The sequence below is a fragment of the Palaemon carinicauda genome, chromosome 1 (genome assembly GCF_036898095.1).
Source record: "Palaemon carinicauda isolate YSFRI2023 chromosome 1, ASM3689809v2, whole genome shotgun sequence".
NCBI lineage: Eukaryota > Metazoa > Arthropoda > Malacostraca > Decapoda > Palaemonidae > Palaemon > Palaemon carinicauda.
The window spans coordinates 156,044,249-156,188,427 of record NC_090725.1 but is presented as its reverse complement, the minus strand read 5'-3'; the positions used below and the strand labels follow the sequence as shown (position 1 = coordinate 156,188,427).

At 42.6% G+C, this 144,179-nt stretch overlaps 3 protein-coding genes across 3 annotated transcripts in view; 1 reads left to right on the top strand and 2 right to left on the bottom strand.

Moving 5' to 3' along the window:
- The window catches only part of SerRS-m (Seryl-tRNA synthetase, mitochondrial), a 227,140-nt gene extending 214,311 nt beyond the window's left edge, over positions 1–12,829 (bottom strand). The window contains exon 1 of the mRNA XM_068386022.1: positions 12,693–12,829. The gene's annotated coding sequence lies outside the window, so the exon portion shown is untranslated. The remainder of the gene's footprint in view (positions 1–12,692) is intronic.
- A 30,642-nt stretch (positions 12,830–43,471) lies between these two features.
- On the bottom strand, positions 43,472–43,906 carry LOC137619836 (protein FAM200C-like). Its single transcript, XM_068350151.1, has one exon. The coding sequence runs from the start codon at positions 43,904–43,906 to the stop codon at positions 43,472–43,474; it is 435 nt and encodes a 144-aa protein (XP_068206252.1).
- Positions 43,907–65,510: 21,604 nt separating this feature from the next.
- Positions 65,511–121,183, top strand: LOC137652535 (26S proteasome non-ATPase regulatory subunit 8-like). Its single transcript, XM_068386006.1, has 6 exons — positions 65,511–65,725; positions 87,517–87,589; positions 103,286–103,388; positions 103,867–104,059; positions 116,685–116,870; positions 120,699–121,183. The coding sequence occupies exons 1-6, from the start codon at positions 65,609–65,611 to the stop codon at positions 120,831–120,833; spliced, it is 807 nt and encodes a 268-aa protein (XP_068242107.1). The 5' UTR covers positions 65,511–65,608; the 3' UTR covers positions 120,834–121,183.
- Positions 121,184–144,179: the final 22,996 nt, after the last annotated feature.

The following is a 144,179-nucleotide window of genomic DNA, read 5'->3' as shown; positions in this document are numbered from 1 at the left end:
AGTATATTCAAAAATTTATTTTAATATGAAAATATCATTTTTAAATATTTAACTTAGCCGGTGTATATATATATAGCTGATTCACACCCTTGGTGAAGGGTAAGAGACCAGCATTAAACATTGTAGGAATATAGCTCAAGAGTTTTGATATAAAACAAACTTAAAGATTAGTATCTGATAAGGAAGCTGACTTTGACGATACTCTGCCTCATTAGTCCGCTATCCTTATGAAGCCCAGCGATCCACTCAGGGGGCTGAAAGACCTCTAGGAGCTGTCATATCTGGGGTGAACACCCCTATGACAGGACCTCAACAATACCATTGATCTGGGGGCTCTCAAGAAACAAGTTTGACCACCCGCTAAATAAAAAGATTGCGGAAGACTGTCTCAGTCTCAACATACAACCTAAAAAACAATACTGTAGTTTCAAGAGAAGAAAAAAGGTATTGGGATTAAGGGAATGTAGTGGTAGAACCTTCACCCACTACTGCACTCGCTGCTACGAATGGTCCCAACTTGTAGCAGTCATCATAAAGAGTCTGGACATTCCTTAAATAATGTGAAGCGAACACAGATTTACTCCTCCAAAAGGTTGCGTCCATAATACTTCTAAGGGATCTATTTTGCTTGAAAGCCACTGCCGTTGCCACTGCTCTGACTTCATGAGTCTTAACTTTCAATAATCTAAGGTCAGTCTCACTGCAGTGAATGTGAGCCTCTTTAATTAAAAATCTGACAAAATATGATAAGGCATTTTTCGACATTGATAAGGAGGGCTTCTTGACCGAACACCATAAAGCCTCTGATTTACTTCGTAAAGTTTTGGTTCTGTCCAGATAAAATTTTAGAGCTCTTACAGGGCACAAGACTCTTTCAATTTCATCACCAACTACATCCGACAGGTTGGGAATCTCAAAAGATTTTGGCCATGGATGAGATGGACGCTCATTTTTGGCCAAGAAACCAAGTTGCAAGGAGCATACTGCCTTATTAGAGCAGAAGCCGATATTCTTGCTGAAGGCATGCACTTCACTAACTCTTTGCGGTAGCTAGACTCACTAAAAAGAGAGTCTTGAAAGTAAGGTTTTTGAGAGAGGCTGAGTGCAGAGGTTCATATCTCTCAGACATGAGAAACTTAAGGACAACATCCAAGTTCCAAGCTGGAGTAGTAATTTGACGCTCCTTGGAAATCTCGAAAGACTTGAGAAGGTCTTGAAGATCTCTATTGTTAGACAGTTCCATCTTCCTGTGCCTAAACACTGCAGCTAACATGCTCCTGTAGCCTTTAATAGTAGAGGCAGAAAGGTTACGGTTAATTCTAACATGAAGCAGGAAGTCAGCGATCTGTGCTACAGTGGTACCGGATGAGGAAACAGAGGTGGACTTGTACCAATCACGAAATACCTCCCATTTGGATTGGTAGATCCTGATGGTAGAGGATCTCCTTGCCCTGGCAATAGCTCTAGCTACCTCCTTCGAAAACCCTCGAGCTCTAAAGAGTCTTTCAATAGTCTGAAGGCAATTAGACGAAGCGCGGGGAGGCTTTGATGGAATCTTTTTATGTGAGGTTGTCGGAGAAGATCCAACCGCAATGGCAAACTTCTTGGAATGTCCACCAGCCATTGATGTACCTCGGTGAACCATTCCCTTGAGGGCCCAGAGGAGAGCAACCAACGTCAACCTGGTCCCTTCTTGAGAGGCAAACTTCTGTAGAACCTTGCGAAGGATCTTGAAGGGAGGAAATGCATAAATTTCCAGGTGAGACCAGTCCAGTAAGAATGCGTCTATGTGGACTGCCTCTGGATTTGGGACTGGAGAGCAGTGAGTTGGGAGTCTCTTTGTTAACGAAGTCGCGAACAGGTCTATGGTAGGACGACCCCATATCCTCCATAGTTTTTCGCACACCTCCTGATGAAGCGTCCATTCCGTGAAGATGACTTGTCCTCTTCTGCTGAGGCAGTCTGCTATCACATTCTTTTCTCCCTGAACGAATCTCGTAAGAAGGGAGATGTTTCTTTCCTTTGATCAAACTAGGATATCCCTTGCGGTTAAGTAAAGGGACTGCGAGTGGGTCCCGCCTTGCTTTGAGATGTAGGCTAACGCTGTGGTATTGTCCACGTTTACCTGCACCACCTTGTTCCGAATCAGACTTTCGAAACTTTTCAAGGCCAAATGAACCGCCAGTAGCTCCTTGTGGTTTATATGAAGCTTCCCCTGATCTTTGGACCAAAGACCCAAGCATTCTAGTTTGCCTAGAGTCGCTCCCTATCCCAAGTCCGAGGCGTTTGAGTACAACACATGGTCTGGGTTCTTGGGGGCAAGCGAGAGACCCTCCCGACGTCTGAGGTTGACGTCCCACCAATTCAGGCAAGTCTTGACAGAGTTCGTGAGTGGAATGGAAATTGCTTCCAAGCCCTTCTCCTTGTTCCAATGTTGGTTGAGATGAAACTGGAGAGGGCGAAGGTTGAGCCTTCCCAGGGAGACAAACTGATCCAGTGATGATAGAGTTCCCAAGAGGCTCATCCATAATCTTACAGAACAACTGCTCTTCTTCTGATATTGATGAATTTTTAAGAGAGCTTGCTCTAGCCTTGTGGGCGATGGAAAAGCCCGAAAAACTCGACTCTGTATCTCCATCCCCAAATAAAGAATAGTCTGGGAGGGAGTCAGTTGTGACTTCTCCTTGTTCACTAGGAGACCTAATTCTTTGGCTAGGTCCAACGTCCATATGAGATCCTTCAGACAGCGGTTTAATGAAGACGCCCTGATTAACCAGTCGTCTAAGTAAAGGGAGGCTCTGATCCCTGATGAATGTAGGAAGCTCGCTACATTCCGCATGAGCCTTGTAAATATTAGAGGAGCAGGGCTAAGGCCGCTGCACAGAGCTCGAAACTGGTACACTTCTTTCCCGTACATGAACCTTAGATAACGTTGGAAGGTTGGATGGATAGGGAAATGAAAGTAAGCGTCCTGGAGATCGAGAGAGACCATCCAGTCGCCTTCCCTTACTGCTGCTAGAACAGATTTGGATGTTTCCATCGTGAACTTTGTTTTCAACATGAACACGTTGAGCGCACTCACATCTAGCACTGGTCTCCAACCTCCTGTGTTCTTTGGAACCAGGAAGAGACGGTTGTAAAAACCTGGGGATTGATGGTCCAAGACCTTCACCACCGCCCCCTTTTCTAACAAAAGAGACACCTGAAGTTGTAAGGCCTGTCTCTTTGCTTCCTCTCGATACCTGGGAGAGAGGTCTATTGGGTTTCGAACAAGAGGAGGTTTCCTTACAAAAGGAATTTTGTAACCCTCCTTCAATAAGAGGACAGACCATTGGTCCGCTCCCCTTCTCTCCCACGCCTACCAGAAGTTCGTCAATCTGGCCCCTACTGCTGTCTGAGGCTGTGGGCAGTCAGACTCTGCCACGGCTGGATCTGGCCCCCCTTCTCTTACCTCGTCTTCCGTCAGAACGAGAGGTGCCTCTGTTGGAGGCTCTGCCACGAAAGGGAGGAACGAATCTGGAAGCATGTGTATCTAACTTGGGTTTGCTGCTTGAAAAAGATAATGGCAAAACTTTGCAAGCTGTTTTAGCAACTAAATCATGAGTATCCTTCAAGGCAAGAGATGACGCTATATCCTTGATAAGATCTTGGGGAAACAGTGCACACGATAAAGGAGCAAGAAGGAGCTCCGACTTCTGGCACGGAGTAACTCCCAAAGAAAGAAATGAGCACAATGACTCCCTCTTCTTTAGCTCCTGCAGTAAAAATCGCCACAAGTTCGTTAGAACCGTCCCTTATAGCCTTGTCCATACAGGACATAATCTGTATGACAGCATCATTGTTAGAAGGAGACACCTTCTTACTCAAGGCCCCCAACGACCAATCCAAAAAGTTGAATACTTCAAATGCACGAAAGACTCCTTTAAGCAGATGGTCAAGCTCTGAAGAAGTCCACAACACCTTGGAGCGTCTCATGGCTAGACGACGAGGAGAGTCTACCAGGCTTGAGAAGTCTCCCTGGGCAGAGGCAGGTACTCCCGAGCCGAGAACTTCTCCCGTGTCATACCAGACGCTCGAATGAGAAGCCAGTTTAGAAGGAGGGAAGTCAAAGGAAGACTTTCCAAGACTTCTTTTGGTCTCCAACCAGTCTCCCAGCAGACGCATGGCCCTCTTAGAAGATCGAGAGAGCACTAACTTCGTATAAGAGGGAGCTGTAGCAGTCACGCCTAAAGTAAATTCTGAAGGAGGCGAACGTGGAGCAGCAGTCACAAAATGAGCCGGAAAAACTTCTTTAAAAACATTCATAATTTTCTTAAAATCTAGAGATTGTTGGGCAACTCTAGGCTCTTCTTCTTCAGACAGGTTCCCCAACGGTACATTAGTTGAAAGAGGATCGTCAGCTTCCTCTTCAGAGTAAACTTCATCCGACAAAACGATATTCTTGTGAGAAGGTGAAGTCAAAGAAGGTCGAGAAGCATCAACCTGCAACTGAGCAGCAGTCAAGGCAGGAGGGTCGACGTCACGTCGTGACTGCAGTGACTGACGTTTGACGTCACGTTGTGACTGCGGTGTCTGAAGTTCAACATCACGTCGCGACTGCGGTGACTGACACTCAACGTCACATCGAGACTGCAGTGACTGCAGTGACTGCAGCTCGAAGTCACGGTTGGACTGTAAGGACTGACGTTCGACGTCACGTCGAGATTTACGATAAGCATCTCGCTTGACAGCAAGGTTAACACTAGGGTTCACGTCAGCATGACGTAAAGCCTCACGCTTAGATGATTGATGAACTGAGTCACGCTTAACGGAACCGTGACGCACTGCAAGTAAGGGTTCCTGTCGAACAGGAGCAGGACCATAGGCCTGCATTAAGGTGGACAGCTTAGACTGCATGTCCTGCAAAACACTAAAGTTAGGATCTTGAACACAAGGAACAGACTGTGACGTCGAGAACGTTAGTTCATAAACGTGAGCACTAATAACAGGAGTAGCAGCACTCAAGTCACGTCTGGAACGACCAGATAAAACAATGGCACCGTGACTCTTAGCAGGGGCCTCCGGAGCCACAAAATCTGACGTTAAAAAAGAGCGTTTAGCCGGCGAACCTTCCTCTGATGAAGGTATACGTTCCGGGCTGCTCCAGTGACTGCAGCCAGGACGTTGACTTTGTTCTGAAGGAACCAATTTTCTTTCAAGAGGTCGTGAAACCTGACGCCAGGATTTCTTGCTAACATGAACGTCACCGGAGGACGAGGAGAACTTAGTCTCACCTCTCTTATAATAAGGACGAACGTGAGGAGCAACGTCTGCAACTCGTGAGGGAACGTCGGTTCGTGGTTTAATACCTATCGCTCCCTTTGGTCTTGTGACAATCCTTCTCCCAGGGGTTGGAGAGCTTGAAAGAGGTCTCGGACTGGGTGAGCGGCAAGTACGAACAGACAAACCCTCCGCAACACTGAACACATTTTTTAACACTTTTTGCATTAACACTTTCACTTTTTAAAAACTTCACATCAGACATAAGCTGGTTTCTATCCGTAGCCAGCGATTCGACCTTTGCACCAAGAGCATGAATAGCCTTCATCATGTCTTTAAGTGAAGGTTCGTTAGTGCTAGCAGGGGGTTCTGAAACTACCACTACAGGGGGAGGAAAAGGTTCAGGGACATGGGAAGAGGAAAATTCTTGAGAACGAGAAGAGCTTCTTCTTACCCTATCTCTCTCGAGTTTACGAGTACTGTATATTTATCATGCTCTAACCACTCAAATTCTGACAAAATAACACATTCATCGCATCGATCCCCTAAATGACAAATTTTACCTCTACAATTAGCACAAATAGAGTGGGGATCGATGGAAGCCTTTGGAAGGCGCATGTTACAATCTTTGGCACATTTTCTATACAGTATACAAAAGAAGGGTCAGCCATATTGGAATGTTCAAAGAGAGATAAAAAACAAAGCAAGGTTCAGCAACAGTCAAATCAAAAAAGGGTTCAAGAACAGTCGAAAGAATATCCAACACAGCGAAAGCCATAAAGCATAAACAAGTACTTCACCAAATGTAGAAACCTTGAGGTTAGCGCGAGCAAGGAATCAATGTTTACACCTAACTCGGCAGAGAAGAACTGGAGAACTTTGGAATAGTGATGGTATCCTGGCGAGTGGTGGCGCTAGTGTACACCCAGCAACCCAACCCCTCGATCGCCCGCGAGTTTTGAATCGGCTGCAGGACCGTCGGAGATGTTAGCTATATACAGTATATATCCACCGGCTAAGTTAAATATTTAAAAATAAAATATCTTAAAAACATCAACAACATTAAAATACTGTACTTCATATATAAACTATAAAAAGACTTATGTCAGCCTGTTCAACATAAAAACATGTGCTGCAAGTTTGAACTTTTAAAGTTCTACTGATTCAACTAACCAATTAGGAAGATCATTCCACAAGTTGGTCATAGCTGGAATAAAACTTCTAGAGTACTGTGTAGTATTGAGCCTCATGATGGCAGGAACTTCGGCAGGATGGACAGCAGATGACACCTCTGACATCACGCTAGCACCACGGCAAAGAAGCTGCAGCAGGGCCTTCTTGGAGGGTGGACCCAGCAACCCCAAGGATGACCAAACCTGTAAAACGGGAGAAAGAGTCATGGACCCACCCCGGGGAGGGGGAGAGGTGGGGTCGCTTCGCTAGGGGAAGTGGCATCGTCTCTCGAGGACTAAGGTTGTTCAGGTGTTAATTGGCCTGCGTTACTACTTCACGGTCCCTCAGAGGAGACCGAACGAGCAGGAGCTACGAGGGAAGGTCGGGAAGCAGGAGAAGCAGCCTTGGGTTTCTTCTGTTTTGAAGAAACCTTCGAAGGAGAAGAGTCCCGCTTAGACTTCTTCTTTCGCCGTCGCCCAAACCTTTCCCACTGGGAGGCAGACCACTCCCGACAATCAGTAAACTTGTTATCCACATCACACCATTGACCTCTGCAAGTAGGCCTAAGGGTGTGAGGATCGGTGTCCTCAGCGAACATGAAAGTACCACAGGTGCGGCCCTCAGGTCCAGGGTAAGTACGCATGGCCGGCACACACAAACACTGAAAAGAGAGAAAGAAAAAATAGCAATAATGGCAGTCCAAATATTTGCAAGGATGAAGAGCGGAAACGATTGTTCACCATCCGAGCCAAAAGTAAAGGGAGCTCAATCACAGGTATGTGAGTGGGAGGAGTGGCTAGCTACCCCCCTATCCCCCACTAACTAGCGGGATGGATAGTTAACCCTAGCTAAATTTTAATGGCTTGTCCATTCAGAGTCACCGAAAGTAATACCCTTAATAAATAGCATGGATTTGTATTCCAGTTACAGCACAAATGGAATTTAAGGCTGGTACAGTGAACCCTCGTTTATCGCGGTAGATAGGTTCCAGTCGCGGCCGCGATAGGTGAAAATCCGCGAAGTAGTGACACCCTATTTACCTACTTATTCAACATGTATATTCAGACTTTTAAAACCTTCCCTTGTAAGTAGTACTGTTAACAAATTACCCTTTAATGTACAGAACACTTAATGCATGTACTACAGTACCCTAAACTAAAACAGGCACAAATATTAAAGGTGATTTTATATCATGCATTTCCTAAACACGCTAAAAAGCACGATAAAAAATGGCAACCAATGTTTTGTTTACATTTATCTCTGATCATAATGAAGAAACAAACTGGAGGTAGAGTTTTGCTTATTACCCAGACATATTTCCCATACTTTTCCCTTAGAACTACATCACATCTTCCTACTTTAGATATATATATATATATATATATATATATATATATATATATATATATATATATATATGTGTGTGTGTGTGTGTGTGTATATATATATATTTATATGTATACACATATACATACCTACATATATACATAAATACATGCATACATATATATATATATATATATTACTGTATATATATGGGTTATGTAAAAAATACGCGAAGTGGTGAATCCGCGATGGTCGAACCGCGAAGTAGCGAGGGTTCACTGTATAGACAAATCATACCTGAAGATTACAATTGCTTGTTGGGACCTCTTTCCCAGAACTTAAAAAAAGGGGTGGTATCCTGTGTTCATTATTGCCTACATTGATTTCTTGTGTCATCAAATATATTCAAATGTATGGTAACGGAATGAGGTTAGCATTCCAAAAGACCACCTGCAAGTTGTCGCCGGCAGCAGTCAGCTAACCACTACAGCGCAACCTCCATGAGCTTGCTGATGCAATTGCCCATGAGAAAGACTCGCTGCTGCTAAGTCTATCAGCATACCCAAGTACTTCAACCTCTGATTGGCTATGAGAGAATCATTGAGATACATATCCCTCACGAGCGGGCCAAGTGCCTATCACAGTGAACACCCAAGCAAACTTCTGGGAAGCTGTTCATAGATCAATGTACAGTCTTGCAGTGGTACCCTATACTGTACTGTAGAAGGAGTAGAGGAGGTACTTTCTAGAGGTCTGATAAAAAGCCATTTGAAAGTACTCATCCTTCAGTTCTATTGAAGCATGAAGTCTCCCCTTTACAATGGAAGTCAGCACACACTTCAATGTTTCCATCTTGAATTTCGATTAGTGTATAAACTTGTTCAGAAGAGATAAGTCGATGACCAGTCCTCAACCGCCTGTCACCTTTTCAACCAGGAAGAGTTGACTGAAGAAGTCTAGCGAACCGTCTAGAACAACTTCGAGTGCAATCTTTTCTAACATCGCTCTCCACTCTTCCAAAGAGGCCAGATATTCCCTCAATGTTGGTTGTCGCATTGGGAACTCGATTGGAACAGGAGATAGAGGAGACAGAAGTTCAGAAACAATAGCAAGTAGCCGTCCAAAGGACATTCGTCACGAGGTTCAACCTCGCATCTCCACCATGCAGCCCTATGCCAAGTCCAACAACCCCCTACTCTCAATAGTGGGAGAGAGGAAATGCTTGTCTCCTCGTTTCCCTCACACTCTCCTGTTCCCATAACCATCATTCCTAGAAGCTGCAGGCTGTGGTGATAGAAAAGGCTGTGCTCACACAAGCTCTTTCTTGAAGAGGTAGCGCAAGTTGTAAATCGGGGTCTCGAAGCAGGCGCAGCTCCCTTTCCCAATCTCGAACCTGCAGGTTTGGCTGCTGATCCCTTCGAAGAGCCAGAGCCCTTAAAGGCAACAGCTCATTGGATCAAGAAACAGTCACCCACAAACCCACTGCCATCTGCATCTGACTCTCTTGCAGGAGAGACGTGGAACCCCGCCGACAGGTTTCTCAACACCAACGCCACCTTCAGGCTAACCTGCTTTGAAAAGTGAGCCACCACAGCGTCTCCCTTCAAAACTCAGCTAGCCCATACGTTTGCTGTCTGGTGGGCTAAGACTGCCTATAGAGTGGGGATGGCATGAACTTGGTTGACCTACCAGAATGGAGAGAATTCTCAGAACAACACAACTGATCATTCACTCGGTCCAAAGCCAAGACTACAAGATTCAACCAGGGCAGCTTCTATTAGGACTTCAATACTTGAGGGGCACCGCATTGCTGATCAATTATCGAAACCCCCCGCCCCAAAGATAGAGCCACAGGAGTCTACCCCAAGACATTGCACACATGAATGAGAGCAAGGACCTTCACAAAAGAACTCTTCGACTCAGGGTAGATAGCCTTCGCTGGCCAAGACTAAGGCCTTGAGTTCTCGAGACACCCTGACACTGAGCAAAGTCGTCTGTAGCCACAAGCGAGGCTGAGTACGCACGCTCTGGAGAATCTACTAACCCCCGAAGTACGACCATTCCATCCCCAGGACAGAATGAGGCACATAATCAGAGCTTACTAAGGCCCACCAAGCCTACGGAAACGACAGAAGAACTCCTAGTACTTGACCCACTAGCACACGGAAAGGCAAACTATGCCTCTGGCACCACGGGTTGGGGTAGATGTTCAACCATGGCTACGTGCCAAGAGGCACAGAGAGCAAAGCTTACCATCCCACAATCTTCATCTACTAAAGCATGCATGCACAAAAGGACTACGTTAAAAGGTACAATTCTCTCGTCCGAGAGCCATTCTATGAAAGAGGGAGGAGCAATCACCCCTCTCCAGGAAGATTGGGAGATGGTTGTTGCTGCGGCTCCTCCATCCACCTTGGAACAAACTGTGTATGGGATCTTACACATCTGTTCTGACCAGCTACCAGGGTAACCAGGACAAGACTGGACAGGTTGGACCTGGGCCATAATATGGGGCTGGTACACAATGTCCTAGGTCACCCAGGGCCGCGATCGGAACCTTGTGTCTCGGCTGCATGGGAGGTGGGCCACATGAGGTTAGGACACAAGGTTCCGACCAGAGCCCCGTGCACTGGCCCTGAAGGGGTAGAAGCACATGACTTAGAACACATCCCATGGGGCCGAAAAATGTGGTTGGGATACAAGGTTCCGGCCGCAGCACCATGCACTGACCCCAGTGGTCCTCAACATGAGACCTGGGTCATGGTTCTTGTGACATGGGGCTAGGACCCTGTCAAGCCCAGGAAAGTCACCATTCATCGATCCAGGCCAAAGCCCAAAGGGATCACAACACGTGATCAGGACACAAGGTCTCGGCTGCATCCCCGTGCACAGGCCCTATCGTCTACTCCTCTCAAAAGAAAGGTAGTGTCGCAGACAGCCCTATCCTTCCTATTACAGCTGGCCTTCCTGGATTTCTTCGACCTCCTCTTCCTCTTCTTTCTCCTCTTCACCTGAGATGAAGAGTCAGAATCATAGAAGGAGGACAAAGAAGAGGCTGACTAGGAGAACGAAGAAGAGGATAACAAGGAGGAAGAAAAATTAGCACACTTCCTCCGCTCCCCAGCTTTTGCTCCTGGCTCTGCAAGCAAAGTGGTCAAGGACTGAGCGATTGCCGCCGACGACACTCCACAAGAGGGAGAAACCACATGGATTGTTCCAACAGGAGTCACAAAAATGGAAGTACACTGTCATAGGTGAAGGGGAAGGCAGTCTCAAAAGGTTCCATGACCCCACTATGGCAATGGCCGAAGTCACACCACTGACACTAAAGGAGTACAACCAGTCCCTGGACTCCCTGGCACAATGGTCTGGGTGAAGGGCACAGGGAAAGGGGTGGGGATTCCCTGACATCGGGGAACCAGCACACCCTTTGCCACTGATGCTACAGGAAACACAAAAACACATATCTGCCCAGGAGCTACATGGGGGAGAATTAGCTTTGGCTACCACCACCCTCAAAATAATCAATGAGGGCCTACCTGAAAGACGTAAGTAAGCATAAACCTTCCTTAGCTTAAATTCATCGTCAACAGCTCGTACGGACACAGCAGAAGGTCCATCAGCTATCAAAGTAGAGTATCGTAGTAACGTCCCTGACTGGTGAACGCCAGACTGGGGTTCAAGTCCCGCTCAAACTCGTTAGTTTCTTTGCTCACTGCAACCTCACCAATCTTGTGAGCTAAGGATGGTGGGCTTGGGGGAACCTATAGGTCTATCTGCTAAGTCATCAGCAGCCATAGCCTGGCCCTCCTTGATCCTAACTTAGGTGGTGGGGGGCCTTTATCGCTGATCATATGTGTATATGGTTAGTCTCTGGGGCACTGTCCTGTTTGATAGGGCAATGTCACTGTCCCTTGCCCGTGCCATTCATGAGTGGCCTTTAAAAAAGGATCCGATGTCGATACAAACTCCTCTACGGCTTACTCCCCGGGAATCAATCCCGGGATGTAAACAAAAGGGTGGAAGCAGCACACCACCCCCTAGGAAGCAGCAGAGGTAAAGCTCACTAGCATCTTCTTGAGCGTTACCCAGGCCATCAATGATGTATGCTTAGAGCACTTCTTCAGGCCATACACATGCCACTGCACCGGAGAACACGATCAACAATCAGAGCAGGGAAATGCCTGCAAACAGACATGCCCCCGAATGAAGCACAGGAGTGCGGCTCCACAGCCAGATTCACCTTGAGAAGGTGCAGCAAATGCACGGCCCCCAACAACACTAAGTTCTTGTTTCCATCCCATTATTCAACAACCGCACATTGCTAGGTAAAAAGAAACAACAGTTTTGGCAACCGCTACAAAGTCCGTCTGAACACCACAGCAGTCGAAGTAAAAAGTGAGTCATGAGCCGACTAGAAGGGGGGAGAACTCCACACCTCACACTTTCTCCAGTCAGATAACTGCTCGTTATCCATTTCAATGACCGATTCCAGTTCAGGCAGAAGCAGCCTCTCTATTCAAAGGATGAGGGTTTGTAAGTCACACAGTAACTACTATATTGGAGACTTTGTATAATGACGGACAGGACCTCGATCATACATAGAACACCACCTATCTTAAATCTTCCCATCTAACACAACCTAACCTATAAGCCATGTAGAATGTCCCTTATGACCCATTTAGACTGTCGAATTCTTACCCTCATAGCGATAGGGTAGAAAAATACAAGTTATTAGACATGGCCATTATCATGCATACAAACCCTGTTCCCTTTTCGTGCGAATCCTTCAACAACAAACAGAATGAACAATAAAAGCTATTTGCAAAGATGTTTCACCAAATAAATAAGACAATGTCCTCTACTATTAAAACTACCATATTCAAGTTCAAATACCGGATAATAAGCCAAAACAAATAATACATTCGACCAACCTGTCAGATTTTCCTGGTTCCAGGTTTCTCGTTGCTCTCTCCACAACACAGTGATTGTGGGCACACTACTAAAAGCGTAGAAGGTACAACGTTCTGCAATCTGTAGAAAATTCATTGTCATCAGTAACATCCTACACAGACAGCACAGCTTGCATACTTTTACTTTTAACTTCCAGGACCTATCTAATATATCAGGCAACATCTTTAGTTGGTGTTTCTAACTTCCCTAATTATATGTTATTGCTTCCAAATTTTCTTAATTCCTTTCAGCTAATCATTCATGTGTTCAATTGTATCATCTGCCTCAATATACAACACACAACCTATCCTTTTTATTCCTGTTTTCATAATTTTCTTTAAATTTTATAATATTCGCCCTTGTTTTCATAATTATTACTACTTCCTTGGTGGTAAGTTCGCCTGTGTAATCTCTTCTCCCATTATTTACAAATCTCAATTTGGTCATTTCTGCTTTCTTTTCTTCGAATTTTCTTTTAACTTCATTTTCCACTTTACTTTGTGTTTCTTTTTTTAGTTCTTACTTTTTATACTTTTTTACCTCTTCCATTTTAATATCATATATTTTTCACATTTATAAAAGACTTTTTTCCCAACATTCCCCAAATGGTTCCTTCATTTGGTCTTCCACTATCTCCTTAACTAATCGTTTATCATCTGATGTTACGATGATATGAAACAGCATCACCTTTTAATACTCTATTCTATTTTCAACTCACTATATTTCTGTTTCCACTGTTATCTCCCAATAAGGTGTGGTTGCAACCTGTTCAAAAATTCCTCTTAAAATCTTGTACCGTATCCCCTCTACTTCTTTCATTTCGTTCTCTTTTATTACACCCCGGGTCCGGCCATGTCGCAGTATTTGCAAACATTGTAGGTAATAATACTGTCTCACCAATCTTTATTCTCACAAGCAATGACAAATCTCCTACTCTGGTACAGTTCTATACCTCCTAACTTCTTGAACCATGTAGGCCTACTCTAATTTTGGCTCCCTTTTAGCCCTACTTATGCTAATACTATGGTTCCCCTTTTCTGGGTACCATTTTCCTAAGTAGTTATATTCTTTGACTGTTTGTATCCTTCCATTTCTAACCACTCCATTAACCATTCTAACCGTTTTGTGTACCATTACTAATACCGCTGGCGCTGACTTCTGTGGATTGGTACCAAAGGTAAATTTCTTTAGTTTTTTTCCACACTACGGCAGTTACTTGTATCTATTTCTACTTTGTATTCCTTGTTGCTCGTAAACATATCATCTACATGAATCAGGGCTTCTATTCTAATATTTCTAATCAGGATCATGGTCTTCTCACTTATAGAATTAACTTTGTCCGTAAAAACTTGATATATTTTTGGTCCAAAATATTTCCTTGTCGTAATTCTTATGCATTCATTACTCACTCTATCCTCCTTCGCCACTCCACACATTCAGGGTAACATCATCATCTCTGCTGCATTCAATCTACTTTCATCTGTCTTCTTGGTTTAAAGGCCGCCCATGAATGGCAAAGGCAAGGGACACTGACATTGCTCTAGCAAGCAGGACAATGCCCTAGATGTTGCCCTTATATATTTACATATGACCAGCGCCCAAGCCCCCTCTCCACCTAAGCTAGGACAAGGGAGCGCCAGGCAATGGCTGCTGATGACTCAGCAGGTAGACTAATAGTCTCTCCCCCAAACGCCCCATCCTTAGCTCACAAAGATGGCGAGGTTGCAAACACTAAAGGAACCAACTGCATAAGTTTCTTGGCTAGTACAGTGATAACGTGTTTGCCTAGTATTCGCATAGCAGCAGATTGATTCCAGCCCGGGACAACGAGTTTAAGCTGTTTATTTGGGGAGCCCACTATTATGGTAGGGTACCACAGTGGAAGGTTGGGCTTGCCCGGCTGACATTCTTGTGAGTATCTATTCTTATGGAACTGGAACCATACACCTTTACCTTGACCTTTAACAAGTTTAAGCGTTACTCAAACCCCAGTCTGGCAATCACCAGGCAGAGCAGTTACCAATAGACCACAACAACTTTCCTGTCACACAATAAATTCGACACATCTCTAATTTTCCTAACCAGATTTTATCCTACATTTAAACTCTCCTTCCCCACTTCCAGTTTCATCTACCAAAGATTCAAAATTTTTGAATTTATCAACTCTCTTGATAGATTTTTTTATACAGCACCATGCCCTTCCTATTATTTAATTGTGTATCAAGTTGCAATTATTCTGTTTTCTTCTACTTATTTTCATTCTTCTATACTACAAGGCCTTCCTCCATGCCTACAACTCCTTTGTCTCAGCACATAGCACCACATTATCTGCATACATCATCGACCATGGTGGTCTCTCCCTCACGTTCTCTTTCATCAATTCCATTACAATAATAAAGAGGAATAGTATAGATCCGAGGTGTGATCCTGCCTCAACTTCTAGACTTTCGGTGTCTCAAACAGAACTTATCACTGTCGCTTCCACGTTCCTACACATTTCTTGTATGAATCGATTGTATTTTCCAGTGCCAGTATTTCCCTTGGACATCTACAAATCTCCTGCCTTGGCACTCTTCCATATGCCTTTTCTAGATCTATGAAAACGAAATGCAGAGTCTTCAGACCTTCTCTATACTGTTCCATCAATTGTCTAAATGCATAAACTGCATCAGTGGTGCTTCGATTTTACATAACACCTAGATGTTCTGATAATATTTCTACGTCTCCTATCAACTTTTGATATCAAATTGTTTCCCATATTTTCATTCTATGAGACATTAGCTTGATTCCCCTATAACTTTTACAACCTTGAATATCTTCTTTCTCTTTGAATATTGAAACAATAAAGATTTTCCTCCAATCATCTGAGATCTCCTGATCATACATCTCATATAAATCCCCAGTAAATCTTCCTGTACCAATCTCTCATTTTCTCCATTCAATAGTGTCTCTCTCTCTCTCAAAAAAAAAAAATCCACCTTATCTGTATATCTTCATGTGTCTTATAACTGTTCCATCCACTCTTTTTTTATTTGTTTTGCTTTAGTGATATCTTTCGATACTCTAATTGGGATTTTGCCAAGCTATACATCCTCTTCTGACCTTCTCGTGTGTCTAAGGTATCATAAATTTTTTTGTGCTGGAGCTCTTTTTGTTTCCTTATTTCTTTCCCTAGAAAGCCTCCTATCCTCCTCTCATTGCATTCTTTCCCATGTCTTGTTAGATTCTTTCTTGATTTGCACACTTTCCTGTACATTCCTATTCCACTACCAAGTTTCCTTATTCTGTAGTATTTTTCCCCATGTCTCTCCTAATATCCATTTTCCCAATTTCGAAACACTTTGGCATTATTGTTCCACCATTCCCGTACTTCCCTTTTATCAGTAGTTACATCTGCAGCACATTTTCCATAAATATTCTCTTACACTCACTATCCTTCATTAACTTGAACTTCTTAGTCCTTGGAACCATACTTTCTTTAATCTTGGGCTGCTCTTTAACCTTCATATCCACACATAGTAATCTATGTTGTGGCGCAACATGTTCTCCTGGGATGACTTTACTGTCTCTCACTTCGTCGAGGTGTATCCTCCTACATTGTAGGCTATATAGTTGATCTTAGACATCCTGGCCCCCACTCCCATATGTGACTTGATGATCTAACTTCTTAATGAAATAAAAGAATTCACTATTGCCATATCAAAAGATATGGCAAAATCTAGTACATGTTCTCCCTCAGCATTTTTCTCTCCCAGCCCCTGTCCTTCATTTACCCTATCAATGATATTATCACTTCCTATGTGCCCGTTCAGGTCACCTCCAATAATCAGTCGTCCACTCTTCTCCACTTCATGTAACTCCCCTCCAGCAACCTTAAAAAAGAAAAAGAAAAAGAAAACTCCTTTTCCTCTTCCGTACTTTCAACTTGTGGGCATATGCACTAAACCATTGATGATACTTTCTCCAAAGCTGAGCTTAATGGTAATAAATATGTCTGCCCTACATCTCACTTCCCCAAGAGAGTCCTTTGTCTCCATAGATAGTACAGTAGGCGCCAATAATAATGCTACAAATTGCAAAATTCATCGTAGGTACTTCATCAGAAACTCTCGTTGGGCTTCCAATTAGTATATTTTATTCCAATTATTGTCATCCTCTTTACAGGATAATAAGTATCAGTGATTAACTATAGAGTTAGCGAACATTAAACGTTAATTCAATAACTGTTTATTAAAAAAAAAAAAAAAAGAGCTCCCCATAGATAAATCTGCGGATCTACATGCGTTAACGAGTGTTGAACAGTGAATGGCTGCCTTCCCAACGGAGGGGTGTGCAGGATGTCCTACATGCTTGATACTCTGGATCCTGTCGTTGGGCTTCAGCCAGGGCGTTGTAATCCAATCCCAGTTGAATGGCAGCCAACGTGTTTCTTGACAGGGAATCAGCAACGGGATTCATTTTCCCAGGGACGTATTGAAGGGTGCAATTGTATTCAGCCACGGCGGAGAGATGTTGGTGTTGCCGGGCGGACCAGGCGTCAGACTGTCGAGTGAAGGCGTGCACCAGAGGCATGTGGTCTGTGCGAATGACGAAGGGCGTACTTTCTAAGAAATGGCGAAAGTGACGGACAGCCAAGTGCACCGCCAGCAATTCGCGATTGAAGGTAGAATAACCCGATTCTGCCTTGGACAGTTTTCTGCTGAAAAAGGCCAATGGGCGGGGCGAGCCGTTGACCACCTGTTTGAGTACTGCACCAAGACGCTGGCATCGGTGGAGAGAAGGAGAGGGGCATGTGGGATAGGAAAAGTGAGAGCCGCAGCAGTTGATAGGGCCTTCTTTGCATTGCAGAAGGCCGCTTCTCGAAGGGGACCCCACTTCAGGTCCTTTGGCTTGCCCTTGAGGGAGGCGTAGAGGGAAGCAAGAGTGGTGGCAATGACTAGCAGAAAACGGTGATAATAGTTGATCATGCCCAAGAATTCCTGCAGAGCTTTGACGGTCGAGAGCGCGGGGAAGTCCTGAACGGCTACTACCTTTTCAGGGAGGGGATGGACTCCTTCAGGAGTGATGCGGTGCCCTAAGAACGACACTTCGTTGGCGCCAAAGGTACACTTGTCGTACCGGACTACAAGGCCGTTTTGTTGCAGGCGGTCGAGCACGATGCGCAGGTGACGGAGGTTTTCCTCTTTTGAGGAGGAGAACACAAGTATTTCGTCCACATAACATACACAGAAAGGGAGGTCCCATAAAATGCCATCCATGAGACGTTGAAACGTGGCCCCAGCATTACGAAGGCCAAAACAGGAGTAATTGAAGGGGTATGTACCAAACGGAGTGGTGATGGCAGTCTTGGGGATGTCTTCTGGGTTCATAAGCACCTGATAACACCCCTTCAGGAGGTCGAGCGTAGAGAAAACCTTCGCTTTGTGCAGGTAGGTGGCAGTCACGTCGGCAATGTTTGGGAGGGGATAGTGATTCGGTTCTGTTTGCATGTTCAGGCGCCTGTAATCCCCGCACGGACGGAGGGAGCCGTCTTTCTTCAGAACAATGTGTAAGGGTGACGACCATGGGCTGGAGGACTTTTGGCAAAGGCCCATTTCCTCCATTTCGGCAAACGACTGTTTGGGGGCTGCCAATCATTCCGGTGGCAGACGTCTGAATTTTGCGAAGACTGGGGGTCCCGTCATCTTGATATGGTGATAAATACCTTGCTTAGAAGGAACCGTGGGCGTTTGGCGAAGTTCTGGATGGAAAACTTCCGGGTACGACGTGAGGAGGTGGGCATAGGCATCCGTGGGTGCACTGATGTGGAGAGCGAGGTTAGAGGGGGCTGGTTGAAGAGGTGTCGACAAGTACGAGTCTGCGTTGACCAATCGTCGGTGGGCGACATCGACCAGAAGGTAGAAATGAGAGAGGAAATCTTCACCGAGGATTGGCAATGTGACGTCAGCAACGAGAAACTTTCAATTAAATTTATCATTTCCGAACGATAATGTGAGGTTCTCGTAACCGTAGGTGGGTATCGCAGATCCGTTGGCAGCTACCAAGCGGACGTCGGCAGACGTAGACAGACTACATCGTGTCCTGAAGAGTTCCCTTGGCAAAAGAGAACGACAAGCACCCATGTCTACCAAAAATTGCACGCCCATTCCTGCATCATGTAAAAAGAAAAGATTAGAAACACGGGAGGCCACCGCCACGAGCGATGGCCTACTTACACGTTTTTTGGCCACTGACAATCCTTGGCACATTTCTTCGCGGTTGCCCCGAATCTGAAGTGGTAGTAGCAAAACTGCGGCGGATGGGAGGTAGTAAGTGGCTGTAGAAGTCGTTTGTTGGGGCGCGAGCGATTGGTGGGTGGTGGGTGGCTTTGTCGCCACTTCGGCACATCACGGGGTAGGCGTGTATGTCCTACGGCATTCACGTCAGCTTCGGTTGATGTTGAATAGGCATCATCTTTGTCAGGGGTGGAGGCGTTGATGGAGGTCTTGAAGTGTTGTCCATAAGGGCTTCGGCCTTGGTCATCAAGTCCTTTATGGGTAAACTATCGACATCGGGTATGGCAGTGCGTATAGGTCTGGGTAAACGGCGTATCCAAAGGGCACGAAGTAGGTTCACCTCACAAGGAGAGCCGTCTGCGTCAGGTTGCAGGCGAGCGATACTGGTCATTTCCCTGAGGGCAAGCGAAGCCCTTTGGTCCCCCAACGGTTGTTGCGAGAGCTGGAAAAGCTTTGTTATACGGGCGGCTGGCGACGGCGAGTACTGCTGCAGAAGGTGTGTTTTGAGGGCGTCATACGCTATTGGGGTGTCTCCTTCTTCACAAAGCCAGTCGGATATTTCCGAGAAGGTCTCCTCGGGTATCGCCGCGAGAACATAATCTGCTTTGGTGGTTGAGCGAGTCACGCCCTTGATACGAAACTGGACTTCTGCGCGCTGAAACCAAGCAAACGCCTCTCCGCTGGCGAACGATGAAAGTTTCAATGGGGCAGCCGCAGCGCCAACTTCCGTAGAGTCCGCCATAGTACCAACGATGGAGGGGCGAGGGCGGGGTGCGGAAGGCGGTGGGAGCGAGTCGACTTCCGGGGTCACCAATGTGACAAGCTGAGAGAAGGTTGTGACTCAAAGACAATATGAAAGCAACTGAGTAAATTTATTATAGAACACTCTACTTTATATACAAAAGCTCAAAGCAACAAGAAATTTCATGTTCAAAAACAGACACTCTTACAGAGGAGAAAAGCAGACATGTTTATTCTGGTTCTTTTAAGTGTGAGGGAAGAGCGAAGATACAAGCATAATATATACACAAAATGAACTATGTACGATCGTGTGACACACGGTTGGTACAGTAGCCTACATGGGATGTTGATAAATATAGCAGCAGCAGGAGTCATTCCAAATTATATCAACACTCGGGGAGGTTACAAGGACCCCTAGTTTTTTACAGTTCATTTACTTGCAGGTCAGTGGCATCACCTTCTAGGGCATTTTTCGGCATTGCAGAAATTTGCTTCCCACAGGTGCCTCCGGCAGTGATAGCTACAGGGGTCCTGAAGCATCACTGGTCAGTCATCTCTGACCCTCCCATCTCGTGGGTTCCAATGGATACAGCGGTGAGGGAGGATCTAAAGGGGTGGTTGAGCAATGAAAACCTGACCAGGGTAGTCTCTTGATTCCCTCTTTCAAAGATGCTGCTGTTCACGGATGCTCAATGGAGGAGTGGGGCCACACACCTGAGGGATGATACCACCTCAGGACTGTGGTCCAAAAAAGAGAAGGTTTACACATCAACCTGCTCACTTAACTGCACTTTAGCCCTGGGAGTTTTCAAGTAGCTAGAGTTTGATAGAGTATTTGGCAGTGTTGATAAGAGACATTACAACTATAGTGTTCTTTATTGACAAGCAAGGAGGGACTTTTTCACAGGACCTTTGTGAGTTGGCAAGGCAGATACACTCTTTGGCCTTTGTCAAGATGCTGAGTCTGTATCCAGATAATAGGAATGTATTAGCCAACATAATCAACCGCCCAGGGTAGGTAGTAATAGTAGATGGTACTATCCACCAACCATAGTGAAAAGTTTCTTTCCTTTGGAGATCCCCAGTAATTGACTTATTCACAACACACCTGAACAAAAAGCTTCCAGTGTACTGTCCTCTAATCCACTGTTTCTCAACCTTTTTCTGGTGGTGGCCCCCTTCAATCCAGTGCAAGTTGTTGTGGCCCCTCCATGCCAACTCTGAGTTCTTACCCCCCCCCCCCCCCCCCACACACACACACACCCGCCTTCCGTCCATCACCTTAATACGCCTAGGGAAGGTATATTAATGGTTCTAGTTTGAGTAGTACCATGTACTCAAAACACTAATTTCAGGCATGAATCAAATACCAATATTAATTGGAAAAATATTTTATTTGAACACTTATCTATTTACAAAAGGAATAAAAAAACAAGGAATACATGTAGGTACAATTGGCTTTATCTTGAAAGGTTTCAGTGGGATCCCTGTGACTGATGCAAGGCTGCCAACTTGTCAATGTTTGGCTTGAAAGCTGTCAAAGAGAGACGTAAATCGCCTCTTTTTTCTATGTCAAGGCGATTTCGTGTCTTTGACAGCAGGTACATCACCCGACTGAAACCAGTCTCAACCAAGTAAGACGTGGGAAAGGCAAGTAAGAGCAACTTCACATCTTTCCAGAGTATTGGGTACTTCTTATACACATCTTGATTCATCCACAGCTTCTGGTGTCCTCCACGCTTGAACCTTGCTTGAGCTGTTGTGTTATTCTGAAGTTCAATGAGACTTTCTTGTAGGGTGACATCAACTTCAGATACATCAGCAATGAAGGGATCCACAAACCAGTGTGGCACAGTCATTTGGAGTAGGTCAGAGAAGCGAGTGTCCATATCATTATGCAACTGCTTCAGATGGTCAACATACACTGCTAGGTCATCATCAAGCAGATCGGTGGATATAACTGCTAAGGAAGGAAACTGTGCAAACTCTCGTCTTCCAAGGTTCAACCAGAACAGCTTGAGTTTCCCTTTAAATGTAGTAATTGCCTCCTTGCAGGAAAACATGGTGGAGCTATTTCCTTGAAGCTCTTTGTTCAGAACATTTAGCTTTTCAAATATGTCAGACAGGTAGAAGATGTCACTCTTTGCATCAAGAAGTTTCTGCCCAAGTTCTGTCCCACTAAAGAAAGAGATAACACTGTCCCAAAGTGCAACAAAACGGTTCAGGCAATTACCTTTAGAAAGCCACCTGACTTCTGTGTGCAACACAAGTTTTTCAAATTCTTCATTGTTCTTTTCACATAATTGCTGAAAGAGGCGATCTTTCAGTGCACTACTTTTTATCAAGTTGACAGCCTTGATAACATGCCCAAGTGCTTCATGAAGACGTCCTGCTAGGTTTTTGGCAACCAGGTGCTGCCGGTGAACAACACAGTGCACACAAACGACATTAGGAACAGCTTTTTTTAAGTAAGCACTGAATCCCCGATACCTTCCTATCATAGCAGCAGCGCCATCTGTTGCACAAGCCACAATGTTCTTGAGTGGAATGTTGTTCTCCTCAAAATAGACCTCAAGTTTTTTGAAGATGGATTCTCCTTTAGTGTCAGTCGTTAATTTCAATGCGAAAAGCATTTCTTGACATATTTCATCTACATCAAGAAACCTCACAAATGCCATCAAAAGAGCAGAATTATCAGGTAAAGTTGATTCGTCGAGTTGAAGTGAGAAATCATTCACCTGCAGTTTTGAGATTAATTGGTTTTCAACATCAGCTGCCATCTCATCAATACGGCGTGATACTGAGGAGTTGCTCAGAGGAATAACACTAGTTACCTCTTGTGGACTCTGATTCATGACTGTTGAAAGCACTACAGCCACTGCCGGCATGATCAGAGATTCACCGATAGTATGAGGCTTACCTGCTTTTGCAATCAAATTTGCTATCTTGTAAGAAGCCAACATCCCTCTGTCTACTTTTGCCCCTTTTTGGTAAACATATGATTCACTGTCATCCTTCCTTGGAACTCATCACGTAATTTCTTGAAGAAATCTAGCAGCTTGTCTTTCTTGTCTTTATGTGCAGTCTCCAGATGCTTTTTCAGTTTGCTGGGACGCATACTTTCATTTGAGAGTGAGGTCATACACAGCAGGCACATAGGCATTGTAGTATTTTGTGGAGATTCAATGAATCCAAAAGCAAGATATTCGACAGAATACTGTCTGCATTTTTTCTTAGCTGGACTGGTCATGCTTATCTAAAATAAAAAACAAACAAAACTCATTAAAACTCAGTACCGCTATTATTGTCTGGGAAATCATTGCCCTCCACATATTCAAACAAGCAAATAAAAAAGCAAAAGTTATTAGCCATAAAAGATACTCTTACCCCTCCCTCAATAACAAATAAAGTGAATAGATAAATAAAATTCATGACAAGTATGTGTGTGTGTGTACTGAGTGTACATGAAAGAGACTGTGTATGTAAGTATAAATGTATGTTTGTACACTGTATGTAAGTATAAATGTATGTTTGTATGTACATACGTATGTGGATATAAAGTTATCTTTCACAAACCTCTTTGGTAGAACTTAAATCAAGTCTCTTCCTCGCAAGTCTATGTTAAACTGAAAGACGGATCTATTATTGAAGAAGAAACAATATAACGGATATATTATAACCCATATACCGTTGCTGTTAAAATTGTTTATAAACATCTTAATGGTTGTCGTTCGGAAGTTTACCAGTCAGCATAATCTTTGATAGTTCAGTCTTTTACCACTCTGCCTGCTAGAGAGAGAGAGAGAGAGAGAGAGAGAGAGAGAGAGAGAGAGAGAGAGAGAGAGAGAGAGAGAGAGAGAGAGAGAGAGAGTTAATGGTTTTTGTCAAGGGTCATAGTTCAGCCTTTTACCACTCTGCCAGCTAGAGAGAGAGAGAGAGAGAGAGTGAAGAGATTATTGAATATTTCACTGTCTGCAAAAATTACCTGGTATATTGAATTGAATGATGTTCAAACTAAACTCAAGCATATTAATGATTTATTTCAAAATATTACACATTTATATATTTTGTGGGTCCTAAATTTTCTGTGGCCCCCATGGCCCCCCATTTTTCAAATTTTGCCTTGTGGCCCCTGAAAAAATCTCATGGCCCCCAAGGGGGCCATATGGCCCACGTTGAGAAACACTGCTCCAATCCATACTAGACTACAGCAATGGAGGATGCATTCCAAAATCCTTGGAGCATTTTGGATGCTTACACTTTTCCGCCATTCTGTCCATTTCATTGGGTCATCAGCAGTGTTATAGACCCTCAATGTCAGGATAATCATAGTAGCTTTCAAATGTTCACAAGCTGAATGGTTCACTAAAATGTTGAACCTCCTAGTGGTGGGTACAGTGATAACTTCTCCAATGGTCCAACTTTCTCTGTCAGCCCCACTTGCAGGGAAACCACAACTCTGAGGTGTCCCTTACACCAAGTATGGCTGTTATCCAGCATCTCCTATGAATGAAAAGTTTTCCTTAGGCACTGCAAAAGAGATGTCTTAATACATGCACAGATTCTCAGCAACAGTCTACCAGGAGGAGTGGGCCATCTTTTGCAATTAAAGTTGTAGACAGGATTTTCTCCAGTCGGAGCCTCACTGCAAGAAATTGCTGAGTTCTTTGCCTTTTTTTGTCGAGAAAAGCACCTCTCAGTCACCACGGGAAAGGGCTATCACTCAGCCCCGAACAGGTACTCAGACTGGAAGGCTTAGACATTTTCACCACGTGGAAACTGTCTATACTTTAAGGAGCTTCGAACAGTCTTCTCCTCCAAAAGAGCTTTGGCCTCTTGAATGGGACATCACACACGTCTTTGAATCTCTCAAAAGAGCCACATGTTCCTTCTTGCCCCAGCTTTGGCAATGAGAGTCAGAGTTAAAATGTATTTCATATGACAATGGTAATACAGAGGGGCGAGAAGGCTGCCTTTTCGTTTATCCCCACTTTGGGGCGAGAAAAGAGAACCCAGTGATTCAAGACCCTAGCTTTGAGACCTTCTCCATCTCCTCCCTTAATGAAGCAACTATCAATTGAGATGATCTGCTGCTTCGTTAGACACTAACTCAAAGATCTCAGAGCTTCAAACATAAGCACCAGAGAATTTTTCTAAGCTCTTGGAAAGTTAAAACTCTGATCTCTACATAGTTTCGGGAAAACTATCAGACACTCCTGGGCACTGGATGATACGCAAGTAGGTGGATCCTTGAGAAGGAGGGCACATGAAGTTGGACGTATCAGATCAGCCTAAGCTTTCACAAAGAATCCGTCTGTAATACAAGTCACAAAGCCAGACAACCTTCATGGCCCACTACCTCTAGGAATATATCCACCGGCCCTTGGGTTAGGTGGTAGCTGCTCAACAGGTGGTGTAACGAACCCAGCTCCCTCAGGGAACAAGTAGCATCTCATCTTAGATAATGGTTGCAATGTAAGTCTAGAGTGAAATATAAAAATGTCTGGCTGTTCTTCCTTTCTTGGGGGTTGCAAGATGCTGGTAAGCTATACACCAAAGTGATTTTTTTTTTTAATTTTTTAATCATAAAGTAGTAATTCCTCCATTATTCAAGGAAGGGAGATGATTGACCTCTTGTAAACTTATCCTATATATTGTACAGCATATCCTATAGCATATAGATTCTTCTTCAACTTACCATTTATGGTAATGGACTACCCTGAATCCTGTTGGATCTCTAAGCAAAAGAAGTATGAGGGTTGACAGGAGATATGGCTTTTAATCTTCCTTAGGAAGAAAATTCATTGACATTTCCTGGGTTAGTTTACCAAAACAGTTTTGGCCATATGGACTTTCTCCATACTGAGGATAGGTCCTTTATTAAATGTCAATGACTTGTATAATGTGTATGAACAAATCACAAATTTAAAGTGATTTATATTTTTCCTAACTATAGAAACCTGAGATCTTTACAGGCGCCTTGCGGTAATATCAGCAATCAGGTTTTATCCTATGTCAAAATGTTGTGTTTGGTATGTGATTCAAGACCCACCCATTGCCTCTGTTGCTGCCCTCGTCGGAATTTTCCTCATTTTCTTCTGAAGATGAGCGCTCTGGTCAAATCTATAAGGCTGAATACTGCCCGGACATTCAGCTGTCATAATTTCTAATTATGGGTCATTTTCGTCAGCTGTATCGGTGAAATCAAAGCAAATTTCTTCAGTATCGCTCATAGTTTCCAATGTATCCACCATTGCCAATGATATCAGGTGTTCCTGGTATGACGTCACATGGGTGTTCAATTGGCCTATAGGCGGCGCTGCGAATGCGGGAAATTTCAAGGGCTGGGCATAACCAAATAAGGACCGATTATAGCCGCGACAAGCTTTTGAAAAATCTATGGTCAATTTATTTAGATACCTCCAAGCATTTTAATGTAAAATAACACGGGTTTTATTGCCACTGCGTGATGCCTTTAAGTCTCACAGAAAGGAACTTATGTGAAAAAAAGTTGTAAACTAGGGAACCATGACTTACGAACGTCACCTGTGTGTGACACTGTGAGCGCTGTAGAGCACACCCCTCGTTTGTAGCTCGTTTGTACATAAATAGGACTAATTTGAAAGAGTTGAGTATAACACAAGGTTGTATTATAAAAGGTTCATGAGTAGTATTTCCCAGTTCACTTAAGAATAAGGTTTTATCTGAAATACATGCTGATCCCCCAGGGATAGTCAGGTCAAAGTCCATTGCCAGGACTTTTGTATTGTGCCCATGCATAGACAGGGATATTGAAGTGTTACTTAGAATTGTATTAACTGTGTTATGCAACAAAATAACCACAAAGAAACAAGAATGCCCCCGTGGGAGCTACCCAGGTATACATAGCAATGATTGCATGTAGATTTTGCAAATACATTTTATTATTATTATTATTATTATTATTATTATTATTATTATTATTATCATTACTAGCCAAGCTACAACCCTAGTTGAAAAAGCAAGAGGCTATAGGCCCATGGGCTCCAATAGGGAAAAATAGCCCAGTGAGGAAAGGAAATAAGGAAATAAATAAATGATGAGACCAAATTAACAATAAATCGATCTAAAAACTGTAACAACGTCAAAACAGATATGTCATATATAAACTATAAAAAGACTTATATCAGCCTGTTCAACATAAAAACATTTGCTGCAACTTTGAACTTTTGAAGTTCTAGTGATTCAACTACCCGATTAGGAAGATCATTCCACAACTTGGTTACAGCTGGAATAAAACTTCTAGAATACTGTGTAGCATTGAGCCTCATGATGGAGAAGGCCTGGCTATTAGAATTAACTGCCTGCCTAGTATTACGAACAGGATGAAATTATCTAGGAAGATCTTAATATAAAGGATGGTAAGAATTATGAAAAATCTTATGCAACACGCATAATGAACGACAGTGTCGAAGATTAATATCTAGATCAGGAATAAGAAATGTAATAGACCGTAAGTTTCTGTCCAACAAATTAAGATGAGAATCAGCAGCTGAAGACTAGACAGGAGAACAATACTCAAAACAAGGAAGAATGAAAGAATTAAAACACTTCTTCAGAATAGGTCATTTGTACTTGATAGTAGTGGACGCATACAGTAAGTGCCCAGAAGTAATTATTAAGCAGACAACAACATCAAAATCAACTATACTAGTACCCGTGCTAAATTTTCAACACATGGTCGGTTAGAGAGGATCATGACAGATAATGGTCCTCATTTCACTTCATAATAGTTTAAAAAGTTTTGTAATGTGAATGGTATATAACATACATTTTCTGTAATGCATCATCCATTTATAGATTGAGAAGCAGAAAGATTTGTTCAAACCTTCAAGCATGATATGAAATATAGGCAAGTAAATTATATTTCCTTATATATCAAAGCTCCTGTTAACCTATAGAACAATTAGGCTATACACAGAAGTACAGGTGTGACACAATTATATTTGGGGAAGGACTAGGAGTAAGTTAGATATGGTGTATCCCAATTTGCAAACTCAATTAGAACAGAAAGGTTATAAAAACATGAAAAATCTTCCAAAAGTAAAGCATTTCATACCTTCGTCTCATGTCATGAGAAGTTCTTACAAGGCCTCAGAAAAATGGGTATCAGACATAGCCTTTTAAAAAGACTGTCCACTGCACCACTTGTGGTTTGGAACTTGTGTGCTAGAATTACCCCGGGTGCATCTCTAAAATTGGTCCTAGATTGCTTAGAAGACTGATCCCGGTATCTAAATGGGTGTTTTTGATGATGAGGGATGCAATAATGCTAACGTGAATTTATTAGAAGGTAATTTTGAAGGTCAATAGGTCAAAGAGCATAATTTTGATAAAGAATAGCCTAAAATGGCCTCAGCATGGGCTAAAAGAGTTTTTGGCGTCTCTTTGGCGGATTTAGGATATGGTAAGTTCAATGGCTTCATCACTAGTGACTGTAAAGGTCCTATTTAAGTTAAAAAGGTGAAACATTCAAGGTCAAGTAGCATAAATTGGCTTAAAATTAGAATGAATAGGTGGACTAAAAGAGTGATTTCAGTGCCTATTTGTGAGCTAAAATGACTTCTAGATTAAATATAAATGACCAATAAAATAAAGATCTCTACCACCATGATTACTTCATCAACTTACAAAAGCTTATGGAAATATTTATATGAATAACAAGAAGTACTTGATTTGACAACTTTTCTCGCCTTCTTAAACACCCAACTTGCTTATCTTGTTGCTATGGCAATAATACAAAAAGCGTGTGTAACAGTATCTAATATCTTATTAAAGGTATCTGTACTTAATATAAGTAACAAAAAGAAGCAACTTTGTTATCTAGGGATGCCTATGCTTCTGCAGAGAGATTAATCACAATTTTCGGATACCAAATGGCCTCTCAATTAAAGGTAGGCTCGGAAGTCCCCCGATCATCGACTTCATCTTTCTGAATTTAGGACATATGAACTATCACCCAGCTGAAACAGCCCTATTTGAGTTTCAACAATCATGCCTAACAGTGGGACACAATCTCGCTTTCGGGAACCTTATGGTCTGTCCTCAGTAAACAACCACCCCCTTGCCAATCTGGAGATGAAGAAGTCACTTGAACCAGTAGCAGCAGAAAGGCTCTTTTCTTCCTTTCTTCAACAAGGTATAGACCCAGTCCCGGGGATGAGTACCACGATTAAAGGCTTTGTCCTTCAAAACTATAAGGGATAAGCCATACCCAGATCTGGAAGAAATCAGAAACATGCCAGTTGTCTTGGTGTCTGTGGCCAGGTTTCCCCCAAAGCTAATCAATATCTAGGGGATTTTTATCTAAGTAGTATAAATCAGTTTCACCTGGCTATGAAGTTTCGGGTATGCATGTGGAATATTTTTTTGTAACATTAGGTGTTATGTTTCATTACTTTATTGAAGATTGTTTTGTTCATTTCTTATATTATTAATGAACGTCTGGTACCTAAAAGTTAGGTTTTTATTTTATTTTACTTATTTATTTATTTATTCATTCATTTATTTTCTGGACTAATTGTCATTTCATATTTCGACTAACCCTTTTTATTTACGGGAAAACAAACTTTAACTTTTTGTAAGTTACCGTCATATTTCATTCTACCATTTGTCATAATTTTTGTAACTTTCAAATATTTTTCATTTCAAGATGGTCGCACAGAGACATGTAAACTTTGTGAATAAATGCTAGGATAAGTTAAAGTGAACATTGATTTTCAGTAAACCCAATTTTTTTATTTAATTTGTTTTTACAAAATGGTATTAAGACTAAATTAAATTATCAGGTAAATCTCTAATGTTAATTATATAGGTTAATTTGGATACCTCCCTCAGAGGACCTTAAAATATTCCCATGTCTCAAACTATTTCGTCCAGATGATATTTGAGATAAAGAACCACTTGACTTTGTAAACACAACAGAAGTGACCCTTATAATCTCATTTTCTGTGAGGCTGAAGTGAACAATCCTCATTCTAAGATGAGGCCCTCTGGTAAATTTTAGAATGTCTAAACCACCATAGCACTGCCCCATTACACTTTTGCACTATTGTCTTTACATTTAATTACAATAGGTGAAGTGCCTGTTGGTGCTGACAAATCCAATTTAGAAGATGTCCGCTGCCGGGAAATCTTCACAAAAGTCATTTCCCACCCTTAATATGTCTCTTATACAGAAATCACCACCATTGTTGACCTGAAGTTAGCTAACCTGAAGCTCTGCGCATCCAAAAAGCTGAGAAAGTAACCTACTGGTGAGGTACAAGGGTAAACCCTATTTTCGACTGATATTGGAATTCGGGTTAAACTCAGCACCACCTATCATGGCAGTAGTCCTCATGATGATCCTAGTGAAGAGTGGCAAAGTGAAATCTGATATCAAATCATATACTTATGATATTCTGGTTGATAAAATAGCTGTAACAGGGAAAGAAGACTTTGAAAGTCTTTAGAGTTTTGGGTTAACTGCAAAACCACCAGAGTGTATGGATAGTGAAGCTCCTCTGGGACTGAGATTGGGCAAGTTCAATGCTGGAAAACCCATCTTTGAGAGAGTGAATTAAGTCCTGAAAGTCCATGACCGCCTAATCAGGAGTGATTTGTTATTGATATGAGATATGATGGGCCATAACCCCGTTGCTGGGTGGCTTACAAAAGCATGTAGCTAAAGAGGAGAGTGGATGGATCGACCATTGAATAGGAAGGGAGAGAGGTCTCTGGCAATAATCAGGGAGGTAATGGGAATGATTATGATTGAGGATCCAGAGAGAGGGAATTGGTAAGTGCAAAAGGGGGAAACAGGGTTAGTGTGGTGTGACAAAAAGTTTGGCAACAGGGATAATGCTGAAGATAGGAGGTTAAATTTTGTAGGTTGTTCCATGGTTAAGAGAGAATGGTGAATGTGGTCAAATCAATGTGGCAGAGTTGGAGTATGTCAACCTACCACTAAAACAAGGCCTACCCAACTTTGAGCTTTGAACTGATTCAGCGAGTGATTACAGCCAAAATGACAGTACTTGACAAAGGGGACATCAGAGGTGAATATAAAGTCCCAACTGGGAATCCTTGAAGATTTAGTTAAGGAATTCCAACTGAAGATAAGCATCTCAATTGTACCCTTTGAAAATAACAAACCAGATGCATTATCCAGAGGAAAGAGGGGCTTGTTGGGAGAGCCAGAGGGTAAATACAACAGCTAGGATATGTTGTGCTGCAGAACCAGGTCTACTGAAGATGCAACGTCCTGGTATAACCTGTCCCCAAGATATGGAAAGGGTGAGAGATCTATGCCTCAACAATCGATGTTCTAGTACTAATGGTAACACCCCAATTAGGAATTGGTGGACAGAGAGACAGATGGACACACAACCATTAAAATCTGGATGAAACCACCCCATGCCCAATGTGCAACCAAATGGGGACAAAGTATGATGATGAATGCCCACTCCCAGAACAGTATCTTGGTGGGTGATGTACTGCGAGAGAAAATACGGACTGGTCAGATGATGACACGAGTGAGCAATAGTATGAAGAAGGGGAAGCTGTGGTGTGGTGATTGCACAAGGAGTACCAAAAGCCTGCTTGGGTAGATGACCATATGAGATGGACCATGAAGAATGTAGTTATGTTTGAGCATATGAGGTGATCATGAGATCAAGGGATCATGTGGTGTGAGCCAAGGGAGGGCTGGTGTAAAGAGTGAACGAACGGGAGAAATGTTGAGGGAAAAGAAAGAAGGAATAGGAAACTGGTCTTCCTCTGGATCTGACCCATGAACTGAAAAGACTTACTTAGATTTTAGCATGAGAGCACAATATTGAGATTGTAAGGTGAGTGTGCAATGTAAGTGGGTGGGCACGTTTGGGTAGACAATAGAGTGATTGTTAGGTTATAAATCAAACAATCTAAGTCTACCTGACATAAGAGCAGGTTTGGGGGGTCATGCAAAGGTACCTCGATCACCACGTGGTTTATGATCTCACACAATAATGCTGAGCAACTAAGAGTTTAAGTACACCTCTGTGAGCAGTGCATGCTCTGGGTAGACCAATTATAGGATATTGAATTGAGAATAACTGTTTGCAAAACCCCACCACACACTGGCAAGGTTAATACAGGCCTACCAGAAACAATGGTACCTGTAGATCATGTATAATCACAATCCTTGTCGTGCTGATCTGAACTGACAGTGTTGTTGTGACCTTAAACGACAACATAAACATTGTTCTTGTATGGTTGTTTGGCAAAAACGATGTTGCTTTTTATCATTCTTGGGTGCTGACCTGCTGTTCATGTCAAAGAGTTTATTCTATCCAGACTTTGTAAACTTTTTCCCCATTACTGGCCAGTTAGAAGTATGTGTAAAGTGACCTCTACCCTCACAGTTGTGCCCTTCCTTTTTAAATGTGGCATTTGACAGTGGCACTTGTAGAGAGCCAGGTGTGTGGACCTGAATTTTGAACGAGCCTGTATAGCATTGACCTCCTGCAGCTTCCTACCAGCAACCATCTTAATGGCCTGTGTCTGCACATTTGCCATTTCCAGCAACCTTCCATATTATAGCAGCAAATATAGTGCCCAGTTAGCTTTGCTAATCCTTATTACCCCAGTTTCTGAGAGGTACAATCACTGATAAGCTGCGACTTCACCTCAACATGGGTATGATAGACCTGGCATCCATCTGACAGATCTTTCAACCTTGTTGAACACTTTTCCAGTGATTCAACATGGTCTGTATTACATGCTGAAGTTGGTATTTATGAAACTTGATGTTCTGTTATGGTGTGAAATGTGTTGTGAGTGTTGGCACTCCTCAGATAAGCATGTCCTGCAGCTTGCTACTGATCATCAGATATGTGACAAGAACATTATACAGTGCATACCCAGCAGTCACACAGTTATTAATTTTGCAGTGTAGACTATCTCCTTCTTACTGCAGCATCCGGTGCAGGGCATTCAAATGGGAGGGTAATACAAGAGCTAATTATAGCTGCTCTTTTTAGAATTACACTGAGTCCCACTTAAGTCTTAAAATCCCCCTGGTTACATAGACACGGCAGGAATCCAGATAAGCGGTTAACCCATTTCTTTTAGCAGGTACACAAACTAGACCTGGTTAGGATAACGTGAGAAGGGCAAGTGATGTCTGTAATGGGTAACAGGGAAAACCGAATGGTTAATGTGTTTAGGCAAAAGAGTAATATTAGTAGAGAATACTTCTTAAAAGTTTTAGAAAACATACTTTATAAAAAATCCTAAATTGGAAAGCAGAAATGCGGTTTTATTAGAAGGGGGGATACTGATTATGCTATATTCATAATAAGACAGTTGCAGGAAAACTGACAGGAAGGTAATCGGAAGAATTACTGAGGAATCTTAGATTTAGGAAATTCATTAGATAGAATACAAAGAGTTCTCGTTTTCGGTGTTTAAGATAAAGGGAAATATATATCCATTTCTGAGTACAGATACCTTAACAAGAATGATCAGCAAAGTTATATTAGCCAGAGCCACCCATACTACGTTGTTTTTTTGTGAGCGATCAGACGAAAATCCCCTTCTATCAATTCGCAGTGGCTAGCGTTGTGATAAAAACTGGCCAAAACCCAAACATATATATCACCACCCCATCTCAGTCCCTAATCCCCAGCGGCAGTGGAACAACTGCCCAAGTTGTGGGCAGCTATATTCCACTTCAGGAAGTGCTTAAAATCTCTGGACTGAAAAAGGCCACCTTTGGAAACTGAGCCTTACAACAGACAACGTCAGGACCCTGTCTAGGGAAGATCTTGTTGTGTTACACTAGAATAGCTGAAAGAGATAATTTGCGATGCAATAGGGTCGAGAGAAATTTGAAGAACTGGAGAATCTTATAAAGAATTAATAGAGGGCCACATATTTTGCTTCAGAGGATAGGAAAGGAACAAAGAAAGTGAAGTGGGTTTTCTTATTAATAGAAATCTTGCAGGTAACATAGAAGAATAATTTAGCACTAGTGATACAATTTCTCAGGTTAATCTTCAAACTGAATAAGGAATAAAAACTGAAGATCATCCAAACATATGCACCAACATCTCATATGGAGGAAGAAATAGAAACTTTTTATGAAGATCTGGAGATATCTATGAAAAAAAAAAAAAACATGACTTGATTTACATTTGTGTTGGGTAATTTCAATGCTAAATTAGTCAAACGAAGAAAGGAGAATCAGCAGTAAGTAAATTTAGAGTAGGCACAAGGAATAACAGAGGAGACATTCTTGTAGAATTTGCTGAAAGAAACAATCTTAAAATCATGAACACCTACTTTTATAAAAAAAAGGAGCATAGAAAATGGACATAGAAACCCCCAAACGTAGAAACCAAAAATGAAATAGATTCTATTCTTAGTGAAAATGCCAATTTAGTTTATGATGTAACAGTGTTGATGAAGTTGAAGTCAAACTAGCATAGAATGGTTAGATCTAAGGAGAGGGAAAATTGATTAAGAGAAAGAAAATGAACACTCCTGCAATAAGAGAAAAATTTGATTAATCTAGTTCAGCAATACAAAATAGGTACTCCTATAGCTACATGATGAAATGGAAGCATATGAAGAAGAAATAAACCGTCATTTAACAAAATTTGTATTAGAATCAGCACAAGAGATAGATGGAAGATTTCCTAAACAAGATCAGGGAAAACTGTCAAAAAAGACCAAAAACACAATAAAGAAAAATTGGAAATGTGGGATAAACCCCAGAGATATAAAATAGAATTAGCAGAACTATCCAAAAGAATAAATAAATAAAAAAAAATAAGATATTCGTAAACATAACCAGACCAAAATTGAGAAAACACTAAAGAAAGTGTGGAGAAATGTGTTTTTGTTATTTAACTGTTGAGTGTGAACTTGTTGTTTCGGGAAAGTCTCCTTGCGTCATGTACGCAAAGATCAGCAGGAGAGGAAAAGGAGCGCTATCACTCAAGGTGCAAACACCATGTTAATAACTTTGATGGCGTAATTCACGAACCTTGACTCTGATAATAGAGTCTTCTCTGCCCAGAAACCTAAAAAATCCACACGTGTCTAAGTAATTAATTGTTGGTCTACCTTTGCTTTGTCAATCTAAGGTCATCTACACTCTTAGGCACTGTTTCAGCTGGACAGGCATTTACATTAACATAGACAAAGGCAATGGAGGGAGCAGTGATATATTGTTATAAAGTAAAAATTAAAGATAAGGATCTTTACCTTCGAAGCATATGGATTCAATGCTAAGTCACACGCTAACATACTATTACTCTTAAAAGTATTTAGACTTACTTACTCACTCCAATATATTGGGTATACTGTCCCGAGATTAAATATTCATAATAGGCATGATCAAATAAATAAAGGAGTAATAATACGAAGAGGTGTAATTAACCTAATATTATTTTATTACACGAAATTTACATTGAAAGAAACGGACATCTTAACAGCAGCAAAAGTAAACAAGCACAAAACGAAATAAAGGAAATGCTACTTAGTAAAATCAGAAGGCAATCAAAACATGCGCAACTCGAGGTCTCTTGTAATGATTAATGATTGAAATGGGGTCGGACACGCGGCCCTGTGACCCAAGACTGTACTAGTCTCCAAAGCAAGAGTTAGAAACAATTTTTTACATAAAATCCCACGCACTCAGTATAATATATGGATGCTTAGGTAGGAAGTTCTATTAACCATAATAATTACCTGGAACAGAGATGAATAATCGTTAGTAATTATTTCTCAGCTGATCCCATCTGACGTCGTCGAAAGTGGCTTGATGGGTAATAATACGTTGGTATTATAAAATATACCTTTAATGTATAAAAGACTACATTATGAACTTCACTTTGTGACAGCTGACTCTCAAGTGCATATGGAGCGTCTTACACAATCTCATAAACCAAAACATTGCTAAACAAAAGAGCATCGCTCTGAAAAGACTTAAATCCTACTCCAGTACAAATCATAAAGAATCACATTCTATCTTTGAGGTAATCAACAAATGTTTGAATCCTAATACCAAAACAAATCATTACTCTTATGATCAAAGCATAACATGTCTTATTCATGCAATATGATGCAATGTTGTGCAATACCTGAAACACTTGAATACAGTACATTGTCACAATAATACATAACACTCAGACCGAAATTTGTAAAAGCCAGTTAAACGGAAAACTAATCTAGACTAAAAGGGGAAAACTATATGGCCCAGTTGTTTTACCTGCACTCTTTACTTGAAAGACAGCCCTTGTCCTCAAATGGCTGTTACAGCTTTTTGCTGGTAATTTGCCATTAAATGGATAGTTGCAGCCTTGACTGGCCCACCCCTGGAATCCTCGCTTTTGGTAGATAGGGTCTCCCAGGCCCGTCTTCTTCCTTATCTCCAGCCGACAGGACCTAATCACTCCTTTCCTGTTTGGTGGGAGTTGAGTTAGGGGGTGAGCCAGAGGTGCACAGATTGGCTGACCAGGTCGGTCAGCGGTTACTACCACGGCTCTTTCACGAATGGACCGACCCTTGGGTCGCGTGGGTTCATGTCAGTTCAGCGTCCAAACAAGTGAGGTCACGGTGCATAGAATAACACAGTTGAGGTGCCATATAAGGAGTTTAGGGCAGGGCAATGCAACGTTGTAAGGAGTGAGAAGGAGGCAGGATTTTGTGCAAAATACGAAGAAAAATCTTGCAGCTCTAAGGGAATATACATGCTTGATATTCCTACCCATTCTGGCTTACTAGAATTTAATAATTTACATGAGCAATTAGCAATGGGCTGGTGCGAGGGGCATACATCTTAAAATTAACAGACCAGAATTGGTACCGAGAGATAAAATAAGCTGCTTACAAGTCAGCCGTATTAAAATCATATTCAAAACCAGTGTGATGATTCATCTCGACACATGTAGTTTAAGGAAAGAACCATCGTACGCCGGAGTGAAGCTTTTGTTTTGTGTTTCTACGCTGTGACGTCACGAACATGGCGTATGCTATTGTCACAGAGTTCAGTGGTTTTAGAGCAGTTCTCCCAAAGATTTTGGTAAAGAAAACTTAGTGTGGGAGAGAAGGTTTAAGGGATAACTATAATATTAGGAGCAAAACCAAAATACAAAACGAGGAAGAAGAGTGAAAAAAAAACTCTTCGCAGAAAGGAAGAAGCATTGAAAATGTGGCGAAATTTCACCGGTTTACTAAATTGCCCGATGTGCTGGGCGGGTCACAAGGCCTTAAGGGCTAGCCTCTCAAAACCATTCGGGAATTAAGTAGAATACGGCTATATTTTAACACATTTATTATAAAAATAATCATCTAATACGAGAGAAATATAAAAAATAAACCTTTACTTGACATACAAAGAGACACTTGACTTAATGAACATGTGCGTTACTGAAAAAAAACTATGTCCGCACCGGACTCAAAATTTAGCAAAAATAATTAAACATTTAGTAAGTTTCCTCGATAAACGCCTTACCGAGACCTTTTTACGTATTTAACAAAACAACTCTGATCCCCTGGCACAAGGATCGATGAAATATTCACAGATACAAATTTTACATAACTCTAGCAAAACCTATATGGAAACCGACCTGGGTACACTAGGGGGGGAGAGAGAACAATTGAGAACTTACTGTGGTTGGGGACGTCGGATCAAAGAGGCAGAGCTGGCCTCTGCAACCCCCGACGTCACCTTTTTCCAGCATTTTTTCCTGAACCTAAATTTCTAAATTGGATTTTCTTATCATGTTACAATAAAATGACATTATATTTCTTAATCTTAAATTACAAGTGGTCGATTTCTTTAGTCTCAGCGCCTCCCCTACCAGGCGGTTTCTCTTTTGGTTCTAAAACATTCTCGTCTTGAACCACATTCATTCGCCCGCGAGTTCTCTCCTCTCCCTCCAATTTGACGCAACGTAGGTGGAGTCAAATGGCGGGAATTTCGATTGATCAGTTCGAAATTCCCGACAGAAAATATGAAAAGAAGATTTTAAACAGTATGTCAACAGATGTTTGCTTTTAAGGATAAAGATAGGAATATCCACAATAGAGATGGAGTAATAGGAATTGCAGAGAATTTCTATATAGTGCAATACGATAGTGATATAAGAATTACTTCACCAATAGAAATAATGAAACACCTGAGCCGGTACCATACATAACATTATAAGTAAAGAAATCACTAAAAAGGTATGATGTGAAGAATTTTCTTCACTACTCTTCTTCATAGTTTATACTAGACTTTGTTAGTGTTCGTGACGTCACGGCAGGGAAAAGTGAGAGTAATGATTCTTTCTTAAGCGAGTGTCTCAAGATTAATACTTTTGTGTTTTGTATTCATTATTTTACCTTAAGTATTTAGGTATTTTAAATCTCTTAATTACAACTCAAGTCTGCTAGTCTACGAGGTATGGTTGTCCACACACATAAGCCCGACTTGCTAAATTACATTTTAGTTTCATTTTTGTTTGTATGCCAGATGTTTAGAGTTAGGATTATTTTTGTCCCCTGGAGTTGCAAGATTTCTCCTTGTATTCTGAATAAGTGTATTGCTTAAAACGCACAAGTCACAAGTATTTCAAGCCTGTCCTAAATTAGAGTTGGCACCTCAAGACCATAGACCTACGCATCAAGATACGCTTTTTTGGGGGAAAGGAAGGAGGACACAGCTGACCTGAACTCGACCTCACAAACTTACAGGCCACGGTACAAAGCGGAGCTGCCAAGCCAGGCTCCAAAGTCAACCTCTTGCTCCCACTCTCCATCACTAGCCTGTCCCCTTACACAATAACTAACCAAGATTACGAAGGAGGAGGTCAAGCAGATAACCAGTGCTAGTGAAAAGCAGCTAATTCCACAGAACGTCTGTTCCAGTCTGGGGCTACAGTAGTTGGAGGGGGCCATTGACTCCGCAAAAGAAGTGTTGTAGGCCTAGTGAAGCAAAACTGAAGACCGTCACTTTCAGGACACGGGCGCCCACAACATATAAAATCTTGTGAGTTCAACTAATGGCCATTCCCCCTTTAGATAAGTTTCTATTTGTCTCATAAGTTAAGTTTAGGTATTATTCTGGCATTACATCTTTCGGGCTGCGTGCATGGAAATTAATGTACTTATAATTTTTGGTCATGGTAATTGCTTGAGGTCACTGACCACATGTTGGGACCTCACAGCAGCTTACCGCACATTGTTTATCAGAACATTTTGATTCTATTTATTCTGTTTGAGAGTTAATCCAAGAGTCAATTCCGTTTAATATTTTCAATATTTTTTGTTGTAAACTGATTCTCTTTTCACTTATTTTGCCATGTGAATAAATCATAATTGAGTTACTGATATTCTTTCTAATTTTTAATTTTGCTATGTGGATAAATCATTGAGTTACTCCCATTCCTTTTTGCTGTAATAAATAATTTAGAATAGATTACAAACTTTGGTATCTTTAACCCCATTATATGAATTTTGCCAATTTATACTATGGGACGGGTCAGAAGTACCTGAGATGTTGAGAGTAACCCACTGTAGATATAAGTAAGTTGGTATCAGCGAGTATACGCTCTTTAACTTAGTGTTCTGAAAGTGAAGAACCCCATTTAACTTTATACTTTTATACTCCACTGCTCCCATTTCTTTTATTGTCTCTGATTGCATTAACGTAAGATACCTGTCCAGCATCTCACTGGAGTCACTGGGACGGAGTCGAAACAGAGCCAAGAGTGAGATGACTATAGACCTGACAAAGCTAGAGTAGGCCAATAAATTACTTTTATTTTCTCGTGTGGAGTTCTCCGGCCTCTGGACAGTAAATATTCCCCCTTTTGTATTTAAGAGTGAAGGTTAGTAAACTATGGCAGTAAAGATATTAGCAGGGTGTAAGCGCTCATTATCCTCCACTGTTGATCTTTGTGTAACTGTTGTAGAGAGACTTTCCCGACTAAGTTCCCACTTAAACATTTAGATAAAAACTCTCCACATATGAAAAGAGGCAAAGCAGCAGAAGAAAATGGCCTAACAATTACTTTGATAATAGATGGAAGAGATATTATAGTGTAAGGACAGTGAGACAAGCGTCACCAAGATCAACTGATACTTTATTCGAATGTGCACGGGAGTATATTACAAGGTGCGGACGGAAAGGTAGGATGACGCTGGCGCCAAATCAGATTGAAGTGCCCGCCAAAATATATGTGTTTTCTTACACTTACAAATATATGAATTATGGGTTAACAGAAACATGTTATGAAATGATACATATGTTAAAATGTAGCTCTGGTAGAGCGGAATATATATACATGGGAAACCACAGTGTGGCGAAAAGAGAATTCAAATAAATAAGTAGTTTGTCGATTTTCTGGACGACGAAGGGATCAGTGTCCTTACAATAGAGGTAAAACTGGCTGAACTCTACACCAAATGTCTACAAGAATTCTATATACCTACAGGTTGGAAATAACTTTCACAAAAAGGGAAACATAAAAGACCCGAAAAATTACCGCCCAATAAGTTTACTCTCTGTAAAATATAAAATATTCACTAAGATCCTATTAGGCCGAATAGAAAGAAAGCCAGTCGTTAATCAACCAAGCGAGGAGACAGGCTTTAGAAGTGGATATTTAACAACTGACCATATCCCTGTAATTAACCAATTAATGGAAAGATCATCAAAGTATGACAAACCACTATATAGCATACTCGTCTATCAATACATAGGATCCAAGAAGAAAGCATGATAATTCACTTGCTTTATTGTGGTATCTCCATTCTAGCTATGCAGATCCATGCTGCTGCTAGCGTTACGCCAAGTGGATGGTGGCAGGTGGCTGGTGAGTGGTGAGTAGTGGTGGCCGACATACAACAAGTTAACGGTTAACAAAAACTCCCAGAAGGTTCAACACAGTTGAATAAGATCAACACAGTAGGATGAGAGAGTATTGTTTCTCAACACATTACACCACTCCCCCTTAGGTTAACAAAAAAAGAAAAAAAAAAGAAAACTTGTTCAATTTGTCTCCTAGGTTTCTTACTTGGGTAGATTTCCTTACAATGGCACCAGTATCATAATTACTGTTCTCTGATCCTACTAATACATTGGCATCATAAGTGATACCTGACTTCTCAATAAGGTTATTTGTCTTTTCTAATCCTTGTACATTATGAAGAGAAGAAACTACCGGAACATAAGAAATCATTGTATCTTTTAATGGTGACTGTTCACCAATTACTCTAGTATTATACATTTTTTCTCTCAAATAATTGTTACAGGTGACGCTTCCAAGTCAAAATACCACTAACATCTACAGATACTATTTTTTTTTTTCACCAAGAACTATGATAATCGTAGCTTCTACCCATTTTGGTCCTTTACCAAAATTTCTGGTATAAACTGCATCACCAACTCTGAATTTAGACTCATGAAGAGAGATCTCACCTCTTTGTTTAGGAACTTTAAAGGTCCATTAGATGAATGGACCTTTAAAGTTCCTTCCAAATAATAACTCAGCTGGGGAGCAGCTAGTTGAAGAATTTACTTTAGGTCTATATGTATACAAAATTTAGCAATTCTTATTTTTACAGACAATTTACAATCAAACTTTTTAAAATTAGTTTTGAATTTTCGTACAGCCCGTTCTCCAAGCCCATTTGCGCTTGGATTTTACGGTGCTCCTGTACAATGTCTAACACCATTTTTCTGAAAGAAATTCTGTCTCTCTAGACATTAAACAAGTTGCAGTATCAGACACAAATGTGTCAGGAATGCCATAATTAGCAAAACATGACCCTAAACATTGTATGATATCCTCTGATGTTATATCCTTGCAAGCATAGACATCAATAAATTTAGAAAAGGAATCAATAATAATTAAATATTGAGTGTTATCGATGGGTCCTCAATAATCTACATGTAATTGGGACCAAGGTGTATCTACTGACCCCCAAGATAAAAGGTGAAATGGCCTTATACTTGAGATTTGCCATACATAATGCACACAGCTAGAAGTTATTAATCGTGGTCTATGTTGGACCATTATACAAAAGACCTTACTTCAGCTATCATGGCAACATTACCCTTGTGGCCCTCATAAAACATTTCCATAACACGCTTTCTCAACATCTCAGGAACCAAAATGCGATTTCTAAACAGTAATACGTTTTCATGCAAAGAAAGATCATTTCTCAATTTATAGCTCAACACAGAAGAATGAGATCAACACAATAGAATGAGAGAGTAGTGTTTCTCAATACAGTACACACTATGTATGAGATTTATAGATTATGAGAAAGCTTTTGATTCTGTCAAAACTTCAGCAGTAATGAAAGCCTTTCAAAAACAAGTAATAAATGAGTCCTAAGTTAGAACACTTGAAGATATTTATACAGGAAGTACAACAATCCTAAAATTACATAAAGATAGTGAGAAAATTCCTATTAAGAAAGTAGCTGGACAATGAGACCCCATCTCTCTCAAATTATTCACAGCATGCCTAGAAGAAGTTTTTAAGAATTTAGATTGGGAAAATGTAGAAATTTATATCCACAGGGAATACCTTAACAACTTACGATTTGCAGGCGACATAGATGAAGCAGAAATGTAGGACTGAAAATTTATATGAGTGAAACTAAGATAATATTCAATGAAAATACAGAGAAGTAACAAATAAGAGTCATGGACCAGGCTCTAGAGCAGCTTAATCTTTTTTGAGACACGGTCCCAATTGAGAATCTGGTAAGTTATAGGCTCCTTTCCTAGAGAAACACAAATAAACATAACATTACATGCAACTAATGTACTTTATTTATAGAAAATTCATTGTCTTATAGAGTGTATGATATGCACAAAGTATGACTAAAGTAAACAATCTGAGACCGGAAATACGATCACCTTCTCCAGATTAAACAAGAAAAAAAAACTTTAATTTTGCTCAAAAGTTTATTTCAGTGAGATTGTTGTTGTTGTTTAGGTTGAAGATGAAAAAAACCATGGAGTGGTGTTTGAAGAATGTAACACGTGTCATTGATTTCGATTCTTGGTTTTTGATACAAGCAAGTGTTAAAAATCCTAACTCACATAGGTATGTAGTAGCAAATGGAATCAGAGTACACACATAGCTCACTTTACCAGACAAGAGTAGGCTTGCGTTAACGCACACCAGAATTCTCCCCAACTCTTTCTCTTGAACTCATTTTGTAACATTTTTTATGTCCTCAGACCAATGAGGTTATCTTTTGGCAATGTCCTCATCACTGATATAGTCCATGTCGGCAAGGAAAGGGTTACGAATTCTTTTGTCAATTGTAAGGTCACCTGAGCAAAATTAACCATTGAGAGAGCTCTGCGGAGTTACCAGATGTCTGCAAAATTGTCCCAAGAGAGAAATTGACAGAGCTCTGACACTCTCAGTTCCATGCTGTGAAAGCACTTCCTCTAACATCGGAAAGTTTGCATCGGTGCCTACCTCCAACCTCCTCTTCCCCAGTGGCAGCTTGGCCAGAAAGGCTTGGAGTCTCTCTGAAGCATCCATAATGGTAACTACAGTTCCTTGAATTGCAAAAGTCACCTCATTAAAAAACCAAAAATGTCTTCCAAGTCAAGCCATGGATGAACTCTTCACTATCAAACTGTTCTTGAAGTGGATTTTTTTTTCTCCCAAATATAATGAAACTTTTGCTCGAAGCTCTGTCAAACTCTTCAAGATTTATCTTCTGAAAAGCCAGTGAACTTCTGCATGGTAGAGAAGAACTTTATATTGCGATCCCATTTCATAACAAAACCTCTTGAAAACACAATGGTTCACGGTCCTGGCCCAGATGAAATTGACAACTTTCACTCCAGTAGAGAAGATTTCTTTCAGAATGGGTGGCAGAATCTTTGATGCTAATGCATGGCGATGTAAGAAGCGATGGGTCACAATGACCTGCGGAGCTCCTTTCTGTACCAAAGCAGCAAAACCAAATATGCCGCCAAGCATTGCAGGTGCCCTGTCTATTCTCAGAGTCCTAAGATTTTTCTTACAGTCAATGTTTTGCTTAGCAAAGAAACTATTCATTAGTTCTAAAATGTTCATGGCATTTGTAGTTTCCAAAAGGTGCTCACAAAATAGGATTTCCTCGTTGACTGTGTCAATATGCATATGACGGAAAAATAAACAGGAGCTGGCCGTATTGGGAGACATCAGTAGTGAATATGTTAATTTCTAATTTGACCTCCACAGATCACCTGAGCCCGATCCATGAACCCTCAGGGGTCCATTGACCCCAGGCTAAGAACCCCTGCTCTTGAGATTATTAATGAATATACCTAGATAGAACAGACAGTAAGTGTTTCCCCAGGACATGAGACTGTAAGTAAAAGAAGGATAAGCAAGGGATGGGGAGCATGTGGTAAACAAAATGAGACTATGAAAAGTGAAATGCAACTTTCTCTAAAAAGAAAAGCATTTATTGAGATGGTCCTTACAGTATTAACTTATGCATGAAAAAATTTAGATCCTTACTAAAGCCTTAGAACATAAGCTAGTTACAACTCAAAGAGCTTTGGAAAGAATAATGATGGGAATAACACTAACAGACAGAAAATAAGCAACATGGATACAAGGGCAAATTAAAGTAAAAGATATTCTAATAACACTTAAGAAAAAGAAATTGACATAAGCAGGACATATAATGAGAGTGAAAGACAATAGATGGACATTAAAAAAAAACCGAATGGGTCCCTAGAGATTGTAAACGAAGCAGGGAAGGAAGAGAAGACAATGGATTTGCAAATTACAAGGAAGTTTGCGGGCGTGGACTGCCATAGAAAGACCATAAACAGAGGTAAGTGGAAGGACATGTCTGAGACCTTTGTTCTGCAGTGGACTAATAACAGCTGATGATATATACATATAATATATATATATATATATATATATATATATATATATATATATATATATATATATATATATATTTATATATGTATATATGTATATATATATATATATATATATATATATATATATATATATATATATATATATATATATGTATAATACGATAATAGCTCCCAGGTCTGGGCACCAAAATATATTACACTATGGCTTGTGCCTGGGAACCAAACGTATAATAGAATATATATATATTACGACTTGCAAGCTATACAACCTCTCAAATTCCAAACACACCTGTTTGCCTCTACATTAAATCTGTTACACTTGAAAAAATATTAATAACTGAACTGAGACAATTATACAACTCCCAGACAGCAATATATAAAACACTGAATATCCAAAGGTCTCTTAAGTACACTCAAAACAAAACTGAGTAATTATTATTACGAATATTCAAACAACTCTAACTTCGGTTCATAGCAGGATATGAGCGAATATGAATTAAACACAGGTGATTGAAATAGTACTCTTTAATACAAATAAATATATTCTATATAAATTACAATGCTTTGAACAGAATTTACATAAAACAAATAAATCACTCGAAATATTAAGTCTGAACAAAGACATAAGTGTTACAATCTGAAAATTATATAATAACCTAACTTGAATTATTATATATGAATAAACCTTACTCTAAGACAAAATAAATAATACTTAAGAAAATTATACAATCACTTGTTTCACTTGAAATTAAATCTAAATACAATATTTAAGTTTGACACTTAATAAAAATAGATAACCAGATCACGATACAAAATATTTTCTCGTTATTACAGGGCCATTTACAAATTTATAGCAACGTTTGAACTCACTACACACGATATGTGGGGGGGGGGGGGCACAAAATCACTTTGGAGAGGACACACTATAGGTACTGAACACTTTTAAAATAATACTCTGAGCTGAGAAAGAGGGGAGATGGTGATGACTTAAGGCTGGAATTCTCTATCTATCTATGTAACCCTGGGGTTTCCTTAAATATGAAACTTAGCTACTTCCAGAAGCTTTCAGGAGAGCAAGTTCTAGAAGCGTGGGGCTGGGCTAAGACGTCAGAGTTACCAAGTATTGCTCTCTCAATCACATATTATAATCACACAAAGCGAGACGGTTCCCTCAGTCAGCTAGCTCCGCCCACCCTTTGTCCCTGAAAAAAAAAAAAAGATAACATCTATCACTAGGTTTTACGAGAATTTACCAAAGTACATGGCATATTGTGTATTCTCTCACAAACATGACGCAATACCTCATAAAAATATAAAAGAACATTACATAAGCCCTTGTTCCTATTTTGTATGGTCACATACTTCTCTCAAACAGATTATGTAAGACTTCGTAACAAACATACGTGAAATAAAAAGTTAATTCTTAAAAATAACGTAAATTCACACACACACACACACACACACACACACACACACACATATATATATATATATATATATATATATATATATATATATATATATATATATATATATATATATATATATGTATATATATATATATATATATATATATATATATATATATATATATATATGTGTGTGTGTGTGTGTGTGTGTGTGTGTGTGTGTGACTGTGTAAAGTAAGGGAAGCACTAATAAAAGCCTCTGGCAAGAAACAAATGTTTGAAGAAGTACTTGGTTATGATGGTTTACATCAAATATTGTTACTCAACCCATTCTGTTTGTGCTGAATATGTGGCTATACTAAGCGAAGGAAGGAGGATGTAAACTTTCTGTGAATTATTATATGCAAATGATTGGATGATTATCACAGAAACTTGGGATGAATGGAAGAAAGGGGAAGGGAATGCTGAGAAACTTTTGAATGGAGGGATATTAATGTAAATGGGGGTTGAACTGATGTAGGGTGTTCAGCAGGAAAGGGGGAGTATAGGACTTTTATACAGGATAAAAGAACCCTTTATTTAAAAGAGGTATATGGTTTATCAGATGAAATTGAACCTAAAATCACACATCTCCAACTTTTAAATGTTTAGGAGCAACATTAGGCAAGGAAAAGGATAGCCTACGTGCGAAGCTGAGGCTTTAAAAAAAAAAAAAAAAAAAAAAAAAAATAGTTAAAACCAAAATGGAGGACTGGATGTAGATGGCAGGGGTAATGTGTGAAAAAGAAAGCAGAAGAATTGAAAGTAACGATGGATGAAGTTTATTACAGTTATAATTCCAAATGATATTTATATGTTTTTTACTACTAGGCCTATATCATCTTTTGCATAAGGAGGTTTACTGCAGATAACGAATGTTCAATTACAATACCCAGCATTGATAGTATACATGTAATTTAAGTTCAGGCTAAGAAGAATGACACTCTTTTCTGGGTGAAATTAAAACTATTAAACGATTACTAGTAAAGTTTCAGGCTTAACGTCCAATGCCCAAACTCAATCTGCGAAGCCAGTTATTTTTTTAATTATGTTCATTGAGCTTTAATAGTATCATATTTTGATATACAACAAATGTATTTATGATTAATTTGAGTCGGCTGATAAGAAGGAAATTTAGTAAATCATAGTTACTTTAAAAGTCCGCAAAGGCTAATACTCTTGTTGATTTATATCTTCCTAACTAAAGTTTTTAATCACAGTTTTAATTTTCACCTTTATTGCCATATCAAAACATTTCTAAAATTTACCCTAATTAAACTCCATACTTACTTTAACGGCTGCTTTTCTGCTCCTATACTGCAAGGGAACCCTACTCTCTACGGACCTTCACATTTATTTTGTCGTATACATTCCCAGGTATTCAGCATTTCCCATCACAAATTGAGGTTTATTGTCTAATTCACATCATCGAAGTAGTTAGAAAACAAAATAAGTCTTCAATTTTTCTTGAAAGCCGAGATATCTTCAGTCTTTCAGATGTCTGGTGGGAGCTTATTGTATAACCTTTGGGGCCGCATATTTGACAGTTCTATATTCTTCAGTAGTCTAGACATATATCTTGGTTCCAGTAATTAGAAATTATCTGTAATCATTCTCGTGTCAACACGATTTGTTGGCAGCATATATAGCAAGTTTCATATTATATTTAGGACGTCAGGTTCTGATAAATTGATGGGTTATTGTAGGCTTATATATTTTAAACCCATTTCTCGCTTTAATAGGCAGCCGGTGTGATTTAATTAGCATAGGAGTGATCCTTTCCCAGGGTTGGACACCTTTTTTCAGTCTTGATCATGTTCTACATTATGTTTTGTAATTTCTTAAGTTGCACTTTTGGTAAACAGTGGTAAAGAGGGTTGCAGTAGTCAATCCCAATAATAACAGTTTATCAAAAGTTTCTTTACAGAATGTTCATCCAGGTACTTCTTTATAAAAGCAATTTTTCTAAGATAATATCCAGCATTTTTTTTTTTTTTTTTGTACATTATTTATTTGAGCATTGGGAGACAAATTACAGTCAAGAGATACTCCTAGATCACGAACTTTACCAGATATCGGGAGATTGGTTATCTATGTTTATCTGAATATCTCCCATGTTTCTTACGCTGTTTTTCTTTCCAACAACTTTGAATTCCGTTTTACCTTCATTTAGATTTAGCAGTTTAATTGTCATCCAACACTAGTAAGAATTTGGCTTAGAGTCTCAGCAGTATCGTCTATTCCATTTATGAAGCAAAATTGTGTGTCGTCTGCAAATAACTTAAACTTCCTTCCATGCCTTTGTAGTGTCACAGACCAACAAAATATAGACGTAAACGGCAACGGGTGGAGTGTAATTGCAATACTAGTGCTGCCACCAAGTGTCAAAGTATAACCACATAACAAAAATGGCTGGAAGGTCGCACGTAAGCCATGGGTGCACATGCAATTGCACATATTCACATAGGAACAGCCCCGAAATGTCATTTTTCACATTTCCCAATAAAGAAGAAGATCTAGAACAGTATGCTTTTGTAGTTCTCATGATGGAGTCATTTTGATTTAATAAATAATCACGACAATGGCGGTAATGTTAGACTTGATTGAAGGTCGTGGGCACTGACAGTAGTCAGAGTGGTGAATCTAACTGTTAGCTTATGATAATGAGATATTGAATTTGAAATAATGCTGAATATTGTACATTTACAATATTAATCAAAGGGTTGCAATTATTGAGAAAATAATAATCAATATCATATATCAACAATAGCCGACTGGTTAAAACCATACCACAAGTTTATGTGTATGTACAATACAGTCTAATCCGTAATCGTTGTAGATATCTACGTGATTGTTATTTGATGTGTGAAGTGGTGCTACTAGATCTATTGAAAACACTACATGATGACGGTGGTAAAAACCTGTTAAGGTTGATGGACTCCACAGAGGAAAAATGTTTTTACAAGAAAAAGTCACTGGGGGGAATAAGTCTATGCGAGATAAATTCTGTAGATGGAAAAAGTTTTTTGCAAGATAGACTCTGCAGAGGGAAGAAGTCTCTACAGGATGAACTCAGCAGAGGGAAAAAGTCTCTATAAGATGGACGCAGCGGAAAGATGACATCTCTACAAGACTGAACTCAGCAGAGGAAAGACGTTTTTACAAGATAAAGTCACCAGAGGGAAGAAATCTCTACAAGATAGATTCAGTAGAAGGAAGACGTTTTTACAAGATAAAGTCACCAGAGGGAAGAAATCTCTACAAGATAGATTCAGTAGAAGGAAGACGTTTTTACAAGATAAAGTCACCAGAGGGAAGAAATCTCTACAAGATAGATTCAGTAGAAGGAAGACGTTTTTATAAGATAGGCTCCACAGAGGGAAGTCTGTACAAGATGGACTCAGCAGATGGGAAGAAGCTTTTACAAAATAGACTATGCAGAGGAAAGAAGTCTCTACAATATGGACTCAGCAGAGGGAAAAAGTCTCTATAAGATGGACTTAGCAGAGGGACGACATCTCTACAAGATGGACCCAGTAGAGGGAAGAATTTTTTACAAGATACACTCTGCAGAGGGAAGAAGTCTCTACAAGATGGATTCAATAGAGGGAAGAAGTGTTGAAAATATACGCACTGCAGAAGGAAGAAGTCTCTACAAGATAGTTTAACTAAAGGGAAGAAGTTTTCATAAGATAGAATCCACAGAGGGAAGAAGTCTCTACAATATGGACTCAGCAGAGGGAAAAAGTCTCTATAAGATGGACTCAGTAGAGGGAAGATTTTTTTTTACAAGATACACTCTGCAGAGGGAAGAAGTCTCTGCAAGATGGATTCAATAGAGGGAAGAAGTGTTGAAAATATAGGCACTGCAGAGGGAAGAAGTCTCTACAAGATAGTTTAAGTAAAAGGAAGAAGTTTTTACAAGATAGACTCTGTGAGGGAAGAAGCATCTATAAGACAGACTCAGCAGAGGGAAAAAGTCTCTATAAGATACACTCTGATGAGGGATGACATCTCTAAAAGATAGACTCAATAAAAGGAAGAAGTTTTTAAAAGATAGACTCAACAGAGGAAAGGTGTCTCTACAAGAGGGTTTAAGTAATAGGAAGAAGTTTTTACAAGATAGACTCCATAGAGGGAAGAAGTCTCTAGAAGATGGACTCAGCCGAGGGAAAAGTCTCAATAAGATGGACTCAGCAGAGGGATGAAATCTCTACAAGATGGATTCAGTACAGGGAAGATTTTCTTACAAGATAGACTCCACCGGGGGAAGACATCTCTACAAGATGGATTCAATAGAGGGAAGAAGTTTTTACAAGATTCATTGCGCAGAGGCAAGAAGTCTCTACAAAATTGATTAAGTAAAGGGAAGAAGTTTTTACAAGTTGGGCTCTGCAAAGGGGAGAAGTCTCTTCAAGATGGACTCAGCAGAGGGAAAAAGTCTCTATAAGTGGACTCAGCAAAGGGATGACATCTATACCAGATGGACTAAGTAGATTGAAGAAGGTTTTACAAGATAGACTCTGCAGAGGGAAGTGGTCTCTACAAGATGGATTCAGCAGAGGGAAGAAGTTTTCACAAGATAGACTCTACCACTCTGAAGAGGGAAGAAGTCTACAAGATGGATTCAGTAGAGGGAAGAAGTCTACAAGATGGATTCAGTAGAGGGAAGCAGTTTTTTTCAAGATAGACTCCGCAGAGGGAAAAAGTCTCTACAAGATGGGTTAACTAAAAGGAAGAATTTTTTACAAGATAAACACCGCAGACGGAAATAGTCTCTATGAGATGGACTCAGCAGAGGGATGACATCTCTACAAGATGGATTCAGTATAGAGAGGAAATTTTTACAAGATACACTTTGCTGAAGGAAGAAGTCTACAAGATGAATTAAGTAAAGGGAAGAAGTTTTTACAAGATAAACTCTGCAGAGGGAAAAGTTTCTATAAGATGGACGCAGCAGAGGGAGGATATCTTTACAAGATGGACTCAGTAGTGATGATGTTTTTACAAGATAGACTCCACAGAGGGAAGAAGTCTCTACAAGATGGAATCAGCAGAGGGAAGAAGCTTTCACAAGATAGACAATGCAGTGGGAAGAAGTCTCCAAAAGATGGATGAACTAAAAGGAAGAAGTATTTACAAGATAGACTACGCAGAGCAAAGAAGTCTCTACAAGATGGACTCAGTAGAGGGAAATAGTCTCTATAAGATGGAATCAGCAGAGGGATGACATCTCTACAAGATGGACTCAGTAGAGTGAAAAAATTTTCAAGATACAATTCGCTGAGGGAAGAAGTCTACAAGATAGATTAAGTAAAGGGAAGAAGTTTTCACAAGATAGACTCCACAGAGGGAAGAAGTCTCTACACGATGGGTTAAGTAGAGGGAAGAAGTCTTTACAAGATAAACTCCGCAGAGGGAAGAAGTCTCTACAAGATAGACTTGGCAGAGGAAAAAAAGTCTCTAAAAGGTAGACTCAGCAGAAGGAAAAAGTCTTTATAAAATGGACTCAGCAGAGTGATGACATCTCTACAAAATGGACTCAGTAATGGGAAGACGTTTATTACAAGATAGACTCCACAGAGGGAAGAAGTCAGTACAAGATGCATTCAGTAGAGAGAGGAAGTTTTCACAAGATACGCTCTACAGAGGGAAGAAGTTTCTATAATATGGATTAAGGAAAGGGAAGAAATTTTAACAAGATGAACTCCGAAGAGGGAAGAAATCTCTACAAGATGGATTCAGTAGGGGAAAGAAGTTTTTACAAGATACACTGCACAGAGTGAAGAATTCTACAATATGGATTAAGTGAGGGGAAGAAGTTTTTACAAGATAGACTCAGCTGAGGGAAAAATTCTCTAAAAGGTGGACTCAGCAGAAGGAAAAAGTCTTTATAAGATGGAATCAGCAGAGAAATGACTTCTCTACAAAATGGACTCAGTAGAGGGAATAAGTTTTTTACAAGATAGACCCCGCAGAGGGAAGAAGTCTCTACAATATAGATTCAGTATAGGGAAAAAGTTTTCACAAGATATGCTCTACAGAGGGAAGAAGTCTCTACAAGATAGATTAAGGAAGGGGAAGAAGTTTTCACAATATAGACTCCAAAGAGGGAAGAAATCTCTACAAGATGGATTCAGTATTGGGAAGAAGTTTTTACAAGATACACTGCGCAAAGGGAAGAAGCCTCTTCAAGATGAATTAAGTAAAGTGAAGAAGTTTTAACAAGATAGACTCCGCAGAGGGAAGAATTCTCTACAAGATGTATTAAGTAAAGGGAAAAAGTATATACAGGATAGACTCCGTAGAGGGAAGAAGTCTCTACAAGATGGACTCAGCAGAGGGATGACATCTCTACAATATGAACTCAGTAGAGGGAACAAGTTTTTACAAGATAATGGTGAAAGGTTAAAGGTGTTTGGTTTCTCTTCTAGTTCCATCAGAATAGATACTCATCAGAACGTCAGCTGGGCAAGCCCAACCCCACACTTTGGTGACCTCCCCAGTAAACAAATTAATTCATGGTCCCAGGCGGGGATTGATCAGCTGCCATGCGAATTATAGGAAAACACTTTACCACTGTACTAGTCAGGAGGCTAGACTCCGCAGAGGAAAGAAGTCTCTACAAGATGGAGTCAGCAGAAGGAATAGGTCTTTATAAGACAGACTTATGAGAGGGATGATATCTCTACAAGATAGATTCGGTAGAAGGAAGAAATTTTTACAAGATACACTCTGCAAAGGGAAGAAGTCTCTAAAATATGGATTAAGTAAAAAGAAGAAGTTTTTACAAGATTGACTCCACAGAGGGAAGAAATGTCTACAAGATGAAGTCAGCAGAGGGAAAAATTCTCTATAAGATCGGCTCAGTAGAGGGATGACCTTTCTAAAAGATGGACTCAGTAGATAGACTTCGCCGAGGGAAGAAGCCTCTGCAAAAAGGATTATAAATGAAAGATTTTTTTACAAGATAGGCTACGCAGAGGGAAAAAGTCTCTATAAGACTGACTCAGCAGAGGGATGACATCTCTACAAAATGAACTTAGTAGAGGGAAGAAGTTTTTACAAGATAGACTCCGCAGATGTAATTAGCCAAGGGAAAAAGTCCCTGTAAAATGGACTCAGCAGAGGGATGAAATCTCTAAAAGATTGACTCACTAGAGTCAAGAAGTTTTTACAAGATATACTCTGCAGAGGTAAGAAGTCCCTACAAGATGGATTCAGTAGAGGGAAGATGTTTTTACAAGGTAGACTCTGTAAAGGGGAGAAGTCTCTATAAGATAGACTACGCAGAGGGAAATAGTCTCTATAAGATGGACTCAAAAAGGGATGACATCTCTACAAAATAGACCCAGTTGAAGGAAGAAGTTTTCACAAGATTGATTCCACAAAGGGAAGAAGTCTCTACGAGATGGACTCAGCAGATGGGAAGTACTTTTCACAAGATAGACTACGGAAAGAGAAGAAGTCTCTACAAGATGGATTAAGTAAAGGGCAAAAGTTTTTTACCGCATACACTTTACAGAGAGAAGAAGTCTCTACAAGATGGACTCAGAAGAGAGAGAGGGTATCTTTAAGATGGACTCAGCACAGGGATGACATCTCTGCAAGATTAACCTGGTAGAGGGAAGAAGTTTTTACAAGATGTACTCCGCAGAGGAAGAAGTCTCTACAAGATAGACTCAGTAGAGGGAGAAATTTTATTCAAGATAAACTCCTCATAGGGAATAAGTCTCTATAAGATGGACTCTGCAGAGGGCAAAAGTGTCTGTAAGATTGACTCAGCAGAGTGATGGCATCTCTACAAGATTGACTCAGCAGAGGGAAGAAGTCTCTACAATCTCGACTGAGCAGGGGAAAGAGTCACTACAAGGTCAACTAAGCAGAGGGAAGAAGTCTCAACAAGATAGACTCAGCAGAGGGAACACGTCTCTACATGATAGACTCAGCAGAGTGAAGAAGTTTCTACAAGATAGACTCAGCAGAGGGAAGACGTCTCTACGTGATAGACTCAGCAGAGTGAAGAAGTCTCTACAAGATAGACTCAGCAGAGGGAAGAAGTCTCTACAATCTCGACTGAGCAGGGGGAAGAGTCACTACAAGGTCAACTGAGCAGAGAGAAGAAGTCTCAACAAGATAGACTCAGCAGAGGGAAGAAGTCTCTATAAGATAGACTATGCAGAGGGAAGAAGTCTGACTCAGCAGAGGGAAGAAGTCTCTATAAGATAGACTCTGCAGTGGGAAAAAGTCTCTACAAGATAGACTCAGCATAGGGAAGAAGTCTCTACATGATAGACTAAGCAGAGCGAAGAAGTCTCTACAAGATAGACTTAGCAGAGGGAAGAAATCTCGACAAGATAGACTCAGCAGAGGAAAGAAGTCTCTACAAGATAGACTCAGCAGAGGAAAGAAATCTCTACAAGATAGACTCAGCAGAGGAAAGAAGTCTCTACAAGATAGACTCAGCAGAGGAAAGAAGTCTCTACAAGATAGACTCAGCAGAGGAAAGAAATCTCTACAAGATAGACTCAGCAGAGGAAAGAAGTCTCTACAAGATAGTCAGCAGAGGAAAGAAATCTCTACAAGATAGACTCAGCAGAGTATAGAAGTGTCTACAAGATAGAGTCAGCAGAGGAAAGAAGTCTCTACAAGATAGACTCAGCAGAGGAAAGAAATCTCTACAAGATAGACTCAGCAGAGGAAAGAAGTCTCTACAAGATAGACTCAGCAGAGGAAAGAAGTCTCTACAAGATAGTCAGCAGAGGAAAGAAGTCTCTACAAGATAGACGCAGCAGAGGAAAGAAATCTCTACAAGATAGACTCAGCAGAGGAAAGAAGTCTCTACAAGATAGACTCAGCAGAGGAAAGAAATCTCTACAAGATAGACTCAGCAGAGGAAAGAAGTCTCTACAAGATAGACTCAGCAGAGGAAAGAAGTCCCTACAAGATAGACCATGCGGACGGAAGAAGTCTCTACAAGATAGACTCAGCAAAGTGAAGAGGTCTCTACAGGATAGATTCCGCAGAGGGAAGAAGTCTCTACAAGATAGAATCAGTTGAAGGAAAATGTCTCTACAACATGTACTCGGCAGAGGGAAGAAGTCTCTACAAGATGGAATCAGTAGAGGGAAATTATCTCTACAAGATGGACTCTGCAAAGGGCAGAATTCTTCATAAGATGAAGTCTGCAGAGGGAAGAAGTCCCTACATTATAGACTCAGCAGAGTAAAGATGTCTCTGCAAGATGGACACGATAGAGGGAAGAATTTTTTACAAGATGGACACAGCAAATGGTAGAAAATGATAAAAGAGGGACTCAGTAGAAGGAAGAAGTGTACTAGTTAAACTTATCAGAGGAGAAGAGTCTCTACAAGATGAACTCAGTAGGAGGAAGAAGTCTCTACAAGATAGAATCAGTAGAGGAAAATAATCTCTACAAGATGGACTCAACAGAGGGAAGAAGTCTTTACAAGATGGACTCTATGTAGTATTGAAACTTCTGCAAGAGGGATTCAAGTGAGGGAAAAAGTCTTTACAAGATGGAATCAGATGAAAGAAGTCTCTACAAAATGGACTCAGCTGAGGGATAAAGTCTCCACAAGATGAAATCAGTAGATGGAAATAGTCCCTACAAAATGGACTCAGTAGAGGGAAGAATTCTCTGCAAGATGGACTCGGCAGAGGGAAGAAGTTTCCTCAAGATGGACTTAGCAGAGTGAAGAAGTCTGCAAGAATTTTTGGCAGAGCTGGGAAGAAATCTCTACAAGATGGACTTGGTAGAGGGAAGAAGTCTCTGCAAGATAGACTCGGGAGACGGAAGAAGTCTCTGCAAGATGGACCCAGCAGAGAGAAGTCTCTGCAAGTGAGACTCGGTAGAAAGAAGAAGTCTTTGCAAGAGGCACTTGGCAGATGGGAAGAAGTCTCTGCAAGATGGATTCGGCAGAGGGAAGAAGTCTCAGCAAGATTGACTTGGCAGAGGGAAGAAGTCTCTGCAAGATAGACTCGGGAGACGGAAGAAGTCTCTGCAAGATGGACCCAGCAGAGAGAAGTCTCTGCAAGAGAGACTCGGTAGAAAGAAGAAGTCTTTGCAAGAGGCACTTGGCAGATGGGAAGAAGTCTCTGCAAGATGGATTCGGCAGAGGGAAGAAGTCTCAGCAAGATTGACTTGGCAGAGGAAAGAAGTCTCTGCAAGATAAACTCGGCAGAAGAAAGAAGTCTCTATAAGATGTACTTAGCAGAGGGAAGAAGTCTCTCTAATTTGGACTTGGTAGAGGGAAGAAGTCTCTTCAAGATGGACTTAGTATAGGGAAGAATTCTCTGCAAGATGGATTCGGCAGAGGGAAGAAGTCTCTGTAAGATAAACTCGACAAAGTTAATTAATTTCTACAAGATGGACTTGTCAGAGGGAAGAAGTCTCTGCAATATGGACTTAGCAGAAGGAAGAAGTCTCTATAAGATGAACTTGGCAGAGGGAAGAAGTCTTTGCAAGATGGACTCGGCAGAGGGAAACAATCACTGCAAAATAGGCTCAGAGAGGGAAGAAGTATGTACAAGATGGGTTCAGCTGAGGAAAGAAGTCTTTACAAGATAGACTCGGCTGAGGGAAGAAGTCTTTACAAGATAGACTCGGCTGAGGGAAGAAGTCTTTACAATATGGATTCGGCAGAGAGAAGTCTCTATAAGATGGAGTCAGCAAAGGGAAGAAGGCTCTACAATATGAACTCAGCTTAGGGAAGAGGTTTTTACAAGATAAACTCAGCAGAAGGAAGAAATCTCTAAAAGATGGACTTAGCAGATGGACGAACTCTATACCAGATGGATTCAGCAGATTGAAGAAGTCTCTACAATATGGATTTGGCTGCAGAAAGAAGTCTCTACATGATGGACTTAGCTGAGGGAAGAAGTCTTCACAAAATGGATTCAGCAGAGGGAAGAAATCTCCTTTACCAAGTGGACTCAGCAGAGGGAAGAAGTCTGTACAAGATGGACTTAGTAGAGGGAGGAAGTTTTTACAAGATAGACTCTGCAGAGGAAATAGATTGAGCAGAGGGAAGAAGTCTCTACAAGATGAACTCTCTCACCAGAGGCAAAAGGTCCTTACAAGATGAACTTAGCAAAGGGAGGAAGTCTTTACAAGATGGATTCAGCAGAGGCAAGAAGTGTCCTTTACCAGATGGACTCAGCATAGGGAAGAAGTCTCTACAAGATGGAAGAAATTTTTACAAGATAGACTCAGCAGAGGGAACATCTCTACAAGATGGATTCTGTAGAGGGAAGAAGTTTCTACAAGATAGACTCAGCAGAGGGAAGAAGTTTCTACAAGATGGACTCTGCTGAGGGAGGAAGATTCTATAAGATGGACTCAGCAGAGGAAAGAAGTCTCCACAAGATGGTTTCAGTAGATGGAAGAAGTTGTTACAAGATAGACTCCTCAGAGGGAAGAAGTCTCTACAAGATGGACACAACAGAAGGAAAAAGTCTCTATAAGATGGACTCCACAGAGGGATGACATGTCTGTAAGATAGAGTCAGTAGAGGGAAGAAGTTTTTACAAGATAGACTCAGCAAAGGGAAGAGGTCTCGACTCAGCAGAGGGAAGAAGTCTTTACATGATGGACGCAGTAGAGGAAAGAAGACATATTTGTACTAGTATGCCATTTTCCTTTACAAAAATTCACTTGTACTATTAAATAGGAACGATTTCCATTTGTATTTGGCATATAAACAATGTACAAACGAGCTACACGCGAGGGGTGTGCTCTACAACGCTCACAGTGTCGCACACAGGTGACATTTGTAAGTCATGGTTTTCTATCTCCTCCCGAGTCTTGATCGGCTAGGAAGAGACTGATTACGTTTGAACAGTAATTAACTGGGCCATTGAATTTATAATGGAAAATCTTCACTGAATAGTCTGATAGTTCTGTAAATCATAGTGATAAATGAATGTACTGAGGATGGTAATACGACATCTCTAATAACAGGTTGAACAAACATTCTTCAAACTAGTCAAGTTACTCAAAGTAATAATTACACTGATGAAAGTAATGCAATGTCTAATATAATATCAGGTGGATCGAGCATTCTATGACATTGGACATAGACATGTTAAGCATGAGATGAAAAATCATAGTCTGCATGCCATTTGGGCATTTTGACAGTCCTGGATGGCCGGCCCACGGCGAGACCAACTGGTGGGATGGGATTTTCTGGTCGGGGTGGAGCGGCTGGAGTTGAAGGTCTGACACGACTTGGTGTTGCTGGTGGGGGCAGTGGAGTTTGGTCGGTTGGCGTTGTGTGTATAAGCTGGCGAGTGTGGTTGGTTGGCTTTACAGGCATGAGTGGGGGAGGTTGATCGACTGATGTTGGGTAATGTCGGTCAGCCAGCAGTTGTGGTTAGTCAGCGGGCGGGTCCGGTGGTGTTGGTACTTATCGATTAGTCTCCTTCGGCTTGGTTGGGGCCGCGCTTGCGGGTGATTGCAGGGGTATGCCACAGGTTATATTTTGCAGCTCTGTCGGGGTTGTAACCGGTGAGAATTTTCTCAGGAATTTCTGGTTGCGCATCGATACACGGCCCGAGCCACCATCCTTTACCACATACTGGTCATACTGCCTTACCTCAACGACTGTCCGGTCCTGTCTCATTTGGTGGGATGTGGGCCGATTTGATTTTGGATGCGAACATGGCCACCAACCCGTAGGAGTGGCAGACTGCGAGTGTGTTGTGACCAAGTGTCCATCATGCGAGCATGGCGCTTGCGTAGTGCTTCTTCCCTGGATGTCAGGGTTTCCCGCCATGTGGTGTGGGGGTTGTACTTCCCAGGTATTGTTGAATGGCCTCCCTGTTACCTTCTGTGGCAGGCATGGGGATAGACTAGGTTTAGGTGGGGGTGCCGTGCGCCAAGGACAATTGCATTGAGATGTCACACCATTGTCACATGCATCATTTACCGGTGTACGATTGTCTGTGGTTGCCGCACTGCACGACATCTTGCCCGGTGTGGGGAAGTCCTTGGAGATTATGCCAAGATCGACGCAGGCACTGAGTGACAAGAACACTCTGTTGGTCGAATCTGTGACGTACACTATTGTACACTATTTGCCGAGACTCGGTTTGCGGATCTCCGGTGTGTGTTCCGCAGAATCAGACGATGGCTGCCCCTAAAATACGAATATCTTGTTTATTTACCACCTTCATTCTCATCGAGACCGGGAGCAGGTCCACGGTCGTCAGGTCCATCTGCTCGATAACGTTAACTCCGACCAGACAACTTTGGCAACTGGTGTCGGCCATGGCAGGGAGTGTTGCAGGTCTTGTGCGCTTGACCGGTCTGAATCCCAGGGCGAGGTAATCCCCTGCATGGATGCTGAGTCGGGGGTTTATGAATGGCTGCGATTGGGAGTTCCGCCTGAGCCATCTGCCACACATGTTGTCATACAGGTGGTTATCTAGTGCTAGCAACTGTTCACCGTCAAACGTTCGGATGTCTGACATGGCACAACTCTATGAAAGCCGCCGTCTGTTCATCGCATGCCTCTGTGTGAGTGGATTTGGCAGCCGATTTACTCCGACACATTCGCTCTATGTGGTTATCGCGATTACATTTGTGGCACTTTCTACTGTAAGCCGGGCACTCAGTTCCTGATTCGCCAGGGCTCATTCTTACCATGGCCCTTCTCACCACAGTACCGGTAAACAGCTTGTCTACCACCGTCACTTGCACCTGTCTGACGTGCATCACCCATGTATACCGTGTTTTGGCCCTTGATGCGGCGATAGGAGCTGGTGACAGCTCCGCGCCATGGCTGTGGGTGTCCAGCAATCGGGACGCAGACTGCTTACCAGACTCTATCGCTTCGATGAACCTAATCGTTTCCTCCAGCGACATCTCCTGCCGCTGGTCGCTAAGTAGATCCACCTGGATGTCCTGGTCAGCGATACCTCGTGCAAGCACGTCTTTGATCACGTCATCCACGAAGTTTACGCTTAGTCCACATATGCACCTCCTGATGTATTTGCACATGTTTGCTTGGGCCTTCACGAGGGCGTGAAATGCCTGTATCGGTTCCTCGCGGCCCTGTCGCATGTTTGAGAGAGCCTCCCACGCCACCATTGCATTATCCCATTATCCCCGCGCACCGTGAGGGCTTTTATCGCACTGAGCACTGCCTCCTCCGATTCGCCTACCAGGCTCCTCCCCGCGGCGCTGGTGAAGTCCTTGCGTAGGCTCTCCTCACAACACTCAAGGAGCTGTACCACAACATCATCGCCTTCGACCCCGGTTCCCTTGCAGTATTCGCCCCAGCGAGTTAGGAAATAGTCCAACTCCCCGCTCGTGCTGTCCACTGATATCGTTGGGTGCTTGAGTTTTTCAACTTCGGTGCTTGGCGGGTGGTATTGAGCTGCCGGGCCCTGGGCATGAGTCGTTGTGTGTATTCAGGAGCGCTGCAGTAATGATGGGCTCTGTGGATGCTTCAGTTGGATAGTTGCATCCAGGCACTTGGCAACCAATGCTTTGTGCGGCCATTTTGCTGCTTATCACTGTGAATTACCTACTTGGGAATTACTGACAAAGTGAATCACTGTAAACCATTTGGGTACTATTGACATTTTGAGGCCTTTTAGCTAGATTAACTCCACAGGTTTGGGGTTGTTTATATCGTCGTGTAGGGACACACGATCAGGTAGATCTAGTATCAGACTTAACTTTAATACACAGCAACACTGTTCTTGACAATTTCCTGTTGCATTGGATTCAAGTCCGTTCACTTTTGTTACGGCCACGTTTTGTTTACCCTCGGCTGGCACTAGTCACCATATTATCACTCAGATCGTCGCATCACTTACAATAATGTTTTTTAACAATGACTTCCCCCTCGGATCGTTTGTAGGCCTACATAAATAGGAACGATTTCCATTTGTATTTGGCAAATAAATAATGTACATACGAGCTACAAGCGGGGGGTGTGCTCTACAACGCTCACAGTGTCGCACACAGCCACAGGTGACGTTCGTAAGTCATGGTTCTCTACTATGTCTTTGTCTGGTGCAAGGTATATAGAATAAGGGAGAGAGGTACAGTCACTTTAGTTGCGGGGATAGTTGTGGGGTATTTCCGTGACGCTCCTGGAGGTCAGGGTGGGAGCGGTCAAGGGAACAACTGAACTTAAGTACCTTGGGTCGAAGGGATTAGGCCTGTCTGTAAGTGTGTGTGATGTCCTTCTCACTCTGTTATCTTGTATACCTTTAGTGTTCTTTTGAATTCATATAGGTCACTGTAATGCACATACAAAATCGTGGATTGGTAATTTTGGATCTCTAATATATAATAGAAACCATAAATTAATATGCTTGATAGGACTCGAAAAATATTCAATTAACATTTGACCTGGTATTTATTTACAAAGACTTATTTACAATTTTACAATACATTATTTGATAAACTAACATAAATATACATAGATAACAAATGATAATATCTGGCTTCATAATAGAAATGAGAAATATTTAGTAAAAGTAAAAAAAAAATAAATCTATGCATTATTTAGTTAATTTATGAATCTTTTTCTTTTCTTGCATACTTGATATAATTTGGGCATTCAGAACTCTCATCCTAAAAAACATCCGACATCTAACAAAAAACACTATTACTTTAAAAGGCAAGGACACACAATTTTCAATATGGCGTGCCAAGTCGTATAGTACTCCGTTGCCTGGTCTCAGTGTATTTTCTCCATTGTATGTTTTAAACATTTTTTCCATTACCTTTAATTTTTCAAAAGCCTCAGCACTTGGTTCCGTTAATTTATCATCATGTCGCTCTACTGCACTAATCCAGGTACCTTTCACTTTTTTAAGCTTACATCCTAAGAACTGATAATCTGGAAATTATATGCCACATAACCTCCAACATATCGAAGGCCCTCTTCGTCTGCAACATTCTCTAAAGTTCTTTCATAAAATTCATTTTCAAAGTTTTCTGAATCTTCTTCTGGCATCTTCTCATCTTCAGTAGAGGCAAACACCATTGCAGAAATCATAAGCTCTCTTTCAAGATAAGTTTCATTTGAATCATTATTTTCACAACTTTTCTCTTGACTGAACATTCCTTCCGACATATTTGAAGAATCGCACTCCTTCATCGAGTTACAATTTTTTCCAGTTATAGAGTTTCCTTTGCCAAGTAAATATGACCTTATTCTGTGTTAGACTTCAACTGGCGTAGGATGATCATAAGTTGCACCCATTTGTCTAAGACAGCCAAACATGTTTTCCAGTCCATCTTGGTTAAGTCTGGAAGTAGTTATGTATGATACATCATATTTACCTTTCAACATATCATGCAACCTTGGCAAGGATTTACATGACACAATAAGTCCCTTTTGGAACTGATAAATCTTATTACTTTTCAAAACTCGCATCGTCTCAGTGGTACACTTCATTTTGTCAAGGATTTTATTCTGTTCCGACAGTTGCATCCCATAGGCATGTCTAGATTTTTTTCTGTCATAAGGTACCCTTGAATTGAACACATCAAACCAGGAGTCGGCAAGCTTTATAAAGTCCCTTGTACTTTCCCAGTACATGCTCTTCAAAAGTCCCTGACTTCCATAAAAATCTAAAGCTTTAGATGTTGTTTCCGAAAGAAGCTGCACTGCTTTCCTCACATTCATACGTTGTGTACCTGTTACATTTATGTATTTCTCTGTTAAACGATATGTGGGTTTCAAATCACTTTTACTTCGGTTGACAATTTCCCTAATACATCCACTTAGAACGAAATTTCTATTTTGTAATTCAAAATCTGAATCAAGAAAATTGTTTCTCACTAACTTGATTAAATGATGAGCATCGGCGAAGACATGAATTTCTCTTTCTGGTACAGAGGGGTTCTCAAATGAAGGATTTTCTGTTCCTATATTGAGTCTGTTCCATAAACTGATATTAGTAGGACCCGTCACACACCATAGCCACAACAGGAAAACCGACAGACTCCACTTTTGTAATTACATCAAATAACAGTTCCTTGGTAACCTTGGTATCAAAATTATAATAAATTAGTTGTTTCCAAGATTCTCTTATTCCTCTAATCATAATGCACTGTACACGAGATTTAGGATCATAAAGTGTCTTTGATCCTTGGTCATAACACCAGATTTGAGAAACACTACACTCATCAAATGAAATTACACATAAACGACTATATTCTTTCATTTCCTTGCCCTTTTCATTTAGTATTTCAAAAACTGTGTGCAAGATTCCCGGGTCAACAATGATTTTTGATGCCCAACGCCTTAGGGTACTTTCTGAGGGAAGAGGAATCTTGCACTGATCACCTAAGTACCGATAACGTTTAGGACTGAAGTTTTTCAATGTTATTGCACGACTAATGTCACCATCTGCCCAACGTTTCACAATTCTTCCACTCATAATGTTTTGCACCTGTGAAGGAGAAAACATTTTTTCTAAAAACGCTCTGCAACATGATGCTTCATTTTTCATAATCTCTAAATCCTCCAACAAACGTAACCTTTCTTTATCCCACTGCTCTTTCTTTGTAAGGAGATCATTTCTTTCTTGAGTAACGCTGTTCAATTGACTCTGCAACTCTTCTAGTGTTGCTGTATGAACCCTTTCTTCACTTTGAGGATAGTCTTCTCCACAGGAAACATTGTTGTAATCATGAAGCTCATTTTCACAACCTAATAACATTTCTGCAATTAAGCGTTTCCGATTTTTCTCTTTTATCCTTTTCATTCGAGATGTACCAGATACACTATCATCTGAAATGTATAAAGAAAATTTTTTTAATATCTCTCTTTCTCTTACACACACACACACACACACACACACACACACACACACACACACACACACACACACACATATATATATATACATATATATATATATATATATATATATATATATATATATATATATATATATATATATATATATATATATATATATATATATATGCATCAGTTGTCATAAGACTTTGTATTAATATGATCGTGATTGAGGTATGGAATATGCCAAGTTTTCCCTTTATAGTCTCTTTCTATTTACTATATATGTACACACAAACCCCCATATATAAACACAGATAACAGCTGTTATAAGTGTAAATAGTGTGACTAATTAAAAAGAAAAAAAGTAAATAAGTTTTTCAAGTAATACTGAAAAATTGAAAAAGAAAGATTACCAACCTTGTGAATGAGGCATGTGAAGTGTTGGGATTGCATTGCTTTTCAGACGTCTGTATTTCATTGCTGGGGCTCGTGATCCAAGAAGTTCCTGTTGCAGGTCTCTCTTATATGCATTTTCTTCAAAATATTTATTGCATATGCGATGAGTAGTAGGGTTAAAGTTGTCCTTTCTCTTACAACGATGAACCCATTTCCTTCTTGTTTCCTCATCACGAGGGAATCGGAAAAAGGATACCTCCTTTTTTTTCTACTATTTGAATAACAACCAAATACGGTGCAGTTGTTTGGCATTATTTAAATAATAATCTAGATTATATAAATAATCAAAACTAGGGTTTTATTCGAAGAATGTCAAACTAAATCACTGCAAAGATGATTGAAGGGACCTGTGATCGACATTTAAATGAAACGGTAGCTGGATGACTTCTCGCCCTGACATGACCTACAGGTGACGCGGTTCTTGGGGGGGATAAGCCGCAACCCCCCACAAATGACTCTACCTGGTCACTCTATATACCTTGGTCTGGTGGACAAATTCATAAAAACCAAGCGTGACTTCTAGTATGATATGTCCTTTCAAGAAGATTCCATTGTACCGAAAGAGTGGAACATGAGAGTGTTTAGCATTGTAAACATGAAAAAATAGAAAGGCTCTAAAAAAATACAAGATTAGAAAAAATAAAAATGCTTATGATCATGGGTCAAGCTAGGTGACTTTATTTCACGGGCAACGTTGACAAAAGTTTTCATTTTGCTAAACACAATTATACCTGTTACAATGTACAGCTATCATTATGCTAAACGCAATGATGCCTGTTACAATGTACAGCTATCAGACGTTTCCTTAGCTTCTCATAAAGTGTACTGTAGTTAATAAAGCCAACTGTACCACCTGCAGCACCCTTTATTTAATACTATGTGGAAATAGTAATCCTACACAGTTATAAAGAAGTCTTAAGATTCTAAATACTGCATGTCATTTCCTTTCCCCTATTTGATTAGTTATGATTTTTGGGTTCTATTTTGATTAATTTCATAAACTAACTTTATATTCCACAAATTTTGTTCAAACTCCCATCTGAGAAGAAAAGCATGTGTGTATAAATATAATGACGTTTGTGTGTACTACCCAAACAATACTACAATTGAAACTGTTAAGAAGCAATACTATAATGTCATTGTAGTTCTGAAGAAAGGCAACGCCAGAGAGACTTGTCAAATTTTGGAAGTTAATACAACGAAGAAGTTCGCTAGTCATTCTTATTGCTTACTAACTGTAAAGTTTCGTTGTTAGTGATAATGAGTCGTGATAACGTTGTAAGAAACGTTGTTTCTGCTTATGAAAACTTAAAGACCGAGTGGTCTAAAAAGAATCGAAATGTTGAAGCATGTGGAAAATTCCTCTCCGACATAAAGGTGAGGTCAAGATGTGATGTTTTTGTGTCTAGTCCTGTACAGGAGTCGCTCAGACATGCGTAGGCTAAAGGTGGTTGGGTATTGTCCCAATGTCCTGCCCACTGGATATTTGTGATAATGAATATCACTCGAAATTTAATGGTATGATGTTAGTATTATGAGATATTGCATAGGCAATTGTAGTCTTTGATATTATGAAAGTAATTTCACCCCTTAATCTATATCTTCACCTATGTCATACCTTGCACACTGGAATAAAAAACAAAAACAATTACACTACTCTAAAACACAGGATACTTAATGGTAAAGTTTTACTGTATTACAGATTCTCATTTCGAACTGAAAATGTTTTCCTGTAGTAAATAACATGATTTGACCAAATTAGACCTTCATTTCAACCGCAAACAAACAGAACAACCGATTCGACTAACTTTAAGTAGCCCAACTTGTTGCTGTTATTACGGATGAAATGAAGGTGAAGACCGGTTAAATCACTTTTTTTCTACAGGAAAACATTTATTTTCTGTTAAAATGTTTAAATATGACTTGTTCAAATTCTGTGTCACTTCACTCGCATTCGTACTGCGAACGCTAGCATTAGCAATGTTACGCAACGTTACCAATGTTATGATGGCATTGCTAACGTCAGCAATGCTTCGATAATATTAGAATGTGTATTTTTAAGCATTTTTCCATATACCCTTTACACAATATAGAAAAGGTACAATAGGGTACAGAACCTAACAAACCCCCCTAACCTAACCTAGAAGTTCCCAGGTCACAACCCCCTATCCGGGGGCAAGCCCCCGGACCCCCTTCCCAGGTCACAACCCCAAACTTTTACTGGCAAGAGGTAATGTTGAGCTTCGCACTCTAAAAACATTAAGATTAAAGAAATGAATTGCTTACTTTTATGACCCGGATCGGCGTTTCTTCTTGGTTTTTAGATACCTTAGTTTGGGTATTGCAGTAATATACGTGAATGTCTTTCCTATACGATAGGAAGGAACAGCACTTGGGGCACTGTAAACGTTGAGGTATTACATTGTGTGATTTAAGGAAATTATCAACATTGGATGTCATATAAAAAAAAATCACCTTGAAATTTAGCAAATGATTTTAAGTTTCTATAACTTCCTCCATCGCAAAATACGAAAAAAAGCTCACTTGAAATAACAAACACCTGACTAGGACAAAGGTTTCCACGGAAAAGGATTTGTTGGGAGGGGTATGAAGAGACCACTTGAAGAGATAAGGGAAGGGAGTGGGGAAATATTAACCCCCACCTCCTGTGTAAACTTTCCATACGTATGAGTTCGTGATTGGTTAATGGAAAAACAACGGAGTTTAGAGAGTAAACATGAATGAACTAGAGTGGGAAACTTGTCCAGAGCAAGTATTTATGTGAAATTGGGGCGTGACAAGGTAATAACAAAATGTATAAATGTAATATAGAGAGATGAAATGGAGTGTATGATAAACAATATTTAATGGGAATATAAAATGAGGTGATTTTATAAGGTATCGAATAATAAAACGAGTAAGACTGGGGTCAAACGTAATATGTATACGAGGGTATTACATAAAAGGGATGGTATGGTTGTACGAGATCAAGTCATATGCTTGAATAAAGCCGGTGAAGTAGAATAGTTAAATTTCACGGCTAGAGAAGAAGAAATCCTATTGGTGGAGGAGGAGTCTATGCGCAGGGGGGAGGGGTTTTTGCGCAGAAGGTCGAAACCTGCTATGTACAAATGAAGAAACGAGAGCTACTACAACCGATAAGAAGAATGACTAGAAATAAATGAAAAACACTGCTAATGTTAGCATGTTAAGCTATATATTTTTAAACATTTAAACTTACCCGCTGGTTATATATGATAGCTTTATACTTCTGTCGGGCAGAAAATTCAAAACTCGCGGCAATCGCATAGATATGCCAGGTATTCACTAGCGCCACCACGGAGCTAGGTTGAACTATCCCTCTTAGTATCAGATTTTCTTCTGCCGCCATATTGGCAACAGCTTTGGAAATTCACTCGCCGTTTACCGGGAATTAACAGTGTTCTTGGTGATATACAGTTTTTTATTGGTTCTGACGTTCGCAATTATTGGACTCTCTTACGTACTGTATTCTCTTGAATACCTATTGAATTGGATTATTTGGATTGTTTTTTTACCCTTGCTTGATTTTGATCTCTCTATTTACATTTCAAAACGGCTGACCCCTCCCCTTCATATAGGAAGTGCGTGAAAGGGTGTAAAACTCGGCTTCCAAAAGCCTCTGTTGATCCCCATACGATTTGAATTAAATGTAGGGGTAAAATTTGTTTGTTCCGTAACTGGAATACAAACCACACTATTTAAAGTGGGTAATACTTTCGGTGTAGCTGAAAGGACGAGCCATTAAGATTTTACTGAGGGTTTACTAGCCCACCGCTAGTTAGCGGGGGGTAGGGAGGGTAGTTAGCTACCCTCCCCCCTCACACACCTGTGTGGTAAGCTCACTTTTACTTTGGCTCGGGTGGTGATCGGACGTGTCCGCTCTCACCCTCGCCTCTTTGATAGCCATTAATCCTTTTTGTCTTTTTCTTACTTTTTCTTATACTTGTGATATATATATACTGTATATACATTCTTTATATTTATGCATATGTTTGTGTATAGAAATGTAGTAAGTTTTCATTTCAGTGATTGTGCTGTGTATGTAGTGTATGACAACGTCACCGGCTTAGTGCTAGGCCACCTCGGTTCCGTTGTGGGGTATGGCCTCTCCCTCTTGGTCCATTGGTTTTTCCTTCGGCTTTTCCGTTAACTCGGCCGCCGTTGGGATCGTCATCGCTGGACTTTCTTCATTCATCTATTATCTTCGCTGTTCCTCCTTTCCTACGGGGAACTTGGATTCTCAGCGAAGGGAATGTGGGAGTTTTATTGCCTATGGTCTCTCTCTCTACTCGAGGTCGTTCACCCCTTACTACTACTACGCAAGGGCTACTATGTACTATTACGGAAGCTCCTTTCCCATTGCGGGTTGGGTTGCTATTCCATTTATTTGTCTCAATTATTTTTAATGAAATCTAATTGTATTTTTTTTTAACTTTTCAGCTTCTCTGTGGAGAACACTTCCCTTCGGGGATCAGTGGTTCTTACTATTTGTGATCATTCTTCGATGAATTATATAATTAATATTCTGTTATAATTCTGTTTTTGTTACAGTTCTCCGCCCTCCCCCTTCTCCCGTGAATGTCATTGGGGGAGGAGGGCGCATACTTAATTTTTAATTATGTTTTGCTTTTCCCTCGGGGTTACTCTTCGGAGTTCCTCCGGGGGAATTTCTGTTAAATAATTATTTAACTCTATTTTCCCAGTTAACTATGCAGTTTTTTTTTTTCCTTCGTTTGACTAAAGTGTGCCAACAAAGCAGAGCTGTCCTGTTTGTGCCTGGGGAGTCTGCTGTCGCTGCCGTCTCTTTAGGACATTGTCATGGGCGTTATCCCTTCTCTTAGAAGTCCTCCCATGACAACTGTCAGCTCTTCAGTTCATCTTAGAACGCTAAGGAGGTTCGCCTCCAGGGGTAGGTAACTTCCCTTCCGAGGGAGGTTCCCTTCCCGGGTGTAAGAGCTTCCCTCCTGGATGGGTTTTCCTGGTCCTCAGCCGGTTATGCTCTTGGTGCTGAGCGACCGCACTTGTAACCTGCTCAAGGAGCTGAGCGGTTGCAAGGCTGGGCGCATGAAACCTTCTGGTGGCTATGCCCTTGGGGCTGAGTGGTCGCACCAGCAGCTTTGCTCAAGGGGCTGAGCAGCTGCAGGATCAGTCTGGTGATCTCTCTTATTCGCGAGGGAGGCCACTCTTAAGGACTCGTCTTCGGAGGATTGCTCCTTATAGGTCAGCTTGCTGATCCAACGCCCCTAAGAGGCGCCATCACCAGTGTCTTAAGTCTCTTCTATGAAGTGTTCACCTCTCTCGTTCGCGAGAGACGAATGAGAGAGGCCACTCATAGAGACCCCTCTTCGGAGGATTGTTCCTGATTAGACCAGCCATCTCCTAGACCTGCTGACCTGCCGTCTCCGTTCTTGGCTGCTGACTCTGTGGGCGCCCTCGCACCCCGTTATCCAATGGGCACCGGTCCCTTCGGGAGAAAATGGGCTTTCTCACATTGTAAGTCCCTTAAGCGCCAGGTATCCCCTGCGCGTGGCTCGCCTGCTGTTCCTGAGAGTGCCATCCAGAGACATCCTGCTCCAGGGACTGCGCGCCAACGTTCACCTGCACATCAGCGCACATCGTTGGAGTTTCTGACTAGCGCACAGGCGCTCACCAGTGATTCAGCCTGCTAGTGTATCCTAGTCTCTTCTACAAAGGGCACCTCTCCCGTTCTCGGGAGTATCAAGCAGATCTTCCAGTGTTGAGCCAGCTGACCTATCGGTCTTCCAGCTCTACCTTGCACTGCAACAAAGGACTTCGGCTCTGGACTCTGAAGCAGTCCTGCCTACGGTCCTCATCGAAGGATGACCGCCCCTTTTTAAGGACACATCCCAGTTCCTGATCGTCCTGTCAGCTGACCCTGCATCCTGGCGCACTAGCAACGCGCATGCTCGCCGATGATCTTCTAACGCCAACGAACTTCTTACGCGCACCAGCGCCGACGATCTTCTTTCGTGCGCAAGCGCTGACGATCTTCAACGTGCGTAAGCGCCGACGATCTTCTTTCACGCACAAGCGCTGACGATCTTCCTATGCACGTAAGCGCCGACGATCGTCCGCGCGCGGGCACCGATGGTTTCCCGCGCGCGCCTACGATCTTCTTAAGAGCGCAAGCGCCAATGATCTTCTTACACGCGCAAGCGCTGACGATCTTCCTATGCGCGCAAGCGCCGACGATCTCCTTCGCGCGCGCGCCAATAGTCTACCGATGGTCTTCCGCGTGCGCCAACAAACTCCTACGCGATGCAGCACGCTCCAACATTCTGGTCCACACGGGCTCTTCATTCTGATCCTGCACATCAATATGATTCCTGCGCACTCTATGAAGTCTCGCCCGCGCGCGCGTTTTCAGCAGTCTCCCGCGTGCAAGGCGTTCTCTAGCGCACTCACCAATACCCTCCCCAGCGCGAGGCTGCTGGACATCATGCGGTAAGGGCGCCATCGCCACATTCCCCCCCCCCCCCACCCCCCGCAAGCACAGCACAGCGCGCTTGCCGGTGGGGGGGAAGGTTCCAGAAAGGCCCAGGGACATGCCTTCCTTATCTTTTTAGAGGCGATTTCCACCCCAGAGGGAGTGTCTGATCTCCTTCGGAGGAAGGTCATCCTTTTAAAGGAAGCGTCGACCTTCCACCCGACAGACCTGCTGACCTGCCGTCCCCGTTTCTACATGGGCCTAACAAGGCTCCACCCAAGCATGCTGTTGCGCGCCAACAAGATCTAACGAACACTCTTCAGTAGCTCATCAGGCCCCATCACTAAACCCTAACACAGGGTATCAAGGGCGTACGTACCAATGTGCGCATACGCTCCAACAGGAGCATGGCTCCATCACGTGCTATGGGCGCCCTCATGCGCATACGCGCCCACTTTCTCCTGGGCGCCCTACGCAAACTTCGCCCACGCACCCTGCGCTTACGCGCCAACATTCTCTTACGTGCCCGCGCCCAGCTGCGCGCCAACACTCACCTGCGTCCCATCAGCCTCCTGCTCAATGGCGCTCTCCCGCTCGCCAACAGTCTCCTGCCCGCGCGCATACGCACCCAACAACCACCTCTCCTGCGCGCCATCATCTTACGCGCCAGGTAAGACCTGTGCACCAACGATCAACAGAAAGCAGTACTTCTGGGAAGTCAGCAATGCTGCCTTCTCCCACGCGCCAACCAGTACCAACGCGCCGGCGCTCACCTGCGCACCAGCCTTCTCCCATGCACATCTCAAGGATACGCAAGCGTACACTCGCCCATCTTCTCCAAGGGATGCGCGCCCCACATGATGCAACTGCGCGCTGGGGAACTTTCTCCTGCGCGCACGGCCTATGACTGGCATAGATGCGCGCGAACACTCTCACGCGCACCCGCGCACTCAACGTGATAATCCTGCGGTCCCGCGCCACCAGTCTTATGTGCGCGAGCCCCGATATTCTATTCACGCGAGCGCCATTATTCTCCCTCGCGCGAGTGTCAGTATCCTCCCGCGCGCGAGACTACTGAGCGACGTACGGCAAGGTCGCCATCGCCTAATTTCCCTCCCCACAAGCGCATATCACCGCGCATTGTGGGAGAAGGGAAACATCCAGAGGGGTCCAGAATCCCAAAGCTACCACATGCGAACCCACCAATGATGGTGACTCCTCCCAGGGATCCTTCAATCCCTGTCCCTTCAAAGGGTATGTCTGACAGCGCGTCTGTCAGTCAACAGCCCTGGTTCGGTGCCCTGATCAGAGCCGTAACTCAGGCTTTCAAGGCTGTCTTCTCTGAATTGGGACACAGAACCATGGCTTCTTCTACCCCTTTGAAGAGAAAAAGAGGAGTTCCAGACGCGGTCACTTCCCCAAGGGCGAAACTGACTCCTCGCAGACCTTCGAGGCAGGTTCCTTCTATTCCTCAGACTGCCTCTCCTTCCCTTTCGGAAGAAGATTTCCCGTCCCCAAGGGAATCACGCGAGTAGAGACTTTCCCCCATCGCACCAATGGAGGAAACCTCTCTTCGCGCCGAGGGGTCTACTCAGTCGAGGATTGGAAGGAACATGCCACCCTCGTCAGTGTTGGGGTCTTATATCCTTCCCAGGACGGACTCTAAAGACACTAAAACATTGCCGAAGTCCTCTACTAGGACTAGGATGGAGCCAACTAGCCACTTAGGGAATGTCCGCCACTCTCCCCAAGAAGAGTCTTCGGGGATAGAAGGAGACTTCACTGTAAGTCCTACAGCAGGAGGAGACCAGCAAGAGTCAGAACATGCGTTTTGGCAAGTTTTGACTCTAATGAGGGCTCTCAACGGGTTTTCCGACCCAGAGATCCCTCCTCGAGAGGGCAAAGACACAGTCTTAGACCATGTCTTTGGTACTCAAAAACCCTCTGAGACCAGTGCAGCCCTGCCCTGGTTTCAGGGGGTTAAGAGTACCAGGGACAAGTTCTCACAACTGCTCCCCGTGATGTCCTCCTCCAACCGTTCCGGTGCCACCAACAAGTACTTCCCACCTCCTCGCGTACAGCAGAGGAGGTACTTCGAGATCCTAGAGGAGCCTTGTCTAGCTCTTCCTCTTCACCACTCGCTGGAAGAGCTAACCAGGCGAGTCTCTCTTGAGAGACTCTCCAACCGGCAGGTCTCATTCTCCGCAGCCGAGATCCTCAACCAGGAGAAAGTTGTGAAGTCTGCTATGCAAGCCACGTCGATATCTGGTTGGAGACCTTAGGTATCCTGATACGTTCCGAGGACTTTTCCAAGGAACGTACCAGGAGGGGTTTGGAAGCCTTCCTGCTCTCAGATACTCGCACGATCGAGTTTCTGGCCCACCAAGTCTCGAACTTGTTGGCAAATACTATCCTGAAACGTCGGGATGCAGTAGCTGAGAGATTCCATCAGAAGTCCCTAGCGCCTAGATCAATAGGCTCAGACATTCCTCCCTAGAGGGATCCCTCCTGTTCGAGCCTAAGGATGTGGAACATGCTGCTGAGAGGTGGAGGAAGTCTCATCAAGACTCCCTCCCTCGTAGGGCTTTAACATCCAAGCCCTATAAGCCTCCAGCACCACAGCAGTCCCGTCCAGTCAAGACCACTACGGCGACAACAGCAGCGAAGACCTTGGTGTCTAAGCCCTTTCCTGTCAAAGAAAGGAAAGGCAAAAAGACCTCCAGGGGAGGCAAGAATCCTAGAGGGAGCAGCCGAGGCCGCAAACGCTAGGATAGGCAGTCCCCCTGCATTTCCTACTGTGGGGGGATGCCTACAAAGTGGCTCAAACAGGTGGAAGCAACTCAGGGCCGATTCCTGGACAATCTCTGTGATCAATCTAGGATATTGCGTCCCGTTCATAACATCTCTACCTCCCCTGACGACGAATCCAGTGTCATTGAACTCCCTTGCCATGGGATCAGCAAGTCCAGACCCTGATGAAGAAGGGCGCTCTCCAAGAGATCCTTGACGGATCCGCAGGCTTCTTCAGTTGACTCTTTCTTGTAAAGAAAGTATCTGGAGGCTGGAGACCAGTCATCAACCTCTCAGCCCTGAACAAGTTTGTCAAACAAACTCCGTTCAGCAGGGAGGCAGCGGACACGATCAGACTAGCAGTGAGACCGCAAGACTTCATGTGCACACTGGACCTAAAGGACGCGTACATCTAGATCCCAGTCCATTCGTCTTCAAGGAAGTACTTAAGATTCAGCTTGGACAACAGAATGTACCAGGTCAAAGTGCTGTGCTTCGGTCTTTCCACAGCACCACAAGTCTTCACCAGAGTGTTCACCCCAGTATCATCTTGGGCTCACAGGATTGGCATCCATCTCCTCAGTTATCTGGACGACTGGTTAATCCTAGCAGACTCGGTGCCAACCCTTCTTCAACACCGAGACAAACTTCTGAGACTTTGCCAAGATCTGGGGATCATGGTAAATCTCGAGAAGTCTTCACTGCTTCCCACTCAAAGACTGGTATACTTAGGCATGATTATAGAAACCACTCTCCACAAAGCCTTCCCATCAGACGACAGGACAGCAAGGCTGAGGAAGGTCGCAAGACCTTTTCTCAGACGAGAAGAGCTTCCAGCCTAATCGTGGTTACGTCTCGGTCACCTTTCATTGCTGGCCTGTCTAGTTCCCAATGGTCGCCTCAGGATGAGATCCTTCCAGTGGCAACTCAAGTCCTTCCAGTGGCAACTCAAGTCCTGGTGGAATCAAGCGTACGACTCCCAGACATCCAGATCCCCATGGGACTTGCGGAACTGACGGATCTCCAGTGTTGGGTGGCAGACGAGAACCTACGAAAAGGAGTGGATCTTCTCCTCCTCCCCCCCCGGATTTGATGCTGTTTTCAGATGCTTCAAAAAGGAGGGGGTTGGGGCACGTGCTGCACCACACAACCTCAGGCCTCTGGTCAGAGTCAGAAAGGTACCTCCACATAAATCTCCTAGAGATGAAGGCTGTCTTTCTAGCCCTTCAACAGTTTCAACAGTACCTGGCAAGTCACTCTGTGGTGATGATGAGCAACAAAACCACCGTAGTGGCCTACATCAACAAAAAATGAGGTACTTTTTTCGCAGCAACTATCCCATCTAGCAGTAGAGATACTGAGATGGGCCGAAATCCACTCGATAGCACTATCGGCACGTTTCATTCCGGGCAAAAGGAGTGTGCTCACCGACAACATGAGCAGAGCATCTCAGATAGTGAGCACTGAGTGGTATTTGGATTATCTAGTAGCCAACAAAGTCCTGACTTTGTGGGGTTCTCCGACTGTGGACCTCTTCGCAGCGGCCCTGAACTTCAGGCTCCCGCTGTACTGTTCCCCAGTCCCAGACCCCAAGGCTCTCTGGCAAGATGCTTTCCAACAACGGTGGGACAACATCAACGTTTACGCCTTTCCCCCGTTCTGTCTGATGAGTAGGGTACTCAACAAGGCCAGAACATCGGTCAATCTTTCAATGACTCATAGCTCCGTTATGGCATCACGCAGAATGGTTCCGGGACCGTTTGCAACTCCTAACGGAGTCACCAAGAGAACTCCCTCCACGTTACAATCTACTCAAACAACCACATGCCAACATCTTCCACAAAGCCGTAGGTTCACTATGGCTTCACGCCTGGAGACTATCTAGCATCTCCTCTCTGAGAGAGGATTTTTGCAACAAGTTGTGATCAGGATGTCTGGACACCTGTGAAAGTCTTCAGCAGCAGTCTACCAGGCAAAGTGGAAAGTCTGTGGTTGGTGTTGTGGAAAGGGTATCTCTCCACTCGATGCCACTATTCCAACAATAGCAGAGTTCCTCGTGTATTTGCGTGAAGAAATGCGCCTTTCAGTCTCGGTATTGAAAGGCTATCACTCAGCCTTAAGCCTCGCCTTCAGGCTGAAAGGAATGGACATTTCCTCATCGCTAGGACTTTCTCTACTCATACGGAGTTATGAGTAGAAGTGAGATCTCCCCTATGGAACATGGTTCGAGTTCTCAGGTCTCATAAGAGACCTCCCTATGAACCATTACGCCCGGCATCAGATCGCCACCTAACCTGGAAGAAGGTGTTCCGGCTAGGTCTGGCCTCGGCCAAGCGAGTCAGCGAACTTCATGGTCTCTCGTATGACATCGCCCATTCAGGGGATGGGGGGAGGTAACGTTCAGCTTCATCCCTGAGTTTATTGCTAAGACTCAGAATGCAGGAGTAGCGGATCCTCGATTCGACTCCCTCCGGATTTCCAATCTTTGTACTGTAACAGATGACCCACACCATCTCTTACTATGCCCAGTAAGGAGCTAGAGGCTGTACCTCAAAAGAACAGCCGCAGCCTGTTCTTGTGTGCCAGCACTATTTTTCAGCACAGGAAGGACTAAGAGGAGGGTCACCAAGAACACCATCTCTGCATGGATTTGCAGGGTCATTGACCTGGCACTGAATCCAGACCCTCCTTCATCACGTCGTCCCAGAGCACACGATGTCTGGGGCATAGCTACGTCCCTGGCCTTCAAAAGAAATTGTTCAGTGACGCAGGTTCTTCAAGCTTGGGTATGGAAACGGCAAACAACGTTCACATCCCACTACCTGCAAGACATGACGCACAGGAGACTCGATACGTTCTCTATCGGTCCTTTGGTAGCTTCACAACAGCTGGTTTAAAACCTCAAGTTCATTATTGGACAAGTAGCAGAAGGTTGAGGGCATTGTTACCCAGTTTTAGTCTGCATGAATGAAAAGGTTTGACTGGCCCCCTGGGTTCTCTGCATAGCTGACCTCAAACCACTGCCGGTAAACTATGCTCCCTTGTGTTTTTAGTACTAATATTAATACTGTTACGTCCCCATACCCTGACGAGGTGGTATTGGGAAAGTCCTAGTCCACAAGTTTCCATCTAAAGAACTTCAGAACAACTTCCTAGGACGAGTCACACTTCTTCATACTTTCACACACAGGTTGCGTAGGCCGCAGACCTTGCGTAGCAAGGTTTTAGCGAGGTGCAGGGACTCCTTATTTCTTGAGTGCTTACACTCAAATAAGGAGTCCCCGGGCAAATCCATAAGACAGCGCGGTATGTATTCCAGTTACGGAACAAATGAGAAATTCGTAGATAATTGGTATTTTTCAATATTAATCTTACCCGATAATCATGTAGCTGTCAACTCTGTTGCCGACAGAAATCTACGGTCGGGATACGCCAGCGATCGCTATACAGGTGGGGGTGAACACCACAGCGCCATCTGTGGTCAGGTACTCCAGTACTTCTTGTCAACACCACCTCAATTTTTTCCTCTGTCATGCCTCCGGCTAGACCTACATGGATACGCTGTTGATTCTGGAGTTATTGCTCACGATTTGGTGATGTATTTGCTCTAGAGTTTAGCCTTCGCTATTCAGGAAGCTTTATCATTAGCTTAGCAAGTTTTTGGAATTAATTTGATTTAATTTTTGATTTAATTTTGGTGACGAAGAGAGTATGAACTCTCTTTCACTTTTAATGGCCGACCCTTCCCTTAGACGGAAGTGTTGGTGTCGAAGAGAGTATAGACTCTCTTTCTTAATTTTGCTTAACAAAAGTTATAGATTTATTTTATATCTCTCCGCCTTTTATAGGCCTCTTCGATTAACTTCCTTTTATTATAAACTTATTAAAATTAATTTTTATATTCGTTTATATTCGACCTTTCCTAATATTAGGCGGTCTTTTCTTGGAACCGAAGTTAATTAACATTAAGCCCGTCATTTCGTTTTTTCCTGTTAACATATTATGCTATTTTAATGTTTTTGAAAAAATTTCTTTGATAGTCTCGTACTGTTTTCAAAGTTGAACTAACGTTTTGTTTTGTCTCTGCAGTTGTTGACGTTCAAAACGTTCAACTTGCGCTCTATCGTTACGATAGAGAGAGAGTATTCACGGTGTCACGTTGCAGTAAGAGTAGAACGATTCTATCGTTTTGTTCATTCTTTCTTAGCTTAAATGGTTTTAATTCTAATAAAGGAACTTTTTATTTGGGAAATCTTTCAGTTTTTTTCCTTTAACAATAATATGTTTTAACGATATATATAATTGGGCTCATCTCTCAGGTTCTAAGTCAAGAGAGAGAGAGAGAGAGATAGAGACGGAGGGAGAGAGAGGAGGATAAACGTTTCGTTCAAGCGGGTAACGTTGTTATCGTTTTTGCTCTTCTCCCTAGTCTCTTTAGGGGAAGAAGGTAAACGTTTCTAGAGTTTTATTCTTGTTCTCAGGCTTTATGCGGTGAGAGATTTTAAACGTAGTTTATTTGATCTAGTGTTTAGTCTCTTTTCCAGCCACTGAATTATTTATCTTTCATTATGTTTTTCTGTTACATTGTAATACTGTTTTCGCAATTACTAACTTTTAATGAAGGATAGAATTGCGTGTTTCAGGTACAAACCACTTAAAGTTTCGAGTTCAGTGAAATAAGTGCAAACAGAAAATCAAAAGTGATAAAGTGATAAGCGCAAAGTGTTACAGTGTTGCGTTCGAGGGTTCGTCTGTTCGTGCCAGTTGTTCGCCTAGTCTGGGACCTCTTACAAGCTCCCAAGCAGGGGAGAAGTAACGTCGAAGGACTTATGGGTTCATCAGGCCTTGATCGACGAACAGACGTTTCCCTCCGTGGTTTCGGGTGTAACCAACTCACGTAGCCGACGTGATCACCCCACCCACACAAAGACGAGAGAGCCCTTTTATTCCTCGTCTGCGGAAGAGGTTTCTCGCAGAAACCATGGACCAAATCTTGCAGCTTTTAAGTGCAAGTCAGTCCCTTCCGCGCAAGTCCAACTCCTAGGTGGTGCCATTAGCACTGGGTCAGTTCGGACTTGCTGCAGTACGACAACTGCACACCTCCCAGAGAGGCAAGGTGGTATCGCAACAGGCAGTAACTCCGTCTGTTGCCGCACCAGCTGTTTTAGACCCTCAGTCTCAACGGACAGTAGCTCCGTTTGTTGTTGTCTTTCTTAAATTCTAGTGGTCTATGCTGCAGACAATGCAGTCTCAGCTTGCGGTGTTGATGCAGGAGTTTCAGGCAGAGAAGGTTAGCACACCTCCTCCTGCGAGCGCTCCTCCACCTCTGCGCAGTCCACCCTGCCAGACGTATGATGTTGAGGCTCCTCCTGCCTCCATGCGTGAGCTGCCGCATTGGGAGTTGCCAGGTACCAGCGCTATGCAGCAACCTCCACTTTCCTTGAGGCAGGAGCCTCATGCTATGCGGCAACCGCCTCAACTCTTGAGGCAAGAGCCTCAACTCTTGAGGCAAGAACCTCAACTCTTGAGGCAAGAGCCTCAACTCTTGAGGCAAGAGCCTCAACTCTTGAGGCAAGAACCTCAACTCTTGAGGCAGGAGCCTCAACTCTTGAGGCAAGAACCTCAACTCTTGAGGCAAGAGCCTCAACTCTTGAGGCAAGAGCCTCAACTCTTGAGGCAAGAACCTCAACTCTTGAGGCAAGAACCTCAACTCTTGAGGCAAGAACCTCAACTCTTGAGGCAAGAGCCTCAACTCTTGAGGCAAGAACCTCAACTCTTGAGGCAAGAGCCTCAACTCTTGAGGCAAGAACCTCAACTCTTGAGGCAAGAACCTCAACTCTTGAGGCAAGAACCTCAACTCTTGAGGCAAGAGCCTCAACTCTTGAGGCAAGAACCTCAACTCTTGAGGCAAGAACCTCAACTCTTGAGGCAAGAGCCTCAACTCTTGAGGCAAGAGCCTCTCTCTGCGCAGCCACCTCCTCAACCCTTGAGGCAGACGCAACTCTTGAGGCAGGAACCTCATGCTATGAGGCAGCCGCCTCAACGCATGCAGCAACCGCATTCTTCACAGCATGAGCCTCTCTCTGCGCAGCTACCTCCTCAACCCTTGAGGCAGACGCAACTCTTGAGGCAGGAACCTCACAGGAGCCTCATGCTATGCGACATCCTCCTCAAACCATGAGGCAGGAGCCTCATGCTATGCGGCATCCTCCTCAACCCATGAGGCAGGAGCCTCATGCTATGCGGCAACCTCCTCTACCCATGAGGCAGCCTCATGCTATGCGGCATCCTCCTCAACCCATGAGGCAGGAGCCTCATGCTATGCGGCATCCTCCTCAACCCATGAGGCAGGAGTCTCATGCTATGAGGAGCCTCATGCTATGCGGCATCCTCCTCAAACCATGAGGCAGGAGCCTCATGCTATGCGGCAACCGCCTCAACCCATGAGGCAGGAGCCTCATACTATGCGGCATCCTCCTCAACGCATGCGGCATGAGCCTCATCCCTTGCAGCATGAGCCTCATCCCATGCAGCATGAGCCTCATACCATGCAGCATGAGCCTCATCCCATGCAGCATGAGCCTCATCCCATGCAGCATAAGCCGCACGCCATGCAACATGCTCTGCTTACCTTACAGCATGCTCTGCATACCTTACCGCATGCTCCTCAGTCACACATCTTTGGTTGTTGCCAACTCACTAGACTGTCAAGCAGTTTCATAACGTTGCCTTCTAGTCTGCTGCTTTTGCACCAGTGAAACCCTCACTGAGAGAACTTAGCTTTTCTCGGATATGGTTCCTGTAGATGAGAAAGTGCTATTCTCCCTCCTTCTGATATTCCCTTGAGGACTCTGTCATTTGGAGAGGAGCCTTTAGCTGCTTAGCCTCCTATGGACTTTTATTTAAGCATAACATGCTTCCAGGGAGGGTAATGGTTCCACTTCAGTCGCTAACCCCGTCTGTTACCACACCTGCTCCCATAGACCTTGAGCTTTGTTGCAAGACATGCAGTCCAAGCTTAGTCCTTGTTAGAGGATTTTTTGTTTACGGAGTCAGTGTGTCACTGGGAAGACGTTCAACAACCAGCAGAAGTGACTTGTTGTGACGCAGTGCGGCAACCTCAGCAACCCGATAAGGAGTTGTCTGTACGACCCAGACAGTCTAGACAGCTTCGGGTTGTCGCTGTACTTCCTCGCTTCCCCATGGTTGACAGTTCACAGACTGTGCAGCAGTACCATGATCTTGTGTCCGGCTCCGTCAGACGACTAGCTTTTAAGAGCTCCCACAAGTCGTCGCTGTCTGGAGATTCTCAGATGGACTATGGATCTGACCAAGGAACTGGGCCTCCTGGTCAATTTTGAGGAGTCCTAGCTCGTCCCATCCCAGACCATTGTCTACCTGGGTATGGATCTTCAGAGTCGAGCTTTTCGGGCTTTTCCGTCGGCCCCAAGGATCTACTAATCCCTAGATTGCATCCAGAGCATGCTGAGAAGGAACCGATGCTCAGTCAGGTAGTGGATGAGTCTAACAGGAACACTTTCATCGCTGGCCCTGTTCATCGAGTTAGGGAGACGCCACCTCCGCCCCCTTCAGTATCATCTAGCGGCTCACTGGATAAAGGACATGACGCTAGAGACGATCTCAGTTCCTGTTTCCGAAGAGAGGAGGTCTACTCTCACGTGGTGAAAGAACAGCTTTCTTCTCAAGGAAGTCTACCTTTGGCTGTTCAGAAACCCGACCGCCGTCTCTTCTCTGACGCATCAGACACGGGCTGGGGTGCGACTTTGGACGGACAGGAATGCTCGGGAACATGGAATCAGGAGCTAAGGACACTTCACATCTATTGCAAGGAGCTGTTGGCGGTTCATCTGGCCTTGATAAACTTCAAGTCCCTCCAGCTTAACAAGGTGGTGGAGGTGGACTCTGACAACACCACAGCCTTGGCTTACATCTCCAAGCAGGGAGGGACTCATTCGTGGAAGTTGTTCTAGATCGCAAGGGACCTCCTCATCTGGTTAAAAGATCGAAAGCTCACGCTGGTAACGAGGTTCATTCAGGGCGATATGAATGTCATGGCAGATCGCCTTAGCCGGAAGGGTCAGGTCATCCCCACAGAGTGGACCCTTCACAAGAATGTTTGCAGCAGACTTTGGGCCCTGTGGGGTCAGCCAACCATAGATCTGTTCGCTACCTCGATAACCTAGAGGCTCCCGTTGTATTGTTCTCCGATTCCAGACCCAGCAGCAGTTCACGTGGATGCTTTTCTGCTGGATTGGTCCCATCTCGACCTGTATGCATTCCCGCCGTTCAAGATTGTCAACAGGGTACTTCAGAAGTTCGCCTCTCGCAAAGGGACACGGCTGACGTTGGTTGGCTCCGCTCTGGCCCGCGAGAGAATGGTTCATAGAGGTACTGCTATGGCTGGTCGACATTCCCAGGACTCTTCCTCTAGGAGTGGACCTTCTACGTCTACCTCACGTAAAGAAGGTACATCCAAACCTCCACGCTCTTCGTCTGACTGCCTTCAGACTTTCGAAAGACTCTCAAGAGCTAGGGGCTTTTCGAAGGAGGCAGCCAGAGCGATTGCCAGAGCAAGGAGGACATCCACTCTCAGAGTCTATCAGTCTAAAGGGGAAGTCTTCCAAAGCTGGTACAAGGCCAATGCAGTTTCCTCATCCAGTACCACTGTAACCCAGATTGCTGACTTCCTGTTACATCTAAGGAACGTAAGATCCCTTTCAGCTCCTACGATTAAGGGTTACAGAAGTATGTTGGCAGCGGTTTTCCGCCACAGAGGCTTGGATCTTTCCACCAACAAAGATCTACAGGACCTTCTTAGGTCTTTTGAGACTTCAAAGGAACGTCGGTTGTCCACTCCAGGCTGGAATCTAGACGTGGTCCTAAGGTTCCTTATGTCATCAAGATTTGAACCTCTCCAATCAGCCTCTTTTAAGGACCTCACATTAAAAACTCTTTTCCTCGTGTGCTTGACAACAGCTAAAAGAGTAAGTGAGATCCACGCCTTCAGCAGGAACATAGTTTTCACATCTGAAACGGCTACATGTTCCTTGCAGCTCGGTTTTTTGCTAAAACGAGCTTCCTTCACGTCCTTGGCCTAAGTCGTTCGAGATCCCAAGCCTGTCCAACTTGGTGGGGGACGAACTGGAGAGAGTACTTTGCCCAGTTAGAGCTCTTAGGTACTATCTAAAAAGGTCATAACCTTTACGAGGACAATCAGAAGCCTTATGGTGTGCTATCAAGAAGCCTTCTCTTCCAAGGTCTAAGAACTCAGTTTCTTACCTATTCAGGCTCCTGATTAGGGAAGCACATTCTCATCTGAAGGAAGAAGACCTTGCTTTGCTGAAGGTAAGGACACATGAAGTGAGAGCTGTGGCTACTTCAGTGGCCCTCAAACAGAACCGTTCTCTGCAGAGTGTTATGGATGCAACCTATTGGAGAAGCAAGTCAGTGTTCGCATCATTCTATCTCAAAGATGTCCAGTCTCTTTACGAGAACTGCTACACCCTGGGACCATTCGTAGCAACGAATGCAGTAGTAGGCGGGGGCTCAGCCACTACATTCCCATAATCCCATAACCTTTTTAACCTTTCTCTTGAATACTTTTTATGGGTTGTACGGTCGGCTAAGAAGCCTTCCACATCCTTGTTGATTTGGCGGGTGGTCAATTCTTTCTTGAGAAGCGCCGAGGTTAAAGGTTGTGATGAGGTCCTTTAGTATGGGTTGCAGCCCTTTATACTTCAGCACCTAAGAGTCGTTCAGCATCCTAAGAGGACCGCTACGCTCAGTAAGGAAGACGTACTTAATAAAGGCAGAGTAATGGTTCAAGTCGTCTTCCTTACCAGGTACTTATTTATTTTATGTTATTTTTGAATAACTAATAAAATAAAATACGGGATACTTAGCTTCTTTGTTAACATGTATGCTGGTCTCCACCCACCACCCTGGGTGTGAATCAGCTACATGATTATCGGGTAAGATTAATATTGAAAAATGTTATTTTCATTAGTAAAATAAATTTTTGAATATACTTACCCGATAATCATGATTTAATTGACCCACCCTTCCTCCCCATAGAGTACCAGTGGACCGAGGAAAAAATTGAGGTGGTGTTGACAAGAAGTACTGGAGTACCTGACCACAGATGGCGCTGTGGTGTTCACCCCCACCTGTATAGCGATCGCTGGCGTATCCCGACCGTAGATTTCTGTCGGCAACAGAGTTGACAGCTACATGATTATCGGGTAAGTATATTCAAAAATTTATTTTACTAATGAAAATAACATTTTTCCTAACTATACAAACCTTAGCTATTTAATCAAACTTGCCCGCCAACCCTATCCTCCTTGAAGTCCTACCTCCAAGCAAAGTGAGCTCAAGCACAGGTGTATGAGAGGGGGGGGAGCAAGCTACCCTCCCCTACCCCCGCTAACTAACGGTGTGGGTAGTAAACCCTCGTTAAAAATTAATGGCTTGTCATTTCAGCTATGCCAAAAGTAATACCCCTATTAAATAGCTAATATTTGTATAGCTAGGAAAAATACAAATTATCTACGAATTTGTCATTTTAGTACATTTTTTCGTTCATCTTGCTACAAGCATAAGTTACCAGAAAAGGATTAATGACAGGTTTTGTGGACAATTAGTGGTAGAGACATCGTTATTATAGAAAAACTTGGTAAAAGCTTTTCTGTACCTACAAAGGAATGTGGTTTTATTTAGAAAAATTATTGTTTTCTTTGAAAATTACCTTTATATCTGCCGCAGATAAACAGTTAATAACCGTCGGTGTTGAGTAGGGAAAATTTACTTCTGAATCAGTGAATAAATTTAAAATTAACCTTTTCTTGTCTATACATTTTTCTCTGGGTTGCATAATATATCCACAAAAAACTGCACAAAATATTGGCACCGTATTCCCGTGAAATATTTCTTTCACTCTTTTGTTTACATCTAGGTCAGTGACCTTCGGAGGCTTGTGCCCTGGGAGGATGGGTTTGGGGCTTGCGCCCCGTCTAGGTCTGGGAAGTAGGGTCTTGGGGGTGCCCCTTGGCTAGGTTAGGCTTGGTGGTTTTGTTAAGTTCTGTGGCCTTTTACGAATTGCGAATCACTTTTTTTTTTTTTTTTTTTCTGTTATCGCCCACCCAATACCTACCTGTGTCTGTCGGGAAGGGGGAAGGATAACTGGAGAAGGGTTTATTTGCGGTGGAAATAGAGGTAAAATTCATTGAAAGCACAGCATTTACTGTAGGAGCTGTAGTTCCATCTACAGTGATACCTCGGTAGTCGAACGACTCTATACTCGAACAATTCGGAGTTCGACCAAAATTTTCGAGAAATTTTTGCTGCGGTGCTCGACCAAAAATTCGGTACTCGACCAGCCGAACACGTGACGACCGCATGGGCTTTGTGATGATCGCGCCATCTCGGCCACTCTCGCTTGTTCGGGAAGCATCAGTTCTCTCGAGAGCGTCACTCAGACAACGCGCGATCAGCATTCGTTGTGATTTAGTGATTTTCAGTGCTTTTAATTGCTTTTTTAGCTTTCATAATGAGTCCCAAGAAAGTAATGAGTGTTAAGGGGAAGGAGAAGAGGAAAACAGTGCGAACAACGATCGAGTTGAAGAAGGAAATTATAGCGAAATATGAGAATGGTGTACGAGTGTCCGATTTAGCGGTAGAATACGGAATGGCGAAGTCGACCATTTCTACGTTTTTAAAGCATAAAGAAATGATTAAGAAGGCGAATGTTGCAACGGGAGTTACGGCGGTAACTAAGCAAAGGCCACAAGTGATTGAGGAGATGGAAAAGTTGCTTTTAATATTTATTAAAGAAAAACAGTTGGCCGGGGAAAGTGTTAGTGAAGCGTTCATTTGTGAAAAAGCGTTGCATATCTATGAAGAATTAGTGAAGAAAAGTCCGAGTACCAGTGAAAGTGATTCATTTACATTTAAAGCGAGCAGGGGTTGGTTTGAAAAGTTTCGTAATAGAACAGGTATTCATCGTGTTACTAGGCATGGGGAGGCAGCTAGTTCGGATCAAATTGCAGCCGATAAATACGTGGGGGAATTCGATCGGTACATAAATGAACAAAATTTGATCGCACAACAAGTCTTTAATTGTGATGAGACTGGGTTATTTTGGAAGAAAATGCCAGCCAATACGTACATTACCAAGGACGAGACGAAGATGCCAGGTCACAAGCCAATGAAAGATAGGCTAACATTGTTGCTGTGTGCAAATGCAAGTGGCGATTGCAAGATCAAACCCTTGTTAGTGTACCACTCGGACAACCCCCGGGTGTTCAAACGAAATAATATTTGTAAAAGTGCACTACCAGTTATGTGGCGCTCGAACACTAAATCTTGGGTCACAAGACAATTCTTTACTGAGTGGATAAACGAAGTGTTTGCCCCCCAGGTTAAGGCTTACCTCATTGAAAAGAGCTTGCCAATGAAATGTCTTCTGGTTATGGACAATGCTCCTGCACATCCTCCAGGTCTCGAGGATGACTTGAAAGAAGAATACAGCTTTATCAAAATCAAATTCTTGCCCCCCAATACTACTCCCATACTCCAGCCCATGGACCAACAGGTCATTTCAAACTTCAAAAAACTCTATACCAAGGCCCTTTTCAGAAAGTGTTTTGAAGTGACCAGTGACACGAAGTTGACCCTAAAGGAATTCTGGAAGGAACACTTCAGCATCCTCAACTCTGTTAACATGATTGACCAAGCTTGGCGAGGTGTGACCTATAGGACATTGAACTCTGCCTGGCGTAAGCTGTGGCCATCATGTGTCACAGAGAGGGAGTTTGAAGGTTTCCAACCAGAGGCGGGTCCAAGCACTGCTACCCCTGTAATTTCTGATGACACTGATGTCGTTGAGGAAATTGTTGTCATGGGCAGGAGTTTGGGGCTTGAGGTCGACAAGGATGATATTGATGAGCTTGTAGAAAGCCATTCTACCGAGTTGACTGTGGAGGAATTGTTGCACCTGCAACAACAACAGCAGCAGGATCTGATTGTGGAGCAGGAATCTTCAGAAGAGGATGAGGTAAGGGAGGATGTTCCAAGTTCTCTCATCAATGAAATTTGTTCCAAGTGGGCAGATGTGCAGGCTTTTGCTGAAAAATACCACCCAGAAATTGCAGTAGCAAACCGGGCAGTGCATATGTTTAATGATAGTGTCATGTATCATTTTCGAAGAATACTGCAGAGGAGGAAGAAACAATTAACAATAGACCAGTTTTTCACAAAAGAAAAGAAAGCTGCTACATCAAAGCCTGTTTCTCCTCCAAAGAAGAGACAAAGAAGAGAAGAAACCCCTGAAATAGATCTGCCCACCCTTTCATTGGAGAGAGAAACAACTCCTGAAGGAGAACTACCCCGCCACATCATGGAAGGGGACTCTCCTTCCAAGCAGTAACCTCCCCCTTCCATCCTCTCCACATCCATCCCTGTATGCCATCGAACCGCTGCTCAAAGGTATGTTCACTACAGTACAGAAAATGGTTTAAAATTGTTTTATTTTAGTACAGTAAATGGTTTAAAATTGTTTTATAGGATTTTCTGACCAATTTCATACACATTTAGATAATTATTGTTGTTTAGGTACACGTTTTATTAATATTTTGGGCCTGTTCGAGTGCTTGGGAACGGAATAGAATATATACCATTATTTCTTATGGGGAAAAAAAATTCGGTACTCGAACAAATCGGAGGTCGAACACGGATCTCGAACGGATTATGGTCGAGTACCGAGGTATCACTGTATTTGAAATGTAGTTCCATGTTTTTCTCTAATTTTACTGAAATATCTGGTTTTTGTTTTACTTGCTCTACTAATTCTTTATATCTATTGTTGTAGGTTGAGTTAACAAAGCTCCAGTTTCTTCCATCCAAGGGTCACAGTGTATCCAAAGAAGAGTTACTTGTAGCAAGTAAGTAAAATATACCATATTGTTTGCAAGAACAATATTTAGTTCCTTTTGTGTTGGGTAAATTAAATTTTTTTTTAATTTAACTGCTCAGGTTTTTTGCTCTGTAAAGGAGCACAGGTGCACAAAGAATTTTATTGTGGTTAATGCTAGAAAGCTATTCAGAGTTGTACCTACACAGATACAAACAATCATCCTTTAATAGAGTTTGTGCCCTTACGAATACAAACCCTTCGCTCTTTACTTATTGATACTGACAGTCCTCAACCAACGAACCCAATGGGGACTGAGAGATAGTTCGTAGCATGAATTGTTCATAAATAGTTACTGTATAAGTACCCGGTACCCCTAGAGTAAAATTTTGGCCTAGGATATGCATAGCCTAATAGTTCCCTTTCTTATGAAATTAATATCAGGATATTACAAATGATGTTTGACTTACTTTATCATCTTACATTACTGTATATGACTTACTTTATCATCTCACTTTACTGTATATAATTTTGTAAAGTATGTTATACCGTGCTAGGCAGTATATCTTTGCCATCCATGTTTGCTAACGGTTATACTCGTATAAGCGGATGACCAACTTGGAGTAATGAGAGCTTTGGGTGTGGAGGGAATGCCCCCCCTAAATCTCGATGAAGTCACTGACAGCAGGGTGACGGATTGGGTTTAAGGTGATGGACAAACTTTCTCTTCGGCTTTTACTCCTGATGCCTGGCGGTTAATCTTATTAGAATTAGTATGGACTGGCAGGGGTCACTTGCCTTAGTTAGATAGGCACTGCGCATCGCAAGGAAGTGACTATCATTTATTGTGTCTAGCCAATGAATCCTCTATAGATTTAGTCAGTCAGGGAAAGAGAAGATGACAAATTGGCCCCCAGTCCCGGGTGTAGAGGATTGTTAAGAATCTCCCGGTTTATAAATACTAAAGAAAAATTGAAAATGGGTAATTGGAATGGTAGAACCATTAATTAGATTGGGAAGTTACAGCTAGTGGAGAGGGAAATTATGAAATATAGTTTGGATATCTTGGCCCTAAGTGAAATACATTATAAGGGGATTGGTAAGGAAACTTTAGAAGTTTAGACCAAGGCAATATATATACAGTATCTACTCGGGAAGATCAGATGGAGTTGGAAGAGAAGGGGTAAGAATGATGATGCCACCAAGAGCAGGAAAGGCATTAACCGAGTGGAGAGCTGTAAATAGTACATTGTTACTAGCAAAGTTCAAATCAAATCAGTGCATTATGAGTACAGTATTAAAGTTTGCTATGCCCCAAAAAAGGATTTCCCTGAAGAAAGGAAAGACGAATATTATGTAGCACTGCAGACGGTAATAGATGAGATCCTGGAGAGAGATATGAAAATTGTGATTGGCGACTTCAATGCTAAAGTTAGAAGAAATAAAAGAATGTGATGGGTGTCGAGGGTCTTTGCGAAGTTGCAAATGAAAATGGGGCACATTTCATAAGTTTCTGTTCAGCAAATAATCTTGTCATTGGAGGTACTCTTTTTCAACACATGAACATCCACAAGTATACATGGACTTCACCATGTGGCAGTTACAAAAATCAGATAGATTACATTGGCATTAATAAAGAGAGAAGGAGGACTCTGAGAAATGTAAGAAGCTATAGAGGTGCAGATATTGGTAGTGATCACCAGTTCTTCGTTGCCACACTTAAATTAAAACTGAAAACACCCAACAGAAAGATGGATAGATTACCAAGGTTTGATACAACTAAGCTTTTAGAAGAAGAGCACAGAGAAACATTTGTAATTGAATACAGTAATACCTTGAGATACGAGTTTAATGCGTTCCGGGACCAAGCTCGTGTGTCAGTTTGCTCGTATCTCAGATGAATTTTTCCCATATAAAATAACTAAAAACAAATTAATCCATTCCCGCCCTCTGAAAAAAACCCTAAAATCAGTATTTTTCAATATTAAACTTACCCGATAATCATGTAGCTGTCAACTCCGTTGCCCGACAGAATTCTATGGAGGGATACGCCAGCTATCACAATACTAGAAGGGGGTGTACTTACCAGCGCCACCTGTGGCCAGGTACTATAGTACTTCTTGTTGACACCTCCTCAATTTTCCCTCTGTCGTGCTTCCGGCAAGACGTTCTGGGATACGCTTATGATCTTCGAGTATTTTCACGGCTAATTGGTGAAGTATTCTCTCAGATTTCGGCTGTCGCTTTACTGGAAACCTTCTTATATTAGCTAGATAGCTTTTATATAGTCCTGATTAACGGTTAACGATCTTTTGCTTGATTTTGGAACCCCCTTTGGCTAACTCTTTGGATTCAAGATGTCTGACATTTCGCAAGCCCCCTCCCATAGACGATGTAGGTCTTGCAATAGGCGTATTCCGAAGGCCTCGGTAGATCCTCACACCGCTTGTTCTGACTGTAGGGGCAGGCCCTGTCAGTTAGAAAATCGATGTGAGGAATGCGCCGGACTTTCGGAACTTGAATTTGTCCGTCTTTTGAAATATTCAACTAAGTTAGAGAGAGGTAGAGTTAGGAGGAGTTCTTCTCACTCTTCACTTTTTTCCTCGCCTCATGATCCCCTACCTTTTCCTACCCCTGTAGTGGCTACCCCCGAACCTACTATTTGCCCTCCGCCTGATATGTCTGTTGTTTTGCGTGCTATTCAGGCCTTAGGCGATAAAGTAGAGTCAGTGGTAAGTGATCATAAGTCTCTTATGGCCGAAGTCAAGGAGCTTAAGGTCAAGAGTGCAGTGGGTGGAATTAGTGCCAGTGCTGTGACGAGTGCTAGTGTCAGTGCAGTGCCAAGTGCTAGTGTCAGTGTCAGTGTGGTGCGTGAGGATACTTCTGTGCGAGCCAGTCGTCCTCCCAGTCCGGGACCTCTTGCAAGCTCCCAAGCCCACGGGAGAAGCAATGTCGAAGGGCATAAGGGTTCGTCAGGCCTTGTTCAGCGCACAGAAGTATCCTCGGTGGTTGCGGGCGTGTCTTCCAAAGACCGTCACTCCCACCTGCAGACGATTGAGCCCGTCTTTTTCTCGTCCGCTGATCAACTGTCAGGGAAGAAACGTTGGACTCAGGTCTCGAGACCACTTAAACGCAGAGTCCAGTCCGCAAGTGCTCAGCCAGGTTGCAGTCATTGGCTCAGCTCTGACTCGCCGCAGTCATCAGTCGACTGCACTCCGCCCAAGAGGAGTAAGGTTCTGCCACAACAGAGCTCGACTGTTAAGGCTTTACCTCAGCCTACTGTAGTTTCTGCCGACCCCAAGTGGACTCTACTACAGTCCATGCAAGCTCAGCTTTCGGACTTGATGCGTGAGTGTCGGGCTGAGAGTGTTGCGCCTCCGCCTCCGCCTACACTCCCTCCGCCTGCGCTCGCTCCGCCTGATCGCAGTACCACCTGCCAGGCGTACGATGTTGAGCCACGTTCTGAGTTTGCTGTTCCCAGTGGTGTTCAGCCTCCGCCTTCCTTAAGGCAACCTTTACAATGGGATCAGGAGGATTATACCTCTCTTCCTCCGCCTCCACTTGCTGCTCCACCAGTGATGCAACACTCGGTTGAGGTACAACAACCTCTCCCGTCCATGAGTCAGTCTCCTCAGCTCTCGCTTCAGCGAGCTCAACCCTCCACAAGGCAAGCACCACAACACCTTAGCCTTGCGCCTCAGGAGCCTCAGCTTGCGAGACATTTACCTTGTTCTGCGCAGCCTCTACCTCATCGCGCTCCGCTCACACCACAGGAACAGGAACTTGCTACTCCGCTTCCGCCAACCGCTCAGCAAGCGCAACCCTTGGGTTCAACCACTCATGCTAGGAGTCAGCCTCCTCCACCCATGCGCCTTCCTTCTGCTTCGTCTTTTATTCAGCCTTTGCAGTCTGAGCCTCAGGTTTTCCCTCAACAGTTACTTGAAGAGGAAACCACTAATATTGTTCCTACTCGTTCTGACTCTGCTGTTCAGCATTCTTGTCCGATCTCTTCGCTACACTCTGGTGATGAGGCGTCTGATGATGAGGCGGCACACCTGGATCCCTCGTCAGACGTGGATGAATCCAAGCCTTCTCCACAGTCTATTGACTTTCGTAAGGTCTTGGCTCTGCTTAGGGAGGTTTACCCAGACCACTTTGTCTCTGCTATTCCCCGCTCTCCGCCATCTGAGTTTTCGCTGGGCATACAGCAAGCTAAGTCCACCTATACTAAGCTAGTCCTAGCAAGGTCCTCTAAGAGAGCGTTAAGGATCTTAGGGGAGTGGCTGCAGACTAAGCAACACCTTGGCAAAACTTCTTTCATGTTCCCTCCGACTAAGCTCACTTCGAAAGCGAGCGTTTGGTATGCCACAGGAGAAGCACCAGGCTTGGGAGTACCTGCCTCTGCCCAGGCTGACTTCTCAAGTCTGGTAGACTCGCCTCGGAGAACTGCAATGAGGCGCTCTAAGGTTTGCTGGACCTTCTCAGACCTTGATCACTTACTGAAGGGAGTATTTAGAGCATTTGAGATGTTCAACTTTCTAGACTGGTGCCTGGGGGCCCTCAGCAAGAAGACCTCTCCTGCGGACAAGGATTCTGCCATGCTATTAATGTCCTGCATGGATAAGGCCATTAGGGATGGATCTGGTGAGCTTGCGTCGATGTTTGTATCAGGGGTTCTGAAGAAAAGGGAACAGCTGTGTACCTTCCTTTCCTCCAGCATTACACCTTGTCAAAGGTCACAACTCCTTTTTGCTCCGCTCTCGAAGTTCCTCTTCCCCGAAGAGCTGGTTAAGGACTTGTCTGCTGCCCTGATACAAAAGGACACACACGATCTTGTAGCCTCATCGGCTCGTAAGTCTAAGGTTGCTACCTCAGTCCCCAAGACTTATCGCTCCCCAGTGGCTGATACCCCTGCTACGAGGTTCATACCGCCCTTTCGTGGTAGAGCCCCCAGCCGAGGAAGCTCCCGTCCAGACTCTTACAGGAGCAAGTCTAGGAAAGGCTCCAAGACATCTAAAGGAAAAAACTGACTCTCCGCATCTCCAGACAGCAGTAGGAGCCAGACTCAAGATCTTCTGGCAAGCCTGGGAGAAGAGAGGTGCAGACGCCCAGTCTGTCAGTTGGCTGAGGGACGGTTACAGGATTCCATTCTGCCTCAAACCACCTCTGACCACATCTCCCATCAACCTCTCTCCCAACTACAAAGAAGAGGACAAGAGGCTAGCATTGCACCAGGAGGTGTCGCTACTTGTGCAGAAGAAGGCAGTGGTTATAGTCCGGGACCATCAATCCCCGGGCTTCTACAACCGTCTCTTTCTTGTGGCCAAGAAGACAGGAGGTTGGAGACCGGTGCTGGACGTCAGCGCGCTCAACGCGTATGTCACCAAGCAGACGTTCACGATGGAGACGACGAAGTCGGTCCTAGCAGCGGTCAGGCAGGAGGACTGGATGGTCTCGTTGGACTTGAAAGATGCCTACTTTCACGTTCCTATTCATCCAGACTCCCAACCTTTCCTGAGATTCGTTTTTGGAAAGGTTGTCTACCAATTCCAAGCCCTGTGTTTTGGCCTAAGCACAGCTCCTATGGTGTTCACTCATCTGATGAGGAATATAGCAAAATTCCTACACTTATCGGACATCAGAGCCTCCCTCTACTTAGACGACTGGCTGTTGAGAGCCTCCACGAGTCGTCGCTGTCTGGAGAATCTCAACTGGACTTTGGACTTAATCAGAGAACTGGGTCTGTTAGTCAACATAGAAAAGTCTCAGCTCATTCCCTCCCAATCCATTGTGTACCTGGGAATGGAGATTCGGAGTCAGGATTTTCGGGCTTTTCCATCGGCCCCCAGGATAAGCCAAGCCCTAGAGTGCATCATGAGCATGCTGAAGAGGAGCAGTTGCTCGGTGAGACAGTGAATGAGTCTCACAGGGACCCTTTCATCACTGGCCCTGTTCGTCGAGCTAGGGAGACTCCACCTCCGCCCTCTTCAATTCCATCTTGCAGCTCATTGGGACAAGGGTTCGACTCTCGAAGCAGTCTCTATCCCAATCACCCAAGAGATGAAGACCACTCTCCTGTGGTGGAAGAACAATCTCCTTCTCAAGGAGGGCCTATCGTTGGCTATTCAGACCCCCAATCTTCATCTCTTCTCAGATGCATCGGACTCGGGCTGGGGTGCGACCTTGAACGGACGGGAATGCTCGGGAACGTGGAACGAGGAACAGGGATTACTCCACATCAACTGCAAGGAGCTACTAGCAGTTCATTTAGCCCTGTTGAACTTCAAGTCCCTCCTGCTAGGCAAAGTGGTGGAGGTGAACTCAGACAACACCACAGCCTTGGCTTACATCTCCAAGCAAGGAGGGACCCATTCGAGGAGCCTATACGAGATCGCAAGGGACCTCCTCATTTGGTCAAGAGGTCTAAACCTCACTCTGGTCACGAGGTTCATTCAGGGCAATATGAACGTCTCAGCAGATCGCCTAAGCAGAAGGAATCAGGTCATTCCCACGGAATGGACCCTCCACAAGAGTGTGTGCAACAGACTTTGGACCTTGTGGGGTCAACCTACCATAGATCTGTTTGCCACCTCCATAACCAAGAGACTTCCGCTGTACTGTTCCCCTGTTCCAGACCCTGCAGCAGTTCATGTGGATGCTTTTCTACTGAACTGGTCCCATCTCGACCTTTACGCATTCCCACCGTTCAAGATAATAAACAAAGTTCTGCAGAAATTCATCTCGCACGAAGGGACACGGCTGACGCTGGTTGCTCCCCTTTGGCCTGCAAGAGAATGGTTCACAGAGGTACTTCAATGGCTAGTCGACATCCCCAGGACTCTACCTCTAAGAGTGGACCTTCTACGTCAACCTCACGTAGACAGGTTGCACCCAAACCTCCACGCTCTTCGGCTGACTGCCTTCAGACTGTCGAAAGATTCGCTAGAGCTAGAGGCTTTTCGAAGGAGGCAGCCAGTGCGATTGCCAGAGCAAGAAGGGTTTCCACTCGTAGAGTCTACCAATCTAAGTGGGAAGTCTTCCGGAGCTGGTGTAGAGCCAATTCAATATCCTCTACCAATACCTCTGTGACCCAAATAGCTGACTTCCTTCTACATCTTAGGAATGAGAGATCCCTTTCAGCCCCTACGATTAAAGGGTATAGGAGTATGTTGGCTTCAGTTCTCCGCCACAGAGGTTTGGACCTTTCTTCCAACAAGGACCTTCAAGACATTCTTAAGTCTTTTGAGACGTCTAAAGAGCGTCGTCTATCCACTCCAGGCTGGAACCTAGACGTAGTCTTAAGGTTCCTTATGTCACCTAGGTTCGAACCTCTCCAGTCAGCTTCCTTCAAGGACCTTACCCTCAAGACTCTTTTTCTCGTCTGCCTTGCAACAGCTAAGAGAGTCAGTGAGGTTCATGCCTTCAGCAAGAACATTGGTTTCACGACCGAATCTGCAACATGTTCTTTTCAGCTCGGATTCCTAGCAAAGAACGAACTTCCTTCACGTCCTTGGCCTAGATCGTTTGAAATACCTAGCCTCTCCAACATGGTAGGTAACGAACTAGAGAGAGTTCTTTGCCCTGTCAGAGCTCTCAAGTATTATCTTAAGAGGTCTAAACCTATTCGAGGACAGTCAGAAGCCTTATGGTGTGCCATCAAGAAACCTTCGAGGCCCATGTCCAAGAACGGGGTTTCGTATTATATAAGGCTTCTGATTAGAGAAGCCCATTCTCACTTAAAGGAGGAAGACCTTGCATTGCTGAAGGTAAGGACCCACGAAGTAAGAGCCGTAGCTACTTCGATGGCCTTTAATAAAAACCGTTCTCTGCAGAGCATAATGGATGCAACCTATTGGAGGAGCAAGTCAGTGTTTGCATCATTTTATCTTAAAGATGTCCAGTCTCTTTACGAGAACTGCTACACCCTGGGACCATTCGTAGCAGCGAGTGCAGTAGTAGGTGAGGGCTCAGCCACTACATTCCCTTAATCCCATAACCTTTTTTAACCTTTCTCTTGAATGCTTTTATTGTTGTTTTTATGGTTGTTACGGTAGGCTAAGAAGCCTTCCGCATCCTTTTGATTTGGCGGGTGGTCTATTCATTCTTGAGAAGCGCCTGGGTTAGAGGTTTTGTAGAGGTCCTTTAGTAGGGGTTGCAACCCTATATACTTTAGCACCTTTGGGTTGATTCAGCCTCCAAGAGGCTCAGTAAGGAAGACGAACTTAAAAAAGAGGCAGAGTAACGGTTCAATTCGACTTCCTTACCAGGTACTTATTATTTCATTGTTATTTGAGATAACTGTTATATGAAATATGGGATACTTAGCTATCCTTTAATCTTGTACACTGGTTTTCACCCACCCCCCTGGGTGTGAATCAGCTACATGATTATCGGGTAAGTTTAATATTGAAAAATGTTATTTTTATTAGTAAAATAAATTTTTGAATATACTTACCCGATAATCATGATTTAATCGACCCTCCCTTCCTCCCCATAGAGAACCAGTGGACCGAGGAAAAATTGAGGAGGTGTCAACAAGAAGTACTATAGTACCTGGCCACAGGTGGCGCTGGTAAGTACACCCCCTTCTAGTATTGTGATAGCTGGCGTATCCCTCCATAGAATTCTGTCGGGCAACGGAGTTGACAGCTACATGATTATCGGGTAAGTATATTCAAAAATTTATTTTACTAATAAAAATAACATATTACAGTGGTGAAACATGTGTTTAATTGTTCTAATCAACATTCTATGCTCACAAAATAACAAATACCTATGAACTGTCTATGATGCTCAATAGAATGTAACATTATTATGGAGTTCTTACCTTCGAGACAGACGGTAGCGGCTAACAGCGGTGTGTGCGGAGGAGGAGGGAGAGAGAACGGGGAGAAGAGAGACTTTAACGGTAACACGTTCGGTACGCAACACTTTTGTAACACTACGAAACATAACCTTAACTTTAAATTCAACTTTAAATTTGACTTAAATGAAATTAGCTTACTGTATACACACTTAACGATAAAATGTTAATCTGACGTTACACTAAACTTAATTCTACATTTTGTTTTCATTTTCATTTTTTTTTTACTTTTCTTTTTCTTCCGACTTGGCTCTTTTTGCCTCGCTTTCACCTTCACTTTTTAAAAGGAACCTATCTAGGGATGTTTGCTTTTGTCTCCCCTTCAAAATGTTGCGAAAGTGACGCATGCAAGTGTTGTCACAATAGGCTAATGCACGACCACTCCCCAACTTGTCCGGGTGCCTCTTTTCTATAAAATTAGAAAAGTCTTGCCACTTCGCTAACATGTCTTGGATTTCTGCCGTAGAAAGACGGCCCTCGTCTTCCACCACCTCACTACTGAGCTCCTGCAACACCTCCGAATGTTGCATCTCCTGGAGCTCTATCAATTCCTGTGTTGTGAGCTCTTCCTGATGCTCCTCGACAAGGTCGTTCACGTCTGCCTCGTCTACCTCCTGCCCCATGGACTTTCCAAGAGACACGATTTTATCCATCACAATAGGTTTGGGGTCATCAGGGTCTGTCATAGCGAACCCTTCAAAAGTCCCTCTCAGCGACGGAAGCTGGCCACAATTTCTTCCATGCTGAATTAAGACTTCTTCTTGTGACATCCTTCCATGCATCGTCAATAATTTTTAAGCGATGGACGATACTGAAATGTTCCTTCCAAGATTCACGAAGGGTGATATTGGTGTTGTCTGTGACATCGAAGCATTTCTTGAACAAATGCTACGTGTACAGCTTTTTGAAGTTGGAAATAACTTGTTGGTCCATGGGCTGGAGGAGTAACGTGAGGTTGGGCAGGAGATAAAGGACCTTGATGAACCTGAACTCATCAAGAATGTCCTATTTGAGACCAGGAGGGTGATTAGGAGCATTGTCGAGGACCAGGAGACATTTCATTGGTAGGTTTTTCGCGGCCAAATGTTTTTTAAGTGCCTGACCAAAGTACAGTTTTAAATATTAAAATTAGCCGGTGAATATATAAATAGCTGACGTCTCCGACGGCCCGACAGATTCCAAAAACTCGCGAGCGATCGCCATGAAGGTTGCGGGTGTGCCCACCAGCGCCGACTATCGGCCAGATACCGCATATACTTCTCAACCACTTCAGTTCTTCTCTGTCGGTGTCACCGACAACATTGGTTCCGCTCGCTAGAGCTTTTTTACTCGAGTTTTTTACCGATTTGGTGAAGTATTTTGTTTTGGTTGTTTTATTGGCTTTCGCTGTGTTGGTGTGTTTCTTCAATAAAACTCTTGAAACCTTTTTTGCTTTTGTTTTTTGTTGATGAACTTGGCTTTACTTTGGATTTTCTCTGGTTGTTCATAATGGCTGACCCTTCTCCTGTATATCGCAAATGTGCGAGAGATTGTAACAAACGTCTTCTCAAAGCCACTATCGACCCTCATACTGTTTGTTCTAATTGCCGGGGTAAATCCTGCCAATTAGGAGATCGGTGTGAGGAGTGCGTGGTTTTGTCGGAATTCGAGTGGTTAGAGTATGAAAAGTATACTCGTAAGCTCGAAAGAGATAGGGTGAGGAGAAGCTCATCTAGATCTTTAGAATTTTCCTCCTCCCATGCCCCTGAACCTAATCCTTCCCCTGTGGTGGTAGTTTCTGAACCCCCTATTAGCACTCATGAACCTTCAATGCGCGATATGTTTTTAGCGATTCAAGCATTAGGTGAAAAGGTTGAAACCTTAGCCTCGGACAGGAACCAGCTTATGTCCGATGTTAAGTTGTTAAAGTGTCAAAGCGGTAAAGTTGAAAGTGCGCAAAATGTGTTTAGCGTTGCGACCGAGGGTTCGTCTGTTCGGGCTTGTCGCTCCCCTAGTCCGAGACCTCTTTCAGGCTCCCCTGCACCAGGGAGAAGGAATGTCGTAGGACTTAAGGGAGCGAGAGGTGTAAACCGACGTACAGACGTTCCCTCTTTGGTATCAGACGTTTCTCATCAAGAACGTCCTTACCATAAGACAGGGGAGACTAAGTTCTCCTCGTCTTCCGACGACTTGTCGCATAAGAAACCTTGGCGTAAGGTTTCTAGACCCTTAAAGCGCAAGTCAGTCCCTTCAGGACAGGTCCAGCGTCCTGGCTGTAGCCATTGGGGCAGCTCTGACCACTTGCAGTCATCGGATGGCTGTTCGCCTGTTAAGCGAAAACGTAACACGGAGTCCGAGGGTCTCGGTAGGTGCGATGGTTCGCATGCACAGACGTTACCGACGTCACGGCCCGTTCCGACTCCCGTTGACCCGAAGTGGGTTGTCCTGCGGGACATGCAGTCTAAACTTTCCTCCTTAATGGAAGATTACGAGCATGAACAGGTTCGCAATGATCCTTTGCTTGCGGTTCGCCAGTACGATAAGCGTGACTCTGGCCTTCAGCCGCCTAAATGAGTGTTTTCTCATCCTTATGATGTTAGCGCTAACGTTTCTAGTGCTTTTAAACGCGATTCTGATCGTGTTCCTCGTCATTCACGTCAGTCACGTGACGTGGAACCCCCTTTGCCGCAGTCTCGAGCTGACGTTGAGCGTCTGTCACCGCAGTCGGAGGTTGTTTTTACTGCTCAGACCCTGCAGTCAATGCAGTCTCGACGTGATGTCGAACGGCAATCAACTCAGGCTGTTATTGTTTGTCAGTCACAAGACTTTCAGTCTTTGCAGCCGCGGCGTGACGTCGTTTCCTCAGCTGTTGCTGCTGCTCCGTCCCATGTTGACATAGCCTGTCAAGCGTTGCCTCCTCGGCATGTCTCTCCGTATCGCGAGACTCGGCAGTTGTCGGACGAAGTTCCGTCGGATGAGGAAGTCGTTGATCCCCTTCCAACTGATATTCCTTTGGGGACTTTTTCGGATGGAGAGGAGCCTAAAGTTGCTCAGCCCTCTCTTGATTTTAAGAAGATCATGCTTATTTTTAAGGAACTTTTCCCTGATCATTTTGTGTCTGCTGCTCCTCGTTCGCCACCATCAGAGTTCACGCTGGGCCTAGCTGCTTCGACTCCGTCGTTCACAAAGTTAGTGCTCTCTCGCTCTTCTAAGAGAGCTTTGCGTTTATTAGGCGACTGGTTAATGACCAGGAGGAGTTTGGGGAAGTCAGCTTTTGCTTTTCCCCCTTTTAAACTGGCTTCTCGCGCGAGCGTCTGGTATGACACGGGAGAAGTTCTCGGCTTGGGAGTACCTGCCTCTGCCCAGGGAGACTTCTCAAGCCTCGTAGATTCTCCTCGTCGTCTGGCCATGAGACGCTCGAAGGTTTGCTGGTCCTCTTCAGACCTAGATCATCTCCTCAAAGGAGTTTATCGGGCCTTTGAAGTTTTCAACTTTTTGGATTGGTCGCTGGGAGCCTTGAGCAGGAAGATCTCCTCAGCAGACCGTGATGTCTCTGTGCAAATTATGTCCTGCATGGACAAGGCTATCCGAGATGGCTCTAATGAACTCGCTGCTACTTTTACGGCAGGAGTTCTTAAGAAGAGGGAGACTCTTTGTTCTTTCCTGTCTGCAGGTGTCACTCCTTGTCAAAGGTCAGAACTACTCTTTGCGCCTTTGTCTTCTGCCCTGTTCCCGCAGCAGTTGATTAAAGATATCGCAGCGTCTCTAGTGCAGAAGGATACTCATGATTTGATGGCCACGTCTGCACGTAAGGCTGTACCTTCGTCCTCTTATGTCGTCAGACCTAAATTTGATACTCCAGTGACAAGGTTTATCCCTCCCTTTCGTGGCAGAGCTCCCAGTAAGGGAGGCTCTCGTGCCTATAGAAGAGAGGTAAGAGGAGAGGGATCTAAGTCCTCCCGTGGCAGCGTCTGACTGCCCACGTCCTCAGACAGCAGTAGGGGCCAGATTGACCAACTTCTGGCAGGCCTGGGAGAAGAGGGGTGCAGACCGGGAGTCTCTTTTGTTGCTAAAGGAGGGTTACAAAATACCTTTTGTACGGAGACCTCCTCTAGTAAAAGATCCGATAGACCTCTTTCCCAGGTATCGAGAGGAGTCGAAGAGACAGGCATTACATCTGCAGGTGTCTCAGTTGCTAGAGAAGGGGGCGGTGGTGAAAGTCTCGGACCTTCAATCACCGGGGTTTTACAACCGTCTCTTCCTAGTTCCAAAGCATACAGGAGGTTGGAGGCCGGTGCTGGATGTCAGTGCTCTCAACGTGTTTGTTGTCAAAACAAAGTTTACGATGGAGACCACCAAATCCGTTCTAGCAGCAGTCAGAGAGGGAGACTGGATGGTCTCTCTCGACTTGCAGGATGCGTACTTCCACATTCCTATACACCCAGATTCTCAGCCGTATCTAAGGTTTGTATACAGGAATGTGGTGTACCAATTCCGAGCACTGTGCTTCGGCCTCAGCCCTGCTCCTCTTGTTTTTACATTTGTCGGGGATCAGAGCCTCCCTGTACCTGGACGACTGGTTACTCAGAGCGTCGTCCCGTCATCGCTGTCTGCAGGACCACATCACTTCCAGTTTTTCTTTCAAGATTCTTTGGCTCTTTAAAGGATGTGGGTTTTCCGGGTGGTACATCAGCAGTGACCTTGACCTTACAGCCACCCGGTGGTACATCAGCAGTGACCTTGACCTTACAGCCACCGCTGGCATTGGCACACAAGGCTAGAGTTAACCGGTCCTTCATGGGTTATGGGCCGGTAGTCGCTTCTCCTCTGCTGTGATGAATGTCCTCCTGGGCATCCTCTCTCTCTCTCTCTCTCTCTCATCTCTCTCCCTCTCTCTCTCTCCTCTCTCTCTCTCTCGCTCTCCTCACTCTCCTCTCTCCTCTCCTCCCTCTCCTCTCTCTCTCTCTCTCCTCTCTCTCTCTCTCCTCTCTCTCTCTCTCTCTCTCTCTCTCCTCTCTCTCTCTCTCTCTCTCTCTCTCTCTCCTCTCTCTCTCTCCTCTCTCTCTCCTCTCTCTCTCTCTCTCTCTCTCTCTCTCTCTCTCTCTCTCTCTCTCTCTCTCTCTCTCTCTCTCTCTCTCTCTCTCTCTCTCTCTCTCTCTCTCTCTCTCTCTCTCCTCTCCTCTCTCTCTCTCTCTCTCTCTCTCTCTCTCTCTCCTCTCTCTCTCTCTCTCTCTCTCTCTCTCTCTCTCTCTCTCTCTCTCTCTCTCTCTCTCTCTCTCTCTCTCTCTCTCTCTCTCTCTCTCTCTCTCTCTCTCTCTGTGTGTGTGTGTGTGTGTGTGTGTGTGTGTGGGTGTGTGGTCAGAAACAATAGGAGGATCACAAAGAACACCATTTCTACTTGGAATGTAAGGGGTGTTGACCATGCTTTGAATCACTATCCTCCTCCAACATGTCAACCCAAGCTCATAATGTCAGCTCTCTGGCGCAGGTTTTACAAGCGGTCATGTGGAAACATTAAGCAACTTTCACCGCCCACTACCTGCAAGACATGACCCACAGGAGACTCGATACGTTCTCTATTGTTCTTGTGGTGGCTGCACTACAGCTAGTTAGTACCTCAAGCTCTTTATTGGACAAGTAGCAGAAGGTTGAGGGCATTAGTTACCCGGTATTAGTCTGAGTGAATGAAACGGAATGTGTGGCTCTTTTCCTTTCTTCATCCTCCCCTCTCTGCACAATCTGGCCTCAGCTGCTGGTAAACCATTGCTCCCTTCTATAATCTAGTATTGTTCCAATATTGTTGCGTCCCCCATGGCCTGGTGAGGTGGTATTAGAAATGTCTTGGTCAATTCAGTTATCTCCTACAGACTTGGAGTAACTTATACCTTGACAGTCACATTTCTAGTAAGTCAACATGCAGCTTGTGTAGTCCGCAGACCATGCTTAGCAAGGTTTAGCGAGGTGTTAGGGTCTCCTTATTTGTGCACTAACATACACAATATGAAGCTCAGGGTTAGGTCAAAAGCCAGATTGGCAGGGACATCCACCCACCTAATGGGTGAGTCAATCCATATAAATAGCATTGGTTTGCATTCCAGTTACAGAACAAATGGCAAATTGGGAGTAATTTGTATTTTTCCTAACGATACAAACCCGTAGCTATTTGCCCGCCAACCCTACCTCCAAGCAAAGTGAAGCACAGTCACAAGTGTTTGAGTGAGGGGTAGCAAGCCACTCCCCCTAAACCCCCCCCCCCCCCACTTGCGGAATGGTTAGTTAACCCTTGCTAAATTCTAATGGCTTGTCCTTTCAGCTTCACCAAAAGTAATACCCCTATAAATAGTTACAGGTTTGTATCATTAGGAAAAATATAAAATTACTTCCCAATTGTCATTTTCCCTAACAATACAAACCTGGGTTCTTTAAGTTACACTTTTCGACTCAACCCTCTTGTAAATCCTTGGTTTAAGGTCAGAAATTGCTACTTTGTGTTCAGGGGGGGGGGGGGAGCTTTCTTGCCACCGCCAGTAACTACCATCACTTCGTTATTTGTTTTGATAGTTGAGTTCTAGCTACCTTGAAAACATATTACTGTTAAACGACTCAGGTTTATATAGTTAGGAAGATGCAATTTACTTTTAAATAAAATCTGATTTTTGTAAAGTTTTCACAATTTGAGGAATATAGTTCTCGGGACTAGACACTGTTCATCTAAAGTTAATTGAAGTATTCCTTTCTTATAGAACTTGAAATTTTACACATGCCATATATAGTTTAATAATTAAAACATTGGAATTTTTTTGCCATTTATATTTCAACATTTAGAACATTTGGAATATTTTATCGAGTAAAATACTGCGTATTAAACTATTAATTATTTTTCAGGGAATACATTAGAAATTGGAGCTCTTTGGAGTATTGCAACTAAAAATATCCCTTCATTTGAGAGATACATTGCTATGCTCAAGATATATTATATGGATTACAGGTAAGTTGTAATGTAAACCCACATTATTTATGTCTTTTTCTTGGTATTAGGTCCCATGTCGATTGATTTGTGGTGGTGGGGCTATTTATGACAGTTTGTCTGCCATTTCAAAGCTAGCTAACAAAGGATTGTTCCTTTACAAACATAAGTAATGCTATTTAAAAGGGATTATCCTTTCGGCCAAGCTGAAACTAACCATAAGACTTTTTAGAGATGGGTAGCCTGTGAGAATATGAAGTGAAATTTTTGCTTGCATACTGATCCAATGCTTGTAATATAGTTGGAGTTTATGTCCGAATTTGTTCATATTCAATGTTACTCATAAACAAAGGTACTCCACTGTTAATAGTTAGAAATGCAAGGAATTGTGTTATGTCATGTATCATAATGTAATAATGCCTAATTATTAGCATTGTCTAATAAGGGAGTTTATAACCGTAATATGAATGATGAATTGTAGTATGGATCTACTTCACAGGGAACAGCTACCTGAATCTCCATATATGTATGAGTTGTTAGGACTGGACTTGCTGTGTCTTCTTGCTCAGAACAAAGTTGGTGAGTTCCACACAGCTTTAGAGCATCTACCACCCCCAGCAGTAACTGACAATGTGTATATAAGGCATCCTGTTGCTATGGAGCAGTATTTAATGGAAGGAGCATATAATAAGGTAAGAATGGCAACACCATTTAAGCTAATGTAAATACTGGTACAGTATTTGAATCATTGTTCATTATTACTAATGAAATTTTAAAGGTGCAGCAGACAGTTTTATAATATTGTGTGTTTCTATGTGAATACAAACCATTGGCTTTTAATAGAAGTATAGGTAGTCGCATCCTATCTTATGTTAATCTTCTGGCACTCATGGGATGCATAGGGCCTCAATGAATTCATGCCATATGTCTTTATTGTGCCATCTCTCTGAGCTCAACCCATTTTTCAGATCCAACTTCCCTTTGCATTGTTATCAGGCACGTTTCTCTTTGTCTACCACATCCTATCCTCCCCATTTGCTTCCATTCTGGTACATCCTGGACTAACACATCTATTCTTCTTGAACTATGCTCCATCCATCTCCATCTTGATAATCTAACTATATTGTTCACATGGGGCACCCCTGCTACCTCATGAATTGCCACATTTGTTATATGCTGCTGCCTTTTGATTCCCAAAATCCTTCACAATGTTTTATTCTTAAAGGCAAGAAATTTTGCATCAATTGTTACAGTGTTGTACCACGACTTGTGCTAATAAGTTCATATTGATCTTACAAGTGAAAAAAAAAATTGATATTTTGTTTTTGCCGTGAACTGATATTCGATTTGACCTCCAAAATGTTTTTAGCATGCCCATTGGTTGCTCTGGCCTCCCTATTCTCTCCTTAGATTCTGTAACTACTGATCCATTGCTCTTAATGATGGTTCCTAAATATTTGGGTTATTTTAGTGAAGAAAAATGAGATTAGAATTTTTATAGAATTTATGATAATTAGCAACTTTTTTATTTGTTAACAAAAAAAAAAAATTCTTTTTAAAAGAAAGCTATCTAGAATTTTCATCAAGCAGAAAATGAAGTTTCTATTCCCAGTTCAGTTAGGTCGTAAATCAATCAGAGCTGTCAAACCTTTTATTTTACTCTGACCTTGATGAATTTTTCGCAAATTGAAAAGGAGTGGAAATTAGAGCTGGACATATATCATGCATTTTAAAGAGATTTATTTTTGAAAAAAGAGCTGAAATTTTCTGTAAAGAAATATGAAAGATCAATTTTTTTTTCTTTATGAAACAAACAAACAATGTCAGGTTTGAGGGGAGATAGCTGAAAATAGAACAATGTATTTCTCCAGACAAAATAAGAATATTATGCAGTACTTTCATCTAATAAACACATAAAAGTATTGTGGATTACAAAATCTTCAATTTAATTATTTAAACTACAGTAAAATGCTTGTGATTTATTATGCAGGAAGGAATCATATGCAGTATTATTAAAGGGAAATATTAAGCTGTAATTGGTTAGATAGAAATGTAAGTGATTACAGTATATAAAAATAATGAGAGAAATGCCAATAAATTAAAGTGGTAATAGATTGAAATTTAATGTAAAGAGAGGGTGTTGATTTACACATGCAGTGTGTGTCATGTAAGGATTCTTATAGTAAAATAGAGTGAGAGTACGATTGCTGTTTTAGTATTTTTTTCATTTGAAGTAGGATAATATTTATACTTTCATTGAAAAAAAAATACTAATAGTTTATTTACGGTACTGTATACTAAATGCCGTAGGCTAAGTCTTAAAACACGGCATTCGTCCCTCTTAACGAGAGAATGTCTTGAAGTCATTGGGATTCAACAGGGAATATCTTTTCATGTTGAAGGATTGTAATGAGCAAGAGGGCTCTCAAACTTAGGGAAACTGCTTCCCAAGTTTGAATCTAAATTTTTCTCTACTCTATTTCTGCTTCTCAACATTACTTTGACTTCCTCATGATTTTAACAACTTTATTGCTGTCCTAATACCATGAATAATATATCCCTTGTCTTTAGCTATATTTTTTTTTTTTTGTTCCCTTACTAACAAACCTTGCGCAATTTGTTGTGGGTAGCATATGCATATCAGCGAGGAAGACAGCTCCCCTGCGTGAGTAATGGAATTGATCAAATGCCCCAAACCAAGGCAGCATTTCAGAAAATGATGCAAGGAACAGGCCCCAATCTCCCTCACGAAGAGAGCGAGTGAACCTCAGAAGAATGGAGATCAACATCATGTAGGTTCTCCAATAACAAAAAGTGGCTTTCTTTAAACAAGAATCCTCAAACTCACTAAACAGGACATGCACCTCTTCAGTTTCTGACAAAAGATCTTCAAGGGAGGAATTGATATCTCTGTCATCTTTGTTGGCAAAGGCATCTGAAACTCTCCCAGCTGCAACTTTTAAGTCGTCTCAGACGAACTTGTCATTTTCCCTTGTCCATGTTGTTAAGCTTGCCCACAGGACTGACCAAAGCGCTTCTAATGTCAGCTTGTGAATGCAAATGACGCGGTTCCAACCTTTCCTTTTCATAACTTATTCACTTGCTTTTACACCGAGGACTCCACTTTTAATCCAGATGTTTTCCAGGCCTGAAGAATCCATGTACTGTCCCAACACTTTACAGAAGTTCATTTGGGTAAGGAAACCCCCAAGCATGATTACCATATCCTTACAGCAGTCCTTGTCCCATTGGAGCATTTTTGCTTTGCAATACAGCTGCTCGTCAAAGGTTTTGATGGTGTACTTCTCGCCAATCTTCTTTGTCATGGCTTGACAGTTCTGCATGACAGTCCATAATGTGTCAGTCATGGGCTGGGGCATTCAGGATTGGCATAGGCCCAAATATTGTCACTGGTGGATTAGCTGTGGACACTTTCTGGTAGAAGCCACTCCAGCCTGGAACAACCTGGCCATTTTGTTTATGGTCTGGTCAAGATCCATGCAAGATCTTTTGTTTCAGTCTGTTTAATTTTCTGGTTATCAGGGGAGTACCAAATTTTCTGTACTGATTCTGAAAATACGGGCTCTGGTTTTGAGGTGGAAATGTTGGCCTCTTCGACACCCGTAATCTCAGGTGGAGCGCTCTTCACCCGTAATCTCAGGTGGAGCGTGAAGAGCCTTTTACCGACCAGTCTTTATCTGAATATCCATTGCTGTCTCCTGTTGTCCTTTACGTCTGATGGCCATGTACTGACTGGCATGAAAGGTGCCAGACCCAGTCAATGTCTCCTCGATAATGTCAATATTGTCATTAGAGTATTTCAAATAGCCAGTAGTGGGGAGGGGGGGTACATTGAGGATGAGGAAATTTCTCGGGATCATGATACAGTGAGCCCTCGCTACTTCGCGGTTCGACCATCGCGGATTTTTTTCATAACGCATGTATATACATATATCGCGGATTTTCCGGAAATTTCGAAAATACCGCGATGTGACCGATGGTGCGAGATTGGAGAAAGTAAGGAAAATTGAATCATGATTGATTTTCAATATAAATGAAACTTTGAGGAGCAACAAAGATATCATTTGTTAGAGAGATAGAGAGAGGTAAGGAATGGGAGGTAGTGAAAAGTAGCCCACAGAGAGAGAGAGAGAGAGAGAGAAGAGAGAGAGAGAGAGAGAGAGAGAGAGAGTGTGTGTGTGTGTGTGTGTGTTGATTTAAATGTAATATAATATCAACTGTATACTGTAGACGGTTTGAATAAGTTAAGAAATGGTATAAACGATAATTTGTTAGTGTATTCGTACGGCAGCTAGACGTCAGCTGATCTAATCACAGCCAAAAGTAAAACAAAAAGAAGTCAACAATACTCGATTTTTAAAACACACCCGAAATTTAAAAACAAAAGTACACGCTTTCTTAATGTGCAATTACTGTAACTATTTAAAGAGTAGCAATTTTCTAGAATAAAATGATGTTTCCCAAAAAATGGTGGTTTGCTGATGAAATCGGATGCCGTATTTTTAGCAACGATTGAAATGGATGTAAACTCGGCATAATTTTTTCGTTTCGTATTTAATTGACACTAAGAAAACTAATTTTAGTTTCTTCATCTATATGTAAGTATTGTATAACACGAAGAGAGAGAGAGAGAGAGAGAGAGAGAGAGAATGAATCAGCTGTTGTAATGGAATGCCGTGTTTTTGTTTCGTGAGAATTTCATCGCCATGACTATAACAACAACATACTGTACTGAACTTTACAGTATTATACAGACTACTGTAATATGATAAAGTAAAATATTTGTAATACAGTAACCTATTTTATATGAAATGGGGCTATCTTTTTTGTTTAAAATTTACATTTACGTATGTAAAACAACTCTCTCTCTCTCTCTCTCTCTCTCTCTCTCTCTCTCTCTCTCTCTCTCTCTCTCTCTCTCTCTCTCTCGTAAATTGTTTTCTTGCTTTGCTACGTATGTATGATTTTATATAGATACGGTAAATAATATTTGTAATAACATATTTTCTAAAAGCTTTTACTGTAATATCATTATTTATCACTTTCATCATGCTCGTTAAATGCCTTCGTTTGTTTACTGAGCGTACTTTATGACGCCGTCGTTTCAGGCGGCGTCATAAAGAAAAACATTTCATTTGGAAGTCCTAAGAAAAATTAAGTAAAACATTGGTAGGTAATAACAAAATCAACATACTGTACTGAATAATCAATATAATCAATGCAAAAACTAACCTATACACAGATGTGTAAATGCGTTTGTTTCTTCATTATGATCAGAGATAAACGTAAACAAAACATTGGTTGCCATTTTTTATCGTGCTTTTTGGCGTGTTTAAGAAAAGCATGATATAAAATCGCCTTTAATATTTGTGCCTGTTTTAGTTTAGGGTACTGTAGTACATGCATTAAGTGTTCTGTACATTAAAGGGTAGTTTGTTAACAGTACTACGTACAAGGGAAGGTTTTAAAAGTCTGAATATACATGTTAAATAAATAGGTAAATATGGTGTCACTACTTCGCGGATTTTCACCTATCGCGGTCGGGTCTGGAACCTATCTACCGCGATAAACGAGGGTTCACTGTATGTCCATTCTCTTGGAAACGTTGAATGACATCATTTGCGATAGCTGTGTCAATTCGGAGGATTGTATCATACCCTGCTGTGTGAGCGGCTGCATGGAAGAGATTGACCAGGTCCTTTGAACGGGTAGCCTGATGTAGAGCAAGACCAAGGCCAAGGTGCTGGGGAGTCATTTTTTTTGTCTGTTGATGCCACAAAAATAATATCTTGGAAGATACTGAGAACTTTGTTTTTCATCTCTACCTCGTACTCGTCATCACCATCCATCTTGTCAGTGTTGTCACCACCACAGAGGAGCTTTATGAGCATGTATAAACTCTCAGGAACAATTTTCTCTGCATTGTCTGTTGTAAGTCCACCTATTATGTCATTCCCTGGAGTGTGCTGAACATCACCGTGAATCTTCATGGCTACTCTAAATATCCAACTGAGAATCTCATCCTAATGATGACCCAGACTGTGCTGTATGATGTCATCTTCTTCAGAACTGGTTCCTTCTTCAGACAAGTCATCCAAAACCGTTCTCATGGTAACATCAGTGAAACCGGAGGGCACAATCATAAGGGGCTTCGTTACATCCAATGGCTGAACAAATGTAACCTTATCACTAGCGAAATAGAGTTCTACCCTCTGCTTGAAATTGTAGCCTTTGTACGCTCCAGCCTCTATTCGAAAATCTTTAGACAGAAGGTTACTGTAATGTTCCCAGACAGTCTTTAATGAGAATATGTGTCCTCTCTCCATCTCCTTCTCCAGTTCAGTCATTACTTTGCTGAAGCAGATACTTTCTGGAGACAGGCTTTTCTCTCCATATTGCTTATCATACTTTCTGCAGAAAGAGACATAACACTTTAGGTGATATTTTCCTTCAGCAGCCGTCAAGTCTGATACACCTGCAAACCAGCGGCGCATGGTAGGATCAAATTGTGCCAAACTAAACATCTTAGAAGATGTGTGTTAAAATTCCACACTTGTAAGGACACCTGCGTTTCCATCAATATCAGTTTGACAGAAAGCACATTTTGACCTATCCATTGCGCTGTGGGGAAATCTGAGGGACTTTTACTCATGTAGGGTTTCTGAGAAGATTGATGTGCTTTGAGTTTGTTCTTTATCAGTGACAGATTTTGGCTGAACACGTGACTTAAAATGTCTAATGCCTTTTAGTGAGTAAAATCACTGTAACATGACCTGTGCCATTGAATGTGGTGAACATATTCAGGTATAGAATATTTTCGAATTCTTGAAAATGCATTCACATATTTAGAGTCATTATATTTCTCTCTTTGTTTACAACATTCAGCTACAGTTTGCACTCCAACAATTTTAGTTTTCCATAAAGATTCTGATTTGCTTGTTTTTGAACTGTCCTGGCAAATGAGCCATTTATCCCAGTCTACACTGTCTTCTTCTTGACTCCTTGAGCTTCCTGTGCGAATTCTACTAGCAGCCTTCATGTTTTATTCCTAGAACAAAAAAGAAATACACAGTTAGTATATATTTAGAACTATTTTAAACAGTGAATAGTAAAAGAGTATTTCGGGTTTTACGAGGCTCAGATGGCTATCCTGTATCTTACTCTCACCAATTCCACAAATACAAATTGACACTACGACTTCACAAATCAGACTCCATATATTCTCGCTTCAAAAGCGGTCATCAGGTACACGTGTCACGTGACCAACCAATGAATATATACAAAAATAAATAAAAATGAATAACAAAACTATAACATAAAAACCCCAAAACTCAAAAGCCATTGTTAGATTTGATGAGTAATAAAACATTTAAATAAGATATCAAAATAAGAAATTACAGAATTTAACATACAGCTAAACATACAAACATACAATCAAAGTACACCCAAATTCCAAGGTTATATGTTACATCAAACAATCACCAAACACAACCGAAACATGACGATGCGCAAAGTTTGTAACAGGTCAACCACAGTCGAATCTGATTACTATTATTAGTAAACATAACTAAGTTACCAACACACTAAAAATATCAGATACAATGCAAGATTAAAGCAATTTAATCAATACGAGTTCACTACAAGTATAAGCTAGGTTTAAAAATCCATGCATTGCATTTTTTATATTAAGGATTTTAATTCTTAGCAATGTGAATTAGGAACCCCTACAAATTTTGTTAAATATTTTTGAAAAATAACTTTTTTTTGGAGAATGTATACACCAAGGTTTATCATAATGCCAGAATTAAGTTATACACATTGAAAAACATAGGAATTGACTCCAACATTGTTAGTTTATTGCAATTAGAAGCTGAAATATGACAAAAAGTTTGGAAATTGGCGGCCATTTTGAAAACTGTCTTGGTAGCCATACTATCCATATCTATAATGTCCAATAAGTGGATTTATATTTATCTGTATCTGAACAATTTATTTAGACTAATCTAATCTAACACAATCAGCAGGGTGGTGCACATTTTCTGACTTTGGCTTCCTGACTATGAAGAATAAGTTAGACAAGATCATAAGAACTCTAAATTCTTAAACTAAATTGCTCTACCTGCAGATGTACTAAGAATTCTTTGAGACATCCAAAATCCTTGTAACACACACACACTCTCTCTCTCTCTCTCTCTCTCTCTCTCTCTCTCTCTCTCTCTCTCTCTCTCTCTCTCTCTCTCTCTCTCTCAGAAAAGTGGGATAAAATGTCGGCATAGGATAGTTATCTTGTGAATTAATAAAAATCTGATCAAGATGGCATTGTATAACGCAGGCAACTCGTGGAGAGACATCGCTGGAGTCAGCAAAAGCAAATTCCATGAGTTGGCGAAACAGGAGCTCGACTGTCTTACAACAGAGGTCACTAGTATCTCCAACCAGTGTGACGGAAAAATATTCGCAGACATATTGAAACAATATGATCCAATAAACTGGAACAAATCTGCGGAAAACATCAGCAAAATAATTGAAGAAATTCCAAAGAAGATCCAAGTGATAAAGAGACTTATAAAGAAAGTCTACATCAATCAACACATTCCATCAAAGAACAACAACAAGTCCAATATGGTGAATATGCTGATTGATGCATTGGGAAAAAGAATGCCAAAATGGTGTAATACATGTAAGATATGGTATTCCATTAATAATCCTCAACAACTGATTAGAAAATGTAATGCCTGTCATGTTCCAACACACCCCACATGTGCTGAAATACAGCAAAAAATAAAAAATAGAGACACAAAGGTAATCTGCTCAACATGCTTAGTCTGGATAGAAAATATAATTAAGTCGAGACTAAATCTGCAAATAGTTGAAGAAGAAGAAGAAGAAGAAGAGAAAAATGAGCAGGATATGTGTAAGGATGCAGAGGAAATCATTGATATAACTTATGATGCCATCCAACAACATACTTATGAAGAAATAAATTATCAGATGGAAACAAATAATAGACCCAAGAGACTCTACCCCGACCTACATACTTTAAGGGAAGAGCAAGAACAAGAAAAAAAAAAAAAAGAAAGATATAGTCTGTAATAGGCTGAAAAGAGGGAATTGCAGATTTGGCGAAAGATGCTACTACAAGCATCCAAAGATATGCCATAATTATGAAATATATGGTAAATGTGCGTATTTAGACGGATATGGAGACGAATGCAGAGATCTCCATCCAAAAATATGCAAAACCCTAAAAGAAGGAAAAGGATGCAGTTTCAACAAAAAATGTCGATATATGCATCCTGCAACTATGAATGAGAGTAAGAAAACTCAGCAAACTGAAAAGAAAAACAAAAATGAAACAATAAAAGAAACAAAAAAACAGGCTGCGTATATACCGCACTATGCACCAAAAAAGGCCTTTCAACCCAAATCTGCACAAATAGAGCCCAACTACAAAGAATGCATCTATAATGCCAGGGGTTGGTGCAGATATGGGGATAATTGCAGGTTTACACACAAAAATAAATATGAAGGCGAAAGAACAAATATAGTAGAAAAGTTGGATTTTTTAATGGCAGAATTCCGAGAAATGAAGAAAAGAACATCATATCAGAACAGGAAGGAAGCATGGGAGAATCCATATTATTACCAATATTAAATAATGGGGTTGAAACACAAACCCTAATAGTGATGAATGCACAGGGTTTAGTCACGAGTAACTCTAAAAGGAAAATAGAGTTCCTAGAAGAACTAACCCAAATTGAAAAAATAGATATATTAAATATAAGTGAAACATGGTATTCCCAAGAGACTGGGAGTGATGACCAGATAAAGGGTTTCCAAACTTATAAATCAGACAGAAAAAATAAGAATCAAGGGGGAACCGCAGTATTTGGAAGAGACATAAATCAAGGAAAAGTCTGTGAAAAATACAGCAACACAGAATGTGAATTGATTGCGGTAGAATTTGAATTTGAAAAACTAGTGAATATTGTAGTTTACAGACCCCCAAATACTAAGGAGTTTGACATAATAATAGAAAAAATAGATGATATATGTAGAAACCATAAAGACTGGAATATACTCCTATCCGGAGATTTTAACTTTCCTTTCGTGGATTGGAAAGTACGGATAGAAGAAAGTGGTTGTATGTATACATATAAAAAAGAGAGTAATAGTAGCGCAGAAGATAAGAGGCAATTTGAAAAGCTTCAAGATATGCTATTAGAACATAATATGCAACAAATAAACCACATTCCAACAAGAAAGGAAAATGTCCTAGATCTAGTATTTGTGAATGAGGTGAATTATGTTAAAGAAATAATAGTGTATAACACGGGAATTTCAGACCACAATGTCATAGAATTGATAGTTCATTCCAAAGCAAGTGATCGCAGAATTAATAAAAGCACAAAACTTTGGGAAGGATATGGAAAATATAATTTTTACAGTAAGAATATAAAATGGTCAGAAATAAATGAAGAACTGAATAAAGAATGGAAAAATGTATTTGTAAGTGATAATATACAGGTAAATACAGACATACTGTACAAAATACTGGAGAAAATTGTTGAAAAATATGTACCGAAAAAAAACAATAAACAAAAGACGTGTATACCAAGAGACAGAAGGATCTTATTTCAGAAAATTAGAAAGTGGAAGAAAAATCTTGTAAAAGAAAAAAATGTGTGGAAAATGAGGGAAATAAAATGTAAGATAGTAAATGCAGAACAAAAGATTATACAGTCGAAAGAAAATGAAAAAAGGGACCTAGAAGAAAGGACACTTCAAAATATAAAAAGAAACCCCAAAGTACTTTACTCCTATGCAAAAAAGATGAATAAAGGGAGAATAGAAATAGGCCCTCTAAGAATTGAAGGACGGCTAACGAATGAAAAAAAGGAAATATGCAACATATTAGCAGAAAAATATAAGAGTGAGTTCACGCCAAGAATTGCGAATGAGAATAATGAAACAGAAATGAGAGAAGAAAATGTTGAATATCTAACGGATATAGATATTAGTGAAGCAGATATTGTCAAGGCTATAAATGAAATTAAAAATGGATCGGCAGCCTGACCAGATGGCGTTCCAGCGATTTTGTTAAAAAAACTGCAAACACTATCGCGAAGCCGCTTGCAATACTGCTAAGACAAAGTGTAGATATGAGCGAGATATATGTTAAACATAAATTAGCTTATATAACCCCTATCTTCAAAAGTGGATCAAGACTAGAGGCAAGCAATTATAGACCTGTTAGTCTAACATCACATATTATGAAAGTGTATGAGAGGGTAATAAAAAAGAAAATAATGAACCATTTGGTCAAAAATAATTTATTTAATATGGGTCAACACGGTTTCGTGCCTGGAAAAAGTACACAGACCCAACTGATAGCACACTATGAAAACATATACAAAAATATGATAAATGAAAAAGACACAGATGTGATCTATCTAGATTTTGCAAAAGCCTTTGACAAGGTAGACCATAACATATTGGAGAAAAAAAATGAGAAAGCATAATATTGTGGGAAAGATAGGAAAATGGGTAAAAGAATTCCTGCAAAACAGAAAACAGATAGTGGTTGCAAATGACGAGAAATCAGATGAAGCCCAGGTAATATCGGGTGTGCCACAAGGTACGGTATTAGCTGCACTGCTGTGTTATTATGATCTCAGACATAGACTGTGATGTTGAAAACTCCGTAGTGAGAAGTTTCGCCGATGACACAAGAATAAGTAGAGAAGTTACTTGTGATGAAGATAGGAACTCACTACAAAGAGATCTAAACAAAATATATGAATGGGCGGAGATAAATAGGAGGGTATTTAACTCCGATAAATTCGAATCAATAAATTATGGAAACAGAGAAGGAATGGTGTATGCATACAAGGGACCTAATAATGAGACAATCACAAACAAGGAAGCAATTAAAGACCTTGGTGTAATGTTAAATAGGAATATGTTATGCAACGACCAAATAGCAACACTGTTGGCTAAATGTAAAGCAAAAATGGGAATGCTATTCAGACACTTTAAAACAAGAAAAGCTGAACACATGATTATGCTTTACAAAACTTATGTACGTAGTACACTCGAGTACTGCAATGTGATATGGTACCCACACTACCAAAAGGATATTGCGCAAATAGAGAGTGTACAAAGGTCCTATACTGCTAGAATAGAAGAAGTTAAGGACCTTGACTACTGGGAAAGACTGCAATTTTTAAAACTATACAGTCTAGAAAGGAGAAGAGAATGCTACATGATAATACAAGCATAGAAGCAAATAGAAGGAATTACTGAAAACATCATGGAGCTTAAAATATCAGAAAGAGCAAGCCGAGGTAGAGTAATAGTGCCAAAAAATATTACAGGTAAACTAAGAAAGGCGCACAGGACATTAATCCACTACGCACCAGCATTGATAATGCAGCGACTATTTAATGTGCTGCCAGCTCATCTAAGAAACAAATCAGGAGTGAGCGTAGATGTGTTTAAGAATAAGCTCGATAAATACCTAAGATGCATCCCAGACCATCCAAGACTGGAAGATGCAAAATACACCGGAAGATGCATTAGCAACTCTCTGGTGGATATACGAGGTGCCTCACACTGAGGGACCTGGGGGAACCCAAACAAAAAATAAGGCAATAAGGTAAGGCTCTCTCTCTCTCTCTCTCTCTCTCTCTCTCTCTCTCTCTCTCTCTCTCTCTCTCTCTCTCTCTCTCTCTCTTTTTTAACTGCTGAATTATAGACTCTTGCTTGGTGTGAGCCCTAACCCATTTGCCGAGTCTAATCCGTGAATCCATAGAGTAATCGCTCTCTCTCTCATACAGATAAAGTAAAACTAATGTTGGAAATAGAATAAAAAGAAATAAGTTTTGTAGGGAATTTGATTTTCTTATGGTGATGGAGAAATGAGTTACTGTTGGAAGAAGTTGTCGTTGTCATTGAAGGTCAGTGCTCCCCGCCTTTGGTGGCACCAGAGGTGGAAGCTGCTTAGGAGTAGCACAAATTTCAAATTTTGAACTTACATTGGAGATTTACAACTTCAGTTGAAGTGTGTCCATATCCCCTGATGTTTGTGAGTGAGTGTTTGGCTTACTGACAGGTGGACTGGTCTTTCCCTCCACTTTCCAGTAGTTTATTACATTGTCATATTTTATTGGGCAACTCAGGTTTGTATAGTTAGGAAAAATAGAAATTATTTTTGAAAGTTGTGATTTTTAATGAGTCTTAAATTTATTCTTCTTATAAATAATGGCCATGTATTTAATTTTACTACATTAACAGATTTATTTAGCAAAAGGAGAAGTACCTGCAGAAGGTTACAAGTTCTTTATTGAAGAATTACTAGCTACCATTAGGGAGGATATTGCAGACTGCGTGGAGAATGCTTACGACCGCATCAGACCAGAAGATATTGGGAAAATGCTATATCTCTCTAGTACCAAAGAAATACTTCACTATTGTGAGCAGGTTAGTTTTAAATGTACAGTATATACTCTACTAAGTATACTGTATTGGAAATATCATTTTGAAAATTAAATTTAAGAAACAAATGTTACTGATGCTTTTTTACAGCTGGACTATTTTTTATTGCATTCAATACCTAATTTCATCTTGTACAAATACAAACTGTTATCCTTAAATAGACATATTACTTCAGCAAAGGCTTGATGGCTGTTGAAATTTTACGAGAGGAAGCCCCACCCACTTTTCAGTCAGCCAAACATTTGTTTTTAACTTCAGCTGCAAGCAGTACTCATGTACTGTAATTTTGCTGTCTCTCTAATTTTGGCTCTTTTGATATCTCATTTTAAAAGAATGATGAGCGTGCACAGACTGCCATGTTCCAGGGATAATTTAAAGGAAGAATACTAGGGATACTAGGGTATGCAGTTGTTTTCTGATTAACTGTTAATGTATGACAGGTTTTGTGCAAACCTACCTTCAATGTTGTCATCCTTTTTTCTATTGTTGAGGACTTGACTTATGCTGTCATGCTTTCACTATGTGTGGCTTTATGCTGACAACAACATGAACTTACGCAGTTGGTGTTCCTTGGACATCATTGGTACTCCATCAGATGGAGAAAGTTTTGGTGCTGCCAGGTGTTCTAAGACTACCCCTGTAGTATCTTCCTTACTCCTACTTCACCTATGGAGGTGTTGATGGATGTAACATATGCTGGTGTTGTCACTGCTGTTTCGAAGAGTATCCTGTAGGCTCATCCCCTGTGGGAGTGTCGACGTTGGTTTCCATGACCCCGATGAAGGCAAATAAGAAGCAGCTTATTCCTTCTCCTCTACCTGGAATAGAGTAAGATTCCAACCCATCTCTCCTTACAAGTGAGAGAGATGATGAGTTACTGAGAACTGACACAGACTGGGAAGGTGACTTGGTCTGCACTGTGCTCATTCACGTACCTAACCGAGTATGTTTGCCGTCGGTCAGGGTAAAGGACATTACCCTTTTTTGCCCCCATTTCCTAGATGTTTTACTGATCTCTCTCCCTTGCAAGTAAGAGGGAAGGTGAGGCTGTGCGATACCAAGAACCATTCCAGACCTGGAAGGGATCTCCTCTAGGTGCTGTGAGTGAGTAGACACTTGAAATGCCATTTTAAAAGTAGCATAGTGGGTGAGGTAAGTCCTTCAGGATGGACACTCAGGCTTTCACGGTCCTCTCACTCGCATAACATTAGCGTTCCAGAGTTTCTACGGAATCATTGAAGTCTTCTGGCTTAAGTGGCAGAGGTTTTGCAGATGAGACTGTTCTCTGGGTTTCTACAGTCTGCTCTTTCTGATGGAGGTGGAGGAGTCAGGGGGGCCTTGTGACCAATCTTCGACCGCTTCGCTAAACAGTTTTGTTATTAAGCTGAGTTTAGCATAGAGACAGCAACTTGCTGTGCAGCCTGTCTTCAGAAGGGACTTCCTGCTTTCACTGGACCTGTAGGATTCTCATTTTCAGTCCCCCATTTCTTGGTTCTACAGAAAACACCACTGCTTTGTTCTCAAGGTAGTAGTGTACCATTTCAAAGCCCTGTGCTTTGAACTATACACTGCTCCCCAAATGTTCACTCATATTCAAGCTGGTCTTAGCTTAGTCCCACTCAAACCGAATATGCTTCTGGAGGTATCTTAATAACTGGCTGATCCTGGGTTCCTTCAGGAGGCAGCTGCTTCAGAATCAAAAAAGATTGCTTTGCATTGGTGATGATCTGGGGATCTTCGTCATTTGGGTAAAGTCAAGTTTCGTATATATGCAGATGATGAAGCATATTTCATGCTTATAGACACACAGCAGTAGCAAGAGACTTTCCATTATATTATTATTATTATCATTATTATTATTATTATTATTATTATTATTATTATTATTAGCTAAGCTACAACCCTAGTTTAAAAAGCAGGATGTTATAAGGGCGAGGGTCCCAACATGGAAAAATAACCCAGTGAGGACAGTAAACATAAACTATATGAGAAACAATGAATAAGGAATATAAAACATCTTAATATTGATATCAACATTAGAATAGATCTGTCTTATATGAACTATGAAGAGAGACTTTTGTCAGCTTGTTCAACATAAAATCTTTTGCTGCCAGTTTGAACTTCTGAAGCTCCATTAACAGGCTCAAGGAAAGCAAGAACTCCTGGCTTTATTCTGACGACACCTTTGTGAATATCTTCTTGTTCTTCGTATGCGTGTTCACCAGCTGTCGCTTCTTTGGTGTTTAAAGCCTCGTTGGTCAACAGTCAGTAATCTTCCTTCCCGTAAGCGGTATGGGACAGCCTTTCCGGGTGGTTGAATGACAGAATCTCACCAAGGTAAATCTATTCAACCCCCTACTTCTAGAGATGCTGCTGTGTGTGGAGGCATTCAAGGAAGAGTGGGGCATGCATCTGAAGAAGCAAATTGCCTCTTGTTTGTGGTCTAGAAAGCACTGGCATATCAACTGGTTGTAAATGCATGGAGCGTTCATAGTATTGCAAGCCTTCCAACAGAGTATTTTGAGGTACTCATCAGTGAGGATGAGTGATAACACTTCTGTCATGGCTTACATTAACAAACAAGAAGGCAAAGCAAGTGCACATCTTGGGCTAGAGACAATGTTGGAGAAGTGTTGGGGAGATTCAAGCCAGGAAGAGAAATGTTTTAGCCGACACACTCAGAATTGTCCGTAATCCTTGCATAGTTGAAAGGCTTCTGTTTCTCTGGGGCTTAGTAGCGATCAACTTGTTTGCCACATAGCTGAACAGAAAACTCTGCTCTGCTCCCCATTTTAGACCCTTGAATGGTGTTCGAGGATACTTTCCAACACTTTTGACCACCAGTCCACTTAAGCCTTTAAAGGACACTCATGAGTAGCAAAGGCAAGGGACAGGACAATGACCTAGTGACTGACCATATATACATTTGGTGAGGACTTAACCTCTATCCAACCAGTTTACGGCAAAAAAAGCCAACTGGTAGACCTATACGCTCCCCCAAGCACCCTATCCCCGGCTCACAAGGGCAGTGAGTTTGTAGATGCTACCAAAAATTACTGGGCTTAAGCAGGGCTTGAACTCCTGTCTAACAGGTTGTTAGGGTAATTTTTAGGTTACCTCCCACAACCATTTCAACCTGATTATTGGGTGATTGACCAAGTGTTAATCATGCCAGGTCTCAGGATAACTCTGGTGGTTCCTAGAAGACCACAAAACAAGTGGAATCTGGTAGTGAACTAAGGAATTAAAAGATCCTACAAAAGTTGAACTTCCCATCACCCGAATACACAGATGGAGTCATCGAAATTCATGTTTCTGGGTTGTATATGCATATATACTGCCATATTAATTTACAGTGGCCATACCAGCCCTTGCTGTCTTAGGTTTGTGTACTGTAGTTAAGAATTAAAATAATTTATTTTTGCTAAAGTTAAAGCTTTTATGTATTAGAATCCTAATAAATTCTCAGATTTTATGGTACCTTTTGCAAATAAACTCAAAAGAGTACATTTTATGATAAAATAGGTATGATAAAATAGGTTCCGAGAACTGCATTTCCATCATTTTATAATGATTATTATTATTTTTTTTTTTGGTAAGTTCAGTTTACTCATACTGTACATTATTGGTGCATACTGTAATTTGATAAATATGTAGGTATTATATGTTAGATAAATAACCTCGGCTTCTTTTGCATGTTTTTTAAAAATTTGAATGTATTTTAATGAATTTACTTTTCTCTGTTAGAAAAGGTTTGAAAAAGGTAATGCTCATATTTTTTTTCACTGTAATGTATTTTCATATGCCGTACAGAGAGGATGGCAAGTTGGCAACGATGGTTACCTACATTTCAAGAAGGAAGTACGTAAGAGTGATGACAGTATTCCATCCCAAGAATTGGCACATCAGATGATCAACTATGCACGAGAGATGGAGCAGATTGTTTAGGTATTAGTGAGGCTGGTGTCAGTTAGGGTCATTGCGTATTGTAAAGTAGGAACAAAATACTTTAAAGTTTGACTAACAATATCATTTAGTGACAAAATTAAATTTATTTTTTTTAACAGCAGAATTTATTTTGGGTGGAATGTTGTTTTATACTACCTTGGCTTGAGCCATTATTATCTTGGTTCTGTTTGCTCTTAAGCCTCTATTTATTTGTATTTGGTATTATATACTGTATGTGCTTACAAAATTTCACACCATGACTTGTCTATTTTGTTTCAAGCCATTTTGCTATGGACGATTTTACAATGCCTTACAGTGGTACATATTTGTAATAAATTATATGGAAATTATAGTAGTTTTTGATTTGCAATCCTCATAAGTGTAGTGCTTATATTTATATAGAAATGTAAATGTTGCTTGAATGACATATTGCTGATTAATATAACACCTGTAGTTGGTAAACTACAGGCCCTGTGGGCACGGAAGCATAAAAACAATTAGAATAGCTCCAACGTATCCCTGCATGTCGTAAGAGGCAACTAAAAGGGGAGGAACGAGGGGGCTGGGAACCCCCTCTCCTGTATTATAATCCTGTGAAACATCAAAGAGGTGGAGCTGGGGGAGACTGACTGCTCCTCACACTAGTTTTGGGGTGTTTGAATGTGCGTGGATGTAGTACGATAAAGAGTTACAGATGTGAGAGTGGAAGTATGTTTAGGAATAGAAGGATGGATATATTGGCTTTGTGTGAGACAAAGATAAAAGGGAAAGGTGAAGTGATGTTTGGTGAAATGTCTGGTAGAGTGTCTGGGATTGAAAGGGGAAGAGCAAGAGAAGGTGTGGCTTTATTGCTGAGTGAATGGATGACAGGTAAAGTAGTGGAATGGAAGGAGATATCATCTTGGTTAATGTAGGTAAGGGTTAGGTTGGGTAGGGAATGTTGGGCTTTTGTCAGTGCGTGTGGGCCAGGTTGTGAGAAAAGTGAAGAAGAGCGGAGTTCTGGAATGAATTAAGTAGGTGTGTAGAAGGACTGGGTAGAAGGAATTATGTAGTTGTCATGGGTGACTTAAATGCATGAGTTTGCGCTGGAGAGGTAGAAGGTGTCATTGGGAAGTATGGCGTACCAGGTGAAAATGAGAGTGGTGAGAGACTGGTAGATGTGTGTGTTGAGCAAGAGATGGTGATAAGTTCTAGCTTTTTCAAAAAAAATAAAAACAAGTATACGTGGGTAAGAGTGGCAAATGAAAGACTGGTTAGAAAGGGCGTTAATGGATTGTGTGTTGATAACTAAAAGAATGTTTGGAAGATTGAAAAATGTGTACGTGTTTAAGGGTATGGCTAACGGTATATCTGATCATTGTTTGGTGGAAGGAAAATTAGTTGTAGCAAAAGAGTTAGGGAATAGAGTAGGTGGATGTAAAAGGGAGCTAGTGAGGGTTGAAGAGCTAATAAAACCCTCGGGTAAAAAGTAAATATCAAGAAAGGTTGATAGGGCGTTAATGGATTATGTGTTGATAACTAAAAGAATGTTTGGAAGATTGAAAAATGTGCACGTGTTTAAGGGTATGGCTAACGGTATATCTGATCATTGTTTGGTGGAAGGAAAATTAGTTGTAGCAAAAGAGTGGGGGAATAGAGTAGGTGGATGTAAAAGGGAGCTAGTGAGGGTTGAAGAGCTAATAAAACCCTCGGGTAAAAAGTAAATATCAAGAAAGGTTGAAAATGGCATATGACGAAGTGAAATTAAGAGAAACTAGTAATTTAGAGGAGGAGTGGAAGTTAGTAAAAGAAAATTTTATTGGGATTGCAAGTGATGTGTGTGGCAAGAAGTTTGTTGGAGACAGCATGAGGAAGGGCAGTGAGTGGTCGAGTGAAGGTAAAAGTAGAAGAGAAAAGGGATTTTAACGAAGGAAAAATCTATTTCTGGGGAGAGACCTGTGGCGCCCGGTGAAAAGAGTCCTTCTTATATATCTTTTCTGATAAAACCTTCCAATTATACCAGAGAAAGAAAAAAGCATGGAATGCTGAGTAGAAGAGAAAAAGAGCTTTTGAAGAATGACTGCAGAGTAATAGTGTAGAGAAGTATGAAAAACAGAGAGAAAAATGTGTTAGTAAAGCGCAAGGCAAGTGAGGCAGAGGGCAGCTAACCTGAGGTGGGGTCAGGGATTGGGTCATTTATATGAAGAGAATAAGAAGTTTTGGGAAGAAGTGAAAAGAGTAAGGAAGGCTGGTTCAAGAATTGAAGAGACAGTGAAAGATGGAAATGAAAGGTTGTTAAAAGGAGAGGAGGCATGGAAAAGGTGGACGGAATATTTTGAAAGTTTACTGAATGTTGATAATAGGGAGGCAGATATAATTGCTGTTGCAGGTGTTGAGGTGCCGGTGATGGGAGATAAGAATGAGAGAGAGATTACAAGAGAGGAAGTGAGGAGAGCACTAGATGAAACGAGAGTAGGAAAAGCATCTGGTATGGATGGTGTGAGAGCTGAGATGTTGAAGGAAGGGGGTATGACTGTACAGTACGGTAATGGTTGGTGAGATTTTTTAATATGTTTTGTGTTGTCAATGGTACCAGTAGATTGGGTTTGTGCATGTATTGTACCACTATATTAGGGTAAGGGAGATGTGCATGAGTGTTGTAATTCAAGGGGTATTAGTTTGTTGAGTGTAGTTGGAAAAGTGTATGGTAGAGTACTGATTAATAGAAATATAGATAAAACAAAGAATGCAATCTTAAAAGTACAGGGTGGTTTTAGAAGAGGTAGGGGTTGTATGAATCAGATTTTTACAGTTAGGCAGATATGCGAGAAATATTTAGCCAAAGATAAGGAGGTGTATGTTGCGTTTATGGATCTGGAGAAAGCGTATGATAGAGTTGATAGGGAAGCAATGTGGAATGTGATGCGGTTATATGGAGTTGGTGGAAGGCTGTTGCAAGCAGTGAAAAGTTTCTACAAAGGTAGTAAAGCATGTGTTAGGATAGGAAATGAAGTGAGCGATATGTTTCTGGTGAGAGTTAGGCTAAGACAGGGATGTGTGATGTCGCCGTGGTTGTTTAACTTGTATGTTGATGGAGTGGTGAGAGAGGTGAATGCTCAAGTGCTTGGACGAGGATTGAAACTGGTAGACGAGAATGACCATGAATGGGAGGTAAATCAGTTTTTGTTTGCGGATTATACTGTACTGGTTGCATACGCGGAAGAGAAGCTTGGCCGATTAGTGACAAAATTTGGAACTGTGTGTGAGAAAAGGAAGTTGAGAGTTAATGTGGGTAAGAGTAAGGTTATGAGATGTACGAGAAGGAAGGGTGGTGCGAGGATGAATGTCATGTTGAATGGAGAGTTACTTGAGGAGGTGGATCAGTTTAAGTACTTGGGGTCTGTTGTTGCAGCAAATGGTGAAGTGGAACCAGATGTACGTCAGAGAGTGAAAGAAGAATGTGAAGTGTTGGGGCAGTTAATGGAGTAGTAAAAAATAGAGGGTTGGGCATGAATGTAAAGAGAGTTCTGTATGAGAAAGTGATTGTACCAACTGTGATGTATGGATTGGAGTTGTGGGGAATGAAAGTGACGGAGAGACAGAAATTGAATGTGTTTGAGATGAAATGTCTAAGGAGTATGGCTGGTGTATCTCGAGTAGATAGGGTTAGGAACGAAGTAGTGAGAGTGAGAATGGGTGTAAGAAATGAGTTAGCAGCTAGAGTGGATATGAATGTGTTGAGGTGGTTTGGCCATATTGAGAGAATGGGAAATGACTGTCTGCTAAAGAAGGTGATGAATGCAAGAGTTGATGGGAGCAGTACAAGAGGAAGGCCAAGGTTTGGGTGGATGGATGGAGTGAAGAAAGCTCTGGGTGATAGGAGGATAGATGTGAGAGGCAAGAGAGCGTGCTAGAAATAGGAATGAATGGCGAGCGATTGTGACGCAGTTCCGGTAGGCTCTGCTGCTTCCTCCGGTGCCTTGGATGACCACGGAGGTAGCAGCAGTAGGGGATTCAGCATTATGAAGCTTCATCTGTGGTGGATAACGGTGGAGGGTGGGCTGTGGAACTCTAGCAGTACCAGCCGAACTCGGTTGAGTCCCTTGTCAGGCTGGGAGGAACATAGAGAGGAGAGGTCCCCATTTTTGTTTCATTTTATTTGATGTCGGCTACCCCCCAAAATTAGGGGAAGTGCCTTGATATATGTATGTGTGTATGTAGTTGATAAACTATAAATTAACTGGGTTGACCCAAATACATATCTTAATTGCAAAGATAGAATTGAAGTAGAAAAAGCTAAAATTTTAACTTTAAGTTTTAAATATTTAACTTAGCCGGTGAATATATAGCTGCAACTCTGTTGCTCGACAGACAAACTGTACAGAAAAAACTCGCCAGCGATCGCTATACAGGTTGCGGGTGTGCCCAACAGCGCCATCTGTCGGCCAGATACCAAGCTCTATGTAAACAAAGACTCAATTTTCTCTCTGTCGACGTGTCGACAAGACGTACTTTACTCGCTGTTGAAACCTGGAGTTTTTCCCATCATCTTTGGTGAAGTACTATATTCTGGTTTGAGCTTTCGCAGTGCAGGTGTTTTATCTTCATCTTAAATCTTGAACTCGTTTTGGATAGATTTAATTTTGGTGACAAAGAGAGTATGGACTTTCTTTCACTTTTAAATGGCCGACCCTTCCCTTAGACGGAAGTGTGTTTAGGCTTTTAGTAATTATCTTATCACGTTATAAATTAATTATAGATTTTCCTCTTCGATTAACTTTCCATTTATAATAAACATAAAAAATAGATTTTAATGTTTTGTTTATATGCGACCTTTCCTGAGAGTAGGCGGTCCTAACTTGGAAACCGAAGTTAATCAACGTTGAGCCCTTTATATCGTAAATAGCTTTTAAAGAGCTAAGGATTTAAAACTTTTTAAATGAAATATTTTATGAAAGAATTTCTTTGAATAGTCTTCGTACCTTTTTCAAAGATGAACTAACGTTTAGTTTATTTATGCTACGCAGTTGTTGACGTTCAGGACGTTCAACATGCGCTCTATCGTTACGATAGAGAGAGAGTGTATCACGGTTTCACTTTGCAGAAAGAGTAAATCGATTCTGACGTTTTGTTCATTCTTTCTAAGCTTAAATGTTTTAAATTCTATTTTAAAGGAACTTTTTAATTGAAAAACCTTTCAGTTTTTTCCTTTGGTCAAATAACATGTTTTTTTTTTTTTTTTTTTTTGACGAAATGTAATTGGGCTCTTCTCTTAGGTGCGAAATCAAGAGAGAAAGAGAGAGAGAGATAGAGACGGAGGGAGAGAGAGGAGAGAAAACGTTCCGTTCAAGCGGGTAACGTTGTTCTCGAGTTGCTCTCGTCCCTAGTCTCGGTACGGGGAGAAAGGATAAAACGTTTTTAGTTTTTATTCTCGTCCCCAGGCTATGTGCGGTTAGAGATTGAAAACGTAGTTTTGAAGGAACTAGTGTTTAGTCTCTTCCCCAGCCACTGAAATTTTTATCTTAAAATATGTTTTCTGTTTTTTGCTGGTATTAATGAGCTTGCATTATACGACTTATTTAGCAATTACTACCTTTTAATGAAGGGTAGAATTGCGTGTTTCAGGTAGAAATCAGTAAAAGTTTCGATTTCAATGAAATAAGTGCAAAACAGAAAATCGAAGTGATAAAGTGATATTGCGCAAAGTGTTACAGTGTTGCGTCCGAGGGTTCGTCTGTTCGTGCCTGTCGTTCACCTAGTCCGGGACCTCTTGCAAGCTCCCAAACAGGGGAGAAGTAATGTCGAACGACTTATGGGTTCGAGAGGCCTTGATCAACGAACAGACGTTTCCCTCTATGGTATCGGGTGTATCTTACCAAGATCTCCCCTACCATAAGACGAGAGAGACGTTTTTTCTCCTCGTCATCCGAAGGCTTTTCGCATAAGAAACCTGTCACAAGGTTTCGAAGCCCTTAAGCGAAAGTCAGTCCTTTCAGGACAGGTCCAGCGTCCTGGTTACAGCCATTAGGACAGCTCTGACCCTATGCAGTCATCGGATAACTGCTCGCCACCTAACAAAAGCGTAACACAGACTCCGAGAGTCTTTTTTGTTGGCAAAGTGTTGCGGTCACAGACGTTACCCTCGTCTCTTACCACAACCATTTCCGTTGATCCTTAATGGGTTGTATGGCAAGACATGCAGAATATGCTTGCCTCCCTTATGGAAGACTATTCTGCCGATTAGTCCGTTGAGTCTAGCCGTTTATCTCATCGATATCCTGGCTTTCAGCCAACCTAACGTTCCTTTGTGCTTCCTGTTGACGTTGGCGTAGCTAAGTCACGTCAGTCAGGTTGTTTAGAACCACACTCGATGCGGTCTCGTGTGGATTTTCAGCCGCATTTGGACGTTAGGCCACTTGCTGATGCTCCTGTTGACGTTCAAGACGTTCGCTAACAATCGGAGTTGACTTGTTTTGACGCTGTGCGTCAACCTCCGCATTCTAGAGTTGTTTTGACTGCTCAGTCTAGGCAGTCAAAGCAGTCGCGAGTGGACGCTGTGCGTCCTCACGCACCTGTTTTGGTTGACAGTTCAGTTGTTGACAGTTCACAGACTGTCAAGCAGTTACATGACGTTGCGTCCTGGTCCGCTACTAATGCACCAGTGAGTGTGGACTCTGCTTGTAAAGCATTGCCACCACGGTAGGTCTCTCCCTTGCTTGAGACTCAGCTTTTATCGGACAAGGTTCCTGTAGATGAGGAAGTTGCTGTTCCCCCTCCTACTGATATTCCCTTGAGGACTCTGTCAGATGGAGAGGAGCCTAAAGCTGCTTAGCCCTCTATGGACTTTAATTAAATCATGATGATTTTTTTTAAGGATCTTTGTCCGGATCTTTTTGTAACTGCTGCTCCTCGTTCGCCTAAACGTCAGAGCTTACACTAGGCCTAGCTACTTCGAAGCCGTTGTTTTTAAGCTAGTGCTCTCTCGCTCTCCTAGAGAGCTTTACGTTGGCTAGGCGACTGGTTTATCACCAGGAGGAGTTTGGGGGATACAGCCTTTGCTTTCCCTTCTTTTAAACTGGCTTATAGAGCGAGAGTCTGATATGACACGAGAGAAGTTCTCGGCTTGGGAGTTCATGCCTCTGCCCAGATAGACTTCTCAAATCTCGTAGACTCTCCCTGGCGCCTGGCCAGGAGACGCTCCAAGTTTTTTACAGGTCAACTTCACAGCTGTTTTCGAGCCTTTGAAGTTTTGCTGTACAATTATGTCATGCATAAACAAGGCTTTCAGGGATGGAAAGCGGTACCGCCTCAGTCGCTAACCCCGTCTGTTGCCGCACCTGCTCCCGTAGACCCTAAATGGGCTTTGCTGCAAGACATGCAGTCCAAGCTTGCGTCCTTGATACAGGACTTTAATGCGGAGAAGGTTGCTGCCGAACCTTCTGGCCAACAACCTTCCAACCGGTCGGTTGTGCGTCCTGTTGACGCTGAGGTAACCTTCCCGCGTCTGCCAGTTGAGGTGGTTCCTCCACCGATGCGACCCAGTGTGGGTTGCCAGCCGCACGTTGACGTTAAGCGACGCTCGGAGGTGGTTGTTGACGTTCAGGACGTTCAACAACCAGCAGAGGTGACTTGTTTTGACGCAGTGCGTCAACCTCAGCAACCCGGTATGGTGTTGACTGCACAACCCAGACGGTCTAGACGGTCTCGGGTGGACGCTGTGCTTCCTCGCGCACCCATGGTTGTTGACAGTTCACAGACTGTGCAGCAGTTCCATGATGTTGCGTCCGGCTCCGTCACGCATGCACCAGTGCGACCGGACTCAGCGAGCCAGACGTTGCCCACTCCGTTGCCGTTTCCTCATCAGTTTTCGGATGAGGAACCCTCTGATGAGGACGTTGCTGAACAACAAGACGATCAGCCCCCAGAATAGATCAAGCCCTGCTATCCATCCAGAAGATGCTGAAGAAGGAACGCTGCTCAGTCAGGCTGTGGATGAGTCTGGTAGGGACGCTGTCATCCGTGGAACAATTTGTGTCACTAGGAAGACTACACCTCCGTCCTCTTCAATACCATCTAGCTTTTCACTGGAAAAAGGACAAGACGCTAGAAGCGGTCTCGATCCCGATTTCCGAAAAGATAAAGTCTTGTCTGACTTGGTGGAAGGACAATATCAACCTAAGAGAGGGTCTTCCCCTGGCTGTTCAGACTCCCAACCACGTTCTCTTCTCGGACGCATCGGACGTGGGCTGGGGCGCGACACTAGACGGTCGGGAATGCTCAGGACTGTGGAACTCGAGTCAGAGGAGCATGCATATCAACTGCAAGGAGCTGTTGGCAGTACATCTGGCCTTGAAAAGCTTCAAGTCTCTCCTTCGAGGCAAAGTGGTGGAAGTAAACTCGGACAACACCACGGCCTTGGCGTACATCTCCAAACAAGGAGGTACCCACTCACTGACGTTGTACGAGATCGCAAGGGACCTGCTCATCTGGTCAAAAGGTCAAGACATCTCCCTAGTAACGAGGTTCATCCAAGGCGACTTGAACGTCATAGCAGATTGTCTCAGTCGGAAAGGGCAAGTAATTCCAACCGAATGGACCCTCCACAAGGATGTGTGCAAGAGACTTTGGGCCACTTGGGGTAAACCATCCATAGATCTCTTTGCAACCTCGCTGACCAAGAGGCTTCCAATCTATTGCTCTCCAGTCCCGGACCCAGCAGCAATACATATAGATGCTTTCCTCCTAAATTGGTCACATCTGGATCTCTACGCATTCCCACCGTTCAAGATTGTCAACAAGGTACTGCAGAAGTTCGCCTCTCACGAAGGGACAAGGTTGACGTTAGTTGCTTCCCTCTGGCCCGCGAGAGAATGGTTCACCGAGATACTTCGATGGTTAGTAGACGTTCCCAGAAGTCTTCCTCTAAGGGTAGACCTTCTACGTCAGCCACACGTAAAGAAGGTACTCCAAAGCCTCCACGCTCTTCGTCTGACTGCCTTCAGACTATCGAAAGACTCTCGAGAGCTAGAGGCTTTTCGAAGGAGGCAGCCAGTGCGATTGCTAGAGCAAGGAGAGCGTCTTCCATTAGAGTCTACCAATCGAAGTGGGAAGTCTTCCGAGACTGGTGCAAGTCAGTTTCTGTATCCTCGACCAGTACCTCTGTAGCTCAAATAGCTGATTTTCTCTTATACCTGAGAAAAGGACGATCCCTTTCAGCTCCCACTATCAAGGGCTACAGAAGCATGTTGGCATCGGTCTTCCGGCATAGAGGCTTAGATCTTTCCAAACATAAAGATCTGCAAGACCTCCTTAAGTCTTTTGAGACCACCAAGGAGCGTCGTTTGGCTACCCCTGGATGGAATTTAGACGTGGTACTAAGATTCCTCATGTCAGACAGGTTGGAGCCGTTACAATCAGCCTCCCTGAAAGATCTCACTCTTAAGACTCTTTTCCTGGTATGCTTAGCCTCGGCTAAAAGAGTCAGTGAGATTCATGCCTTCAGCAAGAACATCGGATTTTCGTCGGAAAAAGCCACTTGTTCGCTGCAACTTGGTTTTCTAGCCAAAAATGAGCTGCTTTCTCGGCCTTGGCCTAAATCTTTCGATATTCCCAGCTTATCGGAGATCGTAGGCAATGAACTAGAAAGAGTCTTATGCCCTGTTAGAGCTCTTAAGTTCTATTTAAAGCGTACTAAACCTTTACGAGGCCAATCTGAAGCTTTATGGTGTTCAGTTAAGAAACCATCCTTGCCTATGTCAAAGAATGCTTGGTCAGACTTTATCAGATTGTTAATACGAGAAGCTCATTCACATCTGAGTGAAGAAGACCGAACTTTGCTTAAGGTGAAGACGCACGAAGTTAGAGCTGTAACAACTTCCGTGGCCTTTAAGCAAAATATATCTCTGCAAAGTATAATGGACGCAACCTATTGGAGAAGCAAGTCAGTGTTCGCGTCATTTTACTTGAAAGATGTCCAGTCTCTTTACGAGAACTGCTACACACTGGGACCATTCGTAGCAGCGAGTGCAGTAGTGGGTGAGGGCTCAACCACTACAATTCCCTAATTCCATATCCTTTTAATCTGTCTCTTGAAATGTTGTTTTTTATGGGTTGTCCGGAAGGCTAAGAAGCCTTTCGCATCCTGGTTGATTTGGCGGGTGGTCAAAGTCATTTCTTGAGAGCGCCTAGATTAGGGGTTTGATGAGGTCCTGTTGTATGGGTTGCAACCCTTGATACTTCAGCTCCTAGGGGTCGATCAGCATCCTAAGAGGATCGCGAGGCTCCGTAAGGAAGACGTACTTATAAGGCAGAGTAATCGTTCAAGTCGACTTCCTTACCAGGTACCTATTTATTTTGTTTTTGTTATTTTGATAACTTCTAAAATGAAATAAAAACTCTTAGCTCATAAAATGTAAACATATATTACTGGTCTCTACCCACCATCCTGGGTGTGAATCAGCTATATATTCACCGGCTAAGTTAAATATTTAAAAATGATATTTTAATTATAAAATAAATTTTTGAATATACTTACCCGGTGAATATATAAATTAAATGACCCTCCCTTCCTCCCCAATAGAGACGCAGTGGGACGAGGAGAAAATTGAGTCTTTGTTTACATAGAGCTTGGTATCTGGCCGACAGATGGCGCTGTTGGGCACACCCGCAACCTGTATAGCGATCGCTGGCGAGTTTTTTCTGTACAGTTTGTCTGTCGAGCAACAGAGTTGCAGCTATATATTCACCGGGTAAGTATATTCAAAAATTTATTTTATAATTAAAATATCATTTTAAAACAATTTGAGTGTCAAAAGGACAATTGCTAAGAACCTTTAGCATAGTAGCAGCAAGAAACACTGTACTGTACTTAAGTGTTGTTCAAGTTGATTATGATTTTACATTCTTATGGAATGATATGAAAGACTGATCTTTTCATAGCAAGTTTCCAAAGAACTGAGGTATCTTGCATAAGAGGAAGGGATTAGAGTTGGAAACAACAGATTTTTATATTACACTTGATTAATATTGTAAGCCAGAAGGAATGTTATTCAATTCATTAGTCTGTCAATCAATACGGCTAATGAAAATGCATAAAAAATTGCTATATTACTTCTCATAACATTTGGAAACGCCTGTCTTGTGTTCTGTTGGACAGAAGTTTGAGACCGGCTCAAGTTTGGTAGTTTCTAGTAGCGTCTACAACCTCACCATACATCTGAGCTAGGGATGGCTGGTGTTGGGGGAGCTTGTAGGTCTACTTGGTGAATTCTCAGCAGCCATTGCCTGACTCCCTGGTTCTAAGGTTGATGAGGGCCCTCGCGTGATGATCATATGAATATAATGTCAGTCTCTAAAACATTTTCCTTTTCTTTTCCTCTGCCAATCATGAGCGACCTTTAAAATACATACAGTACATATACCAAGGCACTTCCCCCAATTTTGGGGGGTAGCCGACATCAAACAAATGAAACAGAAAAGGGGACCTCTCCTCTCTACGTTCCTCCCAGCCTGACAAGGGACTCTACCGAGTTCGACTGGTACTGCTAGGGGTGCCACAGCCCACCTTCCCCCGTTATCCACCACAGATGAAGCTTCATAACGCTGAATCCCCTACTGCTCCTACCTCCGCGGTCTTCCAAGGCACCGGAGGAAGCAGCAGAGCCTACCGGAACTGCGTCACAATCGCTCGCCATTCATTCCTATTTTTGGGCTCAAGCCATGGCGTCCTGATGGAAGGTTCCTGTTTGGTAGCTTCCTTGGGTATAAGACTACTAAGATATTCCCAGAGAATTTAACCACAGGTTATCACAGAATTCTAACTTCTGGAGCGAGTATCTCAAAGGTTTCCCTTTAAGACATCGTAATACAACAGGGGACACGCATGTCTGGTCGTGCCACATAGCTATCTCCACCCCGAACAGAGTTAACGCTTCGGTGTGTAAGGGCTGAGAATAGCTGGGAGCCGTTCCACAGCTAATCTCACTCGTGGCTACTACTGATACTCGAGACGTAAACAAACGGACGCCATTGCTCTAATGACGTCACGCGCGTCTTTATCCTTTGTTTAGTAGCTGCCCTACTTAGACGGATTTTCCCTTGTGTGAACTTTATCGCTTTGCATCTTCGCTATGTCGTTACCTTCAGCCTCGCCTTCTTCTGGAAAGTTGAGTACAAGGTTCCAGTATTGTTTAATTAAGCTCTGGCCGTAAAGTAAATATTATTTCGCGAAATAATTGATGTTTTGTGGCAGAGCTGTGCCTCTACCGGACCCGCCATTTTATGGCGTCGTTGTTGTTTTGCATGTCTTATTTAGTTAGCCACAACAACGCTTCCGGCATTATATACTAATCGAATACATTAGTTTATTTAGTCTTCATAGCTAGGAACTTTTATATCGTGTTTAGACGCTTTTTATCGGTCATCGATTGACCTCATACCAGTCGGCTACTATAGCCCCCAGGCCAGGAGCCTATATACAAGTGTTCATGCATGATTTATCAGTGATCCTAGACTAAGTTATGAAGATAGTGGCATTATTATTTTACAATACTTTTGACTAGTGATGCAAATGTTTTCGCCTTCAGGGACCATATAGGGGATAGGCTAGTCAGTGATTCTTTCTAGCCTAACCTAACCTTAGGACCCCTATATGCTTCCTTCATCCCCTGCCTTGGCACTCCCTCTATTTAGCCTTGATCCCTTTTCTGAGTAAAGGGATTAATTGTCTAATAGAGTATTATATCGCCTCTCAGTCCTCCCTAAAGGAATGACCCCCCTTTAGGATTGCGTCTGAGAGTGAGGTTAGGCTAGCCTACCTCTATGGCTAGGATAGTCTACGACTTTCCTGCGATAGCGATACGTCTTCTTCCTTGCCTAGTTCAGGACTTTTAGCCCTGATCTAGGCCGGGTTAGGAAGGTTTCTCTGTTCCATGCTGAAACTGTACTCTTGCACCGTTTTAGCCGATCAGCCTAATCTTAGGTTAGGGAGTGTCCTCCCTTCCCTTTGTGGCCGCTCTGGTACAGAAACCCTTCCTGGGAAGACCCCTCTCTTCTCCCTCCCCACCTATCTCTTGTATAGCCTAGCCTATGCTTAGGTTAGTTTATACTCATCTGTCCCCTGTCCTACAAATCCTCCTTAGGGTGGATGAGTAGGGCTACCCGAGCTTCCCTGTGCTGTCCGCTCTGGTACATATACCTTCATAGTGTCCTATAAGGTTAGTTACTAGTGTAGCTCTGCATAGGGGAGTCTCCCCCCCCCCTCTTGGGTGTTCCCTAGTCCTCCCTTGGGCTACCTGCTCCCGGTCCCTAGTGACCCCTGCTTATGGATGCTAGAGCCTGTCTCTATCATGGGTACACCCCCTCAGGGAAGGGGAGGGATGTCTGGAACCCTGACGGTACTTCCTGCATCCTTTCCCCCCTCCCCCTGTCTCTCTATCTATCCGGGTGCCGGTCTCTTGCCGCCTCTACTGCCGGCAATACCTGCCTCCCTCTTGGTGACTTCCCTACCCTTGCCGCCAGCCCCCCGCGTACCGAGGGACTGCCGGCTGCCGCCGGCTACTACCGGCAGCTCTCCTACTCCTATCTAATCGTCCGCTTGCCGGTCGATCTCCGGAGTGCCGGCATATACTGCCGGAAACCCGATACTACCTGTACCATCCTTACCCCAGTCACCAATCCGGCATCCTCCGGCTGCCGGAGCCGCCGCTCCCTGCCGGCGTGCCGCCGTTGTGCCGGCGGCCGCCATCCTGGTATCTAACTGACTTTGAAAATTGTCTGTTCTAGTGCCAGAATCTATGCTGGAGCGAGCTCCGGCGTGCCGGCGGCTTGCCGGATGCCCCGGAGGCGTCAAGAATACTTGCACCCCCTCTCTGTAGCTATCATAAGACTAAGATAGCCCTACCTTGCAAATAGATAAGCTGCTTTGCTTCTAAGATCAGTACCTAGTACTGCTCTATTAGTGATCATGCTGTCTCTTTGCATTCTTCTATTTCCAGCATGCTATGTGCATCTTAGCGCGGCTGGTTGCCAGAAGCAGTTATCCTTAATGAGGCCTTCTGGCTCTTATCTGGGAACCGAATGAATTCGATCCCAACCTTGTCCTTGGCTTTCCATGGAGTTCCAATATAATGGGAATCCTAGGAAACTATATCCAATGATCTCGGTCATTTGGATTATCCCAGGACCAAGCCTATGGTAACCAGCCGGGCGAGATGCATGGAGCGTGTTCTCCTTTACTGTTTCATTCTCTATGCATCACACCTTCTTTAAGTTAATATTAATGATTAATATTAACTTAATTTAAGAGCCATTCCTATGACTCCCCCATACTCATTTTCTCTTTCTTCCACAGGAGGAGCAGATGAAGTGCGATTTCGCCTACTGTGCTGTGAAACGCTCGCAGTTTTACGGACATACGGCGTGCAGGACTCACGCCCCTTGCTCAGACAAGAAAGGGGATTGGAAGTTCTGGAATCCACTGGAATGTACGGTCTGCCAGGCCTACCTAGTTGAGGCCTTCCATAACCCTCCCTCAGCGGAGGTTAGAGACATTGCTCGTGAAAAACTGCGCAAGTGGGTGCGTGGTTTTCAGAGAAATGCTACTGGACCGTACCTGGCCACCGAAGAACTGAGGTCCCTGTTGTTCCCTAAGGCCTCCCCTGACTCAGTGGTTCCAAAGGAAGCAATCCCCACTGTCCAAATTACGGTGGAACCTGATGTGGTCATGGCTCAGTCCATGCACGAGTGTCGTTTAGATTCCGAGGATGATGAACAGATCTCTGACGTCTCGGAAGACACGGAGAAGACGCTTATGGCTCAAGGAGCCGAAGAGGACGAAGACAAGGTGGAATACACCGAGTCGGAGATTGGAGCTACTCCCTCGTCCATCCCTCCGCCTACTCCTACACCGACGGAAATGTCCATTCCGTCTACCTCCTCGACCCCGGATCCTTCCTCTTCTACCCAAGAACTGATCCGACTGATTAGAGCTGTCATGGACGACAGACTGAAGGAGAACCAGGAGTCCATCAGGTCTATGATTGGATCCAGAGACCCGAAGAAGATCTCGGTCAAGGATCTCCCAGCTTGCTCTCATGCCAACCCGTGGAGGTATGCAGAGCATATGGTTATTGCGACCGGCAGGATCTTTGTTAGTGACAAAATCGGCACGGTCCCGTTGGAAGATGTGGAGTTCTTCCCAAGCTTCGAGGCCTACCCGGACTGTTACGTCCGGCTTCGTTCCGAACCTGCCTCGAAGGAGGAGACCGAACCTAAAGAAGAGATAGTGTTCGATCTCGCAAAGGCCCAGGCTATGCTAGCCTCCGCATTTAAGAGCAGGGGCTTTACCTGCTCTAAGCTTCCTGCCTTGAGCAAGAAGCATCCTACATATGTCGCACCTGACACTGCGATTCTTCCATTTTTGGAAAAGGCCTTGGCTGCATGCCTTAAAGCGGCGGAAGAAGGAAAACCCTGCCCTGCACTGGAGGAGTGCAGACCCTTCTCCATCGTGACACCCCCTGACACTAGACAATGGAAAGATGTCCAACATACTTTCGTCGTGGGTAGGCTCGATCCTGACGTCGCCGGACGTCAGTTTAATGAAGACCTCCCTAAGCTCAATGATCACCTCCTTCGCCGGGAACAAGACACGAAGGAGAGGCTTGCGGCATCTCTTTCTCATCAAGTCCAACTTGAAGTTATGGCCTGTGACACAGCAGTACCTGATCACTACATGGTACTGGCCAAATCCCACTTACTCACGGTAATGAAGGACTTGTACCATTTCATAAAGGCTCGTAGAGCCTGTCGTGAATTCGTGTTTGTCAGTGCCACCGTGAAACACGAACCCCGGAGGCTGATTTCCTCCAACATCTGGGGAAAGCACCTGTTTCCTTCTGACCTTGTCAAGGAAATAACTGACAGAGCCGCCACGGAGAATAGGAACCTTCTCCACAAGTGGGGCATGTCCAGAAAAAGGAAAACCTCTCAGGACGATGGACCTCAGCCTAAGAGGAAACCTCAGAAGCCGAAACCCCAGCAACGTCAACAACGACGTCAGTTTCCGGGACCCGCTACCTCCCAAGTGGTTGCCCAACCACAACAGACCTTTCAATTGGTCCCCCAACCGGTGTTGTCACAGTCACCGGTCTTCACCCCTGCCTTTGAGCAGCCATCCACTACCTTTCATGCCAGAGGTAGAGGCTCGTCCAGGGGTGCAAGCAGAGACGCCTCTCGTCGTCCCTCCAGAGGTAGAGGAGGAAAGGGAGCTAGCGGCCGAGGCAACAAGTCCTCGGGACACCAGAAGCAATGAAGTGCTTCCGGTGGGAGGAAGACTCCGCCAATTCCAGGATCGTTGGACCTTCGATCCTTGGGCACACAGCATCATCAAGAACGGTCTAGGCTGGAGTTGGGTGCAACCACCCCCAATCTTCCAGCGGTTCTTTCAACAATCGACCCCCATTCTGGAAGAATATGTTCTAGACCTCTTGAACAAGAAGGTGATAAGGAAGGTAAAGTCCACCAGGTTCCAAGGGAGACTGTTTTGCGTTCCCAAGAAGGACTCAGACAAGCTCAGAGTCATTCTGGACTTATCCCCCCTCAACAAGTTCATAGAGAACAACAAATTCAAGATGCTGACGCTTCAACAAATAAGGACCCTTCTGCCTCAAGGTTCCTACACGGTCTCTATAGACCTGGCGGATGCCTATTGGCACATTCCAATGAACCATCACGCTTCCTCCTACCTAGGATTTCGACTCCAAAGAAAAAGCTACGCCTTCCGGGCCATGCCATTCGGCCTCAATGTGGCCCCTCGGATCTTCACAAAGCTGGCGGATGCCATAGTACAACAGCTCCGCCTAAGAAACGTCCAGGTGATGGCCTACCTCGACGACTGGCTAGTCTGGGCTCCATCGCCCGAAGAGTGTACAAAGTCTTGCGACGAAGTTACCCAGTACCTAGAACACCTGGGATTCAAGATCAACGAGAAGAAATCTCGCCTCTCTCCGGCTCAGAAGTTTCAGTGGCTGGGAATCCACTGGAATCTTCAGTCACACCGCCTTTCCATCCCCCAGAAGAAAAGGAAGGAAATAGCAGGGTCTGTCAAGCGACTACTGAAATCCAAACGCATTTCAAGACGACAGCAGGAACGAGTTCTAGGCTCTCTACAATTCGCCTCAGTGACAAACCCAGTGCTTCGTGCACAGCTAAAGGATGCCGCGGGAGTCTGGAGACGATCGGCATCCATCGCTCGAAGAGACCTCAAGAGACGGCTTCCAAACAGACTTCGACGCCTCCTAAAGCCGTGGTCGGAAGCAATGGCCCTGAAAAGGTCCATTCCTCTCCAACACCCTCCTCCATCACTCAACATCCACACGGATGCCTCACTGGAGGGCTGGGGAGGTCACTCCCACCTGAAACAAGCTCAAGGGACCTGGTCTCCACTATTCAAGACGTTCCACATAAACATCTTGGAGGCCATGGCGGTCCTTCTTACTCTGAAGAAGCTATCCCCGCCGCCCTCGATCCACATCCGTCTAACCCTAGACAACTCGGTGGTAGTTCGTTGTCTCAATCGCCAGGGCTCAAGATCGCCCCAGATAAATCAGGTGCTTCTCCCAATCTTCCGTCTGGCGGAGAAGAAGAAGTGGCACCTGTCTGCAGTTCACCTACAAGGATTCCGCAACGTGACAGCGGATGCTCTATCTCGGACAAACCCGATAGAGTCGGAATGGTCTCTAGACGCAAGATCATTCTCCTTCATCTCTCATCAAGTCCCAGAACTTCAGATAGATCTCTTTGCAACGAGCGACAACAATCAACTTCCTCTGTACGTAGCCCCGTACGAGGACCCCAAAGCAGAAGCGGTGGACGCCATGTCACTGGACTGGAACAGATGGTCGAAGATATACCTGTTCCCTCCCACCAACCTTCTGTTGAAAGTCCTCTCCAAACTGAGAACCTTCAAAGGGACAGCGGCCCTAGTGGCTCCCAAGTGGCCCCGGAGCAACTGGTACCCCCTGGTCCTGGAGCTGCAGCCCAAGCTGATCCCTCTCCCGGGCCCAGTTCTCTCTCAACAAGTACAGAAGTCGACTGTCTTCGCTTCATCATCGAAAATCAAGGACCTTCATCTCATGATTTTCTCTCCCTTGCCGCAAAGAAGAGGTTTGGGATCTCGAAGAAAAGTCTAGACTTCCTAGAGGAATACAAGACCGAATCCACGAGACGGCAATATGAATCATCCTGGAGGAAATGGGTCTCCTTTGTTAAAGCAAAAAATCCTAAAGAAATCACCATTGATTTCTGTATGTCCTTCTTCATTCACCTTCATGGACAAGGATTAGCAGCCAATACGATTTCAACCTGCAAATCGGCTTTAACTAGACCAATTCTATATGCTTTCCAAATTGATCTGTCCAACGACATCTTTAACAAACTGCCGAAAGCATGTGCTCGCCTACGCCCAGCACCCCCTCCGAAACCGATCTCCTGGTCACTAGACAAGGTGCTCCATTTCGCCTCCAACTTGGACAATGATTCATGCCCCCTCAAGGATCTGACTCAGAAAGTTATATTTTTATTTGCTCTCGCCTCGGGAGCTCGAGTCAGCGAAATAGTGGCATTATCAAGAGAAGAGGGACACATCCTGTTTGCTGATTCAGGAGAAGTGACCCTCTCCCCTGATCCGACGTTTCTCGCCAAAAATGAATTACCCACCAAAAGATGGGGCCCTTGGAGAATATGCCCCCTGAAGGAGGATGTCTCTCTATGTCCAGTAGAGAGTCTCAAGGTCTATCTTCGCAGAACTTCAAACTTTGGTGGAGGCCAACTCTTCAAAGGAGAAACATCGGGCAGCGACCTGTCACTGAAACAATTAAGAGCGAAAATCACCTACTTCATTCGCAGAGCGGATCCGAACAGTACACCCGCTGGTCATGATCCTAGAAAAGTGGCATCTTCTCTGAACTTCTTTCAGAGCATGGACTTTGAGAGCCTTAAAAACTTTACGGGCTGGAAGTCCTCGCGAGTTTTCTTTAAACATTATGCGAAACAAGTGCACGAAATCAAACATTTTGTGGTAGCCGCAGGTAGTGTTATGAAACCTGCACCTAACTCTGCGTAGAACAGTGAGTTACTTGGGACTCTAACTCTTCGGGTGCCTATGTTGACCCTCGAGTGATTCATAGTGATGTCTAAAAACACTTAGTGCTTTTATAACTGTTCTTATCCCAGGTGAAATATCATAGTGTCACACAAGTGCCGCATGCCTTGAGGATGATGTGTTATTTAAAGACTTGCGTTCCTCGAGAACGAGTACCTACTAATCCTGAAATTCCCTTTCAGATTCAAGAGCAAGCCTTTATTTCTATGTACATTATTATTACTGTAAATGAACTTTACTTTTGCTGTAAATTATTTAATTTCTGCATTGTGAAATAAAATTTCTATTTTATTACTTATGCGTCTCTTTCAGCTCCTACTTACTATGAAATACATACTGTCATAGTTTTATTTATTCCTCCTTTCTTATGGTCATGAAGAATTTAAGATGTCTAATCCTAAATTATATTCACCTTGTCTCAGTAAGGTTCCTACACGAATACTTACTTCTGATAATCAGGAGATGAACTCTACACACAGTGCCCAACCACCACTGGCCTACTTCAGAATGTTCCTATACAAATATCAAACATTCTGCTTCATCTCTAAGCTCTTAAAAGTTCTTCTGTCAAGATGAATAGCCCTTCAATACCACTTTGACGTCGGCATAGCCCATGGGAACTTCCTACCAATGGGGGGCAGGATATTTCGTTCCTATGGTTCTTACCTAAGATTACTTTGCTGTTTTGTCAATGCCTAGGCACTTAACTCTGGGGGAAAATCTACCACCATACATTGATTCTCTGGTACTCTTCCATCAGGACGCCATGGCTTGAGCCCAAAAAACGGATTTTGAGCGAAGCGAAAAATCTATTTTTGGGTGAGATAGCCATGGCGTCCTGATGGACCCTCCCTACTACTTCGTTCAGTTTGTTCCCACCCTACACAATTGTATCATGGTGATGGGCAGCAACTGGCGCCAGGATAAAGACGCGCGTGACGTCATTAGAGCAATGGCGTCCGTTTGTTTACGTCTCGAGTATCAGTAGTAGCCACGAGTGAGATTAGCTGTGGAACGGCTCCCAGCTATTCTCAGCCCTTACACACCGAAGCGTTAACTCTGTTCGGGGTGGAGATAGCTATGTGGCACGACCAGACATGCGTGTCCCCTGTTGTATTACGATGTCTTAAAGGGAAACCTTTGAGATACTCGCTCCAGAAGTTAGAATTCTGTGATAACCTGTGGTTAAATTCTCTGGGAATATCTTAGTAGTCTTATACCCAAGGAAGCTACCAAACAGGAACCTTCCATCAGGACGCCATGGCTATCTCACCCAAAAATAGATTTTTCGCTTCGCTCAAAATCCGTTTTCTAGCACGCTTTCTTGCCTCTCTCACATCTATCCTCCTATCACCCAGAGCTTCCTTTACACCATCCATCCACCCAAACCTTGGCCTTCCTCTTGTACTTCTCCCATCAACTCTTGCATTCATCACCTTCTTTAGCAGACAGTCATTTTCCATTCTCTCAACATGGCCAAAGCACCTCAACACATTTATATCCACTCTAGCTGCTAACTCATTTCTTACACCCATTCTCACCCTCACTACTTCATTCCTAACCCTATCTACTCGAGATACACCAGCCATACTCCTTAGACATTTCATCTCAAACACATTCAATTTCTGTCTCTCCGTCTCTTTCATTCCCCACAACTCCGATCCATACATCACACTTGGTACAATCACTTTCTCGTACAGAACTCTCTTTACATTCATGCCCAACCCTCTAATTTTTACTACTTCCTTAACTGCCCCCAACACTTTGCAACCTTCATTCACTCTCTGATGTACATCTGCTTCCACTTCACCATTTGCTGCAACAACAGACCCCAAGTACTTAAACTGATCCACCTCCTCCAGTAACTCTCCATTCAACATGACATTCAACCTCGCACCACCCTTCCTTCTCGTACATCTCATAACCTTACTCTTACCCACACTAACTCTCAACTTCCGTTTCTCACACACCCTTCTAAATCCTGTCACTAATCGGCCAAGCTTCTCTTCTGTGTATGCAACCAGTACAGTATCATCTGCAAACAACTACAGTACTGATTTACCTCCCATTCATGGTTATTCTCGTCTACCAGTTTCAATCCTCGTCCAAGCACTCGAGCATTCACCTCTCTCACCACTCCATCAACATACAAGTTAAACAACCACAGCGAAGTCACACATCCCTGTCTCAGCCCCACTCTCACCGGAAACCAATCGCTCACTTCATTTCCTATCCTAACACATGCTTTACTACCTTTGTAGAAACTTTCACTGCTTGCAACAACCCTATCAACTCTATCATACGCTTTCTCCAGATCCATAAACGCAACATACACCTCCTTATCTTTGGCTAAATATTTCTCGCATATCTGCCTAACTGTAAAAATCTGATTCATACAACCCCTACCTCTTCTAAAACCACCCTGTACTTTTAAGATTGCATTCTTTGTTTTATCCATATTTTTATTAATCAGTACTCTACCATACACTTTTCCAACTACACTCAACAAACTAATATCCCTTGAATTACAATACTCATGCACATCTCCCTTACCCTTATATAGTGGTACAATACATGCACAAACCCAATCTACTGGTACCATTGCCAACACAAAACACATATTAAACAATCTCACCAACCATTACAGTACTGTACAGTCACACCCCCTTCCTTTAACATCTCAGCTCTCACACCATCCATACCAGATGCTTTTCCTACTCTCGATTCATCTAGTGCTCTCCTCACTTCCTCTCTTGTAATCTCTCTCTCATTCTTATCTCCCATCACCGGCACCTCAACACCTGCAACAGCAATTATATCTGCCTCTCTATTATTTCAACATTCAGTAAACTTTCAAAATATTCCACCCACCTTTTCCATGCCTCCTCTCCTTTTAACAACCTTCCATTTACATCTTTCACTGTCTCTTCAATTCTTGAACCAGCCTTCCTTACTCTTTTCACTTCTTTCCAAAACTTCTTATTCTCTTCATATGAATGACCCAATTCCTGACCCGACCTCAGGTTAGCTGCCCTCTTTGCCTCACTTACCTTGCGCTTTACTTACGCATTTTTCTCTCTATATCTTTCATACTTCTCTACACTATTACTCTGCAGTCATTCTTCAAAGGCCCTCTTTTTCTCTTCCACTTTCACCTTCACTCCTTCATTCCACCATTCACTGCCCTTCCTCATGCTGCCTTCAACAAACTTCTTGCCACACACATCACTTGCAATCCCAACAAAATTTTCTTTTAATAACTTCCACTCCTCCTCTAAATTACCCATTTCTCTTGCTTTCACTTCGTCATATGCCATTTTCAACCTTCCTTGATATTTATTTTATACCTCTGGTTTTATTAGCTCTTCAACCCTCACTAGCTCCCTTTTTACATCCACCTGCTCTAATCCCCCACTCTTTTGCCACAACTAATTTTCCTTCCACCAAAAAAATGATCAGACATACCGACCTTTAAACTTAAGATTAATAATTACCATCCACCATTCTTCATAAGATATAAAGTGCAGAAATACTGTAATACTGCATTGCTTAATATGATAAAACTAAAGTGACTGGATTTTGGTAATCATGAAGGGTATTCAAATAAAGGGTCTTTGTAGAGTCCCCTACCTGCTCCCACTTTGGTACAAATTCCTGAAATCAAATTACTGAAGGAAATAGGTATAATGTAACACTTACTGTATTTCCATACAATTGGATCATTATTTTCATTTAGCAATACTATATTTTATTGTGAAATATATTTTAAGACCATTAAATGTTATGGAATTGATAATCACAAATTTTTTAAGTAATTTCTATTTTTCATAGCTATGCAAACCCGAGTCCTTTAATTTTGGGGAGATTGTTTCAGCATGAACCAGAATTGGTCATTAAAGTTACAGAACAAGCAGTTATCCAGCTGATGAGGGTGCGGGGCAAGGTGCCATGCCCCCTCTCCAGTCAGAAAGCCTTCACTTTTGACCTTTCGGCCCAGGGCTAAGAGGGGAGGTTGAGTAGTTGGATTAAAGGACTCAGGTTTGTATGGCTAGGAAAAATACCAATGAAAAATTTTGTTCCTATGCGACACATAAAGCCTTGTCCTTTAATTAGGGAACTGGCTAATTGGTGGGTTGGAATTTTCCTGTAAGCCAAACTGGAAGGTTCATTTTCTTCCCTGGAAGAGATCACAGCTTAATCTGTGGAGA

Bases quoted from the DNA above. Each gene is read 5' to 3' on its own strand.
- LOC137619836 (XM_068350151.1), bottom strand. From the start codon at position 43,906: ATGCATATTGACACAGTCAACGAGGAAATCCTATTTTGTGAGCACCTT.
- LOC137652535 (XM_068386006.1), top strand. From the start codon at position 65,609: ATGAGTCGTGATAACGTTGTAAGAAACGTTGTTTCTGCTTATGAAAAC. The intron at 65,726-87,516 runs GTGAGGTCAAGA...CTATTGTTGTAG, and splicing joins AATTCCTCTCCGACATAAAG to GTTGAGTTAACAAAGCTCCA. The intron at 104,060-116,684 runs GTAAGAATGGCA...CTACATTAACAG, and splicing joins TGGAAGGAGCATATAATAAG to ATTTATTTAGCAAAAGGAGA.